Genomic DNA, 108,048 nt, shown 5'->3' with positions numbered 1-108,048 from the left:
TTATCTCCTGCAGTAATGAGATATCCCCCCAAAGATTCATGTGAGTGTTTATGGTTCATTCTCATTTCATTCAGGAAAGTGCAGTCTGGCATCACTCTTACTGTTATGGATTATGCATTATAGAGGCATCTCAGTGATACTACTGGATAATGGTGGCTTATGGCTTCTCTGAATAGATTATTAGATTTATTTTTTTCTGCTTGAAATTCTCTTTCCTGCTAAAGCAATAAAAATGTTGAACTTACAGCATCAGTCTAGTCTAGCAAAACAAACTAGTTGACATAATCTATGTTGTTTTCACAGTTCACACTGTGTGCATTTATGAGAAAGAAAGGCAAGTGAGAGCTGCTATGAAACAGCTCTCAGAAAAGTCTCAGAATTTTCCTAAGGGAATTTTCTTTCTCCATGCACAGCTAATAAGTAGCAATAAAAACTCAGCCCTACAGTTCTTCTATTACTCAGAGACTTTGCTAAAGAAGCACCAGCTATAATATCATTACCATAGTAATAGTTATTTGTTAGTCATTCTTCCAGTCACAGCAATAAGGCAGAGTTCTCAGCTGATGTGCAGTGAGACTTCTAGAGATGGATAACCTTTCCCTGGGCAGTACAATAGTTGTGTCTACAAGTAACACCAGAGCTAAGCAGTGCCCATGGCAACTGATGGCTCCCCTCTATTTGTTAGGTACAGCCCAGCTTCCTAAAGAAGAAAGCTCTGAAGTTGAGGAGACAAGCACGTGAATAAAAAATAAATATCCTTTGCTTTCTGTTGAAGAAAAGCATAGATGAAATCCTGGCATGGATCTGAGATTTGTATCTAATTTCTTCTGGATGGCAAGCTCACTTTATTGTTGGCAGTATGTTTTCTTTGAAACTCTTATCCAAAATAAATGCAGTAATTCCCCTAGAAAGTTAAAATAATCTCTTTTTTTTTTGCCATCAACAAGACCAAATGTCATTTGAATTGTACATTTAGTTGCATTAGGGCACCATGATGTAGGAGGCAGTGTTCCAAACAGGCTTCCCCATGGAAAATACTGTGTTTGATCCTGTGGGGATGATGGTGTCCTTCTCATGAGATTGATAGGACTCTCAAGTGTGAAAGCAAAAGAAGGGACCTTGGATTGTTAGGGAGGTTTGCAGACACAAATGCAATGTGTCTTCTCCTGCACCTTTAAAGAGGCTTAGATTTGGATGGCAGAAACATTGCTCTCAAATCCTGACTGTTCTCCCCACACAGGACAAGATAATCTCTTGTCCTGGCCACTGTTGACATTTTCACTGCCCCAGGGTCCCGGCTCACTTTGGCTGGAAGGGCTTGCAGACCTCTAACTCCTGCTTCTTCAGGTCAGATGAGACATGTTTGAAGAAGATAACTGGTCAGAATTGTTTCCTTAGAAACTACTGGTTGTGAGTAGTAAAGCAGAGATCTGTCCCAGTGGGTTGTGAGGGGAGCAGAGGGAAGCTTGAGACCCCAGGTGCAGCTGTTAGTTATTTGTGAAGTAGACACTGCTCTTTGGGGCCCCTGATCCAAATGCTCCCCCTCCAAATACTAGCCATGAAAGGTGATAATTTTCTTTGTAATTCTGTGCTGTTTTCCTCAAAACCACATTTCTGCCCTGGTGTCCTTTGTGGAAGCTCTGTAGGTTGGCAACAGCAAGCACAAAACCCCTTATCACAACCTAATGCACACTGCAGGTGTGACATGGACGGTCTGTTATCTCCTTTTCTCCTTTTGAAGACTGACATAGCACTAAGTGCAGGAGACAGCTAAAGCCAGACAACACTGACAGGAACGGATTGAAGACTTAAACAAAAAGAAATAATGAGCATATGGTACATTCCCACAGTGGTTGTCAAGCCAGACAACAATTATCTTTGAAGGTGGGCTAGAGAAATTGAAAGCAGACAAATTCCAGAATGATGATCAACCGCTGCAGTTCGGGCTTGGCTGGCAGCTCAGAAAGTTGCCGGTCCATTCAGTGGGGAGGGTAAATGGTAGTGAAGGCTCAAACTGTGCAGGATACTCATGTATCTTATTCTGTTCCTTTTCTTACTCCTGGTTATTGCCACAGCCAGAAAAGGAAACAAAATGCTTTTTAGTCTGATCCTGTGTGACAGCTTTTTGGCACCTGTTATTAGTTTCATCTTTTCCCAGCATCTCATTTGCCCTTGCTCCCTGCATTGGCAGAAACGTAGGGGCAAAGGTGTCAGTGAAAGGGAGGTTCCTCTGTTCAGTGTTTTGTGCTGTTCTCACACCTTGGCCATTCAGGGGTTGCTCTCTCTGTGACTGGTACCTGAAAACACGCACTTCTGTTCTTTTGTGCTTCATTTCACGGGGGTCTCTTTGCTAATGAGTCTGCAGAAGCAGCCAAGGTAAACACTTCCAGGTGCAGGGATCTTTGCAGTACAGAGCAATGGCATCATCAAGGCAGATGAACCCAGATCAGCAGAAGCTGAGGCTGTTACTGCAGCTCAAGCCTCCTTGAACATTCAGTCATTCCATTCATGCACAGTCATTCTAAGCTCTGTAGAGAGGAACTGCTGACGAAAAGGAATGAGAGAAACCTATGGCTAAACATGTTTTGGCCCAACAAGATGCCAACACTGTCTCTTAGATGGGCTATATAAAATCCCCATAAAAGTTGCCAGTCAACATCACTGGTGGCAATGTGTGTTGGTAACACCTTTTTCTGCACAGCTTGCTGAGGAAGCTGAAGAAGTGATGCTGCCAGCATGTACTGTGTGGTGGAGCAGAGGACAGAGAGGTGCAAGCTCACAAGGCATAGCACAGCTCCTGCCTGGTCTTTTAGGCCAGTTTCAACTACTGTAGAGCTGCTTAAGCTCAGGAACAGCCTTTGTGCATATGGTCTGTCTTTCTGCACTCCCTTGATTGCCACATGGATGTTGTTTTCAGTCATGATGACAGGCTATTTTGATGGAATTTTGTCACTTGTTCCTGATTGTGTCTGAAGTAAATAAAATTTAGGTTAGATTTGCCACCAATAGAGCTGCCTACTCAAAATGGCCCATTAATCCTAAATTGGTCACTGCTGCTTTTAGGGCCATTAGTTAATGAAAATGCACTGCAGGCTGCAGTCAGTAAGACAAATGCAATGTTGAGGAATGGAAATTGCAATGGATCCCATTTTTCCCTTTCAAACTATGGAAGAAGGGCAGTTTTCCCTTGGGGCTGCTCTGTTTCAGAAAGTGCCTGGATGGAGCAGCTGCCCAAGTGCAGCATCTCTCCTGCCTGTGTGTTTTCCAAACAGCCTTTTCCCAGCTTGCTGCTTCCTGGTCTGTTCATCATTTAGCTGTGTCATTCCAGTGCTCTGCTTTCACCACTTGTCCAGATATGGAAGGTGATATTGGCTTTTGAAGAGTCCACTGGTGTCATGGGAGAAGGCCATTACATCCCTTCTTCCTGTTTGTAATGGGACAGATTCAATGATCAACATTTCCTCTGTCTGTGGCTCACTAATATTGTATCTCTGCTGTGACAGATCTGGTCTCCTTCTGCAGGCCTTGAAGAATTAATGGACAAAATCCATTAATTCTTAATTCACTGTTTAGTTGCTCCTTTTACTTACACTGGAAAATCCCAAGCTCTGTCAACATTACTTTTGTCCTCTCCTGAGGTGCAATCAGGATTCAATGCAGCTGGGCCACCTCAACGGGTTAGACTTTTCCCATGCATTCAGCTGATGGATGCCAGGTAATTTTTCTGCATTTTATAAACTTTTTGGGTGATCCAGGTGAAAGACTCTGGTGACAGTTACCCCACCTGCAGTACTCCAGCACAGGAAGGACATGGACCTGTAGGAGTGAGTTCAGAGGAGGACCACCAAGATGATCAGAGGGATGAGGACCTCTCCTGTGAGGAAAGGCTGAGAGAATTTGGGTTACTCAGCCTGGAGAGAAGGCTTTGGGGTTCCCTAATTATGACCTTCCAGTACTTGAAGGGAGCCTACAAGTTCTTGTAGTGACAGAACAAGGGAGAATGAGTTCAAACTGAAAGAGAGTAAGTTCAGATTAGTTATTAGGAAAATATTCTTCACTGTGAGGGTGATGAGGCACTGCAACGGGCTGCCCAGAGAAGTTGTGGAAGAGAGAATTGTGATGTCCCAATCCTGGGAGTGTTCAAAGGTGGATGGGGCTTTGAGTAACCTGGTCTAGTGAAACGTGTCCCTGCCCATGCCACGGGGGTGGAACTAGATGATCTTTAAGGTCCTGTTGACCCAAACCATTATATGGTTCTGAGCTGTCCTGCTGACATGCTAATGCTTTGCAAAAATCCGTGTTTAGTGAAAAAGCCTTTGGGAAAAAAAATCTTAGGTGGTGTAAATAAACGGGGGATACAAGCTGGGGACAGTGTGGCTGAACAGTGCTCAGGTGGAAAGGGACCTGGGGGTGCTGGTTGACAGTCGGCTGAACATGAGCCAGCAGCGTGCCCAGGTGGCCAAGAAGGCCAATGGCATCCTGGCCAGTATCAGGAATAGTGTGGCCAACAGGAGCAGGGAGGTCATTCTGCCCCTGTACTTGGCACTGGTGAGGCCACACCTTGAGTGCTGTGTCTGGTTCTGGGCCCCTCAGTTTAGGAGGGACGTTGAGATGCTTGAGCGAGTCCAAAGGAGAGCAACGAGGCTGTGAGGGGCTGGGAACACAAACCCTGTGAGGAACGACTGAGGGAGCTGGGGTTGTTCAGCCTGGAGGAAAGGAGACTCAGAGGTGACCTTATCACTCTCTACAACTTCCTGAAGGGTGGCTGTGGTGAGCTGGGGGTCGGTCTTCGGTCTCTTTCTCCGGGCAACAACAGATAGAACAAGAGGACGCAGTCTTAAGTTGTGCCAAGGGAGATACTGGCTAGAGGAAGTTTTTTACAGAAAGAGCGGTCAGATACTGGAATCATCTACCCAGGGAGGTGGTAGAGTCACCATCCTTCGATGTGTTTAAAAAAAGACTGGATGTGGCACTTGGTGCCATGATCTAGTTGAGGTATTAGAACATGGGTTGGACTCGATGATCTTAAAGGTCTCTTCCAACCTAGAAATTCTGTGATTCTGTGATATTTCCCATCGCGCCTAACTGCCCCTACCGCTTCAGCAGCTCACTGCTACACAGTACAGTTTTCCAGATTTCTCACTGCTTCACAGTACAGTTTTCCAAGCTGCACCTGAGAGCGTAGGAAATACAAAGGTAAAGTTAAAAAATAAAATAAAATAAAATAAAATAAAATAAAATAAAATAAAATAAAATAAAATAAAATAAAATAAAATAAAATAAAATAAAATAAAATAAAATAAAATAAAACATCTGCTTTAGCTGGCACGGCGGCACGCGGGTCACGTGGGCGTGCCGCCGCCAATCGGAGCTCGCCGCGGGCGCTCGCGAGGCTTCGGTCTCCATGGCAACGCTGGGCCCGCAGCCGTCCGAGCGCCGGCGGAGCGGCCGCCATGGTGAGTAGCGGGAGGGGCCCGCCCGGCATTCCCGCTTCATTCCCGCTTCATCCCGGTGTCCCGCCACCGAGGCGCTCCGCCCCGGGCGGCCGGCCCGCAGCAGGGGCAGGGGTGCGGCCTGTCGTCATGCGGGAGCCCTCGGGGCAGCTGCGGCCGCCACCTGCCCTCCCGGGCATCCCTGCCACCCGTGCGGAGACTCCCAGGGCTTGGGGTTTGTGCGGGATCCGGTGGCCAGGTGGCTTATCTGCGTATCAGCGGGGCTGATCACGAGTGGCCTGTGCTTATGTGTTTATTTACTAGTATAGTTTCGTTTCTGTCTGTAATGAATAGAAGCTTTCAACTAAACCCTCCAACAACAGCAAAGACATTAATTTAGTTTTCTGTATGATCTCTCATCTGCAATATGTGGGACTTTGTGGGCAACATCCGTCTTGCAGCCACACTGTAAGAGTGGTTTTATCTGGTGCTGCTGCGGCTTCCTCAGCTGCACTGAGTTTCCAGAGTGTTTGTCAGAACCCAGGAGATCCCTCTGGCTGTCCTGAGCAGCCAAGACCCCTGCCTGGGGTCTCAGAGACCCTGGCACAGAGCCCAGGATGCCTGTGGTTTTGATTATGGAGCAAGTTACCAACCTTAGATGAAGATCTGCAAGCCACGACAAATTAAGTAGAATGATAGTGAATTTATCACAGGGTGAAAAAGTAGATTTTGAGGGTTTTTGAATGGAGATTCAGAGGGGCAAGATGGAGACATCTAGGCATGTCCAGCCTTTCTTCTTCTTCTTGGCCTCCATCTTCTGCTGTGATGTTGGCACTTTTAGATTAGTTTAGAGTAGAAGCTCGCTGTCTAACATAGGTGATTAGTATTAGAAAGTAACTGTAAACACTGTATATGTAGTTCTTATTATAAAGACATAACACTGCCCCAGGGGCAGGCAGAGTGCCTCTGTCTTGCTGAGCAGACCTCGGCAGGACAGGAGAAAGAATTTTATAGATAAGATGCAATAAACAACCTTGAGACCGAGAAATGAAGAGCTCTGACTCCTTCTTCAAGCACTGGGCTGGGATAAGAGACTTTCTAGCTTCTTTCAAGGTCACTCTGACCAGCTAGAGACCCCGACAAGTATTGATTGTTCATCCAGGTATCCCAGGATAGCATTGTCACTGGAGCTTCCCTAAGGACACGTGATCAGATGAACTGTTTTGTCTGAGTTAGTACATTGGTGTCTCTCCCCATCATCAGCCAAGCTAACAAAGTACATTGGAGTAAATGAAATGGACCTGCCTTTGCATCAGCTCTCCAGGGACTGTGGTGACAAACTCCCACTTGTGCCCTGTTGTGCCTCCTTGTCACTCATGCTACCTGCATGAGCTGTGTAGTTCTGGTGTGGTTGCCTATGCCAGTAATCCTTTGAAATAGAGGCACACATAAAAGGGCTACTTAGCCAGCTCTAAAATTACTTCCTTCTTTATTTGCCCTGGCAATATTTGTTTCTGGGTGTCCTGGTTTAGGGCTGTTGAGAAACAAAATCAGATTATCACTTAAGATCTTCATCAAAACCAGCATGGGCAGCAGGTTGAGGGAAGTGATTCCCCCCTCTGCTCTTATGAGACCCCGTCTGGAGTGCTGCATACAGTTCTGGTGTTTCCAGCTTAGGAAGGACATGGAGGTGTTGGAGCAAGTCCAGAGGAAGAACATGAGGCTGACAAGAGCACTGGAGCACTTCCCCTGTGAAAAATAGACTTGTTCCAGATGTTTAGCCTGGAGAAGAGAAGGTTGTGGAGCGACCTCATAGCAGCCTTCCAGTAACTGGAGGGGGGCCACAGGGAAGCCAGAGAGGGACTCTTCATCAGGAACTGCAGTGATAGGACAGGGAGTAATGGGCACTAATTGAAAGAGAGTAGGTTTAGATTAGATATACCAAAAAAAATCTTTACTGTGGGTGTGGTGAGGCACTGAAACAGGTTGCCCAGAGAAATTATGGATGCCCCATCCCTGGCAGTGTTCAAAGCCAGGTTGGATGCAGCTCTGAGTAACCTGGTCTTGTGGGAGGTATCCCTGCCTGTGGCAGGGAGTGGGAACTAGACAGTCTTTAAGAACCCTTCCAACACAAGCATTCTATGATTCTGAGAGAAGTCTCAAGAGTTTACATAAAAAGTAACAAACATAACATACTTTCCTCTGGGCTTTTGTTAGTACATCTATGGAAGATATATCATACAGCTACATTATGTATGTGTAATGTAATACCAAGACATATTTATCCAAGAGCTTCATCTCCTGTACAGTCCTTCTGGTTCTGGTTCTCTGCCTCTGTCTCTCTGATTTTGTATGACTTTTTGGAGGTTACTTGAGCCCTTGCTTCCAAGTGCTGGAACTTTCTCACCCACTTATGAGAGGTGCATAGGGACTCAATATACTAAAATGTGGTTGTTTTTCACCATGCTGGTTTGCATGCTAACCCTGTGAAAGCAGTCACAGGAACTAATCAGAAGGCAAGTGTTCACAGTGGTTATGCTCATTTTTCCTTATGTTTGTGCTTGTATCCTCCCCTGCAGGCAGAGCTGGGCGTTAATGAGCACCACCAGAACGAAGTGGTCAGCTACATGCGCTTTGCTCGCTTCAAGCGTGGCATGTGTCTCAAAACAGTGGATTCTTGTTTCCAGGACCTCAAGGACAGCAGGTGCTGTGTGGGGTGGTGCTGAGCAAGAATAACACAAAATATCCTAGCAGCAGTGGCAGGTTTGAATACTTTATGGGGTGACTTTTCTCCATTTAGGTTTTTATATTCTTGTATTTTCCAGAAGTTACAAGCCAAATGCTTTTAAACCCAAGCTCATCAAATTCTTAGGAATTAACAGAGATATTGACATCATGACATTGCTTCATATCTTGCTTCTGATATGTAAATTCAGTGCAAGGCTGTAGCTGAATTAATATTTGTGATTTTACTGATTTAGAGAGAAAATTCAAATAAAATAACAAATTAGTAATGCTGTGGTCATCTAATAATGACTGACAGTGGATGTTTTTAGGAAACATTGCATTATATGAGTGGTACCAGTGTAGTGAGATCTCATAACAAGGCAGAATTGTTAGCTTTATCACACCTGACTCTTCTTGACCTCTCTGTTTAGACTGGTTGAAGAGACCTTCACAGTTGATGAGGTGATAGACATGCTGGATGGGCTGCAGAGTGTCGTACACAGCGAAGTGGAGTCAGAGCTCATCAACACAACTTACACCAACGTTTTACTTCTGAGGCAGCTCTTCTCACAGGCTGAGAAATGGTACCTGAAGTTACAGACAGATGTCTCTGACTTGGAGAATCGGTAACAGCTCTTGGACTATTCTTGCAACAATAAGAAAACATCAAAGTGTTGACTATTTGCATTCTTTTCCTAACCATAGAAACTTATTCTTTTACTATTGTATCAGTGATAGGTTAGCTTCAATGTTTCCATCTATAAAATAGCAAGATACAAAATAATTTCAAAATTGTGAGCAAGATGTTTCATTAGTAATATTCTTACTTGAATTAATCATTTAAGAGCGGGTGACTGGACTCAATTAAAAACTTCTGTTGTCCTGTTAGATTATATTGTAATTAAGAATGCTAATCTATTGTAATGCATGTATCATGCCATTGCATAACATGATCTATTGCATTTATGGTATTTGTCTAGGACTTCATTCTGTACTTCTAACAAGAATTTTACATGCAAGAAAAAGCATAGCAGCAGCCTGGTAAAATGTGTTTCTTAGTGTAGCTCTTAGTAAAGAAATGCCTCCTTATATTTTTTCTTTGGTAAATAAATGTCTCTTTATTTTTTTTTTCCAAGAGAATTATTGGACCAGGTTGCTGAGTTTGAAAAGTCAGAATATACCTCTTCAAACAAAAAGGTAGAATTTTATTTTAATCAAATCATAATCAAATGTCATGTGGAGTCATGACAGATGTTTAAAATGCTTAGTACTGACTCTTTGTGCTCAGGAGAAAACCAAAAACCCACATTTTTTTTTACAAAACAGACTTTGAAACTCTCCAAAAATTCACATGTTGCATTTTGGCACCAAGACTCCCTCTGAAGTGTCTTGACTGTTTCCAGAGTGCCTGTTCTGCCCTTCTGGGGTGTGCCTCACACACCTCATCCCAAGGTCTGCCAGACCAAGGATGTGTTGAAGCATCTGCTCCTGGGTTCCCTTCCCTTGGCACCTGGGCTGAGACTGGGACATTCACTTGTGCCAAAAGGGACCCAAGAGCTGAGAAGATTGCACAGTACAGATATCACTCTAGTTTGTCTTGCATGAATATGGCTGCAAACCTTATTAAAGTGTATTTATATATGTTATATTGTATTTATATATATAAAATACATGTTATTTTTAATACCTTAAATGAGAAAATTATTTGGAGCTTTGTAAATACTTTTAAACTCTTACAATCACTCAATTACTCCTTTTTTTCTTTTGGTTGCTGCGGGATTGTCAGTCTTCTGTCAAACCACATTTGCAATACTTTTATGTCTCTGTGCAGTATCTTTGTTTAACTTAAGCTCAAAGTGAAGTCTATAACTTAGGAGCCAAGGAAGCAGTAAAAAATGAATTTGAAACAAAAGGCTGTTCATTTGCTTTGCAAAAGAAAGCTGAATTGACTGTCAGTAGTTATTTTACAGGCTAGAGGCTTTTCTTCCCCCTTGAAATATGTGTAATTTAATTTTTTCACCTTTATTATTTCTTTAGTCCACTGCAGATCCCATTAAACCAAAACTTGCTCCATTAAATGAAGGTGGATCAGAGCTGCTAAACAAGGTAAGAACTTGACTGTTCAGGTAGTTGTGGTCAATGACCATTCTGCTTATGCACATGAACTGAATAACTGTACAATAATATTTGTATAATGTGTCTGTCACTATATAGACATCACAGTAATATATCCCAGAATGTAAAGCAAAATACTAGTAAATTAATAAACATTGTAAGCATCAGAAATTTATTGTGCGATCTCTAACATGTATCTCAGTATCAACCCTTCTTTTGCAAAAACATTTTGGTCTTTGTAGTAATTTATTTTTCCATTTCATGGAGTAAAATAGTAAATTAGTTCCATACAGCTAGCTGGTACTTCAACAAAGAAGTAAATTAAAATATGCAGCTGGCTGAAATTACCAGGTTATTGAACATCTTCTGTATCACCTCAAGTCAATCTCCTTACATCCATTCTCTTTTGTTTTGTAAGTTGGTTAAATTCCTCCTGAAGAAACAGGCACTTAAGGAATTTGGAATTTACTGTTTTTTAAAACATTTGATTTCTCACTTGCTAAACATTTTTAGAATTAGGAAACACTTTCTAGTACTTAATACTATCAACAGTTTTTATTAGGTATTGTACTAATTTCATTCACCTGCACTTTTCTAAATGCCACATTTTTTTACAGTACCCTTTTAAGTTTTTGATAATCAAGGTAATTATCAAGGAGTTTTATTTTCTGTCTGCTGTCCTGCATTCCCAAATGATGTGTTGAGTACAATGTCTGTCTCAAATTGTTGTTATTCACTGCAGTAATTAAAGCATTCAAATAATTCAGGCTTGTATTTTGCTTATAGGTTAATGTAGTTCTGTTCCAAAACTAATTTCAAAGTCATAACAGTTTTTCTTGAATATGTACATCTGTTGTCTTTTTTTCCCCCCAAATCATTCAAAGTTCATGTGGTGAATTTACTCTGATGAAACATGGGTATTTCCTGTGACACAGAACAGGAGATGCAGTAACCTGGTATTTGTCTCTTTTGAAAAGGAACTGCAGATAAATTCTTCCTTACCTGTTGATTGAAAATATGAATTATAAGCAACAATGTGATTTGCATCCCTAAACATGCAATTTTTAATCATTAATCTTGTTACAAACAAGATACTGATCTCAATAATCTCAATGCAGTAAAGCGTGTGTTTAAGTGAACAGCCCTATATGTTACAGTAGAATTGGAGACTTAAATTGCTTTCTCACTGAGGCAAAAAAACACAATAAATTAATGAATTACTGATTTCTTGTGGAGGCCATTTTTATAAGCATTTAGGATCACTTTTGTTTTCTTAAGTTATGAAGTGTATTTTCTTCCCTGAAATATTCGCAAAATCTGAAATGGTGCCAGGGTGTTCACAAACATTTCTTGTTCTTTAACCTAAAGACAGTTGCTCATCTCCAAGAAGAAAATGAAAAATTGAAGACCAGACTCAGGACCATAGAAACACAGGTAAGTTGCCTGTAATCTTGGATGCTTAATGTTGGTTACATATTTTAAAATATCTAAATAAGAATCCCATGCTTATTATGTTTTCAGTTAAAATACATTTCTGAGGTTTTAAAGTTTCAATGTATTGCAGGCTACTGCTGCCCTAGACGAGAAGTCCAAGCTGGAGAAGTCACTGAGGGATTTACAGATGATACAAGGAGATCAGAAGGTAAATATAATTATATCCCTCTGCTCCCATTTAACACAACTGTTGCCAGCACATTCAAAATGTTGGTCTGTATGGTGTGTTCCTATTCTGGCAAATAGAAGAGTTTGAGTTAGTGTTGTTCCTGCTGACATTGTCTGTTCCTGCTGGTCTGTCAGTCAGCAGGTAATCCATAACATTAGTTGATGTTATGACATGGATTCAGGAACTATCAGAATTCATATTCCCAGGGCTGATATTTGTATTAACAGACACAAATACATGTCTGTCTGTTTCTTCATGTTTAAGAGTGATACCTGTCGTTCTCAAGGTGGTCATGATACAAAGCAGGGACCACAAGCAGTCTCAGATGGAACTCTTTATTATTGAACATGGCTGACCTTTTATGTACTTTCTAATTATTTATACTTCTTCTATCCTAACTATCAGCTACAATAAATCAACATAACACTATTAGTAAAAAGTTACAGTGACTTCAGCTAACTTTCTAAAAATGCTTTGTCCAGCTACAAAGTTCTCTTCTTACCTTTTTTCAATTCCTCACTTCGCTTAGTCTCCTTAGTTACAGCCTTGGAGAAAACTCCTTATCACCTCCTTCTTGCTTCTCAGCTTCTTCTCAGTCCTTTTAGGTAACACGCCTGCTGTTAACCCCTTCCACAGATACCTAACCTGGTTTTTAGAGCAACAATAAAACACTCATTCTTTCACACATTTGTCACTTGATGTTGACAGGAACAAGCCAGACTTGCTGCTTGTTTGATGTTTTGGTAGTTCTCCCTATATCAGCATACTGTTAAAACTGTTTCATTGTTTATTTTTATTACTTGAGGTTCCTAATCTGTTTTGTAAATGAGGACTCCAGCATGGTGAGTTGCTACTGGCAAAAAAAAGTAAGAAGCCTCAAGTCATGTTGACACAAATAAATCTCTTCAGGACACCTGAGTATTTTTCTAAGTTTCTGCCTTTATTTGTCAATAATTAGAATTTTCCAAAGTTTGTTCATATGTAATTGTGTCTTAAATTTAAAGCATCTCAGTTCAGGCTTTCAACAAAATTAGAACAATTTAATCCCATTATTTTGAGTAATCTACTTTAAAATTCCTGCAATATTTACAGATTAGGAAATAAGATTCAAGATAATAAAACATTTCTATTTAATTTTCATATTTTAATCCTGATTTCTTTTTATTTTGCTTTCTACCTGGTTTATGGTATGTACTTGGTTTCCTTAATATGTTAAAAGTTTACTTAGTAACTTTCAAAATTGTATTCAATAATATTTTTAATAGGGAACTTGATTAATCAGTCATGACAAAGATTTTCTTTCTCTGTTTTGTTAAACTTTAAATTATTAAAGGTTTAAAATATAAAGGGGTGTATTAAATCCTGGATAATACTGTTTGTAGTGTTGAAAGATTGGAGCCAAATCTCATCCTGCTTTTCTGGTTAAATATGAATTGGCCTCAGTGTCAGGGCTGCTGAGTATCTTCAGCTTTTATGTCCTAATTTGCCCTCTGTATTCTGTCACTTCTCTCAGTTGTTCATAAAGCAGTACATTTCAAACTCTTCGAGCAAACAAATGACTGCCAAACCACAGCTGGTTCTTAAGGATCAACTCATCAGATGGATTTTTTTTTTAATTGATAGTTAATAGATGGCTTCACATAGAAAGCGTGAGTTACAGTAACTGGGAGTAACTCCCAGCAGTAACTGGGAGTAACTGCTCTGTTGGTTCAGTTTAATTTGAAGATTTAGAATTTTTGCGTAATTGGCATATGTAATGGTTAGAAAATAACAATTAAAATGTACAGAATGGATGTAGTGCTTTTCAACACTGCAGCCTTGGACTCTGTCTCAGAATTCAAAATAAGCTTTTCATCTGTACAGGTATTACTATCCTGTTCTCAAGTCTTATGTTCCAGATAGAAAAAGGAACAAGGCTTTCTTAGGTTTTAGATTGTATTGTTTTAAGGTGCTTCTAGTTCAGCCTCATCCTGAGTCATGACACTTTTGAGTTTGAAATTGAGCTTTAAAACCTGGGAATGTTTTGTGTTTGTTTTTTTGCTTTTCTTTAAATGAAAATCTGTAGAACAGTTACACGATTATTATGTTTTATGACTCAGAACTGATGTTCAAAAAAGTTTCAGTTGATTCTTCTCATAAGGAAGCAGGAAAGTTGCTTTGCAACTTGGAGCCTCTTTGTGTAAGACACCTGAGAACGGTGCAATGTTGGTACCTGGCTGAGAGTGTGAACCTTAACACTTTCAGCCTTTCCTACCTGTCCCACACTAACAGCTTTGGAAATGTTTCAAAAACACGTTGTAGTGTAGACATTCAGATCTTAAATGGTAATTTACTGTTTCTATATGGTAAACAATTTCTTGTAATATGATTCATCCTCTGGCTCTAACTAATTCCTAAAGAAGCGAAATACAGGAACTTAAAATCTCATCTTGGCTGAGAAGACATTCCAGCCATCTGTAAAAAACATTTATTAACAAGATTTTAAGTTATAAATCAGTCCCTGCTCTAGCTCCTTTTTAGTTGAAGCACTTTGCAGGAGTAACTTGTACATCACTATTAAAAGTGAAGGTGTACCTACTTTGTGTGGAATTTTGCACTTAAAATTTTAATTATTTCTTCTCTTGAATTTGACATATTTTAAATATTTCTTCTGTTGAAGAATAATGCAAACCAGGATATCACTGAACTGGAGAATAAAGTGGCAGCTTTGAAATCCCAGTTTGAGAAGACTTTGAATGATACTACTGCAAACCAAAAATTCTTGGAAGAAGACTTGGTGACAACAAAACATGACTTACTGAAGGTTCAGGATCAGCTATCCACAGCTGAAAAGGTTAGCATTTTACTGTAATGTGAAGATGCATTCCTTACTCACATTTTAACTGATTAGTGATTTAACAAGCATAAGCTACAAGATACAGAGTTTACCAGGCCACACTTTTGCCCTTGTATTTTTGTTATTTCAGTGGCAGAGCACATGAAACATAAAATAGCAAACCCACAACGAACTGCATAGTTATAATAGATAAATATTTAAAAATTGACTATTTGTCTCAATAGAAATTTTGCATGAAAAACATATTCCCAATCTTCTGAAGACTTTTAGCTTGATTTTGTTAGAAAATGAAGTTGGGGTATCTATGGCTGCCCCAGCAATCTCATTTGAATCTACCAGCTGACTTTATCTAAATTTGAGTAAGTTACAGAAAACTAGTATTGTCAAACTTGAGGAGGAAAAGCAAGTTGTTTTTCAAAAAAATACTTTTGTCTAGTCTTCATAATATGTAAAAAATAATGTTGATGTTATTGTGTAGGAGCTGGAGAAGAAATTTCAGCAAACAGCTGCCTATCGCAACATGAAAGAGATTCTCACCAAGAAGAATGAGCAGATAAAGGATCTGCGTAGAAAACTTTCCAAGTAAGTGGTGCTACCCTGTCTGTCTCAACAAGATCCTTGTTCTGAATCCATGCTCTGCTCCCATTTTGTCTCTAAAACAGTCTATATATTTTCCCTTAAAAAGAAATTCTAGCAGGCTATGCTCTGATTTTTGACAAACCAGTCCTTTGAATGGATGTTTGGTGTGGTTAGGGCTGGTGTGTGCAGCAGCAGCTGCCATGTAGCAAGTAATGAGAGACTTTAGTGTGGACAGCATACAGGATATTCATGGTAGATAAGTCCTCAGGTGCTACACACAGAGATACAGATGGGAGATGCTCCAGGTGCTTTGGCAATTGTTTGGGTTTGTGGGTAAGTCATTCCGTCATTCTGTTTGGTAAACTGGCCAGTTTTAAAAGGACAAAATAGTCTAAAAAGTAAATGCATTTGTCTGTGGCTTAAGTCATACAGTAAACCAGGACAGAAATATGTCACTCTTGGGTGTAATATATTGCTTTGGTTTCTTTAGAGACAAAATGTCTTTGGGGAATTTCTAGTCTGTTTTAATTATTTTTCTATTTATTCTTTTTTAATCCTCAGATATGAGTCAGAAGACTGAAATACCAAAAAGCATCTGATGTATCAGAAGTTGTCATGGAAAGAAAATGTAGGCTGGTATTATTTTTCAATAATTTTTGTTTTGAATGGTGTATTCTTTGCTTCTAGTGTTTAAAATAATTCTTTATTAATATTAATTTCACGCTGAAACTCTTATCTTACTTCCTTGTAAACCTACAATTTATAGGTATTAGTTTCTGCAGTCATGTTTTTAATGGTTAACCATTGACATTCCTTGAGAAATAGCAAACAGGACCTTGTTGAAGAACTGAGAACATTCCCTACAAAAAAAAAAAGGAGTTTATTTTTGTTAAAAAAGGGAGGAAAAAGACCAAAAATATATGCATTAGAGTTTTTGATGTCTTCAAGGTGGAAACTCCAGTTGTTACTTTTGTGTAGTTAATGTAGTCATGAAGTAGCATTATATGTAAAAATTCCATCAGTGAAAGAGTAGGAGGAACCAAAAAGAAACGCTGATTCTGTAATGTTACTTCCCACTGGACATGTCACAGTTCAGCCAAGTGTGGTCAGTAGCATTTTTCTAGAGGGTGTTCATTAGATAACGAGATAAATATGCTTTATAGCCAGAGTCCTGGACTCTTTCAGATAAAGTTGTGCTTTTTCACTGTAATTGATTTAAAGCAATTTTGAACATCAGAAGACAGATTCTGATTTTGCCAGTATTCTAAATATTGAGATGATAATCTAAATACGCATAGGTAAGTTAGTGGAGGAACATTTTTGGGAGAAAAGTTAGTTTAGATGTTTTCATCTCCTTTCTTAATGTAACCTCACCAGAAAACAGCTTACTTCTCTTGAGTCTTCTACTTGTAATTCTCTGCCTTGCATTTGTTTGTCAGTTGCCTAATAGTGCATTCTACTTGTTCATCTGTCCCTGTTCATATGTATCTTGTATTTTACTTCAAATAAAATACTATGTTTTCAAACATTTGATCTTTAAGGAGCTGGATTTTTTTTAATAGGAATGTTTTGTATAGCTATTTTTTTAATATCTGTAAGAGTGGGTGGCAGATCAGTAAAGAATCTTGCTGGAAATGAGAACATGTAAATTACAGATTCGTGCTCAAAGCCACATCACATCAAACAGCTGTAAAAGAGAGTAGCAGTGACAGGGCTGAGGGTGATGGGTTACAGAAACTGGCATTTAACAATGTTTTTCTTAGGAGCTGCTTGAACTGAAACAGATCTTTATTCCTCATTATTTCTTTAACAAGCAAAGCTGTTAAAATTGCTTAACTCAAACCTGCCATACACTTGCAGTCTGAGTTCTTCTTTTTTCTCTAAGTTTAAGTTTTCATGTTTTCTGTAAGTTCTGCTGTCTTTTGCCTCCCACTGTTTAAGTGAGATTGGTTTGACATAAAGTCTCATGCCTGTGGGAGGATGTTATTGCTGTAGCACAATAGTAGAGAGTTATGGGGTGGCATCCTCCTCATCATTGACAGTTAAGATAATGAAAGGTATTCTTTTGACCCTTGTACAGTCACTAAAATGTTAGGTTCTTAATAGGCATGTACCAAAGAGCTTTTTGGCCTGTGTTTGCTCAGAACAACATGAGTACTTGTCTGGATGAATGTTGTGGGTTTTTTCTTCATAATAACGCTCACTTTATGAGATCAATTGCTGTTTCTAAAATGGCAGGTAAAGGGTGAAAAAAGCCAGAGATTCTCATGACTCCTGCTGGTCTTCTCATCAGTCTTTGACTCTAGAATATTAACTCTGTGATCAGCCCTAATTATCTACATAGAAACGTCTCAACAACAAAGTACACTGTCAGCTTCAGTATATGGCTAGGTCTCAGTGAAATAAGTTGGCTTAGACAAGCATTGTTACACACCTTGTTACCTCCCCAAATGAATAAGGCAAATCTTATAAAGAACTGTGCAGTGCAAAATTGAAACTCAGACTTTGATTTCCTGCCTTGCAGATTGCCAGTTTGGCGAGTGTGGGATCACTGAGTTGCTCACTTTTTGTGCTGCAGAATGGCTAATTAAAAGTCTTGTGTGGAGCTCTTGATGAAAAATACATCGTCTTTGGCAGGTGATGTACCTGTCAGAGAAAACCTGGAGCATTATACAGTTGTGATTTTTTTTCTTGAGAAAGGTACAATATTTTGAAGATGGAAATGACATCTGAACCTCTCCTGACAGTGCCTGATGTTTCTAAAACTTCGCTTCTTTCCTTGAGATGTAAATTCTAATACTCCTTTTAACAGCCTTTGTTCCTCGTACTGCTCAAATAGACATCATCCATTTCTTCCATTTCAGTTGTTAATTCCCTAGGTATGCCTGAAGGGAATGTTTAAAAAGAAAATTCCTGGATGACTAGCTGGTCTGCAGAAATCATATCCTTTCAGGCTGGTTGGGGTTGGTTTTTTGTTTTGTTTTGTTTTTTTTCCTGCAGGCTGAAGAATATGTGAATGAAATCTAAGCATCTCAGCTTTGCTAGTGCTGACTCTGACAGACAACAACCCTATGCTCCAACAGTGACTTCAGTGATTGTTAATAAATGAGATAGCAGTCCTGCACGTTGCCATCCTAATGAGACCATATATAATTCAATGATCTTTAACTGTTCATAAAGTACTCATTAACCTGTTTTTCTCTTGTGCCTAATAGCCATTTAAAACAATGTCCTAAGGTGAGTACTAATACCTCCATTGACACTTAACCTGCAAGTGCACCTTTTTGCTTGATATTGAGACTGATATCTTGAACAGCTGAAATCTGGACATTTCCCACATACCTTGCTTTTGGGAAACCCAGTCATCTGCCAGGAGCTTAGATTTCATTCCAGCCAAAACGTTTGTAAGATTCCTTAGTTTGATTTCCTTCTTCTGGCATTATAAAGGACAGGTCTTTACATCTGTGTGACATGAAATGCTGTGAAACTACAGTGAAATCTTTACTGCCTCAGGAAGCAAATGTGAATTGTGTTGAGGTATCAGGTGGCTGAATGGATCAAGCTTAAAAGGTTTGATGTCTAGAAGGATGTGCCTTCTAAAACATTGTGAAGTAATTTGAAGGTAAGTTTGTATATGAGCAGGTAAGAATTGTTACTATAATTGTTACCATGGTTATTTTTGTAACTGACTTTGAGCAGAGAATGTGCCTAGGGAGTTACCCTGTGCTTGTTAATTTTGACAGCATCCCAGGGAAGGTGTTGTCCCAGGATTCCTGCCCTGCTCTGGCTGCCCACAGACTCTCCCTGAAGTTGTCTAGATGTGCCCTCCTTAGCAGGGTCTCCTCTTGGACATATCCTGACACATTAGGCAGCTTCTTTGGAGTCAGCTCTTCTCCAAATAAAGTTGGGTAGGTACATGTCATTCTGTTTCAACAGAAATTTTTGTTTGTTAATTATTTTGAAATTCTTTTTAGGAACTTGTTGAGGTAGTGCCTAGGAGTGTGCAGGACTGTGGCAGGGCAGCTCACGACTGACAGCTGCTGGTGAATAAGAGAGCTGCCCAGAGACTTCCCCAGAGATCAGGCAAGCCTTGACAGAGGAAGGGGCAACTGGCAGGTGACAAGCAGAAGAACTGACTGAGTAATCCAGCTGTCTTTTAGTGACATGCCAGTTTCTGACTCTCATTTGACACAGGCCAGTTTTGAAGTCTGGGTGAATTAGGTACAATGCTATGAATCCAAACTTTATGGAGTGAGTACACTAAAAAACTCACACAGTCAGAAGAATGGATAGAGCTGTGATGCTAAGGAAAAGCAAGGAAAATAAAAAGAGAGACTGTTTTCAGGCATGCTTTTCTTGAGAGGTTGAGGTAAAGTTAAACAGTTTTAAGGGTGATTGAGAGGCTGGAAATAACTTCAGGGTACAGACCTTAAAGGCATCATCTACAGTTTGGAACTAAGCAGCAAGTAGTAGTGATAAACTGGAAGGAATAATTGTAATCCTAGTAACTGCTTAGAGGAGTAACTGTAACCTCCAGTTACACACAGGGCGATTGCCCAGCTGTTGTCATGGCCTATGAGTTGTCAAAAATCCGGATGGATTCTTTCTTTTTCCTAAGGTAAGGAAACAGGCATCTCAAGGTAGCAACTGTCAACAGTGAATCCCAAAGAAAAGCCATATGTGGAAGCTGCTACTCCCTTGTCTGTATATCTGCTTCCCTTGACAGCATCAGTAAATACATGCACAGGCTGCAGACACTCCATGCCTTTGCTCTGATTGTCATCTGACACACTAGCAGATACACACTAGCAGTGTTTGCATTTGGAAGTGAGTTCCTCCAGAAAGTGAAGGTAATAAACAACAGAGCTGCTGACACTTTGTCCCCCTCCTGCATGACTGTCTCATCAAGGAAAGCCCAGAGGGTTTATTTTAAAATCCAAGGGGTATAGTGATATATGTTGGAGAGGTAGCATAATCAAGGTCCTGGCTACCTGGTAGAATTTCTTTCCTTGTTTCCATGACTTTTGCCAATCAAACTATTGAGCTTCTCTCCCACCCTGAAATCATGGTCCCCAACCTGTTGTTAGGACCCCAGATTCCCTTTTTGTCTGCATTTTAGGTAGCTGGGAGAGGCATTTGGCTTTTCACTGAACTGGCGTCAAGAGACACAAGACCAGGGTTTTTAGTTGATACCTTCACCTAAGTTCTTGAGGTTTTGCTTCAGTGAGAAATGGGATTCTTGCTTTGTTTATCAGCTCCTGACTTGGTTTACATAGGGCAGTTCTTCTGGGCAGTCCCATCACTCCCTGGTCTGCTGTGCAGATGAACCCCTTCCCTTCTCAACCACTCTGCCAAACCCTACATCTCAAACTTGTTAGGTACTGGGAGAAAAAATTCTTTCTAATCCTTCTTTAATATGAGCAGTGGCATGATCAAAATTTTTGCACATGTCTATTAGAGTCTTATCTTTGTCCCTAAAGATAAAGCCCAAGCCCTTCCCTAACCCAAATGAAAGCAGTTCAAAGAAGATAAAATCATGAACATCAGAAATAGCATATTGATAATCTGAGGTGTGTATAGAAAGTCCCACAGCAAGAATTCCTGCATGTTGTCTGTTTAAATACATTTAAATATATTTAAAGTGTGTGTCCCAAGGAGCCAGTAGATGACAGGCACTTTGCTGGGTGCCTATGTGCATGATCACCTTTCAAAAAAACTGACAGTAGTCTGTGATCTGAGCTATTTATGAGACTGACATTTGTGAGAGAGGCAAGGGTTCATCTCATTCCACCTGAACTTCCTGATCTGGCCTGACCTGAGATGAGACCATCACACCTCTCTGCCTGCACAATCTCCTCCAGTCCATTAGTAAACTAGTTTGAAATATAATGGGGAGGAGGTACAGAGCCAAGGAAATCTTTAACTTGATGATGCTCATCAGTAGGAGTAATCTATTCACACAGAAGCAACTCAAGTGGTAGCAATGTGCTATTTTTTAAGCCTGTCCTGTCAGCAAATTATTTAATACTGTAAGGTATTTATACACATAATTTATAATAAATCCCACCGCCAGGGACAGGCATTTGACTTTTTAATAATTTGTGGAGGTCTTCATGATGTGGGACAACTCACATTCTCTGTGTGTGTCTTTCAGTTTAACAGCTTATGGATTTAAAATTACCTTGAATTATTCCTTCCAGCAGAATTCTGGGTTATACCCATGAGACATATTGCCAGGGCTAGTTGGCATGCTGCAGTTCTGCAGGCAAGACGAGAACTGCATGGATACTGCAAAAAAAATCACAGACTCCCTCAAAACTCTACTACAGGCAGCTTTGGCAAACCCTGATGTTTTCCAGTGAAAACTTACATCTCTAGCACCACTAAAACACACCCCAAAGAATGGATGCACTTACAGGAGATGTGTAAACCTCTTGCCATTGCCTGCTTTAGCAGACAGAAAAGCAGTGTCCCACTTGGTGACGCTGATAATACAGGTGGCTGGTAATACAGGTCAGCAGCTCCACCTGAGTGCTGCTGCTGGGCTCAGCAGCACTGCAGGACACACTCTGCAGTTCAGGCTCCTGTCCAGAGCCCCCAGGGTTGGAGTTCTCACCCATACCCACAGCTGGAGGATTTGGCTCAGCCAGTGCCCAACGGGATGCTGGATCAGCACACCCAGAACTGACAGGGACCAAATTCCTGGTGCTCGAGGAATGAGACTGACAGCAGCTGAGTGAGTCATACTTGTAAAATGATCCTGAAAGGTGCCCTGGAAAAACCCCATTTAAACAGATGAAGGAAGCTGAGTCTCTGGAGTTGCTCAGCTACTTTTTATTGCTGCAGACACTGCTGGCAGCCTCCTTTGCTGGGAGACCTGTCCAAAGTGGTTGAGCTCAAAGTGTACCTTGGCTGGGGCCCAAACCACAGGGTTCATGTTCAGAATGGCACCTCACTGTGCCTTCAGACAACCCAAAGCCCCCCTTGATCCTTCTGCCTCCACAATGGTCACAGACACCTTTTTCCACTGCCCTTTGAGTTTGGTCCCTGCTGCTGGAAAGTATTTTAGAATGGCAACACCTCAGAAAAGTTCACCTGCAGCAGTGGGGTTTGAGCACGAGGGTGAGTGAAAAGAGAGTGGCTGTTTCACCCTGTCACACACATGCAGAGCATGTAGAGGGAAAGCATTATTCCAGGAGGGTCAAACTTGAGTGTTGTCAAGTGTGCACCAGGGTGGGGACCTGCAGGGCTGATAGGACTGCTTCAAGGCCGCTTTTGGAACTAGGGAGTGTGCTGGGTTGGTTGAGGTGATCACCAGGGCACAGTGGTAGGATGTCTGAGGATTCTGTTTATTATTACCCTAAAAGCATTGACAGTCTCTAAACCCAGTCCTAATTGTGTGGGAACCCCTCTTCTGTGCAATCAAATTCAAGCTGGTGCCTCATGCACATGAATGCCACTCGGTAGGAAGGGAGCCCAGTGGGGAAGGAGTGTCCCATTTCCAAAACCCAACTTCAGCCCCAATGTTATTTCCTCACAGCTTCAAGTTGGCATGTGAGTCACCAAAAATCCCTCAGCTCACATCCTTCCCAGAAATGCCAGTCAAAACCCAAGCAGCTATTCACCCAAAGTACCAATTTTATAGTTCTGTGTGTGTCTATAATCTATTTACCAGCATTCCTATTTCAGTATGTGCCTGTTAATAAGATTAGTAATTAAAAAGCTTGATAGGAATTGGCAAGCACAGCTCCTCCGCCTTTCCCTCCCCTCCGAGCCGGGCTGGCGTGGAGTGTGAGGCACGGTTGGCAGAGTACCTGAGGGAGTGAAGGCAGGAGGCTCTGCTGCAACCTCTGCCTGCAAGAAAGCAATGGAGAAATCCAGACCCCTATGGGACAATCCCCTGCAGTTTGTTTTCGCCTGCATTTCCTATGCTGTGGGGCTGGGAAATGTGTGGAGGTTTCCATACTTGTGTCAGATGTACGGAGGAGGTAAGTGGGGTTAACATTTTCTTGCTTCCCTCGAGGAGCAGTGGGGCAAGCTTGAAGTGCAAAAATGTGTTGTCCATGTTCATGCTCTGTCCCCCCAGCAAGGTCCAGGGCAGAGAGGAGGTCTGGCTTTCTGTTATTGTGCAATCTGTTTTGTTGTGGCTTTATTTTATGTATTCTTTAGCATTAGGCTTTTACCTGACAGCTGCTGACAGAAGTATAGTGGCATTGTTTCCTGTAAGTGCAATGAAACGGTGGAGAGGTCCATGTTTTCTAAAAATACTGAGGTAGAGTGTGAGATGCAGATCCACATAGTATTCATTTATTATATTTTTGCCCCACTAAATCACTTTGAAGGTGTCAGAAACTGTTTCATGTTCTTGTACATTCACCTATGGGGACTTGGAAAATACTGAAAAGGGGAGATGATTATACTGATTTAACTTAAAGATCAGCTGTATTATTTCAAGTACCTGACATATTATCTTATCTTTTATACAAAGCCTTACTTTAGGAGATGATAACTTGACTGCAAATCTGCCTTGAAGTTGGCTGAAATGCCTTAATCAACAGGAGTTTCATAGCTAAAGCCTCCCAGCAACCTTTGGAACTAAGGAATAAATTGATTTGTCTTCCAAAAATAAATAAACCAACTAAAAAGACCTCAAAATCCTCTTTGAAAATTTATCCTCCTCCTGGGTCCAAACTGAAGGAAGATGATATTTGTGGCATATATGAGACACAGTTGTTCTTCCTTAGAAATGAAAAGTCAGTTAATTAGATTAATTAAAGACCATTATTAATAATCTCCTCTAGTATACAGCTACCAGTTTTGAAGAATCTTTAGAAACAGGCTCTCTATAAGACAACCAAGATTTTTACCGCTTCATACTTCATCTGTTGACATGGCTGGGGACCCTTCTCAATCTTGCATTAAGGGACATGATGAGCATCTGCCTTATCTGCTTCTGGTCTCCTTCTGCCTTTTTTTTCTTTCAGAAAGAAACACTGAGATGTTAAACATCTTTTTGCTTTTATGCTTATTTTGTTGGCTTGTAGCTTACTTTGGAATGCACTTGTGGTGGTAGCAGTGGTTCATGCTGCTGTTTGAAAAGCCATCTCAGGGCTGAGACTTGCTATCCTGTGGGATCAGGCAAGAAAAATCCAGATAACATGGTGGGTGAAGTGTCAGTAGAAGATAGATGCTGCAGTGGCTGAAGCTTTCTTAGACAGTTCAGACAGTAGAAATTATCAATGTGCTGTAATTTTGTGTGTATTCCTCTCCACATGCTTTAAGGGTAAAGACTTCATGTCTGACACTGAACTCTAGCACAAAGCTTAAAATGTGTTTCTGTACACAATCCAACTGCACATGATCAGTTCTCTAGTTCCTATCATGGCAGATATCCTGAAGGACAGCAAAACTCTGACTTTTGGGGGGCTTTGTGTCATTCTTTTAACCAACCAGCTGTATTGGGGTGAAAATTCTCTGAAAGGTGGTGAAAATTCTCTGAAACGTAACCAAAACTGGAACATTTGGTTAACCTGAATAGAAGCTTAAATAAGCTCCCCTGCTCATTGTAAGGGCTTTGGACTAGATGATTGTTAAAAGGTGCCTTCCAACTCAAACTATTCTATGATACACCCAAGAATTTTCTAAAAGTGTGTTTTGTAAGAATGCTTTTCCATTATTTTTCATTATATTTTCCATTGTTTTTCTCTTTACCACTTATATTTATGTGGGGAAAGGCAGCTCTTTCAACTGTGAAATTAAAACTCCTCACAGGAGGTTTTGCTTTTCTTAATTGTTTTATCCACTGCCCTCTTAAAGAGGATTCTGTGGCTTTCCAGGGGTTCACAAAACCCACTTATACAGAACATTATTTCAGGAACTTTAAAGCTGGAAATGTCAGGCTCTGGGATTAATTAGGGGGATGCCAGCTTGTTTGGCATCTTCCTTGTAGTAAAGCATGGATCTAGTCCCTGTCCCGCCCAGCAGGGCAATAGAGCCTTATCATGGATGATGCTGAGTATTTGTAACCTGAGTATTTGCACTTTGTAACCTGTCATTCTGTTCATCAGCAGTTTCCCTTCTTCTCCTCCTTCTCCTCGCTTTCCTGCTGGGAGCATGACCTGAGCAGGGCACATTCTCACCTCACAGGTGCAGTTCCTCTGTCCCTAAGCGGGCCGGGCCAGGCTCCACCGAGGCTGGGCTGGGTCTGCAGCGGGGCTGGTGCTCAGCCCTGGGTGAGGAAGCCCCCGAGCACCAGGCAGGAGCCTGAGCAGGGCCGAGGGTGCCGCTGGCCAAGCCCAGGGCCTTGAGCAGAGCCAGGGCACACTCTGCACCTTTTCCCAGCTACAGGGATCTGGCCTGGGGCTGGTTTGTGCAGACAGCTGGCACTGTAGAGAGCAACTCCTGGTGTCAGTGAGCGGGGAGTTGAGTAGAGCTGATTGCCAGCTGACAAGGAGCTGGTTTATCGACTGCCCAGAGTCACTTGTGTGAGTCCTTTTGGTTCTCCTCTTTGGGAAGAGCAGCACTAGCAGCAAGGTCTGTGTGCAAACAGGATGCAGAGCAAGGGGCAGGGGCTTAGCACTGGCACCCCCAGCTGTGGGGGGACACTGGGGTGAAGAACAAGCCTGAAGGCATTTCTCCTCCTTGCCAGTTGGCACAGTCAATGCCAAACATGTGGCAGCGCTGCTGGGAGGGCGGAAAACCTTTGCAAGGCCTAGCGCTGATTCCCCTGTGGTAGATGGCAGAGCTGCCTCAGTGGCTGCAGGGCAGCTCGCACCCCACCGGCACAGAGCGGCTGCGGGAGCTCTTAAACCTCCGACGGCTCCCTCGCGGCAGAGGAAGTTATCTAACAGACTAACAAAGGGGTTGTTAATAACAAGGGAGCTGGGAGGTGGGAAATTAATTCCCAGAATAAAACGGATTATTGCTCTGTGTTTATTTCCAGGTCTTTGCCTCAGTCGCTGCATGGAGTTCATTCCTCCACAGCACTGCACAGAGCCCATTGCGAGGAATGTTAATGCCACAGATTAAATCCTAAATAAGAGATATTTACGTAAATATTTTGGCTTGCTGTAAAAAGGGAAGCAGGGAAACCTTCACAAAAATCCAGCTTTTGACTCAGTCAGCAGCTCTTTCTGAAGTGACCCCCAGGTTGAATACAAGGATTTTCTTTTTTCTGGCAGAAGTTGAAGCCAAAGCACATCCTGATTGCCAGACAAGAAGGTTCTTTTCCTTTCCTTGCAGTCAACCGTCTCACTCCTGCTGTTCCTCTTCCACGGGAGCATCTCTGTGGCTCTCCACGTGCAGAGAAGCAGGGATGAGCAGTCCCATGCAGGAGACCCAATGTCTGTGTCCCAGGGTCTGCTCCCAGGCTGGGAGGAAAGGCCCTGGGGGAAAAGCCTTCATTCATTTGCTGGTGCTTGTGGGCTCAGGATAGGAATTTGGGAGCTTTTTAATTTGGGTTTTTGATTGTTTGTTTTTTATTTTTAAGCAAGGCCAGACTTCAATATGTCACTCAAAACTCTCTGCTTGACACAGACTTTGCTGTTACCTTTTCTTTGAGCACTTTGGCTGTGCAGCAGAACACCCCACACTGAAGTAAATCTTTCCCTCGTCCTCTTTGTCTCATTATGGGTTACAAGGTTTGGCAGGTGGCTGGTTACCCTTTAACAGCCCCAGCCCCCAGCATTGCTCAAACCGCCCAGATGCATCTGGGCAGCGCTGCCGCACAGCAGGGCCGACCAACACAGTTTAACAGCAGAAACCCCAGCCCTGCCAAGTCCCTGCGGAAAATTCCCTGTGCCCAGGCAGTCAGTTCCCACCAGCCTCTGAGACTCTGCCTGAAACCTCTGTGAGATGTCCTTCAGGATTAGTACTCCAGGAACCTGGACAGGACCAGGACCCAGAGCCAGCCAGCCTCTGGGGCACTGACAGCATGTCTTGAACACAAATAGGACAAAGTGGTGTTTATCTTGCTGCTGATCTGCTGAAGGCTGACTGTTGGGTTTGTTCTCCCAGGTGGCTTTTTGATCCCATACCTCATCATGCTGATTGCCGAGGGGATGCCGCTTCTGTACTTGGAGCTGGCCGTGGGGCAGCGCATGCGGCAGGGCAGCATTGGCGCCTGGAAAATTATAAGTCCCTACCTCTGTGGTGTTGGTATGTTCTCAGTTCCCATCTTTGTTTTCCAGCATGCAGGGAACCTGGGTGATTTTAGATTGGAGAGCTTTGTCTTTCAGAAAAAAACCAGGCGGGAGCTCGGGTTTTACTGGGTCTCACGAGGCTGAGTAAAGCCAGACACTTCATGGCATGCATTTATCCTGTCCCTTGTTGGGCACTGGGGCTTGCTGTGTTGGGTCTGGATTCAGAGGTGTGAGTCCCCCTGCCCTCAGGCAGACTGCCAAAATCATGTTGTGGAGGCCAATGCTAAACCCAGCCCTCAGGGCTGCCTACAGTGGGCTTTGAACCAAGAGCACCTTCCCAATAAGCTCAACATGAGTGATAAAATGGTGCCTTAATTTCCTACTGTTCCAGTCTGCTATTTACCAATGTCCACTCTTGGCTACATTTTTATATTATTAAATGACCCTGAAAACCCAAGCCATCATCAATTTGCATAAGCACACTTGTTTTTTTAATGATACATTGAAGAGTCATTCCCTGTGGCCCAGAGTATCATATCCAGGTCAGGATAGTCCTGGTGGGAGGAGGAGGCAGTGACTGCAGTGGCAGGGACATGCCCCGTGCACATGGCTGTGCAGGGACAAAGCCTGTCCTGTGTCAGCCATCGCAGTGCTGCTCCTGCATCCCACAGATGTTGTGGAGCCCTGGGCATTTTGGGGTTTTCTGCTGACCAAATGTCTCCCTCCATACCCACAGGAGTTGCCAGTGTTGTCGTCTCCTTCTTCCTCTCCATGTACTACAATGTGATAAATGCCTGGGCCTTCTGGTACCTCTTCCACTCCTTCCAGGTGTGTGTGTTCCCAGCAGCCCAGCTTGGCCCTGCTGTGGCTGTGGAGGGTCACAGTGGCTTTTCCTTGGTGCTGGATGTTGCCTGGCACCATTGTCAACTGGGAATGGGGAGGTGGAGGGATGTCAAAAGCTTCAGAAACCCAGGGCTTTGCTGTATGGAAAAGTCAGGCAGTGATGTCCTCCTCCATGGTCCTCCCAGAGCCATTGGCCATTGTTTTCTCCTCACCATGGAATTCAGGTCAAGGCCAAGCTTGTGACACCTTGGTCACACGTGCCTTGGTGCCAGGGTGTCCTGCATCCTGGGATGGGCCTGTCTGATGTCAGGGGAGAAGTTTGGTCCCACAGTAGAGGCTTGGATAGTGTCACCTCCAGGGGAGAGGGTTAAAGAGGCTCAGTCCTTGGGGAGTCCTGGTCACCCCCAAGGAAAAGGGACAGAGCTGATCTGTCCTTGGGTAGGGGGTTCAGAAAGGGTCATTCCCAGGGGAGAGGATCAGAAAGCATCAGTCCTTGGGCAAGGGTCATTGCAAGGGAGATTGTCAAAAGAGATCATCCCCAGGGGAGAGGGTCATCCTCAGCCCCGGCAGCCCCTGCAGAGAGAAGCAAGCCCGGGCAGAAAGCCGTCCTTGCCATCATCATCCTCCCTGTTTCCCTCTGGCACCTCGGCTCTCCCTGCCATGCCCTCACTCCATGCCCTTCCTGCCAGGACCCCCTTCCATGGGCCATCTGCCCCCTCAACAGCAACCGCACGGGCTACGAGGAGGAGTGTGAGAAGACTTCATCCACGCAGTACTTCTGGTACCGGCAGACCCTGAACATCTCCCCATCGCTGGAGGCCAGCGGCAGCGTGCAGTGGGAGCAGGCGCTGTGCCTGACGCTGGCCTGGCTCGTGGTTTACCTCTGCATCCTCCGCGGCACCGCCTCCACTGGCAAGGTGAGAGAGAGCGGGCACAGCCCTGCCCGGGCACTGCCCTGCCCAACCCGGGCACAGCCCTGCCCAACCCTGCCGAACTTGGCACAGCCCTCCCAAGCCCTGCCGAGCCTGGCACAGCCCTGCCCAACCCGGGCACAGCCCTGCCCAACCCTGCCAAACCTGGCACAGCCTCTCCAACCCGGGCACAGCCCGGCCGAACCCGGGCACAGCCCTGCCCAACCCTGCCGAACCTGGCACAGCCCTGCCGAGCGCTGATGGGCAGTAGGGAAGGGCTGCTGCTCCTTGGGGTCACGGTATCTCCCCTGCAGCACCGAGCTCTGCTGCCCTGCCAAGGTGCAGCTGAAGCAGGATCCATCAAAACGCTGAGTGATGCTGAAAAAATAACCCAGGGAAGTTCTTTAAGCACAGCCAGCTCTCTCTCATGGCCAGCTGGCAGGCTGCTGGCCATGAGGAAAGCTGCCTGCCCCAGCAGAGCCGTGTCAGGAGACGTCTATTCCTTGGTCTTTGCAAGGAAAACAAGACATCTATGGGGCATTTTTTGCTTGCTTTTTATTCACAGCAGAAGTTATGAGGAAGTGGGGAGAAAAACCCCAATGTCCTGGCTGAGCCTGCACTAAGCAGCAAGCTGAGGGCTGTAATCCCCAAATCGTCTTAGCCAAATACAGAAAGCCAAGAGCCTGTAAACTAGGAATAACCTCTTAAACTTGCTGCAACTGATTCAATTAAATTTTGATTCAATTTGATTAAATTCAAGTTTGATTTTGACCTTTTATGAACTTTGCTTGCCTTCCTTGTAGAGCAAACATTTGATGATGATGATGATGATCACCTTTGCCTAATGAGTTTTTGATAGATGGTTGTGAACTGGTGTTATGCCACCAAATTATGTGGAACTGAGTTTGCGAATGCGGCAAATATTTTAGATTTTTGTTTGATTTCCCGTCTAAGAGAACACACTTGAAATAGTAGCACAGGTCTTCAGGATTATGAAAAACTTGTTTCCCTAAAATGTAAATCTAAAGTTAGATTTGTCTGATAATATTTCTTAAAAATTAATACAGGATAACAATCACATTAATGTGAAGTGAGACTGACATAGCAGACTAGCTTTGTCTTACATATTCTTTAGACCAAGGTCTTTACCCTCTTTCCCCAGGTGGTCTATGTGACAGCCTCTTTGCCATACTGTGTTCTCATCATATACCTCATCAGAGGATTAACACTTCATGGAGCTGTGAATGGGCTCATCTACATGTTCACACCAAAGGTACAGAAAAACTGTATTGAATTCTTCAGGAAACGTTATCAGTTACTGGGCATGTAAGTTTTTAAAAGGTCTTGGTCCTCTTTTTGTTAATACTGAATTTTTGCTGCAGTAACATAGGTCTGGCAGCTGGGAACCTCAGCTGGGAATGGCTGGAGGCTGCCATGGTGCCCATAAGCTGCTTGCTTTTTCCTGCAGAAAAAGACCTTCCCCTTGGGTTAACCCTACTGCTTTCAGCCAGAGCAGTAACCCTGCCCAAAACCACCCCTGGCCTGTAATGAGTCCACAAAGGGCCCCATCCCTGCAGGCTGGAAGGGGCAGTGCTGGGCACTCGGTGGAGCTTCATGGCCTTGCTCTCTCATTTGCCTTTGCAGCTGGAGCAGCTGTTGAACCCCAAGGCCTGGATCAGCGCTGCCACACAGATCTTCTTCTCGCTGGGCCTTGGCTTTGGCAGCCTCATCGCCTTTGCCAGCTACAACGAGCCCTCCAACAACTGCCAGAGGCACGCCATCATCGTGTCCCTCATCAACAGCACCACCTCCATATTCGCCAGCATCGTCACCTTCTCCATCTATGGCTTCAAGGCCACCTTTAACTACGAGAGCTGCATCAACAAGTAAGAGCCCTCTGTTGCACTGGTTTTCACTGCATGCTGTTCTGGGGCAGCTGAGGAGGGAGGTAAATAAACAACAGCACGCAGCTCTGCCAGCACTGCCCCAAGAGCAGAGCTGATATTGCTCTAATAAAGCTAAAGGAGCTATTCAAAGCGATGAAGCCTGAGAGGAAAGGTCAGAGCACTTTGCCTTTTGACACCTGGGTGCTGCTTCCAGGCACAGGCCTGGTCAAGAGGGAGAGTTTGTCTGGGCAAGCCACAGAGGCACTTTCTCCTGTGTTCTTGTCCTGGTTCATACTCCAGGGAGTGTGGGGGAGCTGATTAATAAATGCAGTGATGCTCAGATCCCCCTTTTTACGGCTAAGCCCTTAAGTTCCACGAGTTCATCCTCCTTGGCACTGATGCTCTGCAAGTGGCCAGCAGCCTGCAGGATTGTGTCCTGTAGCTGCAAGCTTGCGTGCAGTCCCTGGCACAGGGCCCACACCAGTTACACATTTACTCATATTTTTAGAGCTTTCAATCCATCTGTTGATCAGAGGAAACCAAGCTGCTAGGCCTTGCTTGTTGACCAAAGACTTTAAAGTTGGTGGGGTGTGGACGTGAGACTGCAGGGCAAAGGGGAAGAGACACCAGGCAGCGCTGGCCAGCACCCAAGATACCTGCCTGGGAGCAGCAGTGTGGGCACAGGAGCTGCTCCCTGCAAGGCACAAATGAGCACAAGGTTGCTGGTGCCCTGGCACTGTGCTGGAAGTGCTGCTCTCAGCCAGGGACACTGAAGCCCTGGGACCAGCAAAGCATTCCCCCGGGACTGATGGAGAAAAGAGATGAGGAGCCCTGGGCCTGAAAGCCATTAAATTCCTGTAATCCTTCCCAGGGTGATCCTGCTGCTGCTGAATGCTTTTGACCTGGAGGAAGGCTCTTTAACAGCAGACAACCTCAATGAGATGAAAGATTACCTCATGGCCACCTACCCACAGGAATATGCCCAATTAGCACCACAGATCAAAAACTGCAGCTTGGAAGCTGAGCTAGACACGGTGAGTTGCGGCTTTGTGGTGTCTCCTTTGCTCCCATTGAGCCCAGGAGCTGCCTGGCCAGGGCTGGGGATCATTTCTACACCTCAGGACGGGGCAGGGGCTCACTTGGGTAATTAGCATCCAGTGTCCATGCAGTTGGGATAAACCAGTGAAGACCTCAGCTGCCTTTGCTGTGCAAAGCCACACCTGAGGTTACACTGCCATGACACAGAGTCACACTCTTGTGTGTCCTTTATTGAGCTGAGGAGCTGCCTGCAACTCAGTTTTCTCCCCTTGTCTCCATCAGGCTGTCCAGGGGACGGGACTGGCATTTATTGTCTATTCAGAGGCGATCAAAAACATGGAGGTGCCCCAGCTGTATTCTGTGCTCTACTTCTTCATGCTGCTGATGCTGGGCATTGGCAGCATGCTGGGGAACACGGCTGCCATCCTCACACCACTGACCGACAGCAGGGCCATCGCCTCCCGCTTCCCCAAGGAGGTGATCTCGGGTAAGCACCTGCCAGGCTGCTCACGGGCCACACGGGGAGCACCTGTATGCGCGCGCGCATGTGTGTGTGTGTGTGTTTGTTTGTGTGTGTGTGTGTTTTTGTGTGTGTGTGTTTTTGTGTGCGTGTGTTTTTGTGTGCGTGTGTGTGTGTGTTTTTGTGTGTGCGTGTGTGTGTGTGTTTGTGTGCATGTGTGTGTGTGTGTGTGTGTGCACAAGCTGTGGTGTCCACTGCCATTGAGTGAAGTGCCACTCCACTCTCTGACTTCGGGTGGAGCAGGGAATAGCAAATAAGCTGCTGGAAGGGTTTGCCTGCCCTTGTGATATCCGGCCATCCTGTGCAGGCCTTTCCCTTGGGAGCTCCCAAAGCACCAGGGCAGTCGTGGCTGTGTATTTCCAGGCTTCCCAACACACCCCAGCTCCTTCAGACTCGTGTCTCCTGACTGGTGAAGCTCAAATGGAGGGTACAAATGGCAGCATAGTTGCAGTAAGCTGTTCAGTCACATCGACAGTATCCCAACTATGAACCACCTCAGTCATTGGTCAAAAGAAATATGTGCTCCTGTCTGGGCATGGAAATCAGTTTTAAAAAACTTGTTTTAGTTGGATGCCCAGCAGCAACAGAAGATGCTGCATGCACATGTGACAAGGCTGTAGCTGAGACTTGGTTGTCTTGGCCATGTCTGGGATGATGTGCTGTGTCTGTGCAGGTCTAAAGAGCAGCAGTTTAATGACAGTCATGCATGCTAAGGGGCAGATCTTTTCCACAGGGAAAAGAAAATCCTTCTCCTCAGAGAGCTGCTCCGCAGAAATCCCACCAGCTTGTAAGTCACAAGAAGTGTGACATTTTCCCTACACAAACTTCCAGGTATAATGGCAGGATCCCTGTTTTATCCACACAGGTGTTGTGTGTTTCGTGAATTGTATAATTGGCCTGATCTTCACCGTGGAGGCTGGAAATTACTGGTTTGACATCTTCAATGACTACGCAGCCACCCTGTCGCTGCTGCTCATTGTACTGGTGGAAACCATCGCTGTGTGTTACATCTATGGCATAAGGAGGTACAGCTGGAGCCCTGCTTCCTTCATAGTCTGACAGCTGGGGAGCAGCCATGGGCCAGGAATAAAAATACTGCCTTGGGATAAATATTTCTCCTGTGCTATAGGATCAGCAAGGGGATGGGGGTGTCCCCTGCCCTGCAGACCCCTTCTGGGGCCTTGGCTCAGGGTTCTGAGGGGCCAGGCTGGGCTGACACCATCTCTGCTGGCAGGGCAGTACTAAGGAATTATATACACAGCTCCCTGCTCTTGTCTTTGGTCTTAGGAGCAACTTCTACCAAAATTCTGCTCCTCCCATGACAGGAATTCAACACCAGCACAAGAGTGCCAGTAAGTCTGGTTTCAAAGGTGGTCACCTCGCCCATTGTTTGTCTCCCAAGTCAATCCTTGTGGGTAAAAGGAAGCTCTGGAATCAGAAGTTTTGAACAGCAGAGGCATTTGAAAATAGCTGAAAGGAAAGGCTCCAGCATTTGCTTTGTTAGTCTGCCAGCACAGAGGGTGTCCAGGCACATATGTGGGTATTTCCTCCCTGATGAGTTCAAAGCCTTTGAGTCAGATCCAGGTGTCGTGTGAGATGACACATGTACCATTCCCTGTGTCAGTGTTCCTCAAAGACAGTCAGGTAACAGCACTGGGAACTCAGCTACACAAACCCAGCTGTTTTCTCCACAGCACTACAGCATCATTCCTTCTCTCTGTCAGCTGACACCAGTAACAGCCCAAGTTTATGCTTCAGACAGAAATCTCTTGCTGTACCTATTTCTAGCTACGCTCTGCAAGCTGGGATTCTCTTGGAAGCCTCACTGTCTTTGTTGACTTCCCCCTCACTGTGATTCTGGTGAGCCAGCTTTTCAGATAATTCTCTGCTCATTTGTGTTCAGCTGTACACCCTCTCTCATCTGGCATCCTCAATTCTGTAGGTGGCTTTTGAAGTAACTCAGAACAAGGTATTCATCAAGTATCTGTAGCCCGTCTCAAAAATACGTGTTCAGTTTCCTTCACAAAAATGTTTGGTTTTCTTTTGAACAGATTTGAGAAAGATCTTTACACCATGATTGGACGCAAGCCAAACTGGTATTGGAAAATTATGTGGGCTTTTGTTAGTCCACTGCTTATTATAAGCCTATTTATTTTTTACATCACCGACTACATCCTCACAGGAACATTGCAATACCAAGCGTGGGATGCCACACAGGTAAGAATTTTGGGTCTGCACTTTTTTTCCGTTTTAGACCTTCCTTACTTCCTGCAAGGATACAAGCTTCCTTCCACAAAATGGCGTTCTGAAAGTGAGTAGCTGGAGTCAGGGCCATCCCTTAATTTTGTGGAAAGGAAAACCAGGGAATACTTGACTTAGTGATGATGCAATGATTCTGCAAAATCAACTAATTTCCCTCTATGATTCTTAATCAATCCTTTAAATTTCATTCATGTTGAAGACCCAAATATCATCTTTAAAAACACACTTAAAACCTCCTACTTTTAAAGTGTATTTACTTTGAACAAAATTAGTGGTACTTAAAGAGAGCTGAGCTGCTGCCAGAATAGTTTTCATAATTTCCATATACATTTTTCTTCATGGCCAGGACACTTTCTTAAGAATACTGGACTGTACATTTATCACAGAGCAATTACTAATGGATAAGCAATCACTGGTTTCGTAACATTTTGTGAAAATGTTTCCATCGTACAGGAACAAAGCACAAAATTGTTTTCATGTCATGGCCAATTTAGGACTCACAGCAGGCCTGGCCTGTTGACTGGGTGTCAGCATGAGCCTGCAGGCTCCAGGAGAGGAACAGAGCCCTGGCAGAGATCCGGGCCCAGCCACCTCATTAAGAAACACAAATCAAGTCAAAATCTGCTCTTTACCAAAGCTTGCAGAAGTTTCCCCCAGTCCTGCTGTCAGCAGCTCTGTTCCTGTCAGTTTTCAGTGTGTGTGGTTGACAGAGAACACCGAGGGCAGCTGTGGGCTGCCACAGACTGCAAATGCTTCTCAGAGGTTCTGCTTAGGACACAGCTCTGCTCCTGGCCCGACTCTGGGATAGATCCCACAGATCCAACTCTGCTTTTCTCCCTTGCAGGGGCAGCTGGTGACCAAGGACTACCCAGGCTATGCCCTGGCGGTGATCGGGCTGCTGGTGGCATCATCCACCATGTGCATCCCCGTGGGAGCACTAGTGACTTTTGTAAGGAAGAGACTGAAGAGGGAACGAGTCACAACTGTTGCATGAGAGCTGACAGCTGGATTTGGGAAGACCTTAACCCCGTCACCAGTGACTGGGCACTTCTGGAAGACAGCAGCAACCATTATTTGTAGCAGCTACTTATAGAGTTGGGAATGGTGGGTGCTATATTGACCAAAAAGTGCTCTTGGGAGGTTCCACAATGGTTTGGGGAAAAAAAGCTCTTCTGTAACAAGATGAAGCTTTAAAGTGGCCTCTGTAAGAGGTGAGGAGAAGAGCAGCTCACAAAATGCCAGCTAGCACAAATTAACCAGCACATCAGCCCATTACACAACATTAGGTGATTCTTTTCCACTGTTGTAGCACTGCCTGTGTGGAAACATGAACAACCAAGCATGTTCCTGCACCAATTTACCAGCAAATGCCCCCAAACCATTCAAGACACTTAAGCATACTCATTGTTTGAAATGACATCTGTATTTCATAAACAGGTGAAACTGCTTAAGTCTGGCAATGAGATGTGACAACTGCTTTCCTACATGGGAATAATCAGCAGGATGGCATGGGAGATAAATGTGGCCAATGTGGCTTCTTTCATACTCGTGTCCAGCAAAGCAGTGAATATATATATTTATACTTGCATATATCTATATATATGCACACATATGTGTGAGCTGCACAAGTTTTCCCACCTCCAGAAGTAAGCTTCCAATTCCAGCATGCAACTGTGTGCTGTGCTGTACTTTGTATTTCCTAGGGATGTATTTTAAGTACACTGGAACATATCTGTGATAAAGCTGCTTTACGAGCCCCACCCAAACAACAGCATGCCATATAATTAGCTTTGACAAAGTTCATATCCAGGTATTCTTTAATCATCAGATGTAACAATCCAGCAGTTCCATGGACCTGGTTAATTTCCCTGTGCAAATGTTTTATAAAGAAAGCAACATTGTTTAAATTGCAAGCTTCATGTAATAGAAAACATTAAAATTATATCTATGAACTTTAGAAAAGGTTGCTCTGAAGAACAGTATTAGAGACACACTCACGGGACAGGGGTTCTTAATACAGCATCTTAGCTATGGAACCATTAGAGGATGGCAAGTGCCTTAGAAAAGAGGGATTCATTTCAAACACTGTGAAAGCACAACACAAGTCTCTGGTTCTGGGGCAAAAAGCAAGAGGAAATGTACAGCCCCCAGGGGTGGGCAAAATCTCGACAGTGACAAGCAAGATGTGTGCAGTCTGCGACAGCCCTAGAAATGGGACACACCTGCCTCCCTCCCCAGGCTTTGCTAACAAAGGAAAGACACCTTTTCACATTTCCGTTTATTAAAAATGGATACCATAAACAAGACCTGTACAAAATAAACCTGAAATTGCCTAGAATATGGTAATTGCCCAGAAATTGCCCAAAATATGATGAGAAGTTATCGTCTTGGGCCTCCTCTTCCTCTTCCACGACCTCGGCCTCTACCACGGCCTCTTCCACGGCCTCTTCCAGCAACTTGGCAGGCAAAAGAAAAAGAGAACATAAAGTGAGACCGAGGAATACTTTCTTTTTGACTAAAACATTCTGTACTGAGCATAATCACCACACTGCTTCCCTGTGATAAGACATTACATTAGGTATTAAGTCTGGTAATGCTCAGTAAGTTTCAGGTAATATTTTCATCTTTTGTGTTAGTTCTTCCAGTATACACTTTCCACAGACTACTGTCTGTCCTTGGATTCACTGCAGAAAACAAGGACATAAAATAGTTGGCTGCTCTCAAATGACTGGGTAATCTGACAAGAAACCAGGATTCATTCTTTTTCTATATGTATATACGGTCTAGTTTTTTAAGAGAGAAATGCAAATTTTGACAAACTGTGAGATTCCCAAACCCATCCTGTCTCAGGCACCATGTGGAAGCTCAGCACTTTGAAAGGATCCCAGCATCCACCAGCTCCTACTGGTCTCAGTGATGCCTCTGCCAATTGCAGGTGTGATTCTAAGGCAAAGGTCTTGACTGTGTGCTCCCAGTTTTAATTACTGCTATTTAATTGTAAAGGGAAGACAGAATCATAGGACAGTGCAGGCCACAAGCCATTCCTGAATGTCATAAGATCCATAAGGTGATAACGCGCCTTTGCATCTCTGTCTCCCAAAGAAATGTGACCCACCAGGTTGCAAGGACACTCTGCAAACTTTAGATTATTGGTTAATTTAAAATGTGCTTCTGAGTGCAGGGCTCACAAAGATACTGAAAACTCTGCAGCAGCAGTGGCTCTCTAAGAGACTCCCACTGGCACCCACATTCAAGGAGCAGGCTGTGACAATTATTCTGGGATGCAGGTTAGAAATTCAGAAGAGACAGAAGGAGCAGAGACACAGGACAGATTTGACTTAAGCAAGGTGTCATTATATTGCTGGTATACACTGAGCCTGTAGAATCCACGGAAGCATCAGCCCCAGCTGGAGGATGACAGCAAGCAGGCAGCTGTGCTCACCGAGTGCCAGCACGCTTGGACACAATGGACACGTAGCACACACAGCCCAGCCAGTATCCTGCCCTTTCCTCACCACTTGCTAGGGACAGAAGCAAGGGTTTTACACTGCTGAAGGCCAAGGGCATTCATGGATTAAGGCAAAGCACAGCACAACTTTGGTCTGAGAGTGCTTCCATGCACTGGGGATGCAGGGAGCATCAAATGAGGTAACTGGAGCTATCAGGGCTGCTTCCCAAAGCTGACACCAAGTAGGGATGTTCCCATTCACATCACAATGTGAGGTTCAGGAAAAAGCAATCCAACCACACTCATTTCTCTGTGTGGTGAGATTGTTTTAATGAACTTGAGAGGAGCAAAGCCCCTCTGGGAGCTTTATCCTTATTCCCCACCAAGGCAGCAGCTGCAGTGCTCACAGGGTGCTGCACAGCTGAGGTTCTTCACCAATGCAGAACTCCCTGCACGCCCACATACTTCAACACTAATTACAGGAGAAATGGTACAACATGATTCTAGAGCACAATTAGCTTTCACTTACAGCTCACTGTTTTAAAAACACACAGATTAACTGGTGGGCAAAATACATACTGCTGCTGATTTCCTGGGGTTTACTGGAGACTCATCTTTGGTAGTGTGGATTAAACTTGAGTTACAGTCTATACTGTTAGGCTTCCAAAGAGAAAGATTTTTATTCAGCAGCACTTTGAAAAAAAAGTTCCAGGAAGAGCAGAAGAGCTGTGACTGGAACACTACTGGGAGACAAAGCTGGAGATGCACTCACGGGAATACAGCCTTGATTCCCTCAGGTTCTCAAGTCTATCAAATTCACAGATACCAAATTTCAGTGAACCATGCAACACCATCTGAGATGTGGTCCTGCACTTATTGTCTGTGTGAAGCTCCCCATACAAACTGAGGAAACACGGACACCTGGAGAAGAGGAAGTAAATCTTTGGGTGCCAACTGTAAGACTCAGATAGGTTAAGACTTACTCAAGCTGATAAACATTTACATGTTGAAAAACAGAAAAGCCATAACACAACTTCATGTGCATGAAGCTCTGCAGATGCCAAGGAGGTGGGCAAGGCAGACTGAGCCAGTGCCATGTCCAACCCTCAGGGATGAAGGAATTCAGTGCCAAATGCAGACATTGACAGACTCCAATCAGACACCTTCAGACACACAGCACTAAAATGCACACAAGGGCAGAACAAACACAGACTAGGAAAGCACAAACTCACCTGCTTCTCTTTTCTTGGATTTGACTTTTGGCTCAACATCCACTAGCAAAGTATCCAGAGGCAAACTGTCAGGCAGAATGAAGTAGCGGATGTTGTTTCCCCGAATACTCAGGGTCTCCAGCTGTACGGGCTCTCTGTTCTTCAGAGTCATTTTCACTGCTTTCAGGTGTGTGTTCATACTCACATCCACTCCTGAAACAACACAAGCCTCATGTCAGGGACAAGGTCTCTTGCTGCCTGTTTTTAAGTGCACACATGAAATGAGATTTATCCTGTTCATCAACACCTGCTTCTACCACTCATGCATTACTTCAGCCTGTCACAGAATCTCTTTTCTCTCTTGAATTATCCAGTTACCATGAGAGGCCTTTAGCTCCTCATGGTTAGAGATCTTTATCCAGGTCCAGGCAATAGCTGCTTTGTAAATGGTTAAAGTAACTCCTCTGAACAACAAATAAACTACTGCTTGTTACAGAAGGCTAACACTAATCTTTAGTCCTTTAAAAAGAAGAAAAACAACCCTTGGAGAAGAAAAAATAACCTGGGTAAATTCCTTTTTCTGTAAATCTTAGGAAAATCCAGCCACAAAAGCAACATTTACCTCCTGATAAAATACAATTAACACCAGAGTGAATTCTCTGTGAAAGTACAGAAAATACCCCACTGCAAGAACAACCACTGTGGTTACAAACTCTGAGAACAGCCAGTACACAGGAATTGTATGGAATCAATACTGTGTACACTATGCTGTGTTATGCACAATTCCAAACTGGAAAAAACATCTCAGCTGGATGCATGTACTGCGTAACAGCTGTGAGGAGCAACTAAAAAAACCCAGAAGTTTTTATTTTGCATAGAGCTTAGGTGGGATCTGATCTCCAGCTATGAAGATCAAAATGACAGTGGTTTTATTTTTCTGTCTGTCCGCCTCCCTCTGGATTTTACACAGTTCCACCTGACCCAGTCTCTTGGCTGCTGTGAGGGGCGTTACACAAAACCTGTCCCCTCATCCCTGCCCCTGCCCTGGGGCTGGGAGGAACAGGACATTGTGCAATGTTTTTGCAAATTCTTACCAGAAAATGAGAGAGGCTTTGCTCAACAATTAAGCGTGAAAGAGCAGCGAGGTCAGGAGCCCAGCAGTGTTTGCTTCCCATCTGCTGGGTTCAGCAGAGCGTGCTGCAATCGGGCACCAAGGTGGCTCCCTCAGCTCTTAATCAAAGCTGATGGACCTGGCTGCAAAATAATGCCAGTTTTGAACTCTGCCAAATCCCCACGGATTGCTGCTGGCCAAAACAGCACCTCAACAATCCTCTGGAATAAAACTCAAACTTAACAAGAGTTGTAACCTTTTTTTTTTCCAAGAGCGCTGGGGCAGAAGAGTTTCTAAAAGCCACATGGGGGTGAGTTCAGTGAGGGAGATGCAGCAGCTTCCTCAGCTCAGCCCTGAGGGTTTGCCTCGTTAAACACACCGTGCCTCACCCACATCTACCTGCTCTAAGTACAGCTCACGGGAACTCTCAGAGCAACGTCCCTCACTGAGGTTATTAGAGAAAACAAAATGGCTTTCACATGTTTTAATACCTGAGAACCACTTAATGAACCCTGCAGAATTCCCTGCAACGACGTCCAGCTCAGTGATATAAAGAAGCACCTGGTAATCAGGAACCCCCAGGAACGCACAGGACAGAGCTCTGGCAGCAGGGAGGGAACAAATTCTCTCGGCCAGGATTCCTCTTTGCCCTGTAACCCACACCCAGCTCTGCCGTTCTCCAACCCGCCTCTCACACAATCAAACATATGCAAATATGCACTTCCATCTAGACTTGCCTTAACAAAATCGTGCTCAACAGGAATAATTATTTTTTAGTCTGCATGCAAAATTTAACCGATTTAAGCCCACATCAGCTGGAAAAGGTTGCGCAGAGGAGCTGTGGATACCCCATCCCTGGCAGTGTTCCAGGCCAGGCTGGATGGGCCTTTGAGCAACCTGGTCTACTGGAGGGTACCCCCTGCAGAGGGTTAGAACAGGATAATCTTTAATGTCCCTTCCAAGCCAAACCATTCCGTGACTCTGTGACCGTGCTAGTAAAATGACAAGAGACTACCGAGCGAGGTTTGGAAGAGTTTGCTTCCCTCCTCCCCCCGAGCCTGTCTGCAGGCAAAGCTGCAGCGGGGCACAGAGGCTCCCAGCGCTACAGCGGATTTACAGCTCCCAGCAGAACCTCTAGAACAAATCTCTGAGCACGGATAGACTCACCCACTGCTGCACATCTAAGACAATCCGTGACTCACTGAAATTCCCAAGTACTTTCGTGGTTCCCTACGGAGAGCCGGCTGGTCACAGCTCCCGGCTGTTCCCAGCAACCCCCGACCATTTCCAGACACTTTTGCAACACAAACACGCCTCGCACTTGCACATAAAGCTATGAATTTAATTATAAAGCCCATCTCCTGCATTTCCCTGTGCCGGTCCCCGCAAGAGGGAGCACAGACAAAAAACTCATTCAAGCCGCAAATGCCAATTGTCCGCCGAAAAGCAACCGGGAGTATTTTGCTGCATCCTCCCATCTTTCCGTACCTGTGATCGTTCCATGCACCTGCGTCCCATTCTTCAGCTCAATGGTCACAGTCTCATGGCTCAGCTTCATTAGAAACCTGGGAATTAAAAAAAGAATTTAAGAAAACCCCAGCCCGTTCACTTGCACACAAAGGGGTACGCGTCGGACAGGCAGCACCCAGCTGCGCCGCATCCCGAGCTCCCCCGGACGGCGCTCACGGATCCTGCCGGGGATGTTCAGTGGCACACTCCACTCCACGTCCTGCCCAGCCACCGGCGCTGGGACGCTTCAGTGACACACTGCCGGACCCAGCATCCACTTCCAGGCCAAACGGCCATTATTGTACGGAGAAGGAACCATTTTAAAAATCGTTACAATCGCGGGAAGGCAACGCCAACCCGCTCCGGGGGATTTCCCTCCAAAAAGTAGGCCGGGGGCTTTGCTGAGCGACCCGCGCAGGCCCCGGTTCACAGCGGGGTCCCCGCCCGGCCCGGGCCGGCCCATCCGGGCCGCTCCCGCTCCCCCCCGCGGTCAGGGGAGAGCGCGGGGCGGCCCTAAGGGCGCGGGCTCGCTCGGCGCGGGCAATCCGCCTCCATCCATCCCCATCCGCGCCCACCCGCTCACCTGACGAGCTTCATGGCGGCGGGCGGGCGTCCCCGAGCGCGGAGCGGCGGCGGGCGGGGAGCCCCGGGCGAGCGGAGCCCCTGGCACGGTGGGGCGGAGGCGCCTCTCGGTCAGGCCGCGCGCGCCAGGACTCTGCCGGACAGCGCCCCCCAGCGGGCGGGCGGACCCGCGGCGAGCGCCGGCAGCGCCCGGAGCCGCCCGTGGGGGAGAGGGCGGGGAAAAAGGGAGAGCATGGAAAAGAGGGATGGGGGAAAAAAGGAGATGGGAATAGAAGTGTGGGGACTTGGTCTATGAAAGCCTGGCTGTTCGTAAGGTTTTACATCTACCAGCTCGCCTTCCTTAATTAAAAATAAATGTTAGAAAAGAAAAAAAACAAACAAACCTACTTTGTTTTAAACCTGCTTTGAGCTTTAAAAATAGGAAAAAACTCAAGGCCTAGAACCTGTAAAGCACTAATTTATTGTGAAAAAAGTTACAGCTTGAGGATCCAGAACTTTAATAGCAAGAATTTTCTGTGTGCATGTCAGTCTCTTTACCTAGCAAAGGTAAAAGGGAAAGGAGGAAGACACCTTGAATTTTCACCTATTGGTATGGTCAATAAAAGGCTGAAGTGCTCTTGAGGAAAAGAGGCATCGGCCCTGAGCAGAGGTGACACTGGGGATGCAGCACCGGAGCACTCCAGGCACAGGGGCTCCAGACAGACCCAGCCATGGCTGAGAGGAGCAGAACATCTCACAGTGCAGGCTGAGACCAGGCTCTGCCCGAGATCAGCACTGTTTGAGTGATGATCCCTGCAACAAGCACACACAAAACTGAAGCAGCCTTCAGGTGTGAATCAACTCCTAAGGAATGATTTGGGAACAGTCTGCTCCGAAGCACAAAAGGCACTGCAGACAGCACATCTAGAAAAGCTGAACATTTTATTGTCATTTAAGAGTAGTACACCATTTGTGATTTTAGAAATACAGACTCTTTGCAAAGCACTGAAACACAGGTGCCTTCCAACTTCTAAAACCTACATTATTCTAAGTCTTACAAATCTTTTATATTAGCAATTCATGTTTGGTCTTTGCTGCAACAAGTTCTTCACCAAAGATGCAACAACTTAGTTCTAGACTGCAAGACAACTGAGCCAAGTTTCAAACTCCACCTGCCATTGAGCCACCAGAACCACTGCTTTCAAATATTGAGTCTATGATGTTCTTGTACTTTGTGCCCATGAGGGAGTTCCACCTTTGAAAATTTTAAGTTAGGAGGATTTTCCAGTTAGCCACCAACTGGTATTTTTCCATTATAGCATCTAGAAGCAAATGGATACCTTGCAAGTACTAGTGCTCATGAACAGGTTATGTTTACACAAAACCCAGAGAGGCCTCCAGAAACATTCAAGGTTAAACTGAACAGTTGCAAAAGAAAAAAAAAAAAAAAAAGGATTTGTACATATTTTCAGTCATAACACAAGGGAACACTGGAGTATCAGTGTTTTGTGTTCTAGCTTCAATAGTGACACCTGTGCTAGCCCTAGTAGTATTCTACATGTTTGTCCCTTCCCCCCATTTAAATTTTATACTCGCAATCTGAATATACAGCTGTACTTACAGGAAATATTAAACAATGCACAGCGCCTTAAGCAAGTTCCATGTCTGGTTTTGAACAAACCATATAAAATAAGTGACAAAATAGTTTAAAATTGGTCCTTATTTTTATACAGCTTGGAAGCACTAAATTTAAAGACACACATTAACCAGCACAAATTAGTCAGCAGATTTTTTTTTTTCTTAAAAGAGTGTGTTACAGTATCATGCATGAAAAGCAAGCTGCTGCTCCCAAGTAGAAATTCAGAGTTTAGACTTACTGCTTTCTTCTCAGGCTGTTATTCCTTCTGTCATAAATTATTTCAACATAACCAAGGATAGAAGCAGCTGACTAGCAAAACCATATGAAATTCATCTTTTATGTTGTGACCCATTCTTAAAGTAATGAAGTACTTTGGAACTTTAGCATAAGGAAGGTTGAATAAACACTGCAAAGGACTTTTACATTCTTTGATTTTGTTTACATCTTCAGAAAGAAAATTCTACATTTTAACTCGCTAACTACTGGATTTTCATATGGAGACTGTAGTATTGAAACAGTGCAAGACATTTGCAACTTCAGGAACATCCAATTACACTGCCCTTTCACCCAAACAATGATTAGCAGAATATTGCATCAGTTCTAGATAAACAAGACAGGACAAAAACCTCATTTTAGAATAGCATTAGGATTCAAAAATCTTTCATATTTAGTGAAAAGAATCCACACACGAATATGCAAGAAGGACTCTTTAACACAGACTTTATCACAATGAACGTAATCCAGCTGTAAGTCTGGACCAGGACTTTTTATTGGTAAGAAGCCATATTTGTTCAGAGATCCCTAACAGATGTTCCATTAATAATGCTTCAACATTTGGATATTTTGAGACATGAACAGCATCAAAGCTCTCTCCTGTCAAGGCCAAAAAACCAGCTGGAACAACCCAGGTGGAGCATAAGCTTAAGCAGTCCACTTAAGCTCCAAGAACATTCCAGACACCAAAAAGCTGGCTTTTGTCTTTGCATTACCCCCGTGAGAGTGGAGCCCTGTCCACTAATGCAATATTCCAAAGACCATTGCAACTAAGACTGCCAAGTCAGGTCTCAGTTGAAAGCTCCCACCACCACAGGACACCGTTTCCTTACCCCTGACCCCCCACTGCCAAGGAAGAATGTTCATTAGGGCATTTTTGGTGTGGAAAGCAGGTCAGTAGAGACTCCAAGTGTGGCTTGAAGAATCCTCAGTACCAAGCCGCTTTCCACACACACAAATTCAGTCCATCTTCTCCTTCTGGACCAGCTTGGGTGCATCTACGAAATCCTTGCCATTGTAAAGGATGATAGCAAAAGTTCCAAAGCTGGCACTTCCCCAGAAAAGCACATAGGCCAGTGTCTCAGTCCATGTATCACCTGAGAAGAAGAGTCAGATAAATCTTTTAGCTCACTATCTCCAATTAGCAGACAGTTTTACTTTAGGACAAATGCAAATATTTCAAGCTCTCCCTCAGAGATTTGTTGCCAAAGCAAACCACAAGTCTTTCACAGATCTTCTTCTGTTTCCTTACCTTGGAATATTTGTATTTGCCACACAGTTCTTGGAACACACTGAACAGAGATCTATGGAAGCCAGTCAAGAACTCTACTGGCAACAATGTTAGAAAATTCAAGGCAAAAGCAGAAGGCAAAAACCTTCATCACTCCCAACACAGATTTCGATTAAAGGGAAATCCATCAGAACCAGGCTTATGCCTGTATGTGACAGCTCTGAATTGTCTTTCTGCCCAAAAAGAGAGGTATTCCTCTGGGGCTTCATCCAGCCTACAATAAAGCTACAGGTGCATCTACATTTGGAGATAATCAACTGTGCCTTACTTGACTTCTACATGAGTTTTAATATTGTTTTCTACAGCATCTCAGTTTTTTCCACACTAATGATACAGTGCTAAACCTCAATCTCCAGAGCCATGTTCAAGCAACCTTTAGAATGACTGAGAAGCAATTCTACACTGAATAGTTACTGGTAGCCATTTACAGAAAGTTCACAGAGAAATAAGCCAGTTTTATACAATCAAACTCAATAGTGACTTACCAGCCATTAGCAAACAAATAATGCACATGGAGAAAGCAACCACCATAATAATAGGCAACTGAGGAAAGAGAAACAGAATAATCAGAATAATCACTTGATACAGTAATATGTACATATGTTCCTTAATTTCTTTTAAGATGGGTAGTACTGTAAAGCTATTACTTGCTTTGCTTCTCAGTTCACCTGCATTGAGGTACAAATAAAAGTTTGGATAGTTCCAAAATCTGGAAGACTGTATTCAATCATAATGTTTAGAATTGAAATACACCTCCTGTGCATTAAAAAAGAGGTTGAGGCTTATGCTTTGGTTAAAATACAAATAAAAACACCAGTTAAACCCATTATGTTCCCAAATCCCATTTCAAAATAGAAAGGGAAGGGTGAAAAAAGTGAAAAGAATGGGGATTTTGTGTTACAATCTATGCTTCTGCATGAAGTGTGAGAAAAGAAGTCCACAAGATTCTTCTGCAGAAGGAAACAGTCACTGATAGTGACTAATAAAATTTTCCTCCTTCCACCTGGTGAAGCATATTTGAAAAAAAAAAAAAAAAAAAGCAGCAGTTTTTCCAATACCTCAAGGACACTCCATTTTCTGTCAAGGGAACAGTCTGGGTTCAATCCTATAAGCAGGTGTCACAGAAACATTACCAGATTACAGGGATGCTTCACGACTAACAGACAAGTCCTACTCAGGCATAATGAAGACAGTGACTGAATTGTTGTGTTTCTCTTATTACAAATAAAGTCTCTATACTCACAGCTAAGAACTTCCAATCTTTCTTGACATGTAAAGGACTAGCAGGTTCTACTTCATCCACTGAATAATTTCCAAGAAAAAGATCAATTGCATCCTGGAAGAGAAAGGGAGGGCAAGAGTTAGAATGCACAACAATGTTTATCACATACACTTCCCCATGGTTAAAAACTTTACTTACTTGTCTAAACCCATCAGAAAAGTTGTTTTTGTAGTAACGTATTAATGAGTTCCAGCCATCCATTATTAAGCCCCACTGAGTTCTCTTCCCAGTTCTGCAAAAAGAAATTGTGAACAATATATAAATATGTGAATGCATTCAGGACTATTATTTCAGATTTACATTCTGTCACTATCCAGATGTGTACTACATTAAATGAACACCTGCACAGGAATACATTTATCTAGTGCTGCCTCTGCATTATAACCACACATACTTGTAACAAAATTGTAAAATAAAATTACACTTCTTTCCATCAGACAACATAAATGTGCATCTTCATGGCACACTGCCTTGGTTTTCATTTCCAGATAGCCTTTACGTTCATATAAACACATCATGGAATCTGGACATTTTAATCTGACTTTTTACCAACTGAACCATTGCAAAAAACTCATTTATAGCCTAAGCCCCAGATTAGTAACCTTCTCAGATAGAAGAACTTGAAGAAAATCCCAAACATGCTCAAAAACCCAGAAGGCCCTTACAAGAAATGCTGACTTGCCTTGTGTAATCGGTCTTTAAGGCACCAGTTCCAGCATATTGTTTGGCACAAGCATTAGCATTATCAGCCCATGCTGTGAAGAGGAAAACGATAAGAAATATTAAGGAAGTTATATACTCTATGCAGAGAAAAAGGCATTGTTTGAACTCTATAAACAGCCTACCATTTTTGTAGATTTTCTCAAAGTCTGCCTGCTCTTCGATTCTCTGTCCCACATGCAGAACACCAAGTCTCTAGAACAAAAAGCACATTGAGGCTTGCTAGGAGTTTTGATAGAAAAATTAGGATTTGCTTTCAAAAAAAAGCTGTATTTATCAACTTGAATCTAGTCAATGCGGCTCAGGTAAGTAGTACAGTAACTCCACTTTGCAAGCTCTTACTGGAGCATTCAAATGACATTTCCATGCCAAATGGAAAGCCTCTCTCCTCTTCCAGCCTGTCAAAGAAGAGTAAAGCATTTACCTGAAGCTGGGCCTGCAGAGACCTGCGTGCCAGCAAGCTCTGGATGACGTTAGTGCGATCCAGGCAGTCCATGCAGTTACTGCGGAACGTTCCTTCCTGCTGAGTCACAGTCTTACCCTCCGAGTCAACTAGAAAGTAACTAACACACACAACACACATCTTTAGAGATAACAGTCCATATAAACCACCTGGTTTCACAAGTAAATATCCTAACAATCCAACCACAACTGTCCTGAGCATTTGATGAGCGCTCAGCCATGTCTTCAAACTTTGATGTCTCCCTCAAATCTTGCCATTCTAGGAAACAGCACCAATGGATGAACATTTAGCAATCTCAGGGCAGTATTCACTCCTACCATTCAGAAAGTCAATCAGCAATACTGAGTTATATGCTACTGGGAAGAGCAACTTCTGGTACAAAATTAGGGACTTGTGGGGTTTTTGTCCAGTTATTTTAGTGTCCCAGCTCCACAGACACAAAAATCATTAGCAGAGCCTAGCAGCAGAAGTAACCAGATTTGTTGGTAAGTGGTCACCAGTTCAACCCAGTCACCAATGCATAAAAAGTCATCTAACTTGTCAGGCTCATTTCTTCCAGGAAGGTACTCAGATTTTTTAAGGGTGCTCACAAAATATGGAAAAATCTGCTACAGTCACATGCTATTCTCTCCATTATACGAATATGAGGGGGGAAACCAGATATTCCCCCTTGCATATGCTAATTATTACCTCCATTTTTTAAATCCACTAAACCAGGTGTTTCCAGTGGTTGATGACACACAGCTCATTTAAAATACTGAATTGCAGACATGCATTACAACAAAACAAATATTCCAATCTACTTATCAGTTGGATGTATGAATGGGACAGAACTATGCCTGTCCTACCAGAGCACAAAACTTGCAGTTTTCTACTGTTTTACAGATTACAATCCATAGATTAAGTTACTCCAATATGTAATTATGAACTCTGGATTAGCATATATCCACTCTTACTGTAGAGCATTTTTATCAAGAGCCTCAGCATTTTTATCAGGAGCCTTAGAAACACATGAATATACTTTGATTAACCTTGTTTTTTCTTTTTAACCGTAATTTTCACCGTTCTTGAGCTAGTTTTGTTACACCATGTTTTACGTTGTTGAAGACTACAGTGACAATAATACTTGTGAAGTCTTCCTTTTCCCCCCAGGTTCTGGCTACAACAGATATTAGGATAAGATAGTTTTTTATTATCCTATTTAACTAGAAATGTCTGTTCTTAATGCTGCATCTCCTATAGCTGCTCTAAAAAATTAAAAAACTAACAAAGAAGACCTCCACAAACCCAGCTCTCCTTTCTGACAGATCTTCCACAACTGGATTTAGCCTGCAGAATATAAGAGTTGTTTACCTCCCAAGGGGTTGCAAAACTATTTTCTGTGAAGATTAGAACTCAGACTTTTCTGTTCCTATTTAAGCAACAGTCGTTACAAATGAAATAAAACAAGTTAGAGCCAGCCTTGAGAATGAGTCTTCAATTTTATATCTTGTTTTAGAGATAGCTTTTTTTAAGTTTCCATTTCAAGGAAATCTGGTTATTTTCTATGCCTCCAGTGGCAGCTGGCAGTAAACAAGTTAAAGGATTCAGCATTAATTCTAAGAATAAAGGATCCTTGCTATATAGGAAAAAATTGCAATCTTATTTCTCCTTATTTGAGGTGCTCAAAGTCAATTTATTCATTAGGTCTTAATGAGTTTTTAAGGCTTGTGGTAGACAGAGAATATTAACTACAAGCTGATTAATTTATATCATTCCCATAGCCATCACTCCAGGCAAGAGACTTTATTAACAAGACTCTTGCTCTAGTCCACACCTTACCTCATTTTATTTTGTCAAGACAGACTATACCACTGCTAGTTTTCTAATGTTTTAGCTAATCTACTTTGTGCTTTAGTCACAAGGCTTCAAGAACAGGAAGGAAGCAATCAGAAAAGCAGAACAAAGTAAACTACTTCCCTAGCAATCTACAGGTCTACAAGTAGCTATGACCAAAAACCCACTTGTGGAACTAAAGATTTAAATTTATTTGGATATTTTGTGTATTTTGATATGACAACAGAAAATAAGAATGTGTTTCCCTGTGGGTTAGTTACATTAGCAAGGGCTAACAACCAATGCCAATGCAAGGTTTGGAGCCACAACAATGTGCGTTAGAGAAAACACTTTTACAAATGCCTGTGGAAGGAATATCCAGTGTTTTACACTATAAGGCAGAACAGTTTGCTGCCAATGCAACCTGGAATAACCATGGATGAAAACTAATATAATCTAAAGAGATTTGCTTTTAAATAGCTCCAGTTATATGCACATTCATTTCTTTGTCTAAGCTTCCACCCAACCTTACAAAGGCAGCTCTTGCCACAACTCAGGGTTGCTGCAATTCTCAGACTCACTTTATGGAGAGGCAATGTGGGCTCTACATCCAACCCCCAACCATGTGTCTAACCTTGCACATGGTGTCAGCAAGACACCAGAGACATGGGCACACTAATGCACACAGATGCATCTTCTTCACAGATGACTACAGAAGCTCTGTATTACTGTGCCTTAATGCAAGACAATACAAACTCTGAGAAGTTGTCTCATTTTAACAGCACAGAGGTGAAAGAACTGCAGAGCCTCACCTGAACTCATCTTGCTGGTCTGCCAGCTGATCCATCAAAATCTGAAGCCGATCCCACCTCATCCGACTGCACTCTTTATGGAAGTCAAACGCCACGTATCTGTTCAGGGAGAGAAGTAGTTTTTCCAATTATGTATGTACTGCAGGTTACAGAAAATTCTACAGTAAGAGCCTGATCTATAAAACAGGTAGTGACAGAGGACTTGTTTTTCTTCAGAGATGACAGAGCACCGGTAAAATCTGCAGTTGTGCTGAAAGTCATCTTCCTGATGCTGCACCCTTAGTGTGAATGTTGACACCATTTGAAATTCTTTACAAAATGCTATTAGTCTGGGGAAGCACACATTGTGGTCCAAGTTCTGTGTATGTTCCATTCAATGTTCTGGCTAATATTTTTCCTCCAGAAAGTACAGAGGGGATACAAATCTTAACGTCTTTTTTTCCCCCCCACCAGGGTTCTTTTGTTCTCTGTTCACTTTGAACTAGACACAGGTGTTGAAATCCAACATTTTTTGCGGACATAATTCCCTCAATAACTCTAGAAATATGAGACAGGTTCTGTTTAAGCAGCTAACCTAACTGTCATAAGAAAATTAAGCAGCTACTGACTTGGAACAAAATTTCAACAGCTGATTTCTGGCAAGAAGTACTCTAAATGAGTGGTACTTGATTAATTAAACATTTATGTGTATGTTTGCTATGAATAACACTCCTCCCCTCAAGCATTCATAACCCAAACGTTATTTGACAAGATTTCAGGACTATGCAGGAAGAAAGATGAACACTGAAACAAGTAACTGAAGTCTCAAGTTTGACTCTGGCAGGTCAACATCATCAAAAACAATTAACCAAGAAAGTGGATTTTGATAGCAGTACTAAAATAGGGCTGCCAAATACCACTTCTAAACATACACAGTACATCACCAAAATGCACCTTCACATCTTGGTTTCCACCAGATGACTTTATACCAAATATGCACAGAATAAAAAAAACCATGGCACAGTAATATCAAGGATAAGGTAGAGGGGCAAATAGCTGTGTGAGTTGGATACAAGCTCTCCCTCCAGAAATTAACAAAAGCAAGCACAGACAGGTGGTAAAATTGTGTACTGCACTCTGTATCCCACAAAGAGATGGAATTTCCCATAATCCAAGTGGATTTTCCACTCTTGGCCCATTGTTACACTGAGCTCCAGGCATTTAAATTGCTTTTTCCCCTTACTGTTCCATCCTGTTTTGCTCACACTCAGCACTCCCTCATTAAGTTAGCAATGTAACCAAGCCCTTTTGCCAGAAGCTAGTTCTACAGGGCATGACGTTCTTTTTCCCAAAATGCAGATGATCTCCATTGCATACTATGGCTCCAATACTGGAATTACCATTGCCTCTTAATTTCCTTCCTTATTCTGCCTGTGTCCTCTCTTAGCAAGTTACTTCATAAATATAAAATGCAAACAAATAATTTGTTTGGTAAAGGCCCCTGAAGAGCTGACCACTCTGCGAGTCTCAGAGGGAATGCTTAACTTGTAACACAAAATGTATCACTTCATGTCACATGTACCTGACCATTCCATTTGCCATGCTGTTCACCATTTTTGAAAAGGTTTGCTCAAGAGGCTTCTCTGAGCCTTTTTGGTTAACCTGGGAAAAGGGAAAACAAAGACAGAATTACTCAGAAGCCTGCTTAGAAGAACAACAACTTTTTCAGGAAGAACAAGGGAAAGCATACCAAGTTGACAATCATTTGCTTTCCATAGCTAATTATTTGTGAGTCAAAATGTCTTTGGAAGCCATCCATCTAGAAGAGAAAGGAAATGGGTTGACAGATGTACACTACTATTAAGATCTGTGCTTTACAAGGAACCACCATTATAGTATTTTTGATGATTCTTATAACTGTTTCATGTTCTCTATTGTGCCAAAACTTTCCCACTTTCCTCCTCCCAGTCCATTCAGTTCTCCTCATTAAACACGCTACAGATAAAGAGTATTGTACAGATACTAAAACTGCTGCAGACTGGATCCAAAGAGAAACTATCCCACTGATGCCAGCATTTTTTTCAGCCTTTTAATTCATTACAAGAAGTACAAGATTTCTTGCTATTACTTTTAAAAAAATAATGCTTAATCCAGTATTGCCGATTTTTATTCTCCTGATTACAGTTTGCAGCCCTATCACACAAACATGAGCCCAGTAACACGTCAAAACCCCAAGACACAAACACTCACATACATGGTTTACTGACTTGCTGATCTGTGGCTTTGGTTTATACTTGAGGTTTGGTCTTTGAGACCAGAAAAAAGGAATAGATCCACGGGTCTGCAAAAGAATGGTAATGGTTTTAAACAGCAGAATTTACAAAACCCACCTGACATTTAAAAATAAAGCAGACAGGTTTATTTTGTTAAACTAATTCAGTCTGTTTGTTTAGTTTATGCTTTTAAATATAGATTGCATATAAGATACACAAACAGGACAGAGCTGTCTACGTGTCTTTGTTCCTTACAGTGACTTTACCTGAACAAATGATGCTTTGCTCCCCTTGTAATGCACAATTTGTTCTGTCTCCACAAAGTTAGCAGCGTGCCCTTCTGAATCAATACCTGTGAAGGAAAAAGACCGTGTTAGCTGGCTCAGCCTGCCTGCAAAACAGTGACAGCACATCAGCAAAAGGATTCCTACCCCTCCTTTTTAAGCCCTCACAGGAAGCACAGAGCTGCCTGACAACATAAAATTAAATGCAACCTTGGTAAAAGTTTAATATGATCTGCACCAAATTTAAGCAGAACTGTGCTTCCTCAAGTTAACACATTTTGACATTTCTAGCACTAGAGATTATAATTTAATAGGAAATTAAATACCAGTGCTCTGACAACAAAATATTCAGAATTCTGTAACAATGGTACTGCAGAAATGGACAAATTTCTTCAAAAGCATTTATGTTGGGACTAAGAACAGAGAAAGTAATTTAAATTCATTGTCCTGTTTGCTTTTTAACTTGAAACAATTAGAGAACACCACTCAGGGCTCCCCTGCCAGCACCAGTGATGCTCTTAGCTGGATTTACTGCTAGACCAAAAGGGCTATTACACACTTGCACTTAGCATCAATGAAAACAGCCATCTGCTAAAAATCACTACAAAACTTTTGCAGTTATATCTTAAAGACATGAAGAAGAGTCCGTTTTAATAAATACCAAAAAATGCTTCAGTTCTTAATATTTTCTTTGGAGGAAGAAGCCCAAGACAAACCAAACAATGTTTTTTCACTTACTCTTGAAGGTAACTTGGATGTGCAGATAGAACACATATTTTTCAAATAAATCAGTTTTTTCTTTTACCTCTTACATAGTAGCGTACACCAGCCCTGAAACAGCTTCTTCTGGATATAAGCAGCCAGTCAAAACACTTGCCATTAATAGAACAAGAGTGCATAGTGATAACTGATGAACAACACTTAGGAAAAACTCCAATGTTTCATTAGGATATTTTTATACATCAAGGTAGGAAACTTCAAGGAACCAAGAAACTACACTCAAATCAGTAAACGTTTGTCACCCCAACAACAGCTGAGAGACAGTAACAATATTAGGATCAATATGCACATTGCAAAACATCGCTCTATGGTGATGTCACTGATGAGCAAACATTAAAACTGCTGTAATTTTGAGAAGATATGATTCTAAAGAAGTTTATTCTGGGTCTTATGGTCCTAATTAAAAATTAGGAATCCATCTCATCCATAATTTCATTAGACTCCCTTAAGAGTTTCTTGCCCCTATTGCTTTCAAAGATTAACAACTACTTCAAAAATACCCCTTCAAATTTTTTTCTAGGCTTTTAGAGGAGTAAATATCTTGGGGTATACATTTTGTATCCATAAGTGCAACATACATCGAATCTACAAATGCCAGAACTAGCAGTAAATAGACTGGCTTTCTAATCTGTGTGAGGAAAAAGAGAATGAACACACACGAAGACTCCAGTGTGAGCTTCTCACACAACAGCAGTTTCCTGTAGCCCAGGCTACATACCCAAAGTGCCAAATGCACCTGGGACTACCCAACAAACAGGGGCAAGGACAATTAGTTTCAGCTTTACTCTTGTTTTATGCTACTTATAGTGGCACTTATTTGGGACTGCAGTAAGCTATCAAGTCTTAATAGAAGCCAGCACTCATGAAAATTTCTCCAAGCAGATTCACCAGTTTGCATGTTTTGCCCCTAAAAACTGAAACCTATCATTTTAAAGCAAGCAAAAGATCAAAATGGTCAATTTTTAAATTAGTCTACTGCAGTCTTCTCTTTGAGGGATCTAGATACTTGGGCTCTGTATCTATGATTCAAATGGGACATAAAGCAGCTGTCTCACATGAGCACCTCAGCTCTGTTATAGAACACACTGATTTCATACATGAGTCATCTTGATTCCTGTTTGTATTTATGCCAAAACTGTTTGTAAACAACCCCCTAAAATATAATACAAATTGTCCCCATCCAGAATGTTCTCTCAATTCATAAATTAAGGCTGAAAAATACCCATTCCTCTGTTTCCCTGGAAAATTACTGCCAGGTCCTCTACCCTTTAATTCAACATTTGTACAGCCAACAGTATTCTGCAAGAAAGGTTACCTCTAACATTAGCTGCCTAGCAATTGTCAGCCTATTTTCTGTTGGCAATCTGTGCTCACTTAAAATGACAACTTGCTATTAGCAACTTCCACATATACAGATAAGGACAAGACAGAATTTACTGTTCTTTAGAAGGGCTTTGGTTTGGAGCAGCAAGGTAAGTACTAAATGTAGTTCAGGGCTTCAGGTGATTAAAATCTCAACTATCCAAGTCCATTTTTTCTCATCACTGCAAGACTAGAAGCCCAGCACACATAGTTGAAAAAATATATTTGGGTTTACATGGGGGAAAAAAAAAAGGGCAACTTTGATATTATTGAACTATCTGCTAGTGGTGCTGTAACAATTCTGCTGTGGGGTCTTCCTAGCATTTTTACTGCTAGAAATCCCATTTCTTCCAATTCCTGAGTTGTCTAAAGTTTTGCTGTAATTTTGTTTTAAACAAATATTACTTATGCTAATTTTTTGTACAGTGAAGAAACAGGCTCGCTAATTTTTTGTACAGTGAAGAAACAGACTGAAGGAAGGTGTTAATTGCAGTCTGTCAGTTGTTAATTGCAATTTACCCAGAACCAGCAGGATAAGGATTCAATGTCTCCCTTTTGCTATCTTTCCTTTGTCTCTCTGCCTACTCCCACAACATTTTCCATTAAATTAAGTCACAGGGAAGGACTGGAGATCTGCAAGCTGCTGACAGTCCTATTAGATCAACTGATTCCATCTGGAAACCATTCCCTGCACACACCTGAGGGGCCTTTGCAATGGATGAACAAAGCAGAACATGGCATGAGTTGCTCTGTCCAGTCTTGCCAGTCTTTTTCCTACTGTCAGTCCAGGAGCAACTACCTGGGACTTACTGTTTATCACACACTGCCTCCAGAAAGTGTTCAGCTTCCTTGCAGCATTCATCCCTTCTCAAAAATAACTCATGACTGCTTTGCTAAAAAGGCTGTTTCCCAAAGTGTTGGCGCAGGAAAAGCAGCTGCCCAGGAAAAGCATTCCAGGAGCCTTCAGCAGAACTTATCCTTTTAGTCATCAACATCCATAAGCACTCCTTCAAGTCAAAACTGTCCTCCCTTATTTTGTATCTAAATTAAATGCATCCTTATAGCAAGATAAAAAAGTACTAAAGCTGATGGGAGAGCATCTGCCATATTCATCTTAACCTTCCTATTGACAGTTATGCAAATACTTTAAACCCATAAAGCAGAATATTCCAGGGAGTTAACACAGGACTAGACTATCAAACAATATGTAACACCCATATATGAACAAACAATAACTTATTTGTGACAATGTGCTGTATGTTATAATATAATAACAATTGAGCAGCCTCACAGCAGCCATTTTGTTACTGGACCACCCATTTCCAGTACACAGTTTTACAAAACAAAAGGATACATCCATGCATCACTGGTGTAGCAAACCTATGGATCTGAAAAACATAAACACATGTGAAAAATATTAAACACTAGTAGCCAAAAAAGGTGAGTAACCACGCTTTGCCTAAGGATTTTGTGGTAGTTTCATATGCTTTATATAATTTACTTTTTGTTTAAGGTGAAGCATTCCTTTCTGAGGAAAAAAGTTCAGGGAAAACAGCAACATATGCAATCCTTATCAGCAGGAAGAAAAAAGTAAAAGTCTAATCCTAATTAAGCAGCCTAGACAAAAAGCAAGCTGCTTTGTCCGCCCTATACATGGCATTTATTCTCCTACAAACACACCAGATATAAAGCAATACTTGCTGAAAATCCTTTGACATGGTGTGTTTTCTTTACCTCCACAGAAGGACATATGCAGAGACAGTAGTTACAGAAGCCTTCAGTAAGATGTATTTTTATGTGATTAATGCTCAAAATGCCTGCTTCAGAGTTTTTCCTATATTTCCGTTCCTGAATAACTTAATCTTTCAAGAAAACTTTAAAGTTCAATACTAGAAGTCAGAAATTCCACACTTAACATTACCTAAAACTGTTCCTGCATCAAGACACCTGTAATCAATGAGAGGGGAAGCGTGGCTAAAAATACCAGTTATCTCCCTTTTCAGCTTCTGTGCTTTGCCCTCTAGGTCTGTTTTCACTAGCCAGCCACACTTGATTTTCCTTTGCTGTTACCACCACAGCTTCTCTCTCATTTCCCAAGCTTTATTTGCATAGCACTATGCAAACTTTAGACCCAGTAATATGCCCCTGGAATATGTACAACAGCCCTTCTCCAATTGCTATCTTCACATTCCAGAAGCAGTGCACAATCCAGCCTTTTGGAACAGCGCTGTCTGATGTACCAGCACATCTCCACAGGTTACTGAGGCAGAAATAGAAGCCGTGCGTCACTTGCTTTGATAAATGCAAAGCACTGGTGGAGAGGGGAGGCTGCTGGAGTGCAGGCAATCCAAGGAGTTTAACAGACAGAGGAGGTCTCTGGCAGGAAGGAGCTTAGACAGTCTGGCCATTCAGGTGCCACAGCTGTGGCTCATGGTCATGCACTTGTATTTGCTGGACTAAGTGAATTCAAGGGTTACACTTCATTTGAAATAAACTGGAAGAATCTAAATTGTCAGTCTCACTCTCAATTACCAGCTTTATGATCTGTTCACGAGCAAAATGGAATATAAACTGCATTCATAGAGAATGATGTGAGACAGTCTTAGGGAAAAAAGTGATGAACTGGACCTTGCCTATACCCAAAGATAAATAAGTAGCTAAACTTCAAAAACTTGAAAAGTATACACTGTGCAGTGTAACTTCCCCTTTGGTTTATGAGCAGCTATCTTCACAGCACAGTATTTTCAAATACTGACACTTCCAAAAAAGTAGCTTTCTAGAAGTGCTACTGAGGGCACTAACAAAATTGGAAGTCTGAAAGCAGAAGACTCACTGTGCTAAACTAGATGATGATTAGCCATGTTATACTAGATTCTGGCTGTCTGAAAGAGACAGAATCACAAAAAGATGTTGCATACTTATAGCAAAAGTATATTTGTTCTCTATTACCAGAATCATTACTAAGTGTTTACCTCTGGTTGAGCAATAAATTCTCTCAGAAGGTGCCCATTCCATACAAACCGTGGATCTGCCTGCAGTAAGAAACAAAAAGCCAAGATGCTTTTAGAGACTGTCAGTTCTGCTTAATTCAACATAAAGGCAGTATCATAGCATCCACAGCATCATGTAAATTTACATGAACGGGTACAAATGGAGATGAAGTTCCCTTCTTTCATCAGTAGCTTTCATATCCTCAACTAGAAATCTAAATTAAGATTGAAGAGAGCTATTCTTTTAGCTGTTCTTAAGGGTGTTGCATGACACTTCTAAACCACTGACAACTGAGCTGCAGAACATAATGCATTGGTGCCCCTACGCTGTGGTTGTTTCCTTCTACCAGTACTGTTATAAAAAACAACAAATACAGATATCAAACAATTACACCCACACTCCAAACACAAACCAGACTTCTCTTGCAGAGAAAAACTGGAGATGTTCAAAATTGCCCTAATCCTTTTGAAGAGCCATTATACTGCAGCCATGGGCATATGAAATTACACTGCAATGAACCATATGATATCTGAATTTACTTGTAATTGATGTTTTTTTACTGTACTTTGCCTTTCAAACAACCTTCTGAAATGACACAATTTTAAGGCAAACCAATCCTTTTGTGTCCTTGCTCTCCCTGGCAAGAACACTGCCTGAGCAACATTTGATGATGCAAAACAATCCCCAAACGATTTTCCAATATTAAAAAACCAAACCAAACCAAAACCCCATCAATACATACACAAGAAAATTTCAAGTTCAAATTGCATTTGGCTGCTGTCTTTAAGACAAAAGCAGCATACTAAATTCATGCTTCACACAAAGAATTGGAATACTTCAGAAAGAATACAACATCCCAAGACCGACAGCCATAAAACCTGCAGATCTCTCCCAAGTTATCCTGGAAAAGAATTTGAACACAAGTACAACTTATTCCACTTTGGATTCCTTCCCCCCACTCAAAGGAATTACTTGCTTTCTCTCAATTGCCCAAAATGCTCAGCTCCTTCTTGTAATTAGAAGTGTTCAATATGAGAGGCAAAATTTAATTTCTTTTGGATTTTTCAAAATCAGTTTAAAGTACACTTTAGGAGGTACTTCCAACTGCTGATCTGGAAGTGTGACAGGAGATCAGAACAGAACTCTAGAACGCTGTGCTGCTCACAAGCTACGAGACTTGTGTGGACCAGTGTGTTCAGACACAGCCCCTAACACCAGCATCATTTAAACATCATCTGCATCAAACTGACTGACAATTTGCAAGACACAGACACGAAGCAAACTCAAATGCTTACCCTCTCTAGAAGGCTCATCTCCTGGAACTCTGGACTGGTGTTGGCCAGCCGCTGCAGGGTGTGTGTTAAGTCGTAGGTTGTTGAGAAGTAAAACCCGTCCACGCTCAAGACATGGTTAAGCATTGATAAAAATACTTTATTGTCCTGCAACTGTTGGGATGAGGAAAGAACAAAAGAGCTGTCAGATACTGCTATCAAAATATTTTACTCTTGTAAGCTACCACTACTTTTTGAAGTGATGAGATGAATTTTGCTAGTGCTCTAGCAATACATGACATCATCCAGAGATTACCACACAAGAAGGAAAGCACGAGAGTGCAATTCTGATACCAGTTCACTGGTAACTTGCAGCTAGCACACTGCAACCAAATTCTGCAACAACAGTGGAGAGCAGAGAACAGTATTCCTGTGAGGCAAATAGCTACTGATATTAAACAAATCCTAACAATTTCCAAGCAAAAGGGAAACTGTTGGTTTCCCTGAAAACTATTCAGTCAAAAAAACCCCAAAAAACCAAGATGGTAAGACAAAAGAAAAGTTATAATCTATGTTCTGGTTCAACCTCACTCCTTTCCTGAAAAGGCATCAAATTCCCTTCCAGCTCCATTGGTTAGATACCCTGACCTGCTCTTTATCAATCCACTACAAATCTGTTTTAAAAAAATCTTCCACCTATCTCTCCCTTAAAAAGGTAAAAGTCAAATTTTCCCTGCTGAGTAATTCAGTAATTGAACAATTCCATAAAGAAAGCAAGACAGATAAGGTGACAGCTATGCAGTTTATTGTAGGGGCTGTCAGAAGAGTAAACCTCTGAGAAAGACTTAACAGAAGCATTAGGAAGGGTGTACCATTTAATAGAAGCAAAAATGCACATCCATAAACTGCAATGATATTCTAAGTTGCACCATGTCAGTTTATTACCTTGAATTTTATAAACTTTTTATCACCTTGACTTTATATACATCCATACCCAAATATTAGAGCCATTCTAGTAACGCGAACAAATCAGAAAAGGGTATTGTTCAAAGAGCTTCCAAAAAAAAAAAGAATTCATAGCTTCCTCATGTGGGAATCCACAAAATCAGAGAATTTTGAGAAAGCTGCAAAAGGCAGGCTCCACACTCCCCTAATCAATGTACCTACCTGAATATCAGTTAAGTGCAGCATGGTCTTTTTGTAGGAGAGGATGTCAAAGTCTGTTGCTTTCCAGATTGCATGACCAAAAATCTCACCTACTTTTTTCCTTTTTGTTATTACAATAAGATATGTGCCTGTAAATCAGAAAGAACAAAGTTTAAAAAAAAAACAACAACAAAAAACCCCCAAACCTGCATGTATTAAGAAAAGCAGCCTATACCCATATCAGAAAACTGAAACCAAGAGGACTTTGTGTTCTTAAGTGTAGCAAAACACACAGGGCTGGAGCAAAAGCAAAATGTACTTTCTAAGCTACCTACTTCTCTATGCTCAGAGATCTTGAGCTGCTCACTAATTTTAAGGAACTTGAAAAAAAGCAGACAACAAAGTGTCACCTACTCTTACTTCTGATCAGTGACAGTCTGAAAATCTTCAGGTTTGCCAACTCAGAAAGAGGCCAATGCTCTTGAATGTGGTTTGAAAAGCACAGAGTAAGCCCAAAATACATGAAAGGAAGTATTTTGCTTCAAAAGCAAAAAAGACTATTCAACTTATCATTGCAGGAAAAAATATTCCTCCTAACAGATTCAAAACTGTACAAAGATTTGGGGTTCTTTTACCTATTTAAGATAGGAAGTGTGCTGTTTCCCTGGCTGCATGAGTAACAAAGCAAAAAACCCACCCATAATCATGAACAGTTCACTCAGAGCAATTAATTTACACTTGCTGGTGAACACAACACAACCATATTTCTAAGCACAGCGTATTTTAGTATCACCTTGTTTTTGAAGAAAAATTTTACTCTTAATACTGCAACAGGCAAAGAATATTTATATTTGTTAAAGATGCTGCATTGCTAGACACAGGGTCAGTTTTACAATTCACAGCAGTGAACTGCCTAATAACACTAACAAACAGAACATTTAATTTAACTAATAACATGTTTACTTTGACAGCTGTATGCTAACACTTGGTGCAAAGCTCTGGGGGACAGAATGAAAAAACCCCAAGCTTTTAAGAGACTTAACATATTCTATATTTTATTTAATATTCAGGCAGATGAAAAGTAGTCATTACCAAGCCTGTAAGTGATGACAATTCCCCTTTGGGGCAGTTCAGTTTCTAAGACACATGTATCCATTCATTGCTCTTACTCTGCAAGACCACAATTCTTTAGAATATGGGCATAGAAAGTTCAGCAGTTTTAAGATGCTGTAGAAGTCACTGCATTCAACACAATGACCCTTTGCCTCAGTTGGGAATACTGCAGTGAGTGATCTTTAATCCCTTCTACATATGGGGATTTTATTCAGTATGTATACTGCTTATTACATCATTTTTCAGAGTATTTCAGTCTCAAACTCTACCAAATTCTACAAAAAGGATTGTTGGAGCAGCAATGCTTACTTTCCCAAAAGCTTACACTTTATGCATCAAGTGTATTCATGACACTGGCTGCTTAGACCTGACCATTGAGACACTTAGAAAAACTGGACAACTTATATTATCCTAGAGCTCTCTGAACTTAAAATCGTTCCAGTCTGCCCTTGCCCTTTTCATGCTGGATTTTCTTTGTATTTGTAGGGCAGCTGCAACACAATCACTACTTGAACATCTGCATCTACTTGTCTATCCTCCAGTCACTCTCAGCTATTTGTGTACCATGAGTATTGATCAAGCTTCACAACACAACACTTGACTGTTGCACCAAATCCTGCAGCTCAGATTAAAATAGTTACAAAGAATAAGCAGATGAGCTTGTTTGCACTCATTTGAAATGCATTCCTTATAACTCAACTACCAGTTAACCCTACCTTTAGAGTATCTCCTGGTTTAAGAGTTACCCAGACATTCATGACAAAGTAGATTTGGATGCCTCCATCCTCTAGAAGCCACATGGAAAGCCTATCATACTGATGAAAGTGCATCCTCAGATACTTGCAAATACTATTTTTGCCTTTAAAGCTTCTTCAGCAATCTATTTTGTCTAAGTATTTTTAAAGAGCAGAGTTCTGTTCTCCTTACCTGCCACCAATCGGATTGTTCCCAAAATACCAAATATAGGCCTTGTAACAGCTGAAGGGGGAACATCTTTTTTAACTGAAAAGCAGAAAAAAATAACATCAGAATTTCAGGCTACTTCTTTCATGACTGTATTGGAACACAATTAGAACTAGGTTTCTTCAGCCTTCCTTGTCAAATCAAGTTTTGCTACAGTATATTTATAGTATATAAATATATTTAAGTACAAGAAACAAAGCATCAGAATTTCAAAGCCTGATGGAGCTTTGGGAGGAGGATCTAGGATTCTAACCCACCTTCTAACCAATTCCTCATGTTTAATGAAACTAGTAATTCCATTAAATGAATTCAAGCTTATTTTCATGATAGCATAGCAAGTAGATTCCTCAATAATGTATTGTCCTGCCAGCTTCCAGAAGCTTTGTTTTGAAGCCAGCAAGACACAAAGGATAACCAAACCACAAGTGCTTATGCCTCCCAGGTCTGTTTGTATCTTCTGAACCTTGATCTATTTCTGTCTCAGAAGACCTAAGCTGTCTCTGCAAAACTACCAACAGCAGCACACACATGGCAAGGGACACAGTATTCCAAACAATACACCAAAAGATCCAAAAAGGACCCAAATCTCAATTAAAAGTCTTACCATGTGTAAGTTTAATCTATCTATATTTCTAACAGAAGGGATTTTAGAGAAATTGAAAGAAAGTCAAACCGTTCCCCAGAATGAAGCATTTTCCCAGAACTCAGAAAACTGAGAACCGTAACCCTGCAATCTTCTTTTGCTTTAAACACCTTGCAGGTTCATCTGATAAAAGAGCAGTAGTAAGAGAGATGCAGACTGACAAAAGACTTGGGATCACTATCTTGACAGTTTTGAAGGAGAAATTGAAATAATCTACTATGATACCAAAAGTATCAGTGGGATGGGCACACTGTTCTTACATGAAGGATACAAGAAGCCTTATAAAAGGGAGATAATGACTGCTTTTATATTACTATTACTGTAGCATTTCTGTTTAGAGATCAGTAATACTGTGCTACCAAACTCCTGAAGTATCAAAAGGGAAGTCACCCAGTGCCTTCATTTTATTGTTATTTAATCAAAGTTCTTTGTTTCATACTCTTTTAAAAATGTAACTAAAATTTTCAAGACGTCATCAGGCTTAAGACTCTTCCCACTGACATCTAAATCTGGATTTGCAACACAGAATGAAAATTTCTAGTAAGAAGTTTTTTTACTGTTGCTATTTCTGGAGGCATTATGAAAAGTCAGGTTTCAGTTTTATATAAAAGACAGCACTGGGACAATTTGCAAAAGCTGAAGAATGCCAGTATTCAATCCTTTCCCTGTTTGATCTTGAGCTTCTAGCACCAAACCCAACCAGCCTGGATGAGTCAGCTTCCCCTGTTGTGATGGAGAGTCTTACCAAAGAACAGGCAAGCACTATCACCCTGGGAACCCTCAGCACCAAACCCACAGCCAAAAGGCATCTGAAACAAAGCTCTGCAGAACAGAATGCAAAGCACTGTTTTAAACAGTAACAAAGTAAAAACAATTATGTCAGTATTATCTCAGTAATGTCCTGAAGACCTTCTTGGACTCCTAGAGCAAAACAGACAAAAAGGACAGAGAAGACTGTATTGAGAAATACTGGTGAGGAGAGTCACCTGTAAGAGTGACTTCTGTGGAGACTCTGTCAATGGCAAGCACATCATCTGCTCCATCATCACAGGCTTCCACATAGAACTTCTCTGGCGTTATATGCCTGTAAGGGGAGAGAGAGGAAAAAGGAATTAGTTTAGCAGAACTTACTTTGGGTTTGTTTATTCTTCACCAACTGAAGACAGAGCAATCAATTTCACACCTTATTTCAGCTGCAAAATAACAAAATTTTCACTGGATTGCTTCTCAGGCCACTGATGTTGGCAGTGGGCAAAAGAAAAGCAAAAAAAACCCCAAGTCCAGCACATCAGTTATTGCAAGATTTATGGCCTGCTTAACAATCTTAATCCTGTTTTATTACCATAAGGTAAAGACATGGAAGTAAATTTGTGTACATAGTGGTCCACTCTGATTCCTGTAAGCTTGAACCATACCTGATAAGCCAAAACCTAACACAAAGTCAGAAGTTTTTAAACCAAAAACAGATCAGACCACATCCCTAATGCAAATCTAATAAACATAAATTGTAAACACCTGTTTCACATTAGTGTTGTAAGTATTGCAAGAATCCACTGGAAACAACACAGAAATGGAAAAGTTCAAGTGGCACACGAATTTATTGAAGCAGGGATCTCAACACTACCATTTCCCAGGTGAGTTAGCCAGGTCTACATAACCCACATGGCATTAACAGGTACCCCTGCACCAGACAGACAAGTCACACATCGACTTCCTGTTCACACCTCATTGCCATCTTTGCTGTCCTTCCCCCCAAAACCAGCACAAAACCCAATGCTAGTCATAAACAGTTTTTAGAAGTGTTTCTTAAAAACACACCCATTGTGGTAATTGCAAGAAGCCAGACAGGTTACACTGTGCATGGATAGGAGGGATATGCAGAAGTGGCTTGTAGCCATACACAGGAAACAAACAAAATGCCCCAAACACTCTTAAACTATTGCTCTTGACTCTTACAGTGATTTTCTTAGTTTAAGGCTTGACAAGACATGGGGTCAGAGTTTTAAAATTCTTGTTCTGGTAACAGGGTAGGTATTTTTAGGCTCCTTCTCCCTAAACAAATTTTGCATTTCTACGCATCTTTTATTTTTTTTAATGCTTCAGAAAGCTGAATTAGAATCCTAATTTAGATCAGAGGAGTCTGATAGCCAGGTTTGGTGGCAGGGTGAGGGGGGCTACTACAGAACTGGCTGCTGTGAGAAGCTGCTGGAAGCCTCCTGTGTCTGACAGAGCCAATCTCAGCCAGCTCCAAGACAGACCCACTGCTGGCCAACGCCAACCCACCAGTGACAGTGGCAGCACCTCTGGGACAACATATTTAAGAAGGAGAAAATGCTCACCACAACAGCAAAATCAAGCAGCAGAGAGAGGAGAGAGAACAGGAACAATCCTGCAGACACCAAGGTCAGTGCAGAACGAGGGGCAGAAGGTGCTCCAAGAGCAGCAGAGATTCCCCTGCAGCCCCTGGTGAAGGCCAGTGAGGCAAAGCTGTCCCTCTGCAGCCCAGAGCACAGACCCACCTGCAGCCCTTGGAGCACCACAGCAGAGCAGGGTGATGCTGGGTAGAACAGGGTGCTAATGACACCAATGCTGGAGGTTTGAGGAGAGCAAATACTGAACTGAAAAAATCCACCAAACAACATAATACAACAAACTGTAAAGCAATTAATAGTTAAGTGTTTATTCATTAGATAATTTAACTTCATTATAGTCTATGGGTCCTAAAATGGGAAACATATCTACAGTATTTCCTTTGTAAATCAGCATCCTTAAATCTTTCATGTACACATATTAAATGCTTTATCTTTGAAAATAAAACATAAGAGTAAGAACTATAAATATGCAGTACACTGAAGCCTTAAAACACCTATTTTACCTCCATTGTTTCTGTTTTTGATGAAGTGCACATGAGCATCCCCAGCTCTTTAGGGGAGTTTCACAGCAATAATGGGAGCTGTCTTCATGGCAAAAAGCAAACATGCTTACACAGATAGAACAGGGGCAAGAAAGCTTAAAGACACCTACAAACGCTCACTTTGGTAATGAAGCTAAAAAGAAAAGAGGATATACCATTTAAGGTGCAGTCAGAAAGCTACTGCTAACTGGCAGGAGGCAGCAGGACACATTTTTTCCACAAGAGAAAGCTGCAGCTCATTGGTTTAGTTGAATGCTTATCTTTCTCTGGGATATCAGCTGACACACAAGATTCCAGCTAAAACAACAACTGGGAAGAGACTCTATGAAGTTTAATATTGGATCTGTTGTGCCATTAACACAGATGCTTATGGACTCTTACTCATCTGAGCATCTCAAGCAAAGTAAGTTGAAAAAACACATTAACTTAGCAGGTCACAAACAAAGTGTTGAGAACTACAGTTTCAGTTTTTGAACACTCTCTATGAAGAGCACAACACAGACAAGACATCTACACTGACTGTACAGAGCACAAAAAGCATTTCCATCAATGATACTATTTTTAAAAGCTGCTCCTTACACTATAAAGTGCAACATGGCCCTGACACTACTACAGTCTTGGAACAGAGATTCACATGCATATTGGTTAAAGCCTGTTTTTAACCAACAGAGAAGCAGCTTACAAACCTCAAATAATTGTCATATAACAAATGTTTTCTTTATCACACGCAAGAATAACAATTTCTCCCTGAAGAACAAGAAGTCTTTTATCTCAATATCCCCAAACTGAAAAGAAACCAGAGAGAATTAGGGCTGCCACTGCAAATCATGCTGTTCTCTCAATGTGTGTCATACATCCTGCTTTGCTAGATCACATCCCAGCATTTCTCTCTCTGAAATCCTAGACCATGTTATTTCCTGCCACTACCGTTGCTTTTAACAACTTTATCATCCTAATTTCCTTTTACACACTGTCTATAGTTTAAGGAAAACTAGAAGTTTATGTTTCACATTTATTCAAAGTCCTCTTCCCATGGCACCCTCCAGGACCAAATTTGGTGACAAAAGCGTAGTGGAGAATGTAAGGCAAATCATCCCTGCTTTCAGCTCAATGGACCAAAAAGGCTTCAGCAGCTTGCAGCAGTCTGAAACAGAAATGTTGACTCTTGAGTGAGAGGGGAATCAGGGGTAAGAGGAAATGAAATTACCAATCTACAAAGCTGACAGAACCTGAACAAATACTACACTCGTGGGGTCATCTTTAAAAACTGCCTTAAATAAAGCTGTGCAACACAAACAGGAAAGCCTAAGGCCCTGCAAGATACTGAACTTGTGCTTCAGAAGAAGTGGGATAATTAGTGCTCTACAAAATCTCCAACAGAAAGATGATTCACTTAGTCCTTGCCTCATTTGAGCAAGAAGTTCAACATTTCCTAAAATATAGTTGAGGAAGAGGCCAAGACTCCAAGCAGTTCCAGCCCAAATGGTGACTTACAACTTCACCAATTACCAGAACTAGCTAGTAGGCTCATTCACACCTAAATGCATTTTTCTGTCCTAAAATTGCTAGAGTCAAGATGATTTCCTCTCACTTGTCTTTCAGAAAGGAAACTGATGAACATTGCATGCAAGAATTGGTTCATCTCCAAACTGTGCTCACCGGCAAGCCTGTATGTCTATCACAAGTTTAGACAGCACACATGCTCATTTTGATCATCTGACAGGGAGATAGTAAATGGTGAAGAAAGGATCATTCACAACTAGAAACTGCAGATTCATTCTAATTTTTTTAATGAAATAAGGACAGATGAAAGTCCAAGTGACAGTATTGTATAAAAAAATAACAATCAGGAAAGCAGAATTTCATAGAAGCCCACAGTGTCTGCAGTTATGAACTGGTTTTCATACACCCAACCACATTCTGGTTTTGTATAAACTTCCTCTGTGACAGTGGAGCCTGCCTTCTCCTCAGCTACATTGCCTCTGCTGTCTAGAACCATACAACACATCTAGGGCTCTCACCACCTTGCTGTGTCACCATCTTGCTTCCCTTAGAACTTAACAGCATGCCAAATCTTCACAACATTTGAGTCCTTCTATTTCCTTTTATTTTTTTTAATTGAAGGAAAACTGACCACCACTATAATGAACTATTTCTCAGTACTGCTAAAGAAGAAAGGATGTGATAAGTGCAAATGTTTTACATTTTTACTATAACTCACATTACTCAAGAGAGGAAGTATTGAAGAACTGCAATGACCAAATTCCCATTTCAAATATTACTGAAGGTGACTTGAATTATTTTGATAGTCTTCTGCAATTGAAACTGTGTAGATTGATGCTTGAGATAATGCAAGTCAGTAGATTTCATTCCTACAATTCAAAGTTGCAGGGGAAAAGTATTGATTCCATAAGAGAGACATTAAAAAAACCCAAAACCAGAACAAACCACTGCTTGCTTACATCAAGTGTAAAGTCAGACTCTTTTACAGTTGTGAGATAGTATTTCTTTTGTTCATGTATTTGTTGAAAAGTTTCACTTCCTTAGTTATGCTATAAAGCAGCTCTGTGTATCATACAGATGATGCACAGTTGCACCCCACACTTTAATTAGGCTGATCTTACACACAGGAATATTCCTGTGCTCAGATCCAGCATGACAGAGGACCCAGCATGCTCTAATGGCCACTAAAGATAGTGCTTCACTCAATATCACTTAAGCCTTCTAGGCCTCAACAGCCAAATCCTTACTTCAGTAATTGATTATTTCACCATAAATACTTAACATTGCTCTAATGCAGGAAACTTTGATGTCAGCCTCTGAATACTGTAATAAAGCAACCCAGAAGCACAGCCTGTACTGCACAGAGATGCATTTAGGATCTTGAGCACAGCAAACTGCTCTGCAGTGAGATACAGGATGATAGTTTATGCAGAGTCCCAACAGTATGTTAACTAACAGAGTGCACACACTGGTGGTTTCAGCACTCCAGAGATTCCAGATTTTCTAGGTGAGCAGGTGTGCTAATTATATGTCTCCCATAAATATTACTCCTTGAGCAGAAACAGCTCAAGGAATTGGAACATCTCCCATGCAGCAGTAGTTGCTGCAGGAAGAAAAACCCCAGGATTTAGAAAACTAATGGAAATACCATTTAAAAACAACAAAGAAAAGGCAGGTATTAAAGGCTACATAGTGTCTATTTCTACTGAAGTTTCACTCTAGAGGAAAATAATTTACTGTATAAATTAATGTCCTGCTCAACCAACATCCCTGAGCTTTACCATGACAGCTGCTTAGATGGAGCAGGAAGAAAGACTAGCTAAAAATCCCTTTCTATAAGTGTTCTTCAAACCCAAATGCCCTTTCAGCCCTCCCCCAAACACACACACGAGTGGAAGGCACTCTGTTACAGGGCAGTGGCTACCAAAGACCGACAAATACTTTCACAAAGCATGTGATGCAACATAACTACAGGCAGGAGGAGTTAAATCTGAAACACAGCTAGGGTCATGGACCCACAGGATACTGAGAAGGCTATCAGCAAGGTAAGCCTTCATCCAAGCACAAAGAAAAAAAGTGATTTTAACTGAGCCAAAACAACAGTCAGAATTTGCTCTATTCTGCAGACACCTTCAACAATCAGTTTTAAATATTAATTGGACTGGCAACTCCATTGCCAGCAGTAGATGCAATACCTGCAATAGCTGTTTGAATTTTACAATTTATTCCTGAGGCTACCAGAAGAAGTTAATTAAATACAGCAATGCCAGAGGTGACAACTGTGGATAGCAGTTTTCAGGTTCATAGTTTTCCCAATAACTGTTGCTGTAACTCAGTAAGCTCCACAAGCAGCACAAATACCAGACATCAGCTCTTTCACTGTTACCACCTGAACTTGAGTGATGACACAGGTCAAAGCACAAGGGGTGTGAACCACTGCTTTTGATAAGGTGGAGAATACAAGGGGTTTGTTTTGAGAGCTAGAACCTGTGGCTGGATGTACAGAACGGGGCCCTGCAGAGCACAGCAGTCAGGGAAGCTCCATACAGACTCCCCAGAAAAGGGGCAGCCACAGAATCTGACCGTATCATCTTGAGAGTGAGTAATCAGCCAAAAACCCAAACCCAAACCCAAACACTGCCACCGCTAAATCCCCAAACTGAAGTCTAGCCTGGACTTTTCATGAGAACATTCTCCTTTGACCTTGACAAGCTGGTAGGTTTGACTCATGACACAAGTTATGGCCCTTATCTTCAAATGCTGGTAGAAAGGCTGCAGCCATTATCACAACTTGGTGCAATGACAAGAAAATAAGCTCATTTTTCAGAGCAGAAAACAATTCTGTTTTCATGTTGATGAAAAAACTCATGTTAAACTACATCTGAGACAGCCTTGTTCTAAAAAGATCAAAGCTTACTTTTAGCCAAGATTAAACTTTGAATGAGAGAATTCTTTACTAGCCTGTATCCAGAAAAATGCTTTTACTTGAAAAATTCTCAGTAAGAACAACTGTGCACTACAAGTCACACAACTGCTACTCACACAACTCACCTTTGCTCCTCTGCAGCCAAAAGGATCACAAGATCAGTGTAAAGAAAGACAAATACTGCTAAGGTGACAAGAGAAGGAAAAAAAAAAAGAAAGCTTTCTGCCAAGTGAAGTCTTTCTACCATCACTGATGATGTTACTCTTCAGCAATACTCAATTATCTCCAAGGCTGGTGTACCCTCACATACCTACCTAACCAAAATAAGAAGACTGGTGACTTTGAAACACATAACAGCATTATGACAAACTGTTTATACAGACCTGCAAAAGATCTGTTTGCTCTGAATGCAAAAGATGACTGTCAAATGAAACTCAACAGAGCATAAAGTACAGTTAAATCAGGCTTAAGAGTCACTTTCAGATTTTGCTGCCTGAAAACGGCATCTGTAACTCAATCATGGAGTTTCCAGCTACTGTTTAGAGGTCAAAAGCCTGGGAATGCCTTTAGGACACACAAAGACACTTCACTTTTGGCTTCAGACAGTCATGAAGAGTCTCATGCTCAGAGCAATATCCTCGGGAGTTCGAACTGGTGTGAGGGTTTGTAATGGAGATGCCTCTTGCAGCGTTAACTTTGTGCTGCTTTCGGTTATGCAACTTCTGCTGCTGTATTAAAGCAGCAAACAAATATCTGGCATACACACACGTTCAAAGGGTTACAGTCTCTCCTAAAAATTTTTTTGTTTTAATAATAGAATTAAACTGAGTAGTTAGAAGAATTTATCTGGAAAAGTCACAGCCGGCACTGCACAGCAGAGTCCCGAAAGTTCAAAGCTCTCAAAGTTCAGTCATCGACTGGCTTCCAAACCATCGCACATCACAAAAAAAGCAGATTTGTGTGATGAGAGAGCGATGGGCAAGCACGCCTAGGGAACCTTGTGCTGGCAAGCGGCGCTGCACACTGACAGCAGTGCCCGAGCCCCTCAGCAGCAGCAAGAGGGCAGAACCCCAGAGCTGTCAGGGCTGGGGCACCTCCGGAGAGCACCGGGCCCAACGCCCTGCCAAGGCACGGCCACCCGGAGCAGGGGACACAGCAACGCGGCCAGGTGGGGTTGGGATGGCTCCAGGGACGGAGCCTCCACAAGCAGCGGGCAGCGCAGGCTGCTCACAGCAAGGGAAACCCCTCAGGCACTGACCTCCGGGACCGCGGGAGGGCAGCGGGACAGACAGACAGACACGGGAGCCGCCCGCCCGCAGCGCCGTGGGATGGACGGCGACAGGGGACCGTGTCCGCGGCCAAAGTCCTCCCTCCCCATCCTCCTCCCGCACGCAGCCGCCGCCTCAGGCCAAGCCCTTCGCGGTCACCCGGGGGAGCGAGGGGGCCGAGACGGGCAGCAAGGGCGGAGGACAGGCCGGGGGAGGGCAGGGGACAGCCGGGGACGGGTGACCGTCGCTCCACCGGCGGCTCCTCCCTTCCCTTTCCCTCCTCTTCGGCAGGTGCCAGAGCCGAACCACCCCCGTCCCAGCGGGTCACTCACAGCTTCAGGCTGGCGTAGGCCGCCGCTGCCGTGGTTCCCACCGGTGCCGCCGTCGCCATCCGTCCCCTCGGGCTGTCCCCGGCCGCGGGCTCCGCTCCGACCCGGCCGCTCCCTCCCTGCCCGACTGACGCGTCCCTGGGCCGGAGCGACGGGGCCCCGCTCGGGACAAACCTCCGCGGGCGCGCTGGCGAGCTCAGGCCGGGGCGCCGCCTATGGCAGGGGAGGGCGGGGCCGGGCGGGCTCGTCAGCCCCACCATTGGCTGAGGCGGCGAGAGAGAATTGTGCTGAACTGCGCGGGGGCAGACATCACCTTCGAGCAGGGCCAGTGGCGCAATGGATAACGCGTCTGACTACGGATCAGAAGATTCTAGGTTCGACTCCTGGCTGGCTCGGCTGCTCCTTTTTCTTTCCTTGTCGTAATTATATTTTTTTTCTTCTCTGTTTTCAGCGAAGGATGCTGCCTACAGCCCCCCCACTTCTTATATGCTCACCGCTGCCACATCTTTGCCCTCAATGTGGGAGTCTTCAAACCTCCCAGGGCTGGGTGATGTTACAGGGCTTCCTGCCCTTGGCAGTGCCCCAGCTCAGGGACAGCTGCTGTCCACCACCCTTCCTGATCCTGCAGGTTATGGGGTTTGGCAAGGAGCAAACCTGGGGCACCTCCTGGCCCACAAATCCAGCTCTCTGGGCGTCATGCCCCAGGTTTGGGTAGCTTCTTGCCCCATGGATGGGGAACTATAATTAGTTATTCCTATGTATTTGTTTCATTTAGCTGACACCTCCAAGCTGCTGTGTGCTGCTTGTCCAACATCCAGTCTTCAGGTCTGAGGCATCTGGTAGCTGATGGCAGGGGCACCATGGGAACATGGGAATGCCATCCAAATCCCTCAAGGAACCCACCCCCACCAATGCTGCAAAGGAGACTCACTCCCATGCTGGGGTCAGAGCCTGCTCCCACGTGCAGCAAATCCCTCCCCACACCCTCAGCCTGGGACCTGCGCCTCCCTAGAATGATGCCAGAGCAGGACAGCCTCCAATGGAACTGCAGCAAATACCAGCTGCCTGCAAAGGACTGGAAATTCCCAGGAACCCCACTGAGGTGGTTCTCCCCACCCTCAGCCACTGAGGTGGGGGAACAGGCATAAGGAAGAGGTTGGGAAACCATCAATTCACAGCATAACTCCCCCCACCATGGACTCTGGGCAATGACAGTCATTTTAAGTTTAGGAAAGACTTGACTCCGAGTGTTGCTTAAGATACTGTCTTTAATCACTGAAATCACAACAGGCCAGTGGCTACCGGTCTCCATTCTTTATAAATACTTAATAGCACAGAGGAAAAGAGGGCTGTGTTCACAGGAGGCTAAGGTTAGTTACACCAGCACAAATCCTAAAATACTGTCTCCTGGAGCTGAGCTTTGAAGGAAACATAAAATAACTAGTACCATTCAGTATCGTTAGGCAGGCTCTGGATTTGCTTTCTGGATGCAGAAAGGCAGAGCCTGGGGTGTGCTGGGTCCCTGCCTGGCCCTGCTCCGCAGACCTGCTGCGTGGGGAGGAGGGCTGGGCTGGCCACTGCAGCCCTGTCATCCCTCCACCAGGGCCACAGGGCATTCCTGCCTCTACAGGACTCTCTGCCATGGATTTGCACGTGAGGACAGTTTCTTCTCATCTCCTGTCGTGTATGAGTGGGTTACAGATGCATTGCCACACCAACTTCTGGCTGCCCTGGAAGAAAGCTTTGAAGAAAGGATTTTTATTGCTCAGGAAAGCTTTGCTTCTCTTATGAAAAAGGGTGGGTGAGCAGTTCCAAGCTCTGTCTGGGCTCGTGGCAGGAAGATGTCTGCCCAGTCAGCTTCAGTGAGGACAGCCAGAGCCACTGCAGCCAGCGAGCAGCAGGACTCAGAAATGGAAAAGAAAAATGAACAAATGCTGTGCCACGATGAGAGATGCAAAGCCCTTCCCAGTTTCTCCCAGTGGCACTCACAGGATGGGGGAAAGGGAAGTGTATCTGGTCATGGCCCTTCCCTGCCTGCAGGTACTGACTCCAGGGGTATTGCCCAGTGATGAGGCAGGCCTGGGTCAACGTGGCATTACATTCATGCACAGAAAGTTCCTCAAAAGGCACCTACAAGCACTTGGCATGGGCACAGCGGTGTGAAAGGCAGGTGTGCCATGGGCACAGAGGTGTGAAAGGCAGGTGTGGCATGGGCACAGCAGTGTGAAAGGCAGGTGTGCCATGGGCACAGAGGTGTGAAAGGCAGGTGTGCCATGGGCACAGCGGTGTGAAAGGCAGGTGTGCCATGGGCACAGCGGTGTGAAAGGCAGGTGTGCCATGGGCACAGAGGTGTGAAAGGCAGGTGTGGCATGGGCACAGAGGTGTGAAAGGCAGGTGTGCCATGGGCACAGCAGTGTGAAAGGCAGGTGTGCCATGGGCACAGCGGTGTGAAAGGCAGGTGTGCCATGGGCACAGCGGTGTGAAAGGCAGGTGTGCCATGGGCACAGCAGTGTGAAAGGCAGGTGTGCCATGGGCACAGCGGTGTGAAAGACAGGTGTGCCATGGGCACAGCAGTGTGAAAGGCAGGTGTGCCATGGGCAGCACCTGCCACACATCATGTGCATGGGCACAGCTGCACAGAGCACCCCAAAAGTGAGAACATAGCAAGTTGTCAAGGCCCACACGGTATTTTTTTTTTTTTAAGATAATCCTTTCTTTGGAATGGCCAGCCAGACCCATGGCAGCTCTTGGAAGCCCAGTTTCCCCCTTTCAAGGCTGCCACATCACACCTGACTGCTGATGAAACTCCATCATCATTTACAGACTAAGCAGCTATTCACTTCATAGTAAAAAGATCTAAAAAAAAAAAATAAAAGAGCATTTAAATCTTGAAAGACTGGGAAAACGTTTTAAAAGCCCCCAAATGAAATTCAGAAGCTGAAGAGCCACAGATCTTTTCAAATGCTCTTTACCAGAGTGTTAGAAACTGCTGTTCCCTGTGTTTTAACATCAGGGCAGCTTCCCAAAATGCTTTGATCACAGGTGCTTCTTACACTTTAAATTACACAAAAATGTCTGCTGCTTCTGTAGCTGGGGCTTTCCCCCGGCTCTTATGCAAAAATCCCTATTTAAATGAGTTTCTGTGTTTTAAGCAATAGAAATTTAACATCATGAATGAACATGATCTGAATTAAAAAATCTTTTAAGCTCTGATTCCTGAAAGCAGGCTTCAGGGAATTCACTTGAATAACTATTTGCATGAGAGTTACTCATTAACAGCACAATGGGACTTCCGAGGGTCCCTTACTTTAAAGCCAGTCAGAAGAACTTGCTGGGGGAGGAACCAAGACTAACATTTCATAGCATGTTTTCATAGCTTCTTAATAAATTAAAAGGCAACAAGATTCATGTGAATAGCAAAACCCAATGTGTACCAGCCAGAAGACAGGTGGAATTTAACATGTTTTTTGAAATTCTTGTGAAGAGGACACAAAGTGTCACACCTCCAGCTCCAGAGCTATTTCTCCCTTTGGGGGAGCTGCCTGAAGGCAGGCAGGGAGGGCTGAAGCTCCACAGATGCCTGGTGGAGGGTCGGGAGGAAGAGAAGGTTCCCCTCTGGGCAGGATGTCCTGCCTCCCCCTGTGCCAGACACACTGCCAGGCAGCTGCAGAGCTGGGGAAAATCAACAGGGACTCAGACACTCACAACCTGGGAGAAATAATACTGAGCTTAAAGGAATTAAAACTCCCAGAGACAGAAGCAGTGCAAGTTAGCACACACAGGGGTGCAGGGCAGTACAGCAGATGCTTTAGCTTCAAAACCACAAGATCACAGGCTCCTTTTTTCAAGAGCTTCACACTGTCACTTCCAGCTCTTTTTGTAAATACAGGAAAGGAGAGTGTTAGCATTTAATAATTTATAGGGGACCTTAAAACTGGAAGTAGGGCAGACTTCATTTCCCCAGTGCTGAGGGATAGAGGATGGCTGACAGGAGTAAGAAGACACTGTGTGGGAGCAGAGGCCAAACTCTGGTGATGCAAAGAGGGCTCGTGCAGGACATCTTGCCACAAACTGCTGCCCTTGAGGCTTTCCATGAAAGAAAATTATCCTTCTCCCCATTCCCTTCTCTCCTGCTTATGTTGAGGTTTTGGGGAAGGCTGCAAGGCTGAGACAGAAGTTTAAGCTGCAGTTTAAAATTAAAATACCAGTCCCACTAGTGTTTTCAGATCTTTACAAAATGAAGGCCAAAAAACGTGCACAAGGGCTTGATCTAAAAAATCAAGAGGTAGCAAAAGCATGAACTAAATAGCAGCTGGTCTTTCAGAGGCAAGAGATGACCAAGGCTGGTATTTCCAGCTCACTTCAAAAAAACACGTTGGTATCTCGTTGCCTTCACTGCAAAAAGCAGCCCAGGGCACAGAACCACCTGCCCAGGACTATTTGAATTATTTACTAGGGATTGTGAGCTGGTGTTATTTTCCACCTCAGTCCCTTCCGACAGTCCTGAGATCACAGTCACACCTGGAACACCCCCTCCCTGCTCCAGCCTAGCTGTGCTGCAGGACACAAGCTGATGGGATGCACTGGGGTGAGAGCACTATGGAATCTGCCCTGGCTGTTGTTGCCCTCAATCCATCCTGCTTGGATGCAGAACTGCTTACAGCTCCCATCCCTTTCCTAACCAGGATCTGGAGGCTAAATTTAAGGCTCTAGGAGGGCTCACATATTTGGAGTCAATTTTACCTCCTCTAAAATCATAGGTAAAACTCTCAGAAGATATATTTCACAGTGCTGAAGTGCCCTCCCTTGAGCTTTCAGTCACTCACTGAAGGGATTCATGTCCCAAGCTGCACCAAAGCTCTGGATGGCTCCCAGGCAGGACCAATCTCCAGCCCCAGGCTGCCATCCCCATCCTGAAGGGCAGTGCAAACAGGCAGAGGCACTTGCAGCTGGATGGGGCAGAGGGCTGGATGGTCAGCTGGCACCATGAAACTCCAGGCCAGGCCCACCAAGCTCTGAGGCTGGGGCAGTTTCACATTTCAGCCACGGGGAGATGATTTACAGGCAGAGACTTGCTGCTGCCTGACACCTGTGCTGCTCCAGATGGGCACATGTTGCTGTCTGACTACATCAAGTGAAGTTCAAGCTACGTCCCTGCTATTGGAAAAGAGGTTTGGTTGAACTGTAATGGGTTTTCAGCATGGGAACATTTTGGGAGTCCCACTGCCATGGCTCAGCTAATTTATTGTCATTTCCACACTGAAAAGATCTTCAAGAATGTCATCCCATCCTTTGCCAGTCAGAACCAAATTTACATCTTCAGCATAGATACATGAGGATTTAACTAATTTTCCACACAAAGAAAGAGTAGTTAAGATCCCCAACTGCATCTGAGGCTTTAAATTAAGAACTTTTTGTTAAACAAAAGTACCAGTACATGAGGGGCTGCACAGCTTTGGTAGGGACAGAACATGCACTGCAGGCACACCTATCAGAAATGTAACACATCAGGGGAACAGATTGCTTTGAATATAAAGCAGTGAGTGGGGGAGTGGGAGGGTCAAGAAAAGAAACAATTTGCCTTCCTGCTTTCTCAGCAGAAGGGAAAGTAAGGGCCAAACTCTCTAACCCCTTGCTCAGATAAGCTGTTATTATTCATAGGAGCAAATCTGTTTATGCCAACATACACATCTGAGTTCAGGTTGTGGAGCTGGGCTCTAAATCCCTGCGTGACAAAGCCTTCATAACAATCCCAAGTTCACTCCCCAAACTCTGAATAAGCACCACTATGAAATGGCTTTGTTCTGGGTAAACACCATGAAAAGGAATAGCCAGACTGAGGGCTGAGCTGTGAGGCCAAACTGGAAAACCCAGGCAACTGTCTGTGTATGGAGAGCTTTTTTCCAAACAGAGCTCTGCAAGCAAGAATGAGGGTGGATTTCTCCCATGTCCACACTTTCAGCATCCCGACCTTTCCTTTCCAAATATGATCCACTATTTAGACTCTGACACAGCAGACTGGCCCCTGTGTGTCATGCTGACACACAAGCCTGGGCCCCAAGTCACTGCAGTAGCTTAGCCTAGCTTGTTCCAGTTTTTGGTTCTGTTTGAAATGGGATGTTGGCCTCCAGTTGACAGACAGCATTGCCTCGTTGGTGCTTGGAGAGTTGGTACTCTTACAGCCAGACTTGATACTGGAGTTCAGGGAATTAACTGAAAGGTCTGAGTGTGCCATTTTGCATAGACTCCTTTCTTTTGTTTTCCTAAAGAATTAATAAAAACGGAGAGTCTCTAAAAAGCTGGTACTAATAGGTTCAGAGAACCTGGTGAAATGTGCTTTCAGGAAACAGTAGACTGATGGGATGTCCCCAGCAGGCAGGCAGGCAAGCCAGCCTCTGGCTTTTTAATTGTGCATGGCACGATGCGAGTTCATAGGCACGAGAGCAAATTGTGCTTTCACTGAAGAATCTTCCAAAACGTGCCCAGAGGAATCTCCAGGCAGCAGAAAAAGACACGTAAAAGTAAACTGATCAGTTTAGGTAACATGCCACATTCTTGGTCAAGTAGACATGGTTTGATGCAGCTGAAACCCACAAGCATACAAACTTGGTGAATCCAGCAAAAATCTCTCATATCCTTTGACAGGAACATTGCTGACTGGCAAAAAACATGCAGAGGAAATCAGCTGAAGGTGAGGAGAGGGGGATCCTGTAACAACTCTTCTGTCACAGCTTCCCAAAGCTGGCCACAGTGACTAGTAGTGGTGCTGGTAGGCAGCTGCTGGGGTTGTGCCATTCTCTATGTGCTTCAGGTGACAGGAGTGACAAAGCAAATGTTCATCCAGTGGGTAGCAGCGATGCCCGTCTTCATCGTTCAGCTCCATCCCACAGTCCTGCAAAGAGAGGCCGTGCAAATTATCAGAGCTTGTGCCCATCTCCCAGTGTCAGCTGGGGTCTGGCTTCTAGGAGAGACATTTTGTGACAAGGACAGACAACACCCAGCCAACAGCTCCTTCCCAATAGGTCCAGCATGTACCAGAAGAAGAAAAACATCTGACACAGGCATTTTGATGGGCAGCCTTGTACAAATTTGTTCAAAGCAGTTTTATTGAATAAGCTTTATCTTGTGGTAAAGTGCAACCCTCTGTATTTTAAATACGCTTGTGTCTCCTTACACTGTCAGGTAAGATTCACCTCTTCACATTACAGTTGTACTGATGTGAAATCAGATTGTGGAGTCAGGGCCTCTTTTTACTGCATTATAAGCACAGTGAGAAAAAACAACTATATATTTTAATTCTCAATGCAGAAGTAAGGCAGCTTTCTGAGAAGCCCTGCACAGACTAAATGGTTTTTAAGAGCTGGCATCTCCTGGAATTTTTTCTTGTGCAGCCACATCCTTTCTCCAGCCTCAAGGACACATTCATTTCCCATTAGAGTGAAGGTAATTTACACCCCGCAGGATCAGTCACCACCGTAGCATTTTTCAACAATCTGACTTGGAAATCAGATACACTGATGTTATCTGGAGCTGGAGGCTTCTGGAAGGCAGCAATAGACCTTACTAAGTCACCATGTTTCCTGCATTAACAAATAAACTGCCAAGTTTGAAAAGCAGTAATTAACTGGTTGCCCGTAACTTTACGGATGGCAAATGAAATTAGAACTGAAACCCATTGCTGCAAAAACTTTTGTCCTCAATCTGGAAACTTCTCAGTCACTGACAGAAAGGGTCTCACACTGAAGGTTTGAATTGCTCAGCTGCTGTAAGGCAGGAGATTTATTTCCATCTTAAAAACAACAGCAGTTATGACTATTAAGTGCCCAGTCCCTGAGAAAGATGCTGACCTACCTCGCAGTGATAACATTCCACATGGTAATCCTTGTCCATGGACACAACCCGAATGGTCTCATCAGACCCCTGTGAGCATTGGAGCAAAGCAGAAATTACAAAGGATTACAGCAGGATCAGACACATGCACTCTGTAGATTGCTTCCTGCAACAAAATGAATGTTGAGGAAATGCATTTGGACAGCTGGATGGAGACCACAAATAAATCCTGCAACTTGCAGTTATTTTTACAGTAAAGCTTCATCACAGACTGACTGCAGATATCCTCTAAAATGTGATACCAGAAGTGTAAAAATGTTCTCTGTTTAACAGTAACAGCTATCAGAAATCACAAATGAATCACTTGGTAATTTCAACAGATCACATTTTTCACCATTGTAAATTAGTTTTGCCTAAGATTCATCTCCAAGCATTAAAATGTGTTAGTCCCACAGTGGTCACACAGAGGACATTCATGAGTACCACCAGCATCTATTGACATAAAGGAGAATTCCCCTGAACATAAAACTAGCAGCAGCATGATCCTGCAGTAGATGAAAACAGCAGCCTGGCAGAGGAGCAATAAGCTTCACCAGTGAACAAAAGAAGGGTCACATCTCAAGAACAGTGCATGAGCTTAGACCAGAAGGTTGCACTCCAGAGGAAGCAACCATCTCTCCCCATCAACAAGCACATTTGTTTTGACACATGGTCAAGTGTGAAAGAGAGCAAGGCCTGACACTCCTCCCCCAAAGGGATATGGAATTAAAGGCTCTCACCTCGGAGGGCAGAATGGGAAGTCCACATGCTGCACACTTTGGAGCTAAAACTCTGGAAGAGCAATGAAAAATTGAAGGCAAGTTATGGACCAACATAAAAAGAGAGGTCTGTATGTTCTCAGTGATAACATGAAAAGTTGCAGCTGTAAATTACTTATCCACAGGAAACTTTGCATCCTGAGATCATCAATTCATTTTAGCATTTATTTTAAGTAATGCTTGGCACACGTTGCTCAATCAGGCAAAAAGAGACCTTATATCTTACACTTAGTGCCAGAAAAAATACAAATTTTCCTTATAAAATTCTTGGCTGCTCCTGAGAGATTTGGAAGAGAAAATGAGGAGGAACTGAGCAGGACTGTCCCCAGAAAAGTACATTAAAAGAAGTGGGGAGAAAAATTTCTGCCTCTGGGCAGAAAAATTCTGAGAAAATGCCACATGACTGCACAGCTTCTTAAGGCCTTATAACACAATAATTAATTAAATTAAATTGCAAGGAAATATTAATTATTTCCGGATAATGATGGCATGCAATGGCACTAATCTTGGCAACAGGATTGTAACAACTCTAGTCTTGGCGCAACACAGAAGAGTTCCAAGGGCTGCCTGAGCAACACTTAATACTCTCCCTGCTCAGAAAATGGAGAGAGGACCAAAGCAAGCCAGAAGGACACACAAAATGTGTGCAGCTCTAATACCATAACTACCAGCCAAGAGCACAGCCATTTTATTTTACTGTCTAAATAAGAAGTGATTTTTAAAGTGGATTTATCAGTTGTTAAATTTAGAACTGGCAAAAAGTTTTGCTTTGCAGATTCAGTGGCAGTTCTTTAAAAGTCTAATTCAGCCCTTCAACAACTCAAAAAGTAAATCACATTGATTTCCACAGGCATTCACAGGCTTACCTTAAAGCAGACTAATTTTGTACATCACTGAACACTTCAGGAGCACTATTTCTCACTCTCTCTGCTTTGCAGAGAACCTCTGAAACCCAGAGGCTATTTGGCTTCATCAGAGTTACGAAAGAGTCAACAGCTGGATAAGAGGAGAGAGGAGGAATTTCTAGGATCTAGTCCCACCCTCAATACTTCTAACTCTGTCTCTATTTTCTCCTAACTAGCTGAAAAGCTAAATTAGAGGCTTGCTGCTTGGAACATCACTGCTGTTTATTTTGCCCTTACTTGTGGTAATCCCTGACACAGTAGATTTTGTTTTCAGAGTCTACAGTGAACGGCACACCGTCCAGACACTCGTTGCAGATGACGCATCGGAAGCAGCCCGGATGATACGATTTCCCTAGAGCCTGCAGGATCTGCAACAGAGCAAGAGAAAGGAAAAATGCACATCAAGAGCCAATTAAGGTGAAAATAGTAAACACACAGCTTTACACCAGATAATACTGCATACTCATCAGCAGGGCAGTGTCTTTTTTCCCCTGTTTCATCTGAAAAATCAGTTAACAAGGATGGAAAGGGCAGCTGAAATCAATACACAGCACCTGACTCTAGAGATATTAATTATTAGCATGGGTACTAAAACAATTTAGAGACTCAGTCAAGGTGTTTAGCATGACAAAGGATAGAAGTGACAGAATTTAAAGAAAATAATTTCTGAAGTCAACAAGTAGAGAATACTTAGCAAGATCACAAGGCACAATGTATCAGCTGAACAAAGGAAATACACTTTTATATTCCCCATGAGAAGTTGAAACTGGTATTATTGCTAGGTTTTCATAATTCCTTACATACTGAAGGGCTTTGTACTTGCTTGCCTGGCTTTCTAATTAGCACAGACTATGGAAACACAGCTCAGACTGTGTTGAACTCAACAGCTGCAATTCACTACCTGGAATACCATGGTCCGTCAGTAGAAGGATCAGACTTCTGAGTAGGAAACAGCTTCCAATTGTAATGCTTTCCAGTGTAAGCAGGCAAACAAAGATAATTAATGATAAGCATTAGAAAATGTTGGGAGGCATGCTGTGAACCAGAAATTCCTAATTTCTTTGCCTCAGCTGTAGTCTTACACCACCAGCTATACCAGTCTCCCTCTGAACTTCCTATAACTGAATGCTGATCCCCTGAGTGTTCCCCACCCCATGCACATCTGGAATGGATGGTACCTGCTGCAGGCTAATCCTGCTTCACAGATCTAAACTGAGGTCTGGATCACACACCCTGGGTCAAACCTGCTCCCCAGAGTATCAGCACCCACAAAAAACAACGAGAAAGTGACTTAATGCAGAATACACATGGGAAGCCACAGCTTGACTGCAGGACAGAGAGGCTGAGAGAGCTGCACTGATGCCTCACAGCAAGGGAGCACTGCAGAGCCACGACACTGCTGAGCACGAAGCATCAACAGGATTACAAATACACTGTCCAGAGAAGTCCAAAAAAGGGATGAAAGACCTGGAGGCTCTGCTTTTCAACACCCACTGAAAACAGGCAGAGCAGTGTCTCTGCATGATGTACACTAGGGTGCCAGATTCACTTCCTTGAAAAAATCAACAAAAGGCTCAGTGGATTTTCCTTCTGATACCAGTCTCACACTAGGCAAACTACCAGATGATAACAGACAGCACTGGATATGAATATATTTTTCTTTTGATGCATTCTTGTAAAAAGCTGTGGGAGTTTTTTCTCCTAAAGCAATTATCACTTACCATGTCCATTATCAAATGACCACAAATGAAACACCTGTCAGCTGACTGCTGGAAACCAGAATACTGCAAGGACAGAAAAGAATTCACTTAAAATTTCACAAGGCCACTCAAGCATAAGCAACAGTGTACTGTGGAGTGCTATTTGCATATTTGTTATTGGTTCTTTTTCTGTGCTCCTTAGACAGAAAAACTAAATTTTCCAATCTTTTTTTGTTATATAAAGGTGTGGATGTGTTTCTGAGCGCCCAGGCTCAGAAGGAGTACAAGTTCCTGTAACTTCCAAGTCCAATTTAAAGTATAAAAATAAATACCATAAATGCACATGCAAATGAGGCAGTTACTAATAAGACTTATTTACATGCTTATTTGACCACATGAATCCACAAGACAAGAACCTGCTTGTGTTTATCCCATACTTATGTTGTAGTATCTGTATATATAGGCCTGGAAAGCCAAATTTTTCTTTGGTTACATGGTTATAATTCTGTTGAAGATTCTCTAAGGTCAGTGGTATTGTTCCAGCTCCCTGGTAGGATAGCAATCAAGTCTGGCCCACTGCAATTTTTTTGCTGTTTTTCCTGAGATCTATTAATAAGACACTGTCTGTCATGTCCATGCACCTTGGACACAGCACATAATCTGTCTGAATGAAGGAAATGCACACTTGGAAAATGAAATATTTTAGGTGAATTTAATTCTTTTATTTTCACCCTATGTAGAATATACTGAGGAGAACAAAGATGACCTTACCTATCTCTGACAGAAATCACTAGGATTCACCAATAAGTAAGCAAATACAACTTTTTCAAGTCTCAAGGAAGGCTTCATCTACCAGGACTCAGGGGTAGTGTATGGATTTTTATCTGGGGTGTATGGATTTTTATCTGCACCAGCCAAGAAGGGAGGTGCAGATAAAAAAAAAAAAAAGCTCTGGGGTGTTGCTTCATGCTTAGGTACACTCACACAAAATCCATTGAGGGCAACAGAAAGATATCCATTAGGTCTCATCACAAGAGTCAACTGAGTGCTTACCAGGAAATCTTCTTCACAGTACACCTTTCCATTGACAAAATAAAAGGCTTTTCCTCTCAGCTTTCGACCTAAGGAAAAAAACACAGAGATAAGAAAAAGATCAGTAGAGAGCAAGGAGAAAATGTGATCAAAACCTGGCTACTGAGAAGCAAACAACAATGAAGACATCCAAGGACATATGTCACAGCTGGAAAAGAGCACCTAACCCCAGCATGGGTCTTCCCAGACTCCAGCGTGCCAAACTCTCTTCCACTGGTGGCTGCTGATGAATGCCAGTTGGTGGATCTGGACGGAAGTCCCACCTTTGGGTAGGAAGTAGGAGCTTTGCAAGCCTGGACCATCTCCTGGCAGATTACCATGTGTTGTAACTCTGCGAAGAGTGAGGGAGGATGCACTGACTCATGCTGGAAAACACCCAAGGAAAGGAGCAAGGAGGAAAGAAGAAAGGGCATACAGAGAGTGACACACACTTAATTCCCTAAAATGTCATGACCCTACTGTTTTGCTATGAGCAGCAGCTGCCAGACAAGGCACTGCAATACCTGAGCACTCACTCTGCCCCAGCAGGCTCCAACACCAAAGCACTCAACAAGCTTCTCTGCTACCTACCAGCACATTTGTTACTGCAGCTGCCAACAAAAAGCTTTGAAACTATTAAAAAAAAAAAAATCCAAATGTCATAATCAAGACAAGATGACACAGTTTTTCCAAGAAAGGACTCTACATATGGAGAGGATTTGTATTTACTTCAGCTTTCATGTTTATGCCTCCCATTCACCGTCTGTTTTCAGTTCCATGTAATCATGGCAATGTTTGCTCACACTGCCACCACTCCTAAACTTCTCCCAAGAAAAAAGGGCTAGGTTTTGTTTGTTTATAAAAAGATGCTCCTACCTCTTAGCAGCCTGGTTTCCCTACTGAGTCCAGGGTTTGAAATGCAAGCCTGGCACTGGAATGGTTCTGCACTGGAGCCCCAAGCATGTGCCAGGAGACAGAGCTCAGGGCAGGGGGAGCAGCACTGCCTGGGCACAGCTGGAGCAGGACCTGCTGCAGGCTGATTTTGGACACATACCAGGCACTGCTGGAAGGAAATTGGGTCTGAGACACTGGGGCCCAGAAGCCTCCTGCTTGACATGCTGAATGTGGCCAGCATAATTTAAAAAGTGATTGTCAGCTGCTGGGTGCATAGATCTGAACATCACATGGGACTGGACTGGGGGTCACCTTATGGTATGCACCCACCTGGCAGCCTTCAGTGAAGAACCACGCTGGCTGCAAGGCTTTAGGGAAAGGAGGAAGCCAAGTAAACCCGAGAAACAAGTGGGTTTTCAAGAAACAAATGTTACAGTTTTCTGCATACGCCAGAGGGCACCCTCAGGCTGGGAAACAACTCCTGCTGCCAATTTCTTCCTCTGCTGCTCTCAGCTTCTCCCTGCCCACTTTTGGGATGGACTGCTCCCAGTGTCTCTTAGAGGTGAGGAAACACTTTCTCATCATACAATTGGGAAGGCAAGATGCAGGAAAAGCTCACTTCCCCATGCTGCACTGGGAACTGTCTCGATGGAGCACCTACCAAAATGGAGATGCTCCAGGGAAGCTCCAAAGTTTTGCTAGTGAATTGAGCCAGACCAGCATTTCATCAGCAGCCCTTAGTGCCCAGTCCAAGTCCCAGGCAGCAGGGCAGGTGGAGGACAGGGCAGTGTGTTTTCTCAAGGAACAAGCCCCTGTTTGCATGTGCAGGAACTTTGGGGTTAAACTGTGGGCATTGCTCAGCTCTGTGTTTACTGGAGCAGTGTAGAAGCCAAAAGCACATGTCCCTGTCACAGTCACTGTCCCCCATTCTCTTCAACTCCCTCCTAGGGACAACCATGTAACCTGAAGGTCAGAGATGACCCAGGGCACCAGCCCATCCTTGCATCAATGCAGGCATTGGATAGGACATGGAAGAAAACCTGACAATCCTGAAAGTGTCCCACTTTGATTTTTCTCATCCACCCTCTGTTGCCAAGGTTGCTGAAACTGAAACAGGACCCAGAGTTCAAAATAGAAAGTATCTAATCTGGGACACGTAATCTCTGTGATTTATAACCCAGGGTGTGTATTTGCCTGATAACCCTACCTGTGTGTCTGCCTGTCCACAGGTAAGCCTGGCATGCTCACCAGCAGCTCCAGAGTCACAGTTTCTGAGGAGGGACAGGAGAGGCATGGGAATACCTGAGATTTGCATCACCTTTGTCGAGGGTGGTCCTAAGCAAATTAACAACTTATGCTGCTAATGCAGCAAGAAGTACTCCTGAAAATCTTCCACTGATTGAAATGCAACACTGGGATTTGGCACTCCCAAAAATGAAAAACAAACAAAACCATTTAACTCTGGTTTTAAATTACATGGTAGCAAGGGCTCCAGTTCAGTGCAACGGGCAGGTGCCCAAATGACTTTCCACCTGCATGCAATGTGTCTCCTTAAAGACAAGCTGACAGTGGTGAGGAAAAACATACACATGGGGCCATGCAAAGAGAAACACTTCTTTGGATCAAGGCCTGGCGCATGAGCAGCAGACATTCCAACAGAAGGGATGAGGTTTGGATCACTGCCACAACGCCATTCTTCCATCATTCTTCCACGGTGACAAAAAAAGCATTTACCAGCCATTCTGCACCCAGTGTATTTTTAACACGGTGACATTAGCAGGTTAAGATTGATGGCAACAGACTTTCAGTGAAGGTGCCACAGCCAGCATGCTATGTCTGGGCTTCTGCTGTAAGCTCATTCAGCAGAGGGATAAACCTTTGTAAGGGATTTATAATTTGGCTGTTGGTATCACGTGAGTCCCTGAAGAGTTGCTGACACCAAGAGCACTTTGAGGCAGGACAGGGATGATTTAATTACTTTTGTCAGATAAGAGGGAAGCATTTTAACTATTTTTAGTTCTCCATGACTTTCTTTAGGCTTCTGGTATAAATGTAAAAGGAAATCAGCAAAACCCATGAGTAACCAGGTGCTACTGCAGCCACTGTGGGAGTGGTTCATGCAACCACAGCCCATTTCTTCCCTGCTGCTCTCAACTTCCCCAGTGTCTCTTTGAGATGAGGAAGCACTTTCTCATCATACAATTGGGAAGGCAAGATGCAGGAAGAGCTCACTTCCGAGGCTGTGCTGGGGACTGTCCCTGTGGAGCTGGGAAATGCATGTCCTTGCTGCAGCCACAGCAGTAAAGGGAACAGCACTGGGACTGCCCCACAGCACAGAGCAGGGTGGCAGTGACTTCTGTCCCTGCACTGAGCCCCCTGCCATGGGACAGTGCCTTGAACTAAACCAGGCCCTCTCAAAAGCAAGGCTTCTGACTGTGCCTGCAGAGGCTGGCACAGGTTTCATCCGAGCATGGACATGCTGTTTTACTTTCACCAAAAGGATGGACTGAGAAGTTAAATGGCATATACGGAATCACATATTGATAAATGCCTACTTTCAACATGTATCATGATGAAATATCCTCTGACAAACCCAGGAATATTTAAGGTGTGTTTGCTGCTTTCAGGATCAATTGTTCTACTACATGTCTTATGCTGCTGGCTCCTGACTGTATTTCACTTTTGCTTCACCCTGAATTTAGCTAATCTCACACCCGAAAAGATTCAGACAATTAAAATTCTTTGGCATTTAAACTTTACTGTCTTCAGTTTTTTTACAAGGTATCTTGATCATCTTTTGACAGGAAGTTTGAGCCCTGAGCTTTTATACACTGCTCATCCCTTCACATGTCTGTCTAGTCTGTTTAGCTGTGGGACCTTCAGGATGACCTCGAGGTCATTTCAGCACCAATTTCAAAATATTTCAAGCTTAGTCACCAGTGCCTTTGTGCTAAAATAAACACACTTTGCTAAGCAGCTGATAATAGGCATACCACCAGGCTGCACTCCCAGGATGCCAGTGCTTTTGTCCACTGTTTTCTCAAATGATGGCTCTCTCCTTTTGAAGACCACGCAGAGAGAGTTTAACCAGAGACTTGAAATGTCCCTGGCAAGGAGGATCCTGGGAGATCCATCATTTGCTTGCTGGGGATTTGGACTTAACTTTCTCTTTTGAAGTTGCTTTTCCATTATTTATTAAAAACAATGGGGTCACAAACCCATGTTCAAAGACAAGAGATAGCTTGTCAATGCATACAATGGAACAGGGCCATGTCTGGATCCCAGGGCTCTATGGAGATACACAACCAGGATTGCTGCATTGCTGGAGGGGCAGTGTGCAGGCTTCACTTATCACTTATCTAAGCACTATGCAACTCCCTGTGGTATCTGCACAGCAGATGAGCAAAAATCACTGCTGACTGGCAGCTTCTCCTGGGTCCCTTCCACACTGACAGCCCTGGGCCTCTGCCATTACAAAAACCAGTGCTTTTTCAAGTGCCACAGCTGTAAAATAAATTTGGCTATGTGATTACTGATGGCACGTTAAATTCAGCCAGCACGTGTGTTTTGGGAGCCCACCATGGACACTCTGCTGACAGGCAGCACGGTGTCCCACCATGTGCAGCAGACAAGGTCAGGCATCAGACAGCTCTGCCTCATTTCTGACATCTCTCCCATTTCTCTTGGCCACCATTAAAGCTGGATGCAGCACTCAGGCTGACACAGAAGCGTCAATATTTCCAATCTGCTCTAGAACTGAGCCTGCATGAAAGGGTCACTTCAATGGCTGTACATCCTCAAATCAGGCAAATGGCAGATATTCCAGGACAAACCAAAGTCTTGCTGAAACCATGGGCAGGAGGATAGGATAGCTGCAAGAAAAACTGTGCTGGGACACAGTAACTCCATTACCCTTTATGATGTTCAGTCTCTCTCAACTATACCAGTTGCATGCTCTGTGCTCTCACCATACATTTGAGGCAGGAAAAAAAGCAAACAAACTCAAGCAAAAGACTTGGTGGCAGTTTTTTGCTGTTAAAAAGTGTTGCTTTATTCCTCAAAACTCTCAGGAAATGATCTGATGCCTGAAAGCCAAAAGCATGCACATGCAAGAAAGGTCAGCTGCCTCTAATGGCAACACAAGCACAGGTGAGGGTGGAAATGGATCCCCAGCCAGAAACACTGCAAAACCACAGCACCCCACACAACTGAGCAACACCTCTCCTTTGCCATCAGGCAAACCACTGCAAGAAGATATTCATGAGTTCTTCATTTTAGGGAAAACCCCTAGAAGTGTCAAAATTAAGAGGTAAAATACCGTCACCCTGGGACAAAGCAGTGCCTTTGATCCAGACTGTCCCTGCTCAGGAACTGGTTTTCATCCCAGTGCTCAGCCACTCTGCATCACTCTGGAGATGGCTGCCCAGCTCCCCAAAATGCACCAAAACCAGGTGGCTGTCAAGAGCTGGCCTCCCACCCTGTCACCTAGTGACTCATTGAAACACAGAGCCTCAGAGGAGGAAGGAGGGGGAGGCAATCTCTGTGACCTCGATGAATTAACTGCATGTTGAAATGACATGAGAAAGTATTTTCAAATTTCTCTGGTTATGGAAAGGGCCTCATTACTTACTGAGACACTACTCAGAAAATTAGTCACAGTATCATTAAAATGTTGTAAGAAACCCACTAGAATCTTTGCAGCACAAATTGATCCTACGCCTGTTCTTTACAGAAAACAGTACTTTGAAGACGACATCATAAAACAGAAAGACTAGAAGGACTAGCAATTTATTCCACAAAAGATTTCAACCTTTTTTTCCTCCTCACATTGTCCTGATGATTTCAGACTTTCAGCCAGCACTAAAACACATGCAATTGACTGAAACCACTATTACACTGGTAAATCCCTGACTGCATCCATCCCCTTGTAGAGCTGAACATCTGCACCTTTCCCTCAAGGATATCTACTGAGGACACCTGATCCATGCCAAAGCCCCTCCAGCCCAGGCCTCGTATCACTACTGCCCTGAAATCTGGCCAGGACAGGAACAAACACTGTCACCTTACTGTAAATCTGTCCTGGCTTTTCTCATCTATAGCAAGCACTTCTTGTGACAAACAATAGGATTTTTCACCGGTGAGCTGAGACTGAAGACAAAAAGTCAGCAAGAACATAACAGCCATTTAGACTGAAGCAGAAAAATGTACTGATGAATTGCCTGTCCCCTAAACTGTAAATCCAAGCACACCTGAATCTTTTCTGACATGATTTTTGCTAAAAATTATATTGTTTATTATGCATGAACAATGCATGCAGACTCTAGCATGATAATCTTACTGAAGGGATGCTGAGGGTGGATTACTGACAATGCTTTGCACTCTCCACTCTGAAGATGTGCACATTTCTCAAGCAAGTTGATTGGTGTGGTGGGTTTTTATCCAATTATAGGCACTAAGTTCTGCCTCTATCAGAAGAGATGGCAGTTTCTGCATCTGAAAATAACCATACACATAAATGTGGCCGTGGAGAAATCCACTTGGCAAGGCTTACTATCCTGCTGTCTGGGATTAAGTCACATGGGCAGAAAACGGTGACTTTCTGCTTGTAAAGTTATTAAACTGTGCCAATAAAAACCATGACCTTCTTTTTCTAGGAGTTACATACCAATACAGGACATGTTTACTCCATATAATTAGCCCAAAGACACCAAGAGCTGCATTGCTTTAAGTAGCCATGCTTCATAATCACTGCAGCAAGACTAATTAGGCCAAGCAGAGGGTTATGCTTGCAGAAAACACTACTTCGATAGCTTAGCTACCTAATGTAGTAAACGACCCTTGACACCTCTAAACACAACTATGTTGTGAAATATTGAATATAAAATAGATATACCCAGAGGGTGGCAAGAGGCAGCCAGCCTGTGTGATTCCAAAGTGTGTCACTGGAACAGCAGCCTAACCCCTGCACTGATATCAACATTAATCTGAGCTTGCAAAAACAGAAAATAAAAATAAAGTAATGAAGTGATGTTGACATGTCAAAGACTGGATTCTGTAATCTAGTAAAGGCTTCCAACCTTTTCTCCTGCAATCTAAGCAACCATTTTCTGTAATCTGTGCAAGGCTTCCAACTCTTTGCAGTAAGGAGTCAAAATCTGGTCCTCACTTTGGCCCTCATGTTGTAGTTCAACATCAAACACTCCTTCAAATCACCTTGCAATCAGTTCTTTCTTTCTGACTTCCTTCCTCATTTACTGATTTCCTTCCCAGCCATCTCCAACATTTCCCTTGCACGTTTTTAGCTTTCAGATTTCCTCTTGAGGAGCAAGTGGTTCAAGTGCAAGACTCTTCTGCTCTAAACTACACTTCCAGCAGAGCAAAAAGGTCTGTTTTCCAGGCAACCTGTGGCAGTTGGATACAAGCCTGGCTGAATCCAAGAGAAAACACTAAAACTTAACACAGAAGGTTAGAGTGATACAGTCTAGCTAAAAGTACATAATTTGTAAGGTCTCTTTACTGCCTAAATTGTAAATATCAACATCTGGAGACACATACTTTTTTATACCTCTGAGGAGGTATAAATTACAGATTTTATTTAAATGGTTAATGTGTAACAAACCATTTGATAGCTGCAACCTTGTGTCCAACAAGCTGTAAAAAAAACCCCAAACCCCAAGGCGGAAACAGACACCTTGAGACTGCAGGAAACAGCGCAAGGTGTTTGGAGGCCTTTTTTTTTTAACCTACTTTCATAGCCCTCCTGTAAAGCAAATTTCATTTTTTACTAATCCTGCAGAAAGAACCTGAAGCTTTTTCCCTCTCCCTCTCTGCAACAGACTGCCTTGTTTGTGCCTCTGCCCTGTAACAAACAAGAAGATAAACGAGACATTTATGCCAAAGTAATAATTCTAAATCTGTTGTTTTGACCTCTAAGCCAAATTTTCTGCATTACATGCCACTGGCTCAGATAAGACATTACATTTTTTTCCTGCCAACTGAACCCTGTAGTGTGTGCACAGCCCTGTTCAACAAACTGCTCTATCATTAATCTCTGAACATATGTGCATTGGGAAGCTGAGGGTGAAGGAAATTTGGCACTATATGAGGTATCACCCCCCACCTAACCCCTTGCTTCTTAGACCCTCTTGATTTTCTGTCTGGGGAAAACCAATGCACATTTGGACACAAATACAGCTAGGAGCAAAATTAGAAATCCCTGCTCAAATGAGAACGGCAGGACAGTGGTTATAAATATCTGGAGGACAATATGCTTTACCTTAATAGGTAATTTTGTATATTTTATTTATTGGAGTGGGGGATATTCAGTGTTCCACCAGAGAAGAAATTTTAGGACTGAAATGAGGGGCAACCTTGACTTCTCAAAGTCAAGTTTGTACTGGATGGTGTCCAAGATGAACTCCACTTGACCTTAAAAGCACTACTTACTTTTCAACTAGAAACCAGAGTTTCCACACAGGCTGCTCAAGATGTGCTTTGCAACTAGAAAGACAACACCAAATAAGTATTTATTTTTCTGGCAGACAAAAATGGCCTCATCACACTTCCTGCAGCGACACAGGTGACAGAAAGGCTGCAGAGGGGTATGTGTCCTCTCTGAATGAACAACAGAGTGTGCCCTTTGTCCCCACAGCAACTGATGGTCTGTGGGGCTGGGAGATTACTTAGGGCTACAAAAGGTGGGATTCCTCTTGAGTGGGTTTCCTCCCTGAGTGCAGGGCAGGATGTCCTGTACCTCCCCAGGCAGCCACAGTGCAGAGGTCTGATGAAGCAGAAAGTCAGCCCAGAGCAGGTAAGGCCACAAAGCCTCGGAGCGAGTGAGCAGGGGCAGTGCAGGAAACCACCCCCTGCACTGAAGGGTTTCTTGCAAACCTTGCTGCTTGTAGAGGTCTGTGCACATGAGGGAAAACACCCACAACTGTGGGGGCCTTCCTCTGGCATCACTCTTTCTGGAGTGCTGGGAATGCTATGCCACCACACACCTTCCCCTCCATCCATCCATGCCATCCTGCCAGCTGCCACTGCCTCCAGTTTCCATTTTAGTATGGCCACTGCCACAGTGGGAAGGACTTTATCTTTCATGACTACTCTCCTAAATATAACAAGCTGAATTAGGCTCTCACTTATATGCCCATGAATTGCATTCCCTTTTTCTATCTTGTTTTGAAATACAGTCTTTTCTACTGAGGGAAATATCATTATTGCTCCCACACCCCTTTCTTTCCCCACCTCCCCATAATTTTCACCAGCCTTGTTTTCTAATTTTACTTTCAGTTTGAAACCCTTTGCCCCAGCACATCTACTGAGCACATTTCTCAGTTACAGCCTGGGTAAGAGAGAAAATGGGCTTCACTTTGCTAAACTTGGCTTCTTTCCATCTTTCTAAGTCTCACCTGACATGCCCACCTTTACATCTTGCACTGGAAATGTTTGGAAAGGGTTGACTTTTAAAATAAGCAGCAAATAGCTATTCTTTCAACCCTCACCAACCCACCTCATTAGAAATGGGATTAAGTTAATTTTTAACCAAACACAGACAAACAAACAGACGTAACCACGGATACCTCTGCAACCACAACTACTTTTCCAGCACTCGTCTCCAAATAAAGATTGTAAAATTCATTTTAAAAGGAGGATCAAAAGTGTTTCTTTCTAAAGCACCAGTTGTATGGTAGTAATTTTAGAAATTTAAGACAGCTCAAACCTGCTGCTGGATTATTTTTAACAGGAGCTTTGGGTGCAAGGGCAGTTCAGAGACTGCCTCACCCTAGAGGGTGAGAGGTAACTGAAGCAAAGCCTTGGCTGCAGCCAGGAAACCTCTCCATGGGAGAACACAAATTAATCTCAAATTAATGTCTAAGAAAGGACAGAAGAGTGAGCAGCTGACTTCTGAGCCTCTAGGAAACTGCCACTACATGCAAAAACCACTTTCTCTTTTCAGTTTTCCTATTTTCAGTCAGATGATGGTGAAATACTCTACGAAAAACATAGGTGAGGCAGGACAGCTGGTGTAGGACAGCTGGGAAATGGGCATAGTTCAGGGCTCAGCTATTATTAAAAAGCATACACATCTTTCTATATTTATTCCAACTTTACAGCTCCAAATAAAACACATGCAGTCCTGATGAGTTTATAACTAAATACAACTCAGGAGGAAAAACCCTCAGTCTCATCTGGGAAAACCAAACTCATATATACAAAAGCAGCAGAAGATTATTATTTTTTCTGCCACCACATACACAGCTACACTTCTAAAAATACACTACTACCACTGGAGTTAAACACAAACAAAACAGAAAAACCACTGTCTTACAAACACAGCCACGGTTTAAAATCAAGTGGCCAGTTCTTCATTCCAGCTCCATCACAGACCTCCTGGAAAAGCTTCTTAGGAGGATCCATACATTGCTATACAGCCCAGCAACCACCAGATGTGGGTCTGACAAAGTGACCCACAGGGAGCTCAGCAGGGCCAGCTGAACCATTAACTCTGCTTCTTGGATAGATTTCATAGGGCTCATCATCAATGCTCCCAGCCTGATACCTTTGCACAGTAACCAGTTCCCTCCCTGCAAAAACCATAAACCAAGCTGGCAGAGACATGCCCCTTATCTCAGGGCATGGCTGCATCTCCCTGGAGAAAGAGCAAGCAAGATATGTAACCTGGGACATTCATGCACTTACATGCTTTAACTGGAGGTATTTCACAGGTACAAAATTATTTTAGCAAGTAAAAGATAACGCACACAGCGAAAACGCTGCCACTGGATTTACCCTGCAGCAGCTCCATCTGAAAAGTAAAGCCTGCTGAGACAAAAAACTGCCAGCTAAGGCATTTTCACTGCCACTTTGAAAAAATACTCTCGTAAGAAAATGTGGCTATAACAGAGAGGCAGAGAAATGAAAACAACCATCCCCCATACCAGAAGGCAGAAGCCTGGCACAATCCAAAATATCATTTCTACATGCCTTGCAACAATCCATTCAAAAACAAACAGCAACACCACCACCACCAAGTCACAGAGCTGCAGCAGACTCCAGCTGGCAGGTAGTTTAACAACTGCTTTCTTTTCTCCCCCCTTTACACCAGAAAAAATGTTAACCCTGAAGAGTTTGCTGCAGGGCCTGGCCCCAGGGATACTGAGGGATCAGACCAGGCCAGGGATACTCACTGCAGGCTCCACAGGTGAAGCAGCTGTCATGGTAGAGGTTGCCCATGGCTTGGCAAGCTTGGTTTGCTCCATACACGCCCTTGCTGCACTTCACACAGGTACCTGGGGGAGAGAAGAGAGGTCACAAGTGGGACTCAACAGGGTGCCTGGGGACACTGGTTGGGTGACAGCACATTTAGCTCCTCATGGTGGCTGAACAGCTTAGGACCATGTGGTTCACTGAAGCCACAACACGTAGGTGACACCACTGTCACCTGCCCTTAGAGGTGCTGTTAGCAGTGGTCATGACAGCCATCAAACCTCCACAGTGAAACACTTTTGCAAAAAAATGAACTGCACAAGAACAATCCTGTCCAGGTACAGTGACATCTCCTTCCTTCTCCCATCCTTCCTGACAACTTTTATATACATCTAAAACTGCTTAAGGACCTTTAAGGACCCTCATAAAAGCAGTGAGTATCAGTAAGGGGTGCTCAGAGCTCCTCATAGACAATAGTTTCTGGCAATTATTGTATAAGATAAGCTTGTTGGTCACAACTGATGTGAGGAAAGCACAGCTCTTTACTTACCTCCTTTAAATCATCCATTTCAGACCCTAGTTGTGCCTGCTGAAGGCCCTAATGGCTCCCCAACAAAACAGAGCCAGACTAGCTGACACCTACCTCTCTTAACAAGGAAATGGGACACCAAGCCATTTCACTCACTTCAGGCATTGCCCTGCGATTGTGACAGGCTGTTTTTAAAGCAGCACTACCCTTCAGCTACCTCTAACTGAGAAATTTGAATGTCTGATTGAGCAAATAAATGAGTAAGGGGCAGTGTGAAGGAAAAACAGATTATGTGTTCCTGTCTCTGGTCTGTAGTGACTCTGATGTGACTTCACCTTGCATCACTACCCAGACCAATTAATCCTGGCTCTTAAAATCCCTGGTCAAGGGACTGTGAGTCACACCTCACTCCTACGGGCCCAGGAGGAGGAACAGCATCATCCTGCCGGAGATCCTTAGTTATGCTAAGGATGATAAAAAAGTTTCACTTCTTCTGGGGCACTGCAAGCTCCAGAGTAATTTAAAAAGTCTGGAGAAAGTTAGGAAGAAGTCCATAGTGCTTACAACAGCGCTGAAAAGTAACTCAGTTCTGGCAGCACCAGGCTTGCACTGCCAGGGTGAGTAACAATTTCTTCCTGCAGCCAATAGCCCTGGCGGTCAGTTTCCACACCACAGGGATAAAACCACTCAGGAGTCCTTTGCAGTAGCACACACATGGCTGCTGGAAAGCAGACACTTGGTTTCCCCAGGTTTTTGCAGAGCAGCCCTGGCTCTCTGTGCATCCAACCAGCACGCTGAAAGCCATCCTAGTGCTGTGCCAAGCCCCACTGCACCCAGAGGCAGAGTCCACACCGACACAAACCTGCAGAGAGGGCTGCAAAGAATAATTAGTTACTTTGTTTTGTCCAAATCCTACACCAATGAAATGCTCACTTGGCTGTGGGCCCACCCCAGCACTCAGGCTGGCATCGAATGTACAAAACTTTCCGGGTCTTTTTGAACTGAGCAGGTTTATCTCATTTATTGAAAGAGATATTTTAAGAAAGATAAATTGTACAGGCATTAGAAAAAGGATAAAAAAGTCAAAGCAAAGATAAGAAAAAATTGGCCTTTCAAATGGATGTGCTCTCCCAGGAATGCACACGCTCAGGGGCAGCCTGAATTTCTGTGCAATGATCTGACACAAGAGCTAACGACTCAAAATTCCCTCTTGAGTGCAGCAATGCCGAGCAGAAAGTTTAGCGAGCAGAAAACCTGCCAATTTTCCACGACACCCACCAGGCTTTCCACAGAGTCAACGTATTTATTGCACTGCAAGTGCTGCATTTTCCCCTTCTCCGTGCCAATGAGTGGCTGCTCCAGAAAATCTCACCAGCATGCTCCGATTTCCTCCTCTCCACAAGGCAGCCGGGTGACACTGACTGTGGATGAGCAGCAAGAAGAAGCAGGAGGCAGAAGGCACAGCAGCTGAGTGCAGGCACAATGCCCAGTAAAGATGCTGGCAGGCATAAGCCGCTATTAAGTAGTCTAAGGCAAACCCCATGGAGGGCAGAAATTGCCTCTGTCCTCTCCTGTCTATCCCATCACGCCTCAGAGCACAGGCACTGCCCCTCTGGCTTCCCAACAGGACAGATCCTGCAGGAGCTGTCAAGGCTCTCACATCTGTACCTCCACCTCCCACCCCTCAACCTTCCCAACCACTCTTCCACCTTCCTTTCAGTCCATGCTCTATTTCACCCCCTGATTAACCCTTTCACCCACTTCTTTTGATATTTAGGCCCCTAAAAAATGGAAAATAAAGTCACGGAGTGAAAGGGCTTTTAAAACACATTGACGATGTTTTTTGTAAAAACTGTAATGTGCTAAATTACTCAACTATGTCATAAGCAGACATGCTATAAATATTCATACATATCCTGTGCCAAGGTTGACAATTGAAAAATGGCATTATGGCACATCTGAATCTAGTTTATGTTCTTACATATATCTGCTAAATCTTACTTGAAAGCCTATTAAATCTCACTAGCAAGTGAAACTACTCTCTAAATAAGTCTTTGCTTTTTCCAGATATAATATTCTGAAGTATTTTAACCAACATACTTCAGCCTTCATCTCTGACACTCAGCACACCTGGCCTGAAATAGGAGGGGAAAAAAAGTTATTTTTATTGATTTTTCCTTTCCATTTTTTTTTTCCCATTCACTCCCTGCTGTCACAATGATCCTGATCCTTTGGCTTAGGCTAAGCAAGGAAAAAGCAAGGAAAAATCTGCTCAGCAGCCCGTGTGCAAAGCCAGCGCAGCCGGGGCCAGCTCCAAGCGCATCCTGCTGCAGAGGGGGCTCCACGCCCTGCCCCACGCCAGCTCCATGGCTATTTCCCGAAACACTGCTGACTGTGCTTGCTGCTGCTGTTAAAGTGTCAGCAGCATCGCTCCAGCCCCACATGCCACTGACACTAGTCAGCAGTTCTGGGTCATTTTCTTGGCATGGAGTGGCTTTTAGCAAAAACTTCTGTCCTCAGCGTGAAGCAGAGGGATCCTAAGTAGCCACAGTTCAGCAAGATCACTGATTCCTGCGCTCAGTAACTTTGCAGCTCCCAACAAGTGTTTATCCAAGTACCAATCCCAGCAGACATCCCCTCTGAAATTATGATTTTTAACCTTAGACAAGGTTATTAAGAAGAAATGACAGGTTTCCCTTTTACCACCAGGATGACAAACCACACATGCACAGCACTACTAAATTCATGCCTGAGCGGACAGGCAGAATGGCAGCCAGATTTGGGAAGGAAAAGGGATGGAAATTGCTGATTTCAGTTCAATTTCTGCCGGCAGGGCAGCCGTCCTTGGACAACAAAGAAATCTCTGTTCCCTTTCGCATCACGCAGCAAGCAACCGCCCGCGCTGCAGCTGAGAGTCTGAACAAAGGGACCTTTGGAGCAGAGCTGGGACCAAAAACATGCCCTGGAAGCCACTTCCCAGCACTTGCCACACTCCATCTCAGCACTGCAGACCAGGAGGGCTCTCACCAGGAACGGCCTTGGCTCACATGATCCAAGAGGCTGGACGCAGACCTCAAGGGCTGTGAGAAATGGAAGTGAACCCGTGCTCAAATGTCAGTCCCACCCTCAAAATTCAACAAGTGCATTTCCATTTACCACCTGACTCAAAGCCCCTGGAGACATTTTTCCTCCAAGTGTTGCTATTTCACACTCACCAGAAGGAGTTTAGTTACTTACTGTATCCCACTCACTAAAAATTCAACACAAGGCTTGCTGAACAGCAGCGTTTTCTGGGACTAAGTCTTATTTCCACATTTCAGACAACACCAATCTACAGACCAAGACCACAGTTCTTCCAACAGCATCCCTCTTCAGCAGCCTTCACCTCTACCCTCACCTCCCTTCTCAGCAACACACAGCACAGCCAAGCTTTCCTACAAGTGCTCCTGGCTGGGCGTACTAATATTGTCACTTCATTTTGAGCAGCCAAATGTGACGGTGCTTCAGTGGTGAGATTTCTTTGCCATGCCAATTTGGTCCCAGGTAAGAGGAATGCAGGGGCAGGATGATTCCAGTGGTGTGAGTCTGCTTATCTGGCTAATCCAGAAACAGCAAGTCTGTCCTACTTCTTCCACATACTCTGTGCAAGCCACATTTCCACAATCGGATTGACTCTTCTCCATCAGATGTAACTGGGTTTTGCCCCTTATTTACAGGAGGCTGGATTTATGGCTGCGGAAGAAAACCCCCAGCTGGACTTAGAAAAACCACTCCTCCCTCTGGCAACATCATTCCCATCTGTCCACACATGCACACAGTAGATCTTGATGCCTCTTGGCAGAAGTTGTACCTTCACAAGGGTCTTCCCCATCAGAATTCTGCTTGACACTCACTCTGACAGGGAGGACCCTGTGCAGGTGCAGCTGCTGTGTCTCCAACTCACCTATTTATCCCAGGAGAAGCAAGCCCTCCACTTGCACACACGTGTTTCAAAGACTGTCTGCTGAGAAAAGCATTCACCCTGTTGCACACAGTGTGATGCTCAGTTCTCCTGGTTTTACTTTAGAATTTCTCTGGAACTTGAACCCACCCACCTTCCTATGGCTCTCCTTTAACTAAGTAATTCCTACATCAAACTCTAAATTACACACATTGCATGCCTTGCTATGCTGCTCATCCACTACTGAGCAGTAATTCTTGCTGAGAGGTGATTTCAAGGAGATTTGGAGGCCTGGGTGAGATGGAGTGCCTGGAAAACCTGGCAGATTGGTTCCATTCATCACAGGGTGACTGGGTTGTCTGCACAAAGATGGACAGGTACTCCCTGCCCAGAGAACCACAGAGTTGGTAAACACAAGTTTTCTGTTCCCTTTTTCATGCCATTCTTGACCCCCAACCTTGCTGCAGACCTTCATGTACACACTGCCAGTGAAGGATGAAAATGCCATCAGACTCACGTCAGTGACATTTTAAGTACCTTATAGTGCCATCAGAGATTATGATAACTCCCATGCCACATGAATGAGGCTCCTTATTTCTTTCAGTCCCACTCTTACTGTATTCTGGCTGAAACACTGATTGCTCCTCTGCCTCAACTCTTTGCTTTTTATTTCCTTTTGGTAGATTTTTCCTTAGCTTGCAAACCCAGCTGAGCTCCCAAGAGGAAGGGAGGAGAAGCACATACTGCTGTAATCTTGAAGAGCCATATTCCAAGCCAATACTTATTTGCTTGGCTTCTTGCAGTGAGATAAGCTTTGCAATCTGTACACACCCACTACTCCAAGTGTTGTGATCCTTCTGGCTTTCCTTCTTCCACCAGGACCTGACTCTCCCTTCCTCCCCCTCCTCTCTGCTGCAGGCAGGTGTCTCCTTTCAGCTTTGGTATTCTCCCAGGAGAAGGTAGTAAAGGATGCCTCTGCTCATTCTCAGTGGAAATGGCATTGTCATCATCACCCACAGACAAAACAGACTCAGAGGAACTTTAATTTTAGTCAGAAATTCTCCACTTGTCAGCCCTGAGATTACCTTTGCTGCACACAATGTGTCCTGGTGCCCCACCATCAGCAGGGTTCAGTAAAATCCCTGGGTGCGTACAGCCCCAAAGTTAAAAGATTGTGGTTCCAGCAGTGGTGAAACACCAACTTCACTGTGCACCACACTTCCAAAGAGCACTGCTGGCCTTTGAGCTGCTCACACCCATTCAGATGTGCTGGGCTCCCAGCTCTCCACAGGGCTCAGCAACTCAGCTACTGCTCTGCTTATGCCAAGGGAAAAAAATCTACAGACTGTGCTAGGAGATATTCTCTGCCTGACTGCTGGGAAGCATCCCAGCTTTTCACTGCAAAACAAGATGCCCAGGGCCCTCCTAAATCACCCACAGCTTATCAGCTCTGCTGTAAATAACAAGGAAGCCAGAATACAACAGCTAACAAATATTTGTAACACAAAAACCATTCATAAAAATGGTTTTATAAAAAGCTCTTGGTAAGGGAGTAGATAATCCTCATCAGGTGGAGATTTCCATCTAGCTGTATGAAAAAAGCACTGTTAAAAACGTGATGCTACACGTTACACCTCTAGAAGCATCCATCTGTGCCTGCAGACCAAGGCACTGCATGCTAAGACAAGCAGTCAAACCTCCCTGCAGACCCCAGCACAAGTCACTCCCAGGCAGTGCAGGCAGATACTTGGTGTGGTTGTGCATCTGTCTCACCTGAAAACTCATCAGGCACCTTCAGTCTTTGGGATGGTGTCACTTCACCTAACCCTGAACATTTGGGTGGTGCTACCAAAGGATTTGCAGCTCCCCTGATTGCTCCTATTTAATCTACTGTCACCAAGAGGAGATGAAGGCTGATGCACCCAAAGCAACTCCATGGGAAATCAGTGGGATTTGGGCACCTCACTCCTGAATGTTCTCTGGAAATAATACACCAAAACCTAAACACATCCTAAGCTGGCTTCCAGTGACACCTCCCAGACACATGGGGGCCCTTCTCTGCTGCATGGGAACCAGTCTCTCTCACGGGAACCAGTTTCTCTAGAAAGCAACCAGTTGCTCTCTGAGCAACTTCAGCTTTTCCTTCCCCAAGCAAAAGACTTGGGTGATACCTGAGACTCCCTGTGTCCTCCTTGACAGCCCACATAAATCAAATCAGCACTTCAAAGCCCTCTTGGAGAACTGAAATTCCTCCAGAGACACGCACAGCCCATGCAGCTCACACACAGGTCACTACTTCCAAAAAAACAAAAGGAAAAGAAACCAGAGCGAAGTCTTGGCTTTGTGTATTCCTTTCCTTTCACTAATTATACCTACTCTGAGCAGACAAAAGCATTTTGCACAGCAAGCTGGTGCTGACAGATAACCAGACTGCTGCTCCTCAGCACAGCATCCTACCTGTATTTTACCTAGTCCCTGGCTTATCCTTTTCTAGGCTTTCACTCACAAGCACACATTTTCACACAGTGAAGGAGAAAGCAGCTGCTTTACTGTGATCAGATTTAATTGTTTTCTATAAACATCTGGTCCTGACTGAGAAAGACTGAAGGACAGTATGTTAACCTGACAGACAGACCCATCTTCAAAAACATTCCCTTGTTACAAAAGTAGCACACAAAATTAGGAGAACTGAAAATATTTTCTATAAAATACTTGGGTCATTTGTACTTTAGTCTTGGTTTCATTTCCTGGCTCTGATGAACTTCAAAAGTGCTGCAACAGACTTCCCTTCACTGGGGAATAAGTCTGCAACAAAACAAACTATTGATCCTTTTTATCACTATTGCATAAAAGTGTTTATTTTACATACTAAAGTTTGGTAGCTTGAGAGTAGGGCATAGCAAAAAATGGCTGAGAAGGCCAGCTGTGTCCTTTGTTCCTTCAAAGCAAGTAAGGTAACTGCAAAAAATGAAAATAAAAGTGAGAAAGAGAGGGGGAGGAGGAGGCCCAGAATTAAAATACCTCGATACTTGTTCCTTCCTGTTCCTTGGTCTTCAGCAGGGCAGATCTGCTGAACCTTTGTCTGCTGAACTGAGGCTCCACAAAACTTTACTTTTCCCTGTGCCAAGACTGCATAATTTCTTTTTTTCCTTCTCACTCTCCTCCTTCCCAAATTTCTCAGATATCACATCCTGGTGCAAAACCTCGTGGCAGGAGGATGTCAGAACACCTCCCTGGGGATCAGGCAGCCTCGGTGTCTCCTCCCTCCCTGGGGCTCACTCAGCCACCGGACCAGCCGGGCTCTCCATGCTGCCGAAAATACTCCTGCTTCACTATAAATCTCCCATGGGACAGAAGCCTCCTCCTGCCTCGCATCCTTATTTTGTGACAAAAATGTAAAATTAATCAGGCCATTAACTGGGTTCCTCTGCCTCCTGAGCCATCCCCAGGCACATTTTGGATGAGGTATGATCCAGCTGTTTACACACACCGCGAGGAGCAGACACAGCAGGGTCTGCTGGAGAGACCCCTGACACCTCCCCAGTGGAGCTGAATGTCACCTCCAGAAAAACATTCCCATTTTCGAGCACCACTCCCCAGGAGCCTGCTGTCCCGACCCCATCCCCGTTATCAGCTCCTTATCACGGCATTCAGCCCCCCCCCAGCGAGGCTCCCTGTGCTCATTCAAACCGCGCGCTTCCTGCAGGGGACGGAAAGCGCCAAAACTTCTTTCCAGGCCAAAACACTGTGAGCAGAGCAGCTGAACGCATCACTTTTCTGCGACAGGATAAAAAATGCCACTGCCCTGCCACAGGGCTTAACCCAGTCTCGGATACCAAGATAAACAAGCCCGGCACAGCCCTCTGCGGGCAAGTCCCCCTGCCTGCTGCCAAGGAACACATTTAGCTATGCAATGTGCAGCTCAGCTCTCGGTGGTCCCCCCAGCTAAACCCCCAAAGCTTGGTGTGAAGCTCTGGGGTGGCTCAGACCACCACGGAGCCACCCACCGACCCCAGCAGACAGGACCCTGTGCAGGCTAAGATGCACAGAACCCTTCCTCAGCACCAGGCTGAACAGTTTAATCTGTCCCTGTTCCACTTCTGCGACTGCAGGTCTAAAACCATGAGGAAAATCCATACACCTGGCCTGCTCCCATCGTTTCTTAAGTTAACCATGGAGTTTCCAGCCTTCCCAGCAACTCACTCTGGGTTTCCCTCTCCCAAAAGCTGAGCTATCTTATCTGCTGGTAAATTGTGAAGTGGCACAGCAGGGAACGGAAACACGCAATTTGACCCTGACCTCCCGCCATCCTGGGGTAGCAAATCAATTTAATCCAGGAGGACATTCAATATTCTCATCGGGAGTCCTGGCATGTAAGTGGTTCCTTTCCACTGCCAAGTGCCAGTGATAACCTCTGGTGGTGGTCTGGACTCGCCACAGACCCCAGAGTTAGGGAAGAACGCGCCTACTGCCTGTTCTTCCACCTTCAGGATGCACCAATCATTTCACTGCTGATGGGAATCAGCATCTGGGGGCAGAGGGAAATCCTGGCAACTTTGGGAAACCACCGCCCTCCCCATCTCCAAGCTACTTCTCTCTTCCTGAACTCCGTGTTCTTCTCCATGACGGCAGCCTATGCAGGCTGGATGGCTGCCTTCCCACCCACACGTGGTCGGGAATCCTCGTAAGACACACAGAACCAGGAGCATTGGCAAGAAAAGTTAAGTGCCTGACTGCTGGGAATGAAGGGCACTTCAAAATACACTGTTTCAGCTTCTTCCCAGAACTGTCCCCCGGCAAAGCTGCTAAACTACCTTTGCTTTAAAATTAGAGAGGTAGGATTAAAGAAAAAGGTGTCGCAGGAGGAAGAGCTTCTAATCCCTGTGATAAATAAAATTTAAATAAAAAGCCTCTGCTCTGGGGAACTGACAGAGCACAACCAAGGATATGTATAGGCCAATGCAATCCTGCAGGTCTGAACCCTGCCGTGACACTCTGCAGTGAGCCCTCCTCGTGCCGACGGGGGACTGCCTCTTACCGAAGTAATCGGCCTTTGGCCGAGCATCCATCTCCTGCTCCAGGCGCTGGGTCAGCGCCTCCAGCTTCAGCTCAGCCGCCGACGGCCCTTGCTCAGGCTGCGGAAGGAGGGTCTGGCAGGGCAGCTTCACCTTTGCTGGGCTGGAGCCATCCAGGTGCCCAGAGTCTGACCGTGGTCCGCTCACGCCCTCCGGGAAAAGCATCTGCTGGGCATTGGGAGCCACCATCCCTCGGGAAGCCAGGCGTGAGGAGCCGGGCTCAGGGTTCCCGCTGCCGCTGCCAGGCCTGTGGTTCTGACCGTGGGCCACGAAGTGACCGCCTGGGCCGGGGTAGGCAGCGGCGTGCTGGTATTCCACACTGGGAGCAGCAGGTGCGGAGCCTGGCGGGAAGGACAGCGAGACACCCTGGTACCACGGCTGGCTGCCGTCTCCTCCGCCTTTGGGACCGCAGGGCTCAGCGGAGCCTGAAAACCCCCGAGCGGGCTGCGCTGAGGGTGCCGAGAAGGATGAGGACCTCTGCTGTGGCGGGGGCTCCTCTGGCCCCACCGAGGGTGCCGAGGGGGTCCCGGCGTTTGTGAAGGAGGAGGACCTCTGTCCGGCGGGCATCGGCTCACGGCCCCCGACACCTCGCCTGCCCTCGCCGCCGTTCTCCTGCCCGCCGCGGCACGGCTGGGGCTCGACGGGGCTCCCGGCCAGCTGCTCCCCGCGCCCCACGCCGGGCTGTGAGGCCCCCGCTCGGGGGATCCTGTCGGGCTCCGCTTCCCAGCCCCGGCGCCCGGCCTGGCTCCCCGGGGCCTCGGCACGTGCGCCGCTCTCCCCGAAGCCGCGCTCCGCTCCCTCGCAGGGCCTCGCCCGCGGCCCCTCGGCGGCGGGGGGCGGCTTCGAACCCCGCGCCACCGGCGGGCTGGGACGGGGCGGGTGGAAGGCGGCAGCCCCTCCGTTCATCGCGGCCATCAGCATCTCCTCCTGCTGCTGCTGCTGCTGCTGCTGGAGGTGGATCTTGGCCATCTTGGTGGCGAACACCCGCCTGGTCTCCTCGAACTCGGGGTTGTTGCCGGCAGCTTTGTCCACCCGAAAGAGACCGTCCTTGGAGGCCTCGTACATGTTGAGGTCCTCGATGAACTTGCTGGCTTCCAGACCTAGATCGTCGTACTTGTCCATCCTGCCCGGCTTAGCGGGAAGATCCCCGCTTTCTTCTTCTTCTTCTTCCTCTCCTTGTTCCTGCTCCTCCTCCTCGCCTCCTTCCCGCCGGGATCAAGGCAACGCCGGCAGCGGCAGCCGCTCCGTCCCGCCGCGCTCCCGCCGCGCCCGTCCCCGTCGGGGGCGTGGCTGCGGGCGCGGGAAGGGGGCGTGGCCACAGTGAACACGCCCCGACCGTCCCCGCTGACCGCGCCCCAAGCCACGCCCACCCCAGGCAGCGCGCGCTGCTCGCCCCCGCGCCGCGGCGGGGGCGCGCGCGGTCCGTCCGAAAGGGTCGCGTGCGGCTCCGAACGGGCTCGGGAAGGGCTCGGGTCAGGCTGCGGAGATGGGAAGGGGGTTAACCAGCACGCTGGTTAAAGTCACCCGCGTGATGCAAGGAAGGTGGGTTTGCCTCGTCTCCCCGCTGGATAATATTGCTCCTTTTCACCCTGCAGCCTGTAAATCCTCCTGAAGAAGCCTTGTGAAAAATCACATACACCCGTCGAGGAAGAAAAAAAACCAACAGTCCTACTCCCACATGAAAAACTGCGAGGAAACTCTCATTCCATAACTATTGGGGCAATTGGTCTGTATGGTAGGAAATGGTATGAATTTTCTTGGTGTAGATAGACATTCTATGCTGGATAGTCACGCTTAAGTAAACATGACTTAAGCGTTAAGTTAACATGACTTAAGTTAACTTAAGTCTAACGTTTAAGTTAACATGACTAAAGGGCCCTGGATCATCGCAGGAAGATGACCCCTTGCCTGAAGGTATCCAGAGGTATCCTCTGGATGCCCAAGATAACATCAGCATGCCAGCCTTCTGGACACCTTCAGGAACCCCCACCCCGTTATCCAGCATCATACATGTAACTGCAGCAAGACCACCTCCAGAGACATTTAGATCAGGAAAGAAGCAGATGGATCATGACATGTTAAAATAATTGTCGCTTTGTAATTCAGCGTACCTGTGATACATAGGGACTGGGCGAATCATGCTGTTCCCAAATGCTCAAAGGGTACAGAAGCTGTGTGTAAAACTGCATTTGGGGTGCCCCAATGAGATCGGGACACTTCATGCCTATGACTAAATACTCACCCA

General features: G+C 44.0%; 5 protein-coding genes and 1 non-coding gene across 11 annotated transcripts; 3 read left to right on the top strand and 3 right to left on the bottom strand.

The window, feature by feature from the left end:
- The first annotated feature begins 5,428 nt into the window (after positions 1-5,428).
- LZTFL1 (leucine zipper transcription factor like 1) lies at positions 5,429-16,823 on the top strand. Its single transcript, XM_058808540.1, has 10 exons — positions 5,429-5,456; positions 8,012-8,136; positions 8,591-8,785; positions 9,296-9,356; positions 10,197-10,265; positions 11,643-11,708; positions 11,839-11,916; positions 14,597-14,770; positions 15,252-15,355; positions 15,914-16,823. Exons 1-10 carry the CDS (start codon positions 5,454-5,456, stop codon positions 15,930-15,932), a joined length of 894 nt encoding a protein of 297 aa, XP_058664523.1. The 5' UTR covers positions 5,429-5,453; the 3' UTR covers positions 15,933-16,823.
- Positions 16,824-23,219: 6,396 nt separating this feature from the next.
- SLC6A20 (solute carrier family 6 member 20) lies at positions 23,220-37,204 on the top strand. Of its 4 annotated transcripts, none has more exons than XM_058802706.1 (11): positions 23,220-23,340; positions 27,368-27,508; positions 28,229-28,320; positions 29,025-29,252; positions 30,409-30,519; positions 30,891-31,132; positions 32,004-32,166; positions 32,453-32,657; positions 33,556-33,715; positions 34,742-34,907; positions 35,797-37,204. In XM_058802706.1, the coding sequence occupies exons 1-11, from the start codon at positions 23,220-23,222 to the stop codon at positions 35,944-35,946; spliced, it is 1,779 nt and encodes a 592-aa protein (XP_058658689.1). In that variant the 3' UTR covers positions 35,947-37,204. The 4 variants fall into 4 exon arrangements, with proteins under 4 accessions (XP_058658689.1, XP_058658681.1, XP_058658705.1 ...); XM_058802698.1 differs by having other exon boundaries at positions 30,409-30,520; positions 30,853-31,132; XM_058802722.1 differs by lacking the exon at positions 27,368-27,508.
- SNRPD1 (small nuclear ribonucleoprotein D1 polypeptide) lies at positions 36,752-42,950 on the bottom strand. Its single transcript, XM_058802732.1, has 4 exons — positions 42,815-42,950; positions 42,211-42,287; positions 39,633-39,824; positions 36,752-37,408 (listed from the first exon to the last, which is right to left on the bottom strand). Exons 1-4 carry the CDS (start codon positions 42,826-42,828, stop codon positions 37,332-37,334), a joined length of 360 nt encoding a protein of 119 aa, XP_058658715.1. The 5' UTR covers positions 42,829-42,950; the 3' UTR covers positions 36,752-37,331.
- A 778-nt stretch (positions 42,951-43,728) lies between these two features.
- Positions 43,729-73,000, bottom strand: SACM1L (SAC1 like phosphatidylinositide phosphatase). 2 transcript variants are annotated; one of them, XM_058824384.1, is made up of 20 exons: positions 72,836-73,000; positions 64,879-64,976; positions 63,214-63,288; positions 61,195-61,322; positions 60,052-60,201; positions 58,738-58,797; positions 57,120-57,153; positions 54,429-54,530; positions 53,606-53,691; positions 53,321-53,407; positions 52,817-52,885; positions 52,649-52,728; positions 51,088-51,186; positions 48,422-48,560; positions 48,123-48,192; positions 47,960-48,032; positions 47,416-47,509; positions 47,239-47,331; positions 46,481-46,538; positions 43,729-45,801 (listed from the first exon to the last, which is right to left on the bottom strand). In XM_058824384.1, exons 1-20 carry the CDS (start codon positions 72,892-72,894, stop codon positions 45,665-45,667), a joined length of 1,791 nt encoding a protein of 596 aa, XP_058680367.1. In that variant the 5' UTR covers positions 72,895-73,000; the 3' UTR covers positions 43,729-45,664. The 2 variants fall into 2 exon arrangements, with proteins under 2 accessions (XP_058680367.1, XP_058680435.1); XM_058824452.1 differs by lacking the exons at positions 61,195-61,322; positions 72,836-73,000 and having other exon boundaries at positions 64,879-64,953.
- A 154-nt stretch (positions 73,001-73,154) lies between these two features.
- Positions 73,155-73,227, top strand: TRNAR-ACG (transfer RNA arginine (anticodon ACG)). Its single transcript has one exon. It is a non-coding gene; the product is annotated as a tRNA-Arg (tRNA).
- An 886-nt stretch (positions 73,228-74,113) lies between these two features.
- Positions 74,114-106,925, bottom strand: LIMD1 (LIM domain containing 1). Of its 2 annotated transcripts, XM_058808076.1 has the most exons (9): positions 106,500-106,925; positions 105,767-106,415; positions 96,241-96,342; positions 85,139-85,206; positions 84,107-84,169; positions 82,623-82,753; positions 81,442-81,493; positions 80,684-80,752; positions 74,114-79,724 (listed from the first exon to the last, which is right to left on the bottom strand). In XM_058808076.1, the coding sequence occupies exons 1-9, from the start codon at positions 106,923-106,925 to the stop codon at positions 79,587-79,589; spliced, it is 1,698 nt and encodes a 565-aa protein (XP_058664059.1). In that variant the 3' UTR covers positions 74,114-79,586. The 2 variants fall into 2 exon arrangements, with proteins under 2 accessions (XP_058664059.1, XP_058664053.1); XM_058808070.1 differs by having other exon boundaries at positions 105,767-106,925.
- Positions 106,926-108,048: the final 1,123 nt, after the last annotated feature.

The sequence above is a fragment of the Ammospiza caudacuta genome, chromosome 1 (genome assembly GCF_027887145.1).
Source record: "Ammospiza caudacuta isolate bAmmCau1 chromosome 1, bAmmCau1.pri, whole genome shotgun sequence".
In the NCBI taxonomy this organism is placed as follows: domain Eukaryota; kingdom Metazoa; phylum Chordata; class Aves; order Passeriformes; family Passerellidae; genus Ammospiza; species Ammospiza caudacuta.
The sequence above is the reverse complement of the archived record's forward strand: the minus strand, read 5'-3'. Positions and strand labels throughout refer to the sequence as shown.

What these genes read in the sequence shown, in the direction of transcription:
- LZTFL1 (XM_058808540.1), top strand. An exon ending in TCAGGACCATAGAAACACAG is followed by an intron (nt 11,709 to 11,838) that starts GTAAGTTGCCTG and finishes AATGTATTGCAG; the next exon opens with GCTACTGCTGCCCTAGACGA. An exon ending in AGCTATCCACAGCTGAAAAG is followed by an intron (nt 14,771 to 15,251) that starts GTTAGCATTTTA and finishes GTTATTGTGTAG; the next exon opens with GAGCTGGAGAAGAAATTTCA.
- SLC6A20 (XM_058802698.1), top strand. Translation starts at nt 23,220, where the DNA reads ATGGAGAAATCCAGACCCCTATGGGACAATCCCCTGCAGTTTGTTTTC. An exon ending in GTGTCAGATGTACGGAGGAG is followed by an intron (nt 23,341 to 27,367) that starts GTAAGTGGGGTT and finishes TTGTTCTCCCAG; the next exon opens with GTGGCTTTTTGATCCCATAC. An exon ending in TCCCTACCTCTGTGGTGTTG is followed by an intron (nt 27,509 to 28,228) that starts GTATGTTCTCAG and finishes CCATACCCACAG; the next exon opens with GAGTTGCCAGTGTTGTCGTC.
- SNRPD1 (XM_058802732.1), bottom strand. An exon ending in GGTGCATGGAACGATCACAG is followed by an intron (nt 39,825 to 42,210) that starts GTACGGAAAGAT and finishes GTGTTGTTTCAG; the next exon opens with GAGTGGATGTGAGTATGAAC. An exon ending in ATCCAAGAAAAGAGAAGCAG is followed by an intron (nt 37,409 to 39,632) that starts GTGAGTTTGTGC and finishes TTGCCTGCCAAG; the next exon opens with TTGCTGGAAGAGGCCGTGGA.
- SACM1L (XM_058824384.1), bottom strand. Translation starts at nt 72,894, where the DNA reads ATGGCGACGGCGGCACCGGTGGGAACCACGGCAGCGGCGGCCTACGCC. An exon ending in TGTACGCTACTATGTAAGAG is followed by an intron (nt 53,692 to 54,428) that starts GTAAAAGAAAAA and finishes TTTCCTTCACAG; the next exon opens with GTATTGATTCAGAAGGGCAC. An exon ending in GCAAAGCATCATTTGTTCAG is followed by an intron (nt 53,408 to 53,605) that starts GTAAAGTCACTG and finishes ATTCTTTTGCAG; the next exon opens with ACCCGTGGATCTATTCCTTT.
- LIMD1 (XM_058808070.1), bottom strand. Translation starts at nt 106,925, where the DNA reads ATGGACAAGTACGACGATCTAGGTCTGGAAGCCAGCAAGTTCATCGAG. An exon ending in GCCAAAGGCCGATTACTTCG is followed by an intron (nt 96,343 to 105,766) that starts GTAAGAGGCAGT and finishes TCTCTCCCCCAG; the next exon opens with GTACCTGTGTGAAGTGCAGC. An exon ending in CTTCACCTGTGGAGCCTGCA is followed by an intron (nt 85,207 to 96,240) that starts GTGAGTATCCCT and finishes TTTTTTCCTTAG; the next exon opens with GTCGAAAGCTGAGAGGAAAA.